General features: G+C 54.3%; 2 protein-coding genes and 2 non-coding genes across 4 annotated transcripts; 2 read left to right on the top strand and 2 right to left on the bottom strand.

Moving 5' to 3' along the window:
* The first annotated feature begins 4,334 nt into the window (after positions 1 to 4,334).
* Positions 4,335 to 43,784, top strand: IGDCC3 (immunoglobulin superfamily DCC subclass member 3). The gene is made up of 14 exons (XM_056127952.1): positions 4,335 to 4,511; positions 7,052 to 7,357; positions 36,946 to 37,090; positions 37,551 to 37,681; positions 37,928 to 38,065; positions 38,826 to 38,984; positions 39,772 to 39,937; positions 40,192 to 40,439; positions 40,595 to 40,759; positions 41,126 to 41,317; positions 41,483 to 41,587; positions 42,494 to 42,632; positions 42,723 to 42,915; positions 43,349 to 43,784. Exons 1-14 carry the CDS (start codon positions 4,424 to 4,426, stop codon positions 43,475 to 43,477), a joined length of 2,304 nt encoding a protein of 767 aa, XP_055983927.1. The 5' UTR covers positions 4,335 to 4,423; the 3' UTR covers positions 43,478 to 43,784.
* Positions 43,785 to 49,299: 5,515 nt separating this feature from the next.
* LOC130036221 (U5 spliceosomal RNA) lies at positions 49,300 to 49,415 on the bottom strand. The gene has a single exon (XR_008794274.1). It is a non-coding gene; the product is annotated as a U5 spliceosomal RNA (small nuclear RNA).
* Positions 49,416 to 54,668: 5,253 nt separating this feature from the next.
* On the bottom strand, positions 54,669 to 54,784 carry LOC130036220 (U5 spliceosomal RNA). The gene has a single exon (XR_008794273.1). It is a non-coding gene; the product is annotated as a U5 spliceosomal RNA (small nuclear RNA).
* A 2,196-nt stretch (positions 54,785 to 56,980) lies between these two features.
* On the top strand, positions 56,981 to 77,632 carry PARP16 (poly(ADP-ribose) polymerase family member 16). Its single transcript, XM_056127374.1, has 6 exons — positions 56,981 to 57,594; positions 68,144 to 68,281; positions 69,926 to 70,132; positions 72,879 to 73,050; positions 74,751 to 74,892; positions 76,513 to 77,632. Exons 1-6 carry the CDS (start codon positions 57,421 to 57,423, stop codon positions 76,646 to 76,648), a joined length of 969 nt encoding a protein of 322 aa, XP_055983349.1. The 5' UTR covers positions 56,981 to 57,420; the 3' UTR covers positions 76,649 to 77,632.
* Positions 77,633 to 105,940: the final 28,308 nt, after the last annotated feature.

The raw sequence follows: 105,940 nt of genomic DNA, 5'->3' as shown, positions 1-105,940 counted from the left end.
ACCTTGAGGGTTAACTCTGGCTTTCTGGGCCAAATTAGAAACAACCAGTTTAGTCTATCTTTCACTTTATTATTATTATTATATATTTTTTAATGGTGAATGTCTCTCCGAGTTGCTGCTTCCTCGGGCCCTTTCTGCATCTGCGTTTATTACACCCGCGTGTCACTCACAGTTGACACTGGCACTCTGGCTCCGACTCCTCCCCTCCCCCTTCCCCGCAGCCTGTGATAGCACTAAAGATTATTAATGTGGGTTTTGTATCTCGTTAAGAACAGAATTGTCACTGGCGCTGTTTCTGCCATGTTCAGCGTGCCGGTGTATAGGTTTCCGCGTCGCTCTGAAGGTCAAAAGCCTCATTTTATTTTGCTGGTTTGATTTTCTTTTTTTTTTTTTTCTAAAGCAGAGAGAAAAACCTGTCCTGAATCAAATGGCTATTTTAACAGGAGGCGCTTAGCATTACGCCACGTAGTCATTTTTCATGTTCTTGTTTAACAGGCACTGAGGTTCTGGTTTAAATTAAATAGCTGCAAATGAGACAATTTATAACCCATTAGGTTGGGTGGAAAATTGTTTCTCAAAAGCAAATAAGTAATAAATCTGGTATCTGCCTATAACTCACAGTTGATAAGAAAGTGGCCATTACTTACTAGCACTATATATGATTTGGGCTTCAGGTAATTTGGGAAGTGTTAGATTTGTGTCTCTGTAGCAGTATTTTTTATTAGAAAAGAGTCTATTGGACTTTTACAGTGTCTTAATCCATTGTCACCTACCATTGATGCCTTACGTTTTGGGGTCTTTTAAACTGCCCTTTTCTTGATGCATGGCAAATGTATCTGGTAATCTGTTCATTTATTTGTATTTAGTTGATGCCATATTATTTAATTCCTTTCCTGGTGCTTGTTCTCCTTACAGATATGCTTTTCTTTAGTGTTAAGCCAAGGCATTGTTCATGTATCTGTCCCTATAATGAAATAATAAACCGTTTTCCAAAAACTGTGAAATTCTCTTTGGGATCCAATGTCTGGAATTTCCTGAGTTTTCCTGCCCTAGAAACTGTTTCCTACCTGGATGGAACAATGTTGCATTTTGAGGGGAGAAGTTGGTAGTTGTGGGAAGGACATAAACCATCTTGCTCAGGTAACTAGAGGAAAATACATTTTGGAAAGATTCATTCTTTGATTGCTCTCTTTTTGCAGGTGGGGGCGTTCACCCAGTGGTACTCAGGGCTTACTCCTGGAATTGCTTCTGGTGGGACTTGGGGGCCATATGAGGTGCTAGGGATTGAACGAGGTCGGCTGCTGTGTCCTAGCTGCTGTGCCAACCCTTGGCCCCTGATTGTACTCTATAGGCTCTCTTTTCCTTTTGGAGGGGTTAAATTTGGGGGGAAAGTTAATTAAAGGGGAGTTATACCCAGTGATGCTCAGGGGTTACTCCTGGCATTGCACTGAGGAATTAGTACTGGGGTTGCTTAGGGGACCATATGGAATGATAGAGATAGAATCTGGGTCGATTGCATGCAAGGCAAGTCTTGCCTTACCTGCTGTACTATGTCTCCAGCCCTCTTTTTTGTCCATTTTCTCTTTTTTTGGGGGGGGGGCACGCCAGCTATGCTCAGATTTTACTCCTGGCTCTGCTCAGAGGTCACTCCTTGGTGTGCTTGGGGGAATACATATGTGGTGTCATATGTGGTATCAAACCCAGGTCAGCCTGCAAGCATGGCAGCTCCTCCTTGCACTATCACTCTGGCCCCTGGGGGATCTCTTCTCACTCTTGAGTGCTATTTTGAACTTTCACGGGTGCAAGCAGGTAGTGAATGAATGACTCCAGAGATTTGGGCCCAATTTTGTGTGTGTGTGTGTGTGTGTGTGTTTGTGTGTTCCAAGAATTGAACTCAGGGCTTCACACATGCAAAATAGGTATTTTGACACATCCCTGCTAGTCTCCTTCCTCCATTCTTCTAGTTCTGCTCTTAACTGTACACTCCCACACAGAGCTCTATGCCTGCAAGCTCAGAGACCTGCGGTGGACATTCACCCTGTGTCCCTAAGGTGACACACCACTCCAGGATCACACCCATCTCAGGAACGGGGCTGGATTTGGGCAGTGCCTGGAACATCTGTTTCTATCGGAGGCTGCCGGGCCTATGACCAGCCCCCAAGGGGTCTTCAGGGTGAGAGCAGAGAGTTAATTGACAGATCATACAGAGAGATTCTGCACATTTTGCACACAGCAGAACAGACATTATTTGCATATCACTCTCAAACCAAGCTTTGTGATAAAAAAGAATTAAACACTTGTCAAAATGAATTTTAAAATGACAGCCGCTTAGAACACTGATTTGACCTCTCCGGAATCCAGGACAAGCCTAGAAGCCTGTGTTGAGTATTCAAAACCTGCAGAAGGAAATTCCAGGACTTTTACACCCAGGGATGCCTCCCTGCAATTAAGTCAGTGTTTGGCTTGGGCTGCTGGGCATCCCTGGTTCTGCATTTCTCTGGCACTTGGCTCTGCCTTAGGACCTGTCTCTTGGACTCACCTAGTTGCTGCTACAGAACAGGGAATCCTGGGAATCCAGGGAATCCCAGAGCCCGGGTCAGTGAACTCAGCTCTGATTTCTTCTGGAGGCCTGTGCTGCTTTCTCCCACCAACACCAACATTAGTTTGTTTTGTTTGGGTTTGGGGATTTTGATCACAGCCGGCGGGCGCAGCTCAGTGTTCAGGAATCACTCCTGGCCGGGCTCAGGAGACCAACCAGATGGGGTGCTAGGAATTAATCCAGGTCCAGCTGTGTGTAAGCAAGACCTTTACCTGACCACGTGCAAGGCAAATGCCCCGCCCACCGTACTATGGCTCTGGCCCTCTAGTTGTCTATGTTGTAGCACTCTTGCTTCCAAGATTTCAGAATTGGCACCAAGTATGGTCCATTCTGGAATGTTCTTACCTGGATGTTTTCTTCCCACGTCTCAAGTGTTCTCTGATGTGAATCATTAAGTCTTCTTTACTACATAGAAATGCAAATGTAACCCCAAGGCTTGGGGCTGGAGCGTTTGCCTTACAAGCAGCCAACATGGCCCAGTTCGATGCCAAGCCCCTCTCGGAGAGCCCAGCAAGCTACAGAGAGTATCCTGCCCACAAGGCAGAGCCTGGCAAGCTACCCTTGACGTATTCGATATGCCAAACACAGTAACAATAAGTCTCATGATGAAGACGTTACTGGGCCCACTCGAGCAAATCGATGAACCCCAAGCCTTACTTGGGGCCATGTCTGGTGCTGGGGATTGAGCCTTGGGTTGTTGGCCACGTGGAAAGCAAGCGCTAGGCCCCCAGGATTTTAACTTCCAGGGGCTGGAGCAATAGCACAGCGGATCGGTGTTTGCCTTGCATGCAGCCCACCTAGGTTGGATTCCCAGCATCCCATATGGTCCCCCGAGCACCGCCAGGAGTAATTCCTGAGTGCATGAACCAGGAGTAACTCCTGTGTATGGCAGGGTGTGACCCAAAAAGCAAAAAAAAAAAAAAAAAAAAAATTTTAACTTCCAATGTGCTTTTCCAGTTTCCTGGTGGTCTCTGAGGACCACGTCGTGTGAGTGTCCACTGTGAGTCGAAGAGAGAGGATTCTTTTCTCTCTTTCACTTGTGTACCTGGCCAGGCAAGAACTGGGGTGGAACCTGGGATACTCAGGGGCGTTCGTTGTGCTGTTGGGCGTCTGGAGAAACCTACTGCCTCAGCCACGTCTCCGGGTCCGCCAGGGCGGTTGGCTGGAGAAACTTCTTGCGGCCGAGCGTCCCATCCTCAGGGTGGAAGGAGCGCGGGGAAATCCACGCCAGACCGAATCTCCCGCAACTTCGTGCCATTTTTTTCTTTTTTTTAGGGAAAGATCCCGAATTGGTCCTCGGACCCGGTGGTGGGGCGCGCGCAGCGGCCGGAGCTGGTGGATGCCTCTCCGGCATCGCACCCCAACCGCGTGCCGCGCCGCTCTCCCCGCGAGTCCCGGCCCCGGCGGCGGCGAGGGGGACCCGTCGGGGCGCGGCCCGGGACGGCGCGGGCCGCTCGGGCGCAGTTCAAAGCGCAGGGGGGGCGCGTCCGCCGCGCAGCCGGGAATGTCCGGCCGCTCAAAGCGCTCGCCGGCTCTTTTGTTCCCCAGACCCGGCCTCCGGGGAGCGGGGCGGGGGAGGGGAGCGGCGGCGGGGAGCGCGGGGGGCGGCGGGCGGGGCGGGGCGCGCGGGTGCGGGGCGCGCGCCCTGGGCGAGGCTGACACATCGCCGCGGCGGGTGCAAGATGGCGCAAGCGGGCATGTGGCCCCGGCCCCCGGCCGCCCGGGCTCGGCCCCGGCCCGAGCCCCGGCCCCGGCCCCGGCCCCGGCGCCGGCCCCGCGGGACGCTGTGAGCGCCGGAGCCGCGGAGCCGCGCCCGAGAGCCCCATGGCTGCGCCGCGCGCCGCAGCCCCGCGCCCACCCGCGCTCCTGCTGCCGCTGCTGCTGCTGCCGCTGCTGCCCGCGCCCGGCCGGGGTGAGCCGAGCCCCCGGGGGTCCCGGGGCGCGGACCCGCGGGCGCGTGGGGCGGGGCGGGACGCGGCGCGCGGACCCGAGCGGGGCGCCGGGGACTGGTTCGCGGAGGGGCCGAGCGGGGACGGGCGGAGCCCCGAGTTGGGCACCGAGACGCGGGATGCTGAGGATCGCGCGCCCCGGGGACGGGACGCGGAGTTTCGGCGGAGGCGCGCGCGGCTGGGAGTCGGGGCGAAGGGGACACTGGGTTCAAGACCCCAGCGGGGTGAGGGGCGCGGAGCCCGCTGTGGCACCGGGTAGCGCCGGGCGGGCGGGCGGCCGAGGGGGCCCCTGCGCCCCCGCTGAGCTGGAAGGAGGCGGCCGATCGCGGAGGGACTGGGGCGAGTGCGCGGGATGGGAAGACGGAGGAGGACTCCCTGAAGAGGGGGAGGGGAAGACTGGGCGCTGGAGGAGGACTTGGGATTTGGAGGGGGAGGAGCAGCACCCCTTCGGCGCAGACGGAGCCCCCGCGGAGGAGGGCAGGGAAGCGCCCAGAAAGCAGCTCCCAGTGTGGTGCCCGCGTCCCCGCCCTTACCCCACACCCTGAACTCATATGCTAGCAGAGCCCAAGCGATCTGTGGCTGCCGCTGGGTCCCTCAGCGCCTGTGGGGAGTGTCACGGGACAGGGGTGCCGATGTGATCCTCGCAGACCTCGCCCCTATCTCTGGGCTGTGGAGGCAGCTCCACCGTGGCATAACAGAAACTTTGTTCTTGCAGTTGTTCTCTCGGATTCAGTGGGGGCAGGGGGCGTGGATATGCAGAACTTGGATGGGTGAAGAATTTTGGGGGGTGCAGAGATTTTGGGGGGCTTTGGGAGCTTTGGTCCGCCAGCCAGTGGCCTAAAACATGACACCCCTCCTCCAGGTGGGAAAATGCCCCCTTCTGCTCCTTTTTCCACCCTACCCCAAGGGCCGCTGTCTTCCTGCCAATGCAAGACTTTATATCTGCCCTTGCAGCCCCTGTGGTACTTTCCTGGGTTTTTGTTTCTTTTGGGGCCACACCTGGCTGTGCTCAGGGATCACTCCCGATGAGGCTCAGGAGACCATATGGGGTGCTCAGGAGACCAAGGGATCGAACCCCTACCGGCAAGTGTGCAAAGCGAGCACCCCACCTCTCACGTTGTAACTGACCTGGTATGTTGCTCATTGGAAACGTTGGTAACTGGCCTGGGACTGGAGAGTGGTGCCACCTGCCAGGCTTCTCCCCACTGCCCCCACCCCCTCGTCCCCTTCTTTTCTTTCACCTCCTCCTCTGCCACCTGATTTCTGCCGGAGCCCAGGATCAATGTTCTGGAACCTCTGCTCAAGTTTGGGAAATGAACTAACGCTTGCTCGTCTGTGTCCCTGTGACAAAAGCAAGCTGAACAAACCCAGGGCTCTGGGGGCAGGGGTGAGCTCATCCCTACCCCCCAGTCCCACACCCCACACTACGCTGGCCTTGGAATACTTTGAAAGAAGCAACAATATTTTACTATTGCTGACAATTTTGGGTTTTTTGTTATTATTATTTGGTTCGGGGGGCCACACTGGCAGCTCTTTGGAATCACCCCTGGTGGACTCTGGGACCATAGGAGTGCCAGGGATTGAACCTGGGTCAGCTGTGTACAAGGCAAATGCTTTAGCCTTGGTGCCATCTCTCTGGCCCTCCAGCACTTCACTTCCATAGAGTCCTGGAGTCCGTTCTTGAGATCACCCATTCCCCCTCGACACGAGCTGTGTTGTTCCAGACTTAAACAGATAATGGAGGGGCTGGAGCAATAGCACAGTGGGTAGGGCGTTTGCCTTTCACGCGGCCGACCCGGGTTCGATTCCCGGCATCTCATATGGTTTCCTGAGCACCGCCAGGGTTAATTCCTGAGTGCAGAGCCAGGAGTAACCCCAGTGCATTGTCAGGTGAGACCCAAAAAGGGGAAAAAAAAAACAGATAATGGATGGGAAGTCAAATCCAACACTTGACCTAAAGTCCCCACAGTCCATCAGCGGGACTCCAATGCTTGTCCAGAGGGATGACCACAGTGCCCTTAGCTGTGCTGAGATCAGGTTGCTTTCGGTCCCCAATCCATTAAGCGCAGGGACTTCCCTGGGTGTCTGTCTCCTCATCTGTCAACTGGCCTCTCTAGAGAGTGTCTCCCCACATGTGCTCCTGGCACCTCGTAATGAATGTGTGGACCCCCAACATTCCTGCTCACATTACAGAACAGTGGGATTGGGGTACTCAGACTCAGGGATCCTGGATGCCCCGTGTGTGGCATTCTTCTGCCTGCACCTTCTTCTCGTTCCTTTGTTCATTTTGTTTTTAGAGTCACACCTGGTCACGATGCTCAGCGCTTACTCCTGATTCACCACCACTCAGGAATCACTCCTGGCGGTGCTCAGGAAACCATATGGGATGCCAAGGATCAGACCCGGGTCATATGCATGCAAGGTGAACGCCCTCCCTTGCTGGACTATCCCTCAGCCCCGACCCCAACCTCTCTGTTTGCTTTTCTCTCCCCGCCCCATGCAGCTATTGGCCGCTCTCTGGAACTGGCGTTTGCTCTGGAGCCACGCGACGATGTCGCCATCCCCGGGCAGCCTGTCCTGCTGGACTGTGTGGTGGAAGGCAGCCCTCCTGTTCGGGTCAGCTGGAGGAAGAACGGGGTGGAGCTTCCCGAGAGCACCCGTGCCTGGGTGATGGCCAACGGCTCCCTGATGATCCCTCACTTCCGGCTGGATGGGAGAGGCAGCGTTTCCGATGAGGGGGACTATGAGTGTGTGGCTCAGAACCGCTTCGGGCTGGTGGTCAGCCGGAAAGCTCGCATCCAGGCTGCCAGTAAGTGGACACCTTTATATTTCTCCCAGACCAGGGCCCATGGCCAGCCCAGGCATGCCCTGTCTCATACCAAGTCCTAATTTCTTGGTGTAGGATAGTTGCTTGTTTTTTTTTTTGTTTGTTTTTTGGGTTTTTTTTTTTTTTGGCTTTTTGGGTCATACCTGGCAATGCACAGGGGTTACTCCTGGCTCTGCACTCAGGAATCACTCCTGGCGGTGCTCTGGGGGACCATATGGGTTGCTGGTAATCGAACCCGGGTCGGCCGCATGCAAGGCAGACGCCTTAACAGCTCTGCTATTGCTCCAGCCCCGGTGTATAATAGTTGAATGGTGGTCAGGGGTGGTGGGAAAATTATATCATAGACTGAATTGAATGATGCGAATGTGGTTTGGCGAATCTCTTGGGCGGGGGGAGCAGGAGCGAGTGAGTGAACTTGCTCTAGTTCCTGGGTCAGTGCCTTGGTTCCTGCACTCGCTGACTTCCAGTCCAGTGAGTCTGTTCTTGTGCTTAAATAAATTATTGTCATAGTTTGTGGGTGATTTAAGAGCATTTTGAAGGGTAGTTTGGGCTCCGTGAGATTTTTCAGATCATACAGGGTGTAAGGCCTTGTAGCAGATGACCCCAGTTTAATCCCCAGAAGTGCTTAAAGTCACCTGAGCACCACCAGGAATGACCCTGAGCACAGAACCAGAAGTAGCCCCTGAGTACTGCTGGATTGTGGCCCAAAGCCCAAGCTGCCCCGCCCCCAAATCACATTATACCTGTAATTAAGTCCTGAAGCTTGCCAACAATTTGCTTTACAAAATATATAATTAGTTCAGGGACATCACAGTGATTAGGGTACCCCTGCTCACCTCCATGCTAATATGATTTATTTATATTTTGGTTTGGGGACCACACCCAGCAGTGTTCAGGGCTGAGCTCTGGCTCTGCATTGAGGGATCACCCTCCTTGCAGGCTCTGGGGACCACATGGGGTGCTGATTGATTGCATGTAAGACACGTGCCCTACCCTCTATCTCTCCAGACAGCCAAGTAATATATATCTAGATATGACAAGTTGCTGGGGTTGGGGTGGTGGTATTTGAGGGTCACTGCTCTGATTGGGCAAAGATTGTGGCGAATGGATCATGTTCTCTGTCTCTTCTCTTTATGTTTGTGGGGAAGGGGTACCCCTTAAAAATCTTCCTCTGGCTCTTGTTGGCCATCCATCGCTCTAGCTCACTCTTCTAAGCCTTGCTGTGTGACAGACACGCTTGCCTCATGCTTTGCTTGCATATGTATCTATTTTTTCTTCTTTGGGTCATACTCGGTAATGTTCAGGAGTTACTCCTGGCTCTGCACTCAGGAATTACTCCTAGGGTGCTCAGGGGACCATATGGGATGCCAGGGATTTGAACCCAGGTCGGCCACGTGCAAGGCAAACGCCCTCCCCGCTGTGCTATTGCTCTGGCCCCCAGCCTGGATGATTTTATTTACTCATCACAGCCCCACAGAGAGGCATTCATCCTCCCCTTTTGCAGAGGAGGAAATAGACGGAGGGGTCCGGAGGGGTCCGCAGTTACGTTCTGAGAAGCAGAGGAACAAGAAGGGCCCTTTGAGTAGCACGCTGCGCTCCGCCACACCGCTGGCCACTGCAGCCCACCGATGTTGCCTGCCGCCCCTTCCTGATCGCTCCCTGCCTCCTCCTCCCCTCCCCCCTCCTCTGCTCACTGACAAGTTTCTTCCTGGAGCCCAGGGCTTGTGCGCAGTTGCTCTGAAGGGCTGGTGAGTGATGAATTGCATCAGGACACCCTCTCCATGACTTGAAGTCGCCCCTTTGTTCCCGGGCAGGCTGGCCCAGACCCCCAGATGGAGCACTCTGGGAGGCAGCCCTGCACCCTGAGACCCCTTCTGCCCCAGCGGGCAGGCGCTCCGGGGCGGAGTGGGGGAGCCTTAGCAGATGGCTGGGTGTGAGGCCGAGAAGCGTGGACGGAGGCTGGGAGCGCAAGGAAGCCTGGCTGGTGTGCGAAACTCGAAACAGGGAGGCTTCCTGGAGTGGCCTCCCCCTCCCCTCTAGCCAGCATGCTTGCTGATGCCTCCCGTGTCTTCAGCTCGGGACCCCTGGAGGGCTGAGTCTGCACCGGGAAAGCTGAGAGAGGCGCCTGGTTCCCAAAAAAAGCTCCTAACAGTCTCAGAACTGAGAGTCTGGGTGGGAAGGGATGGAAGTGAGATCAGCTGGGCTCATCGTCTTGGGGCCCGGGGAGGTTTGGGGGGATCTGAAGGGGTCTGATATGGCCCCTCTCCCCTCAGGACTGGAACCCTCTGCTCTTCACAGACAGATGTCCCTAGACACCTCCAGAGCTGATTAACGGGGCCCGGGTGCTTCTAACAACTCCCTGTGCTGAGCCCTAGCTGCAGGCACTGCAGATGTTGTGTGATGTGGAAGGAGGGTGCCCTGCTCGAGAAGGCGTGATGAGCCCTCCGGAGGAGCCCACTTCTGCCTGGTCCACAGGGGTGTGAGGAGGGGCCTCCAGGCACTCCCCAGAGACATACAGCCCACCCTTGGGGGCCCCAGCTCCTGGCCAGCGGCAATGGCTGGGATGCTCCAGCCCTGACCCAGTGTCCCCACCCAGGGCCCTCTGAGTGAGGCAGGCTGGCAGGGGTGGGGCTTTGGGAAGTGCCAGCAGTTCCATTCACAGGGAAAGGTGTTTTTTTTTGGTTTCTGTCTTGGGGCAACACCTGGCAGTGCTCAGGGATCATTCCTGGTAGGCTCAGGGTACCATTTGGGGAGCCAGGGAATCAAACCCAGGTTGACCTGAGTACCAGACAAATGCCCTACCCACTGTACTATCTCTCCATCTCCAAGATGTTTTCTTTTTCTTTTTCTTTTAAATTTCTAGTTTTTTATTTTGTCATATATAACTATCAAATATGTAGGATATGGAAGTAGTAGAAATTTTTCTTAATTTTTTTTCTTTTTTGGGTCACACCTGGTGATGCACAGGGATTACTCCTGGCTCATGCACTCAGGAATTACTGCTGGCGGTGCTTGGGGGACCATATGGGATGCTGGGAATCAAACCCGGGTTGGGTGCATGCAAGGCAAACCATATTCGCTGTGCTATCACTCCAGCCCCTCCAAGATGTTTTCTGACCACGCCAGCTCAGGGCTGACTCCTGGCTCTACACTCAGTCCTGGTGGGGCCGGGGGTCGAACCTGGGTCAGCTGCCTGCAAGGCCAGAGCCTCGACCCCTGTGCTAACTCCGGCCCACACCTGGCCTGTGTGGGAACAGATGTGTTCACTTATACCTTTAGGGGGCCTGTGTGCATGAGTGACCCAAAGAGGGATCTGCTAGCTCCAGGAGAGGGGAGATTGGGGTGCAGGTGCCCCGAGTCCCTGCCCCAGACACAGAGTGGGGTGCTGTATGACCCAGGGCCGGCCTTCTCAAATTTACTGTTTCTGTGAGCCAACTGGGGACATGGATGAAATTCAGATCTCAGGAGCAAGAGAGACAGTACAGGTGTTGACTTGGTGCTCTGAGCCTACCAGGAGTGCTGCCTGAGCACTGTCACCATCTGCACCCTGCTTTCTTCACTAAAGACTATCTGGGTGGACTGAGGAATCCTGGTGGCTGACCCTTCCCTAACCAACCCCCTCCCAGAGCCCCCAGCCAGAGTTCCTTTGTCTTTCCTGCTCTACTCTACAATTTTTTTTTTTTTGCTTTTTGGGTCACACCTGGCGATGCACAGGAGTTACTCCTGGCTCTGTGCTCAGGGGACCATATGGGATGCTGGGAATCGAACCTGAGTCGGCCGCGTGCAAGGCAAACGCCCTACCCGCTGTGCTATCTCTCCAGCCCCTATTCTTTTTTTTTTTTAATTATTTTTTTTTTCTTTTGCTATGAGCGGCAATGCTCAGGGGCTACTCCTGGCTCTGTGCTCAGGAATTGCTCCTAACAATGCTTGGGAGACCATGTGGGATGCTGGTCCACTGTGTGCAGAGCAAACCCCCTTCCTGCTGAACTACAGCTCAGGCCCCCCGTTCCGCTATTCTGAAGCGGCCTCTTCCCTCTGTCCCGTTGCTCCAGCTGCCTTCTCCAGAGCAGTTCTCACCGTGCCTGGGGTGCAGGTGGCCTTCTGGTTGCCACTCTCTGGCTCCTGGTTCACTGTAACTGAACTGATAGCCCAGTTCCGAGCAGACCCTGGGCAGTGGGTAGACGGGGGGAACGGCCCCCACTTGGGGCAGGAGCGTGGGAGGGCTGTGGCAGGGGTGGGGGTTCCCTCAGGAGGAACAGACTCATCCCTGCCAGATGGGGGATGAATCAGGGATGAAGTTGCCGGGACCCCCGTCCGCCTTGCCTGGGCTTATCGCCTGGCTGGAGGAGGCCCCTGTGCCCCCCACCCCACCCCTGCAAGCCTTGAGTGTGGAAGGCAGAGGCTGCAGTTCCCACACCTTGGCTCGGGGCTGCAGGCGGCAGCTGGCCCCTCGAACACAATGCGCGATCCTCTGTGTCCCTGGTCCCAGCATTGTCCATGGCCGGGCGCCGTGGCTGGGAATGTGCGCCGTGAATAGGAGAGGCATTTGCAGCCTGCAAATGAAACAGGCCTGGGCCCGCCCCCCTGTCCCGAACCACCCCCACAGAGAAAGGACTTTTTCACTCCTGGCCTTCTTGGATTGCCTTTCCCTGTCCGCTCCATCGTCCCTGTGTGCCTGTGTGTGTGTGTGTGTGTGTGTGTGTGTGTGTGTGTGTGTGTGTGTGTGAGAGAGAGAGAGAGAGAGAGAGAGAGAGAGAGAGAGAGTTTTCAGAGTAGTTATGAGGTCTGTTCTGTCAATAAAAGCAGCCAGGACAAGAGCACACCCAGGACAGAAAACCAAACAGTTTGCTGCTGTCTTTGTTTAACTGGACCGAGTGATTCCAAAAATGTCTGCCTGTGTAACTAACCTGTCACCCTGAGACTGGCCCGAGCCTCGTTGCAGCAAGGAAGACCAGTGTGTGTGTGTGTGTGTGTGTGTGTGTGTGTGTGTGTGTATGTGTGCTTTTGTGTGCATGTGTGTGAGTGTGTGTGCGTGTGCATGTGTGTGCACGTCACCTGTGGGGACCTGAGCCCCTGCGGTGTACCTAAGAAGGTCTCTGTGCTGAGGCCAGGGAGAGACTCAATGGCGGAGCCTGTGTTCTGCACGCTGGAGCCCAGGATCCATTCTGGCACTGCATGGCCCCCAGCACCACCAGGAGTGGCCTGAACCAGGAATAGCTTCCAGAGGGCCCGGGCTGAGAGGTAGAGTGGGAAGCCAGAGGTGGATCATTTTTTAGATGCTGCAAAAAGCTGATTCTTAGCAGACAGCTAAAGTGAGAGGTGAGCCCCGCAGGAGGTCGTTGGTTCAGGGAGGGGCTGGCCTGACAGGCTGCACACAAAGCCGCTGGAGTCTTTGGGTTTTTTTGCTTTTTTTTTTTTTTTTTTTTGCTTTTTGGGTCACACCTGGTGATGCACAGGGTTTACTCCTGGCTCTGCACTCAGGAATTATTCCTGGCAGTGCCTGGGGACCATATGGGATGCTGGGAATCGAACCTGGCAAATACCCTACCTGCTGTGCTATTGCTCCAGCCCTCAAAGCCTCTGGAGTCTTAACTACCTCCCTCCTGTCCTTCCCTTTTTCTGATCGCTCCTGGCAGTGGCAGTGTGGTGCTGGGATCTGGGAGGGTCAGCTTCCTGCCAGCAAGCACCTTAACCACTCCACTCTCAACTCCGTCACTGTAGTTCTCTTCCTGCTCACCCCCAGAGGACTCCAATGTCCTTCTGAGCTGATTTCTTCTGTCCCCATCTTCACTCATCCTCTTTGGAGAAATGCCAACCCTTTGCACTGTCCTCAAAGAGAAGGGCAGGGCAGGAGAGGGAGAGCACTCGGGACTGAGGAGGGCATGCGCATGGCCGATACTAGGATCCAGAAAAGGCTGGAAGGGTCCAGCGGGAGAGTGTCGAGCCTGACCTCAGTCACTGTGCTGCAGGGAGCTGGCGGGGACATTGGCCTAACCCTGGCCGGCCAGAGTTGAACCCTGGCTTAGAAGGCTTTCTCCCGCCATCTCCACCCACCCTGCTCCATCCCTTCTCTGTATTGGGATCTCCATGTACCTTGCCTCTGACACTCCCTGACCCTCCTTGCCTTCCCATGAGGCTGTACTTGGTCTCTGTTTTTCTTTTTTGTCTTTTTTTTCTTCTTTTTTAGTCATTCCTGGCGATGCACATGGGCTACTCATGGTTCTATACTCAGGAATCACTTCTGGCAGTGCTCAGGGGACCATATGGGATGCTGGGAATTGAACCTGGGTCGGCCACGTGAAAAGCAAATGCCCTACCCACTGTACTATTGCTCCAGCTCTGATCTCTGTTTTTCTGAGCCTCAGTTTCTCTAGCCCTGTCCTACCTCCCCAGGTTGTCCTTTATCTCTCTTTTTGTTTGTTTTGGGACCACACCTGGCAGTGCTCCAAGGAACACATGGGGTGCCAGAGATCGAAGCCAGTTTGCTGTGTGCAAGGCAAACACCTTCCCTGCTGAACTGTGTCTCTCTGGTCCCTCCTTTATCACTTTACCATTTTGTCTTCCCACTGCCTCTCTCCGGCTGTGGCCACCCCGTTGTCCACTGTGGCTGCCATACTGTCCTCTGTTTGGAGTCCTCTCTTTCAGAAGCAAAAGGAATTCTGTGGCCAGAGGAGAGAGCTGGTCAGAGGAGAGGCTGAGAGCGGGGTTTCACAGAAACCCCAGCGGGCAGCGGAATGAGCATGCGCGCCTCCATGGGCCGGTCTCCAAGCAGGACACTGACCAGGGTGGGCTGAGCACAGGACAGCCATGAGCGCTCTCTGGAATGCCGGTGTTGGGTTGCAGCGCAGATGAGAGCCGTGATAATGGGCAGGAACTGGACTTTCTGGTCTGGCTGCTGCCCCCAAGGAATGTGAGAGGGGATCCAGCGAAAAGCTGGGGAGGGGCAAGTGGAGAGCAGACCCCCTCCCTGGAAAGGAGCAGGGGTGAGAGACCTTAGTTCTAGCTGAGTCTGTGAGCTGTGGGCCACTTTAAAAGAACCTGAATGGGGCTGGAGCGATAGCACAGTGGGTAGAGTGTTTGCCTTGAATGCGGCCAACCTGGGTTCGATTCCCAGCATCCCATATGGTCCCTTGAGCACCTCCAGGAGTAATTCTTGAATGCAGAGCCAGTAGTAACCACTGTGCATGACCAGGTGTGACCCATAAAGAAAGAAAGAAAAAAAAAAGAACCTGAAAAATTCTTGGTGCATTTGGGGTTAAGGTGGGGACGAGGCTTCTTAGCTGCTGTCAAGGTCCCAGCATTCTCCAGAGCTCCATGTCTGGTCACCCAATCTCCTGTTACAGACTGGAAACCTGAGTCCTAGGAGCAATCTGCCCAACTGTGTGTCTGCAGGTTCTCGGGAAATTCACCTTCCCGATCCTTCCTGCTCTCTGCCTGGGGAAGGGGCATCATTCTGCATTCCCCAGGGCAGACACACGGATTTCTGCTTCCCCTGTGCCCTGCCACAGGCCTGGTGTGTGGCTGCAGCTCTGGGTGGGTGTGGGTAGCTCATGGGCTCCTGGCAAGGTGTTGTCCCCAGTGCCTTTGTGCTTCCCTCACCGGACACAGCCTTAGATGGTTTGAGGGGTACCTTGGTGCTGACACTCAGGGTGAACTAACTAGTAGTAATAGACATAGCACTGTAGCACTGTCCTCCCGTTGTTCATCGATTTGCTTGAGCGGGTACCAGTAATGTCTTCATTGTGAGACTTGTTACTGTTTTTGGCATACCAAATTGCCATAGGGAGCTTGCAGGCTCTGCCGTGCAGGCGGGATACTTTTGGTACCTTGCTGGGCTATCCAAGAGGGACAGAGGAATTGAATCTGGGTCGGCCACGTGCAAGGCAAACACTCACACGCTGTGCTATCGATCCAGCACAGTAATAGACATATTCCTACTCACACACCTTTCACGTGTATTATGTGAATGAACCCTTTACATGTTCGTTGGCTTCATTTCCAGAATTTCGCTCTAGGTATTGTCCATGCTTTTTTGTTTTATTTTATTTTTTTTTAAATTCAATCACATCCCATTACAAAGCTTTTCATGATTGGGTGTCAGTTCCAGTGTTCCAATATTTAATGTTCCAATACCCATACCTCCACCGGTATATATTTCCCACCATCAGTGTCCCCAGTTTCCCTCTCACCACCCCAACCCCCAGGTGGCAGGCACTTTTTGTGTTTTTTGGGGTCACCCCCGGCAATGCTCAGAGGTTACTCCTAGCTGTGCACTCAGGAATCAATCCTGGCGGTGTTTGGGGGACCATATGGGATGCTGGGAATCGAACCCGGGTCGACCGCGTGCAAAGCAAACACCCTACCCACTGTTCTATCGTTCTGGCCCGAGGCAGGCACTTTTTGATAGAGTTGGGAACCCTGCCTAGCGCAAACAGAGGGACCAAGATGAATAAAGTGAAGGAAGTAGGAGAAATTTATTGGGGTGCACTCCCTGGTGGACTCTACGAACCTCAGGTGAGTCTGGGGTAGAGCTATGCCCTGGGAGAGACTAAGTGGGATTTTTAAGTTGTCTTGGGCAGGAAAAGGGAACCAAGGCTAGTGGAACCGGTGTGCTTGATCTGGCTCCTGTTATCGGTAGGAGGGTCGATGGTGAGGAAGCATGGGATGCAGCCTGGTGGCCTCCTGGCATCAGGTGGGCCATAAGTCCCTATCTTCTGTGCTGGAGGGCACGGTGATCTCTGGTTCCAGAAATATTGCTGTCTTATCAGCCAGTCATCATTTTGTCCTCGTCGCCATTTTGTCCGAGCAAACCTCACACTTTCTTCTTTCTCTCTCTCTCTTTCCTTCTGAGCATTATGGTTTGCAATACAGGTCATCGTCATGAGAGGTCATTGTGTTTGTTCCTTTACTTACTTTTAGCATGCAGATCATATCCAGAGTGATCATTTCTAACTGTCATTGTCCTGGTGGTCAATTTTCTATTGCAACTGCCTTCTCCCCCAGAACTTGAGGCAGATTTCCAACCATGGACCGATATTGTTGTATCTCATCCTAAAGACATTAAGACCTTGTATGAGAGCTTGCTAAGATGATGTTGCAGGTTAAGTCTTCTGTGTTTATGCTTGTTACTGCAGGTTGGTTGCCTTTTCCAATTCAGTGTGCACTACTGATTTATCAGTGTTGTAGCGTTCGAGATGGCAGGAAGTCGAGTACTTTTATTGGGATGGTACAGCTGGAGTAGATTTTTTTTCCATTTTGGATCACACTCGGCAGTGCTTTGGGGTTACTCCTGCCTCTACACTCAGGAATTATTCCTGGCAGTGCTCAGGGGACCATATGGGATGCCAAGGACTAAACTAGGTCGGCTGCGTCCAAGGCAAACGCCCTACCAACTGTATCATCACTCTAGCCCTTGGAGCAGATTTTTGGGGAGCTTTGGGGTGTGGAGGCGACTGCTGGGACTTCTGGAAGTACAGTGAGATGTAGGGAGGTAGCTGATCCTGACCCGGAGAAAGCCTGGAGATTTCAGTCACAAAACCTGCTGCTTTGTTTTGGGGACACACCAGGTTACCCCTGGCTCTATACTCAGGGGCTTTAGGGGACCATATGGGATGTAGGGGTTCGAACCCAGGTTGGCCACCTGCAAAGCAAAGGTCCTACCTGCTGTACTCTGACTCCAGCCTCTGTCCAGACCTGTTTTACAGGTGACTAGACAAAAACCAAGAATGGCTCATGAGCTTGGCCCGAGCTACTAGTACCTGGCAAAGCTGGGCTCTGTCTGCCTGCCTCTGCCTCTTGCAGTGGCCTGAATGGCTGTTCTTAGGGTGGGCCAGAGTACCCTGAGAACGTAACTACTGTTGATACCAGGACCCCCAGCCCTGAGGGTGCCCCCAGCCGAGAACCCTAGTCAGACTGGCCACAGTGGAGCAGCAGCCAGAGGACCTGGAGCCAGTGCGGTTGGGTGAGGTGGGGGGCACATTGTGTGGACAGGGCTTGGGGCAGCCAAAGGTGCAGTTCCTTGTTGAAAAAGAACTTGGGGGATGGAGGCTGGAGCAACCTCTTCCCAGGGAGGCTGAAAGACAAGTTCCCCTCCCCCCTTCCTTTCCTGGTCTTGTTTCCTGCATAATGACGCTGATTGCTCCACATCTGTCATAATTACTCTTTGTTTGAAAATTCAAAACAAATCACAGGAGAGGAACTGGTGTGGCTGGAGAAGGAGCCTTATCCCCAGGGGTCCTGGGGAAGGGGTTGGGGGCAGGGAGCCATAATCAGCACAGGAGCCAGGCTGCCGCGTGTTCTTGTGCTGTCCCCTTGCCTTGTCCCCACCCACCAGAATCCCAGAGGGCTCAGGACCTCAAGGAATGACATGATCCGATTTCTGGCCCCAGTTCCTGCCTGCTAAGGTGGCGGCTGGGTCTGCCCTTCCCCAACCTGAGAGAGGTCTGTTCGCTCCTGATCCTTAGACTGCAGGAAAGAGTGGGTGGCAGGGAAGCAGTCGGTTTGGGATTGGAGGAGCCTTTTAGGGCGGGGCAGTAGGCTGCTTGGGATTGGAGGAGCCTTTTAGGGTGGAGCAGTAGGCTGCTTGGGATTGGAGGAGACTTTTAGGGTGGGGCAGTAGGCTGCTCGGGATTGGAGGAGACTTTTAGGGCGGGGCAATAGGCTGTTTGGGATTGGAGGAGACTTTTAGGGCGGGGCAGACAGGCTACTTGGAGCAGCCCATTGGCGGGGCAGGGTGGCCTGCTGAAGGGGCTCCTGGACCCTCGGCAAACAAGTGAGGCAAACAAGTGACTGGCTCGGGAAGGGGGCAGTTGTGGCAGGGGGCCCCTAGAACAGTCTCCTGGGTGAGATAGAGGATCTGGGACTGTTAACATCAGGGAGTAGTCCGTTCAATCCTCATTGCGCTCCAAAATCCTTATAGTTCCTCATCCTCCCCCACATTGGTTCCTGTCCTCTCTCTGACCTGAAGATTTTTTGGGGGGAGGGGGGTTTAGTCATTCCCGGTATTTGTGCCTGGGTCTATGTCCCTGACAACTATGGGCAGACCCTATGTCTACCTCCTGATTTTGACTCTTCCCACCTGGGATTGTGTGGAGAAATCCATCCCCAAGCCCCACTGTTGCTAAAAGATAGATGCCCTTGCTGTGGAACTGTCCTGGGAAGAGGTCTGCAGAGCTGCAGCCTACTCAGAGGCAGGTGGGGGTCGGGGATTGACCACGGCTGTGCTCAGGGGTCACTCCTGATGATGCTCAGGGGACCAAATGCAGGTTGCACATGGGTTGGCCAAGTGCAAGGCAAGCCACTGTACTGGCCAGGCATCGACTTGCAGGCAATCTGGTCTGCGTTCCCACCCCCGCCTCCTTTGACACTGTGCTCTGAGGGGGTGGTGGCCCAGTGGGGAATGGGATGGAGCACCCGCCTGTCTTGCTGGGAGAAGATAAATGGAGGACAGGTATTTGTGGAGCAGGGTCCTGACCCCCATCCACCCTTGCAGGCACCTTTGTTCAGGCTGCACTCACTGGTCACTGTCACGGGCAGGACAGCCCTGGAGGACAGAGCTCTGGAGGCAGGATCCCATGAGAGGGGCCTGGCCTGGACTGGTTTGGAGGTGACACTGCTGTCCCACTGCTGTAGGTTGAGGGTTCCTGGGGAGGAACTTGTACTTGACTTGGACACCAAACGTAAGGTTCACTCTGGCTTTATCTACCTGGCTCCACTTTCCCAACTGATAGCAGGTAGGGTGTTTGGTTAGCTTTTTCTTCGCCTCCCCCTCCACACACACCTTTTTGTTTGTTTGTTTTGTTTTGCCTCTTATTAAATCTTAGGTCACTTTCTCCTATAATGATTCCCTAATTTTTTAGGTTCTTTTTAATTTTGACTTTTATTTATTTTCTTTGGCAGTTATACCTGGAGGTACTCAGGGCTTACTCCTGGCTGTGCATTCAGGGATCTCTTCCAGTGGGGCTTGGGGGTTCATATGTGGTGCTGGGGATTGATAGATCAGCCACGTGCAAGGCAGATGCCCTACCCTCTGTACTATCTCTCTAACACTATTTTTTTAGTTTTTTAAAATTGTATTCCAGGAGCTGGAGCAATAGCACAGCGGGTAGGGTGTTTGCCTTGCACACGGCTGGCCCGGGTTCGATTCCCAGCATCCCATATGGTCCCCCCGAGCACCACCTGGAGTAATTCATGGAGTAACCCCTGAGCATCGCCGGGTGTGACCCAAGAAGAAAAAAAAATTGTGTTCCAAATCTCTAGCACTTTTGAGAAGCCCTGTCTAATTTAATTCCACTGGCAGACTAGATTAGCATATTCTTGATTTCATTAAGTCAGATCACCAATAATGATATTACATAGAATTAGTCTTGGGATTGAACCTATTTGACATTCCTCTTCTATGTTTGATTTTGCTTCTCCAATCAGTCACTTTCCCATTAAACTGTGACAAAATCCAGATCATGACAAGTATGGTCTGGTGTGATGTTGACAGAATCAAGCCTCTTCATAAAGTGATACAATTTTGATTACTTCAATTCAAGAATGACCCATTGACATGTATATGCCCTGCTTTGCTCTTTTAGGGGGTGGGGGGTTCAGAAGGCCTCATCCTTCTGAGACAGCATAATTGTGTGCCTCCTAACACGTGTCAGTCAATGAACTATAATGCGTAGCACATACACAGCTGTGGACCCTACAGACTAGAGTGTATCCAGTAGACTGTCATTGAGGGCCAGGGATGTTGTTCAGTGATAGAACACAAGCCTTGCATGCATGAAATCCCAAAAAATGGGGCCAGAGAGATAGCGCTGCAGATAAGGTACTTGTGTCACTCGTAGCTAACCCCAGTTCAGTCCTTGGAATCCCCAAGAACTTTCAGGGGTGACCCCTGAGCAGAGCCTGAGCCAGGAATAGCTCCTGACTTCCACCAGGGGTAGCCCACCCCCTCCTCCCTTCTCCAAATGGTAAAAATACTGACTTTCTAATTTGTAGGTTTCTTGTGCTATCTGTGGGGTTATGTTCCAAAGTATAATTAACCTGGACCTTAAACATTTGGTATGCTGACTGTAGGGGCCATGGAGATAGTTCAAAAGGCTGAAGCACATGCTCCAGACCCACAAGATTTTGTGCCACATGGCCCCCCAAACTGCCTAGAGCTTTGGGACCCTCAGGGTGAGCAATTCCAGGAACAACTGCTTTTTTCTTTCCTCTTTTCTTTTCTTCCTTTTTTTCTTTCCCTTTCTTCTTTCCTTCCTTTTTTTCTTCTTTTTGGTTTTGGGACTACACCTAGCTATACTTAGGGATTACTCCTGACTCTGCATTCAGTAATCACTCCTGGCTCAAGGGTCCTTATAGGATACCTGGGATCAGAGTTGGGTCAGCCGTGTGCAAAGCAAGCGCCTTGCCTGTTCCAGCCCTCAAGAACAACTTCTGACTACGAGCAGTGAATTGCCCCTAGCACCTCCAGGTGGGACCCCCAAACTAACAAACTTGTTAATTTGCTATAAACACACATGCATTTAGTTACAATAATGTTTGTAATTTCTACTTGATTTATCATTTTATTTTATTTGGGTGCTCCGCCTGGCAGTGCTCAGGGCTTACTCCTGACTCTGCACTCAGGGATTACTCCTGGCAGGCTTTGGGGACCATATGGGATGCTGGGGATTGAATCTGGGTCAGCTACATGTAAGGCAATCGCTATATCTGCTGTACTATTGTTCCAGCCCTGGGTAAATTCTTTATTCCTCAGGGGACTTAAAGTCCTTGGTTCTGTCTTTTTTTTTTTTTTCCTTTTTGGGTCACATTCAGCATTGCACAGGGATTACGCCTGGCTCGTGCACTCAGGAATTACCCCTGGCGGTGCTCGGGGGACCATATGAGATGCTGGAAATCGAACCCGAGTTGGCCGCGTGCAAGGCAAACGCCCTTCCTGCTGTGCTATTGCTCCAGCCCCATCCTTGGTTCTCTTGAGGGGGTGAGAAGCTGGAGAAGAGGGAAAGAGGGAGCTAGGTCAATAGGATCCAGGCCTCCCACATGAGCCCACCCACACAGCAGTGCCCTTTATCCTTTTTCATTTGAAGTTCTCTCACCCAACCAGGCACAGTTGCTTGGGGGGACTGGGAAGGCACTAGTGGTAGTGGGGTTGGGGGTTTAGGGGCTTGGGGAGGCTGCAGCAGTAGATGTAGGGGCAGTGATGCTAATGCAAAGTCACAGAGCCCTAGGCAGGAGAAATATGATCCCAAGATAAAGATTTAGGAGAGGCATAAAGAAAAATGTGGGTTTCAGAGAGATAGTACAGTGGACGGGGAACTTGCCTTGCACTTAGACGACCAGGGTTTATCCTGGCACCACGTATGGTCCCCCGAGTCCCACCAGGATTGCTCTCTAAAGCACAGAGCCAGGAGTGAGCCCTGAACTGCACCAGGTGTGACCCATGCCCCCACCCCCACCCCCCAGGGACAAAAAAAGGAAAGAAAGCATTATGACCACATCTGTGGTTATGACCAGGATTAGATTAAACCTTGAGTCAGAATTGAGTAGAAAAATGGTGAGCTCTATTTACGTTTTCCCTCTGCCCGTTAAAAGCATGTGGAGGTCACAAGTGGAGTGCATGCCTATGTGTGCATGTTCCATCCCTCACTCCCCATGACCCCCTGAGCACTGCTTGGTGAACCATGTGAGTGGGAAGCATTGCCCAAGGTCCCAAGGACCACTGTAAGCCCTTGTTGAACATCACAAAACAGGGCCGGAGCAGGGCTGGAGTACAGCAGGTAGGTGCTTGCCTTGCTCGCAGGTTTGATCCCTGGCATCCCATATGGTCCCCTGAGCCGTGCCCAGAGTGATCCCTGAGTGCAGAGCCAGGAGTAAGCCTTGAGCACTGCCGGGTGTGGCACAGAAACAGAACAAAAAAGAAATCCAAGGTGTCAGCACCCTGTGGAGCACCTGTGGGGTGAGGGGGGAAGGGCGGGAGGACACTCCCCAGCCCGGCTGGCCCCACAGTCCCACTGCGTGATGAGGACAAACCCTGGAGTCCTCGGGGCATCCATCTGCACTGGCCCTTCCTCCCTGCTTCTGAGCTGAGCAGAGCCGCCTCTGCTGCAAGGGCGGGCGGAGTGACTGGGACCGGGCTAGACCAGTCTCTGGAGAATGCGTGTGTGGGAGCTGTCGCTGGACCCTCTGGTATCAGAACAGAAACTTCGGGGGCTCTTGGCAGGGCCTGACTTTGCAGACCCTGCAGAGCTTGGGTCCCCCACCCCCACCCCTCAGCTGCTTTCCTCTTCTTCCCTTCATCATCTCAGGCTGCTCCTTTTACCTTCTCTCTTTCCAAGCCCTCCCTGGCTCCTCCATCCCCCTTCTTGCATCCCTCTCCTGCGCAGCGTCCCCTGCGTTTCCCTCCCCCACACACACCCCTGGCAAATCTGACGGGGCCTGTGCGTGCAGGACCACCGGTGGTCAGCGTCTGCGTCTAGGGCAGAACCAGGGCCCGACCCAATGCCCAGCTCGAGCAAAATCCCAGAAGGAACGCGGCGGGGCTCGCGGGGGGGGGGTGCCCCCTGATTCGGCCAGTGGAGAAGACTCGGAGAAAGGGGTGCAAGGAGCCGTGGGCAGTTGTCTGTCCCCGAACGCCGGGTTCCCCCTGCCCCCCAACAGGAGTCGGTGCTGCTTCCTCAGTTTCCCCGGCCGCAGCTGGGGAATTCGCGCCGTGGGGGCGGGGTGGCGGGAAATGGTGCCTCCTCGGGCCCGCGACATCAAACCCTCGTTTGGCGTGGAGGACAATGGGCGTCTTATTTTCTCCATTCGCCGCGCACAATGCCGGCTGCTCGCATTCACCCGCGGCGCGGCGAGCGAGGTAATTAGCGCGCGCCTTTCAGCGTGGCCACTGCAGCTATGCGGGGGGCGCGGGCGCCGCGTCGGGGGATTAGCCGCGGGCCGGGGTGCAGCTGCGGCCACTTCAAAGGGCCGGGCGGGCCCGGGCTGTGGGAACCGCGCGCCGCCCCCGGAGCCGCCCGCGCCCCCCACCCTGCGCGCCCCGAGCCCCCCGCCACCACCCCCACCCTGCGCGCCCCCGGACCCCCGCTGTCATCCACCCCCACCCTGCGCGCCCCGAGCCCCCCGCCACTCACCCCCACCCTGCGCACCCCCGGACACTCCCCGCCACTCACCCCCACCCTGCGCACCCCCAGACACCCTCCGTCACCCACCCCCTCCATGCGCGCCCCGAGCCCCCACCCTGTGCGCCCCAAACCCCCCGCTACTCACTCCCACCCTGCGCACCCCCGGACTGCTACCTACCGTCACCCACCCCCTTAATGCGCGCCCCGAGCCCCCCCGTCACCCACCCCCACCCTACCCGCCCCGAACCCCCCCGCCACTCACTCCCACCCTGCGCACCCCCGGACACCCTCCGTCACCCACCCCCTTCATGCGCGCCCCGGGCCCCCCGTCACCCACCCCCACCCTGCGCGCCCCGAACCCCCCGCCACTCAGTCCCACCCTGCGCGCCCCGAGCCCCCCGCCACTCACCCCCACCCTGCGCGCCCCCGGACACCCCCGTCACCCACACCCACCCTGCGCTCTCTGAGCCCCGCCGCTCACCCCCATCCTACGCTCCCTCGGACAACCCCCTCCGGCGCCACCCACCCCCACCCTGCGCGCCCCTGGACACCCCCTCCGTTCCCCACCCCCACCCTGCGCGCCCTCGGAGTGCTTTTTTTCTCTTTGAGATCCCGGAGTCAAAGGGCAAAAAGGAGGAGGAGGAGGGGCGGGCGCGAGGGGGGTGGGAGCCGGCACAAAGCCGTGACCCCAGGAGCCCAGCAGATGGTCCCACTTACTCCCGCCGCCCCGCCAGCGGCTCTCAGGCCCGCCCCGGCCCGTCCCCGCCCAGTGCCTCGATTGGGGCCCCGCGGGGGGCTGCTCTCTCGCAGGCCCCTGCGCCACCCCCACCCCCTGTGGCTCGCTCAAATGGGCCCCCGCGATGGCTAAGGCTGGGGGCTGGGGCAGAGGCTGCCGGGGTGGAAATGCAGAGCCCTGGGCAGCCCCCCGCGGGGCACAGAGCTCCCGAGGTGGGGGAGGGGTGCCTGCGCTGCCTCTCCCGGGTTCGGGTTCAGGGTAGTGAGTGAGCCCCACTGAAGAGGCTGATGGGGTGAGGGTGGAGGAACGGACAGCGGGTGGTGACCGAGTGATGAACGCAGAGGGGGGCTGGGGACTGCTACATACTGGGTCCCCTGCGCCTGCTGACCCGGTGGTTGTCAGGGTGCAGGACGTGGAGAGGCGCCCACAGCCACTGGGGGGGGAGAGGGAGTGTGTGAACTAATACGGAGAGTGCACGCAACTCTCTGCTTTGGGGTGCTAGGACGGCAAGGTCGGGAGGGACAGAAGAAGTGAAGGGACAGACATGCCACTGTCTGACCACCCAGGGACTGGTCCCACAGGATGGAAAGCAGCTGAGGAGCATCCCCAGGGATTCAAGACAGGAGAAACCCAAAGGTGCCCCAGGAATTGGAGTATTTGGGAAGCTGCTTCTGGAGGGCGCTCACACTTGGTGCCCAGGGCTGGTGAACGGGGAGAGGGAGCAATATGGAAGCCTGGAGCCTCAGTTCAGCCGTTAGCTCTGTGGGCACTTGGGCAGATGACGGGGCTGTTAATAAGTGACAGGGGAAGAGGCTCGGAGGGGGCGTGGCGATTCCTTTGAGTTTATGGGAGAGCATTTTTTTGGACGAGGGTGAACACACATCTCAGTGTTCAAGGCTCACTAATGGCTAGCTAGGCCGGCCGGCCCCAGATCAAACCAGAATTTGCAAGGTGAGCACCTAATTAGCCCCTGCTGCCTCCCGGCCCTGCAAAGCTCCTGAGACCCTCTACAGAAGATGGTTCCACTTTAGGGAACCTCTGCCTCTCGGATACCGCTGTGCAGCCCCACAATGAAGTGTTCCACGAGTCTTGTCAATCAAACTGTGTCGGAGGCTGGATCTATAGGACAGCCGGGAGTGCTTCTGCTTTGCCTGTGACTGACCCGGGGTTGATGCCTGCCGTTCCATATGGTCCCCTGAACCCTGCTAGGAGCGATCCCTGAACACAACCTGGTGTGGCCCCAAAACAGAAAAACTCCAAAATCATCTGCTCATGCCCTGGGCTTTGTACTGGTGGCCTCACCCTGCAGACCTGGGGCCTCTTCCAGTTTGATTCCTGGGGGATCCCCAGGCAGCCCCCAGAGCTGTCTCCCCAGCATGGAATCTCCACCGTGTCTTCTCCAGGAGCACAGTGTTGGGGAGTTGGTGGGTTTGGGGCACTGGCAGGCCTATATTACTGTGTCAATTACACCCCACAAGCCCTGAGATGTAAACGTAGTGTTGATCTGAGCATGGGCCCCCACTTAGCCTCAAAGACTGGAGCGTTTAGTTTTTGGTTTATTTATTTTTGGCTTTTTGGGCCATACCCAGTAATGCTCAGGGGTTACTCCTGGTTCTCCACTCAGAAATCACTCCTGGCAATGCTGGGGGACCATATGGGATGCCGGGCATCGAACCCGGGTCGGCCGCATGCAAGGCAAACGCCTTATCCGCTATACCTTCGCTCCAGCCCCCAAAGACTGTTACATGCATTTGTTTTGCATGTAGGAGCCCCCCATCCAAACCCCACTACTGCAGGACTCTGAGCACTGTGGAGGAGCGACCCAACACCCCCCAAGAAAGGCAAACCTAAGCTCATGAGCGAATCCCACGGCCACCATGTGTGACACACATGACATGGGACCCCAGTGAGAGGGGAACAAAAGCACAGGAGAGGGTCGTTGGACAGGTGGGGGCCTTTTGCAAGTGTGGGCTCCGTACCCTGTCAGATTGCATGCTTCCTGCCCCACTCTTGTTTTGCAGTGAGAAAACCAAGGCTGGAATTGGAAGGTCACCCCAAGGGCTGTCAGTTGCCCTTTTTTAGCGAGTGCCCACAAGGAGGCCTGCCCACAGCCCTCATGGCTCGGGGATGTCCAAGCTGGGCCATTCCTGTGCTCACGTGAAAGCAATTTACTTAATAGCTCCAGCCTGGGCCCGGCAGCAGCGCCTTCCGGGCAGTGAGGGGGATCCGGTGTCCTGACAAAGACGGAAGCGAGGCCTGTGGTGGGCCCCGCAGATTTACATAAGGGAGCCCGTGTCCCGGTGCAGCAGAGACGGGCAGTCTGGCAGGCAGGCAGGCAGGCAGGGCCTGCACAGTTTCAAGTCTGAGGCGGGGAGCAGTTCCCAGGGGCACCCTCACCCTCAGCTGGTGCTTAGAAGCAGATGTGCCTGAAAGGCTGCAGCGACAACTGTTCCCCCAACCCCCAACTCGCCCATCATCCTCCAGAGCAGGAAACAGGCCCAGAGTGGGGCTTTGGTTTTGCCATCCCACGATCACAGGGTCACTCACACGTGATCACGGTCACAGGTGATCTCATGTGAGTGGGTCTTCCCTTCGGCGTCCTCCTTGCTCTGCATGCCACAGAAGCCACAAGCATTCCCTAATGCTTTGCTCCCCTGCACACTGCCCTACTCCCCCTGTTACCCCCCCCCCCAAAAAAAAAAGGGGATGAAAGACAGTACAGCAGGTAACACATTTATTTGCCTTGCCCATGGCCTCCCTGAGTGCTTACTCCTTGGAGCAAGCCCTGAGCACCACCAAGTGTGATGCAATAATAAAAAAAATGGCAAACACCTTGGAACTGGGGTTGCCTTGTTTTGTTTTGTTTTGTTTTGTTTTGTTTTTTTTTTTGCTTTTTGGGTCACACCTGGTGATGCACAGGGGTTACTTGTGGCTCTGCACTCAGGAATTACAACTGGCGGTGCTCAGGTAACCGTATGGGATACTGGGAATCGAACCTGGGTTGGCCGAGTGCAAGGCAAACGCCTTACCTGCTGTGCTGTCGCTCCAGCCCCGGGATTGCTTTTTTTTGTTGCTGTTGTGGGGTCACACTCCACAGTGTTCAGGGATCACTTCTGGTAGGGCTCGGGAACCGTATGTGGTGCTGGGGAGGCACCCCGGGCTTGGCCATGTGCTGGGCAAACACCTTCACCCCTGCACTATCTCCCTGACCCCCAGCATTGCTTTCGAAAACCTAGTGGTGGAGGCAGGGGTGCACCCGGAGGGGAGGTGCTCCCAGCCCTTCTTCCCTGCCCCGGAGTGGCACGGGCAAGGCCCTGTGGAGCCCCAGGTGCCTTCATACCTGCTCCCCCAGCCCCCAGACTGCAGAGAACCTGTTAGGGTGGAGGAGTGCCTGGCTTGATTTGGAGGAAGAGCCAGAGCCTCAAGTAGGCTTTATCTATTTGTTTTGTTTTGGGTTTTGGCCCACACCCAGTGATACTCAGGGAGGTATCCCTGCTCTGCGTTCAAGGATCACTTCTCGTGATGCCCAGGGACCGTATGGGATGCCGGGGATCAAACCCGATGTGGCCATGTGCAAGGCAGGCGGCCCTACCTGCTGTACTATCGCTCCAGCCCGGCAATTCTACGTAGACTTTGACAGTGAGCTAAGACAGTGGGGAAGGCGTTTGCCTTCCATCCTGCCTGCCCGGGTTCCATCCTTGGTGCTGCATATGCTCCCCTGAGCTCTCTGCCTAAGGTGATCTCCGAGCACAGAGCCTAGAGTAAGTCTTGAGCACTGTGGAGTGTGGCCCCTGAACAATGAACAAAAAGACTGATGCGTGTTGCTCTCCTTGGGTCGTGAGATCCAGATTGTTTCCTTCAGCAGACCTGCCTGGGCTGAGTATCCGTTGAATCAGAAAACGGATCCTGGGGCAAGAGCAGTAGGATGGTGGGGAGGGTACTTGCCTTGCACCTGGCCCCTGGCCCGCCCGGCTTCAGTTCCTGACATCCCTTATGACCACAGAGCCAGAAGTGATCCCTGAGCATTGCCGGGTGTGGCCCCCCCAACAAACAAACAAATAAACAAGAAGCAGATTCTAAAAGGTTCAGCATTCCCTGCGCCAACAATAGGATGCAGGAATTTTCCCAAGCTTTATCCGCGGTCCCCTGCCGCCCACCCCCACCTTTCCCCCCATCCCGGGCCCCCATTTGTCAGAAGTGGCCATGGGGAGGGAGTGGTGGGACATGGATTTATGACTGCTGACTTGAAAAGACAAAGTTCGCTTTTGTGTGAGAATCGGGGACCGCGGGAGTGGTGAGCTGGTGGTGGAGCGGGAGGGGGGAGAAGGAGGGGCCGGGGTTCAAGGGCCCAGCGCAGAGCGTGAGGGGCTGGAGGAGCCTGAGGCGGCAGACAAAGGGGTCCCCAGGCTTTTGGGAGCAGGGTCATTGCTCACTCAGATCAATCACATCAGACCAGCGGTTGCTGTGCCCTGAGCTGGCGACCCACCCACACCCTGACACCCACACCCCACTTCCCATCATACCCGGTGAGAGCTGGATTTGTTTTATTTATTGTTTGGGGTGTTGGGTCACACCTGGAGGTGCTCAGGGCTTACTCCTAGCTCTATGTTCGGGGAGATGGTGCTCAGGGGACCTTATGGGGTGCCGGGATCCACCCTGGGTTGGCTGCGTGCAAGACAGGAGCCCTACAGCTGCACTCTCCAGCCCACCGCCAAATTTAGATTCTGAGCCCCCCAAAAGTAAGTTTGGGGCCACAATAGAGACTGCATGGGATGCATCCTCCTGGGCCAGGAGCCTCAAGGACCTGGCGTGAGTGTGGTCAGCTGTGTGGTCAGCTTGGGTCCCTGCCATCACCCCACCCTTCCTGCATACATTTAGAGAGAGGTCGCTTACAGGTGCTTTGGGGAGTCTAAAGAGCGAGGTGGAGGGCTTAACCAGCTGTACCCAGTGGTGCCGCCGCCTGGGGGGTCTGCCAGGGGTTCGGAGTTCAGCAGGTGCTTTAACTGCACCCCCGAGAGCCACAACCATCCCCCGGAATGTGCCTGGACAATAAAGGCATGGGTTTATGGGCTTCATAAACATTTTACTAGAGAAATCAAGGCCTCAATTACTCAGCACCTCTTTCCACTGACAGCCTGCCCAGAGAGGCCTTGCGCGGCCCCCAGCCCCGCCCCTCAAACACGCAGGCCTTGCGGGTCCTTCTCTAGCTTGCCCCGAGGGCCCCAGATCTAACTCAGGGAATATGGTCCCCTCCCCCAACCCCACCACGCTCTTCTAGAACTGCTTTTTTTGTTTGTTTGGGGGCCACATCCAGCCATGCTTAGGACTTTTTTCTGGCTCTGCACTCAGGCATTACTCCTGGCATGGCTCAAGGGACCATATGGGATGCTGGGGATCGAACCGGGATTGGCTACTTGCAAGGCCGTTGCCCTCCCCGCTGTACTACTGCTCAGACCTTCTTCCATAATCTTTTTTTTTTTTTTTGGAAATTTTTTCATTTCATTTTCATCATCCTGTTATTCGTCGATTGCCTCGAGCAGGCCCCAGTAACGTCTCTTTCATCCTAACCCTGAGACTATATTCAAGGCTCTTTAGGAGAATGAGACCCATCATTGTTACTGGTATTTGGCATATTTGGTACGCCACGGGGAGTTTGCCAGACTCTGCCCTGTGGGCAGGCTACATTCGATAGCCTGTAATTTTGGAAATTACACAGTTTTTATTTGGAGGTTTTGAAGGGAAGGAGGGAGAGAAAGAGGGAGAGAGTGGAGAGTAACTTGCTCAAGAGAGAGCCCGGTTTCTTTGAGGGTGGAGAGAGCCCCTACACACATCCCAGCATTAGACATGAAAACATGAAAGTACACATCCCCAGAGTGGAGATGCGGGCGACACATGTGCTCGGCCACATTGTCGCAAGCAGCACATGGGCTCGGGCAGCATATATGCCCCTCTTCCATAATCTCTTGACATGCTTCAGATTCAATATTCTGTTGCTTTCTGCAAACCACATGCAAGGATTGTTTGCCAAGCACTGTGCTAAGAAGCACTTTACAGAGGACAGCCCCTTATCTTTCCTGTACATCTCATTCGCCTCTGTGAGCTACTGTGACCTCTGCTGCCTTTGGGCCAACTGCCCTGGGGATGCTCAGGCATCACTCCTGTCTGGGCTTGGGGGACCAAACCCGGGCGTCCTGCACACAGAGCTGTGTTTCCATTCTGTTGAGTGATCTGTAGCCCCTTTTGGAGGTTGGGTTCACACCTGGCTGTGCTATTCCTGGTGGTGCTCAGGGAACCATATACAGTGCTAGGGATCAAAGCTGCAGAACAGGGCCTGGCGTAGATGTGCAGTGGGGAGGGCACTGGCCTTGCATGTGGCCGGCCTAGGTTTGATTCCTGGCACCCCATAAGGTGCCCTGAGCACCACCAGGTGTGAGTAACCCCTGAAAGGCATTGCCCCCCCCAAAAAAAAAGCAAATAAATAAGATTGAGGCCTTGGGGCCAGAGAAATAGTATAGGGGTAAAGGTGCTTGCCTTGCATGCAGCCAATTTGGGTTCGATCCTCAGCATCCATATCATCCCCTGACAACAGCCAGGAATGATCCTTGAGCGCAGAACCAGGACATGGAATTGCAGTGTTTGTCTGGGTTTGTCGTTCAATAGGTCCAGAGTGATAGTACACAGCAGGTCGGGAGCTTGCCTTGCACATGGCCAACCTGGGTTTGATCCCTGGCCTCCCAAATGGCCCTCCAGCTGTGCCAGGAGTTCAGGGTCATAAGTAACCTCTGATCCACCACTGTGTGTGTGGGCAAAACAACCACAAACCCACCCAAACCCAAAACACTGTCATTCCAGTCCAGCCATGTTGCATCAAGCTTTAGAATGTCCTTCTTTGGGGGCTGGAGTGATAGCACAGTGGGTAGGGCATTTGCCTTGCAAGCAACCAATACAGGTTCGATTCCCAGCATCCCATATGGTCCCCTGAGCACTGCCAGGAGTAATCCCTGTGCATTGCCAGGTGTGACCAAAAAATAAATAAATAAAGAATGTCCTTCTTTGAATGAATGGTTATTCCTGAATGTTTATTCCTTCTTCGATAAACATTCTGGGTTGTTTCGTTTTCACCTCTGGCTCTCCTGGGCTCTACCCTGGTGGGTGCAGATCTTGTTGGGACCCGCTTTCTTCTCTCTGGGGCATATGCTCAGGAGCACGAGTGCCTCCTTTGATTCTCGAAGTGTGAGGGACTGCTATAATGTCTCCCATCGTGGTGACCTCGTTTGTGCAGGAAGGTTCCAGTTTCCACCCTGTTTGCCCACGCAGGATCCTTTGTTATTTGGGGATTGGGCAAGGTATACAGTTTTCATTTGCGTTTCCTTAACGTTCACCTCTGTCTTTGTTATTTTGTTGGGCCACACTCACCAGGAGTGCTCAGGGCTGACTCCTGGCTCTGCACTCAGAAATTACTCCTAGGGGATCAAACCTGGGTCAATCGCGTGTAAGGCAAGTGTTCTCCCCGCTGTGCAATTGCTCCAGCCCCTTCAGTGCATATTTCGCAGTGGGACTCACAGTTCATTTCTCTCTGTCCGGGCCCTGTTGTTTTTATGCTGGGGAATGGTATTCACCTGAGGCTGGGGGTGGACGTTGGGGCTGTGGGGTGAAGAGGACCCAGGAGTCCAGGCATCTCTGGTCCTGCTGGAATGACTCATGACCTTCTCCATCCCAGCGTGGTAGAGGTTGTTTCTCAGGAGCCGCTGTGTCTGTGTTGAGTGTGCATCTGTGTGTCAGTGTCTGTGTGTCTTGTGTTTGTGTGTCTATGTGTGAGTATGTATTTGTGTGTGTATGTCTGTGTATTTGTATGTGTGTATGTATGCGTGTGTTTGTGTGTATCTATGTGTGTGTGTATGTGTGTGTTTATGTATGTCTGTGTGTCTGTATATGTGTGTATGTATTTGTGTGTTTATGTGTGAGTGTATATGTGTGTGTGTCTCTGTATATATGTGTGAGCATGTATGTGTGTTTGTGTGTGTGTATTTGTGTATGTCAGTGTGTCCATATGTGTGTGTCTGTATATGTGTGAGTGCATATGTGTATGTTTGTGCATGCCTGTGTGTGTGTCTGGGGGGCGTTTGTGTCATAACCCCGTGCCACTGGCCATGCCTGAACCCCCCTCCTCTCTCCTAACTGGAGAGCTTCAGGCCGACTTGGGGGTCGTGACTCTCCTTCCAGCTCTGTGCCGCTGCCCTGAGCCCCCCAGAGCCATCTAATCAGTCCCAGGCCTTCCCTCCCAGCCGCCCTGACCCCGACCCCGGAGGGGCATGTCCCGCCTCTGGATGTGCTCTCGGGCCCCAGCCAGTGATTCATGAGGGTCGGTGCCGTTTCCTGTTTCTGTTCCCTCAGTCCTGGCGGATGGGGGGTGGGGGGAGAGGGGATTGGCTCTTCCCACCCCTCCTGCCTGGTGTTGACCTGGAGGGGTGGGACCCTGGACACTACTTCCTGGATTGCTTGGGGACACAGGAGCTTCCGTCCCCCCCATGAGCCCCGTCCTCACTCCCTCCTGCTCTATGGTCCTCATTCTTAGAAGGGTCCCAACCCCAGCATTACCCTCCCCAGCCCAAACTGTCCCTCCTGGGCCAAGAGATGTGGGCAGGAGCCTGGCACCCACACATCCCAGCCCCTCCTTCCTGCCCCCAGCACAGACCCGCATGTGTCCCCTCTGTCGCCGGGCGCCTGCCCTGAGCTCAGCCCTCGGCCCCAGCCTGGGCCCAGACCCCTTGTCCTTAAAGCAGTCGCAGCAGAGCCAGCCTCTCCCCACACCATAAGCCTTGGCAAAAAGCAGCCTCAGAAGCCCTATCCCAAGAGAGGCAGGCCTATGGGACCCCGAGGAACTCCTCCCGTGGGCCAGGGGCATGGCTTAACACTGGAGCAAAAAAAAAAAAAAAAAACAACAACCCTTTATCCTCCAACTTAAAAAAGGGGGAGATGCTTTTCCTTAGATCGGGATGGCAGAGCCCACGGGGCACCCCCGGAACCCCATTACTCCCAGTATGAGGAGCAGGCTGCATTCTTTTTTTTTTTTTTTTTTTTTGCTTTTTTGGGTCACACCTGGCGATGCTCAGGGATTACTTCTGGCTCTGCACTCAGGAATTACTCCTGGCGGTGCACAGGGGACCATATGAGATGCTGGGTTTCAAAGCTGGGTCGGCCGCGTGCAAGGCAAACGCCCTACCTGCTGTGCTATCGCTCTAGCCCTGGCAGGCTACATTCTGACTGCGTGGCTTGGCCTTGGCCGGGGCTTGGGGAGAGAGTGGAAGTGAGCAGAGTCAGGAACACTCTTGTCCCCTGTCCCCTGGACGGCGGGCCATGGGACTGAGACCCATCTGGAGGACGACTCCATCTTCCCCCAGAGCCCCCACCCCAAGGAGCCTGAGGACATCCAAGGAGTGGTCAGTTAGGAACCAGCTGTGGAGCTTCTGACTATTTCCCCCTTGGGAGATGAAGTGTTGGCTCTCAGCGGTCACTTTCAAGCACTTTGTTTTTTTGGTTTTGTTTCTGGCCCACGCTGGGTGGTGCTCAGGGCTGACCCCTGGCTCTGTGCTCAGGGATCACTTCTGACAGGACTCGGGGGACCATACGTGATGCTGGGGACTGAATACAGGTCAGGCACTTTTAGGACAAAGCTTCCACTCCAATGAAATATTGGACAGAGGCCAGAGAGATAGGACCGGGAGTACGCAGCCAGCCCCAGTTTGATCCCTGGCACTGCCTGTGATCCCTCAAGCCCTGCCGGGAGTGCTCCCTGAGCACAGAGCCAGGAGTAAGCTCTGAACATCGCCGGGTGTGGCCCGAGAGGGCCCCCCCGCCACACTGCCAACATATTGGGCAGAGCTGCAGGCTGAATCCCGGGATCGGGGGAGCTGCCCAGTAGACAGGCACTGGGGAACTGTGGGGGGGGAGGGTGCAGCTGCGTCCTTATACCCCAGGGATTACGAGCGAGCGCCTGTGCAGTGAGCCGCGCCACGCCAACCCTCACGCCACCAATGCTTCCTTCCTAGCCAGCATCTTTTGGGGGCTCCGTGGCGGGGCTGTGGGGAGAACGAGGTGGTGGCGAGCCCACCTTCTCCATCCCCGGCAGCTTCCTCCCTAGTGGTGCCTGGCAGGACAGGAAGCGAGTATTTCTCTGGGCAGCTCCTCTGGGGAACTGGAACCCGGGCTGCGAACACAAAAGGATTCAGGGATTGGGCTCTTTAACGAGGCAGCATCTGTACTCAGCGCAGCCATTAGTTCCCCCCAGTCCCTGGGGGCTGCCAGCGCCTCTCCAGCTGGAATCGGGAGCTCCAGGGCCATAGCCAGCTGCACCCCCACCGCCAGCCTCCGCCCCTCTCCCCCAGGACTGACCACGATCCCTTGGCCAAACATAGCCTTTGGCCTGGCCCAGGCCCCCTGACCCTGGGACTCCCCAGAGTGCAGTGAGGGGGAACCATTCACCAAGCCTGAAGCATCCCACCTGCCTCCCACCCCGGAGTACCCACTGTCAGGTCTGTACCTCCGTGGGAACATACGGCTGATGACTAGAGTCCCCCACATCTGGCCGTGGCAGGCACGAAGACCCCAGAGAGTTGGGCAGCCTGGGGGCACACCTGCCACAGCCTTAGCGGGAGCCGGAGTGGAGCCGGGAAAGGCCTGGGCGCTTCTGTGCATGTTGATATTTAATGAGCCACATGCAAATGAGGAGGAGAAGGCACCACAAAAGCGTCAGGCCCGGAGGCTCTGGGAAGACGGGCACAAAGACTCAGCCTCGGGCGTCTGCAGTCCAGGACAGGCTTCGTGTGCGCGCACACACACAGGGTCGGGGTCGGGAGGGCTGTGCCACCCGCCCCAGGGAGCCCAGAGCTGGCGCCAGTGTCCCGGGCCCCTCCTGGGAGGGGACAACTGTCCCGGTTGATGGAGTGCTGTGGGAGGGCTGGCTGTCAGGACAGATGGTGCGCCTTCTTCCCGCACTTGAAGCAAAGTGGGTTTTAATGAAATCTGCGCTTGGCGCTGCAGGCAGGGGGGGCGCCAGCCATCGGGGCTCAGGCATGGTGAGAATCAGGGGGACCAGCCGGCTGCACGGGCCCGAGAGCTCATTGGTCGCTCTGCAGAGATCTTTTTTTTTTTAACCTTTTTTGGGTCACACCGGCAATGCACAGGGGTTACTCCTGACTCTGCACTCAGGAATTACTTCTGGCAGTGCTCGGGGGACCATATGGGATGCTGGGAATCAAACCCGGGTCAACCGCGTGCAAGGCAGACGCCCGACCCGCTGTGCTATTGCTCCAGACCTTCTGCAGAGATCTCTGTGGAGGTCCAGGGTTGGTGCTGATGGCCAGGGAGGCTGACTGCACCACACGGACGCAGGGGCCAGCAGGTCTGACCACTCCCGAGAGGCTGGTCATCTTCTCAGGTACAGAAGGAGCTGCAGGCAGACGAGGCGGGGGAAACCCAGGAGGCAGGGGGGATTTTCAAAGTCTGGGGCACAGGTGCAGGCCTGGCACACTGGAACCTCGGATTCCACCCCAGCACCCCCAAGAGTAGCCTCCAGGGAACAAATGAATCCAGGAGGTAAGGGGCTTATCTTGTGTGTGAATGCTTCAACCACAACCCTCGTTCAATCCCTGGCACACCATATGTTCCCCTAGCATTGCCAGAGGTCACTCTGAGCTCACAGCCAGGGGTGATGCCCCCACTCCCCGCCAAGTGCCAGTGAGTATCATTGGTAACCATGAAAGCTACGAAGCACCTGGAATCAGGCCTGAACGGCCAATCCTCATACTGGACGGGTCCGGGCTAGTCCTTCCTTTTCTGGGCCCTGGTCTGTGACACCCGCTGTATGCGTGAGCCTCACACACCTGCAGAGACTTTATTCAAATAAGTTCAGGGGCCCTGCAGCTGACCCAGGTTCAATCCCTGGCACCCCGTATGATCCCCCGAGTGCTGCCAGGAGTCATTCCTGAGTACAAAACCAGGAGTGACCCCCTGAGCATCCCAGGGGGTGACCCAAAATAAAAAAAAAATCAAAACTAGGGACTGGAGTGATAGCACAGCGAGTAGAGTGTTTGTTTGCCTTGCACGCGGCCAACCAGAGTTCAATTCCCAGCATCCCATATGGTCCCCTGAGCACTGCCAGGATTCATTCCTGAGTACAAAACCAGGAGTGACCCCCTGAGCTTCCCGGGGATGACCCAAAACAAAAAAAACAAAACTAAGGTCAGAGGCAGACACATGTGGGAACAGGTCTTTTTGGGACTGGCCTTTGTGGGCTACCTTTAGGGGTGCCCGAGCGGCTCTGGATTTCCTTGTTAGGAGTCAGGCAGCCAAGAGTTCTGTGGAGCTTATTTGGAGGGACTCAGTTTCTTTGCAGGCCCACCCATCTGGGGAGATGTTCCCTGCAAGTTCTGAGACCCCCGTCCCTGTGGTCTTGTATTTTGTGTTTTATTTTGCTTGGGGGCCACACCTGGTGATGCTCCGGAGTTACTCCTGACCCTGCCCTCTGGAGTGACTCCTGGCAGTGCTCAGGGGACCATATGGGATGCCAGGGATTGAACCCAGGTCAGCCATATCCAAGGCAAATGCCCTCCCACTGTACTATTGCTCCGGCCCTGTCCCTGAGCCACAGCCACTAGGCTGGCCCCTGCCTGCTGTGCCTGGCCGGTGCCCTGCCCTTACATCTTCCTTCCCTCCTCCAGGCATGTCCGACTTCCATGTGCACCCTCAGGCCGTCAAGGGTGAGGAGGGTGGTGTGGCCCGATTCCAGTGCCAAATCCACGGGCTTCCCAAACCCCGGATCACATGGGAGAAGAACCGAGTCCCCATCAACACAGACAATGAGAGGTGAGCCCACGGGGTGAGGGGGCAGCTGTTGAGAGTGGGTGTTCACGGGGCCTGCTGGGCCTGAGACCGGGTGTCCACGGCCTGCTGGGCCTGAGACCGGGTGTCCACGAGGTCTGCTGGGCCTGAGAGCGGGTGTCCACGGGGCCTGCTGGGCCTGAGAGCAGGTGTCCACGGGGCCTGCTGGGCCTGAGAGCGGGTGTCCACGGGGCCTGCTGTGTCTAGAACGGGCATCAGAGGGGGGCTGGGGAGGGCGCTGGCTCTGCAGACAGCCGAGCTTGGCCCAATCCCTGAGTGAGCCCTGAGTGCAGAGGCCTGAGCCCTGAGCCTTTCTGGGTGTGGCCCCCAGACAGAACAAAGGAACAAGTGTGTTTCCAGCGGCAGTTCCAGGTGTTATCTACCTGTGGGGGCTCCGGTGTGTCTCAGGGACGGTGGTGTCACGTGGGAACCTCTCGCTCTGCAGGTACACTCTGCTGCCCCGGGGGGTTCTGCAGATCACGGGCCTGCGGGCCGAAGACAGTGGCGTCTTTCACTGCGTGGCCTCCAACATCGCCAGTGTCCGTGTCAGCCACGGAGCCCGGCTGACGGTGTCCGGTGAGGGGCCTGGCCCGCCGCCATCCCCAACCCTGCAGAGGAGTCCGAGCCGGCCCCCCCCAGTTCCCTGGGAGTGGGGGCAGGGCCCATCCTGGGGGGCTGTGAGCAAGGCCTTCTCCCCACCTCTCTACCCCTGGACCTGCGTGCTGGGCTGGTGTTTATGGGGGGGGGGGCTGGGGCTGTGCTGGGTGGGGACAGGACCAGGGACTTGGCTCAAGTGTGGAGCTGTGACCTGTGTCCCCCCAGGCTCTGGCTCGGGGGCCTACAAGGAGCCAACGATCCTCGTGGGGCCTGAGAATCTCACCCTGACGGTACACCAGACTGCGGTGCTGGAGTGCGTCGCCACGGGCAACCCCCGGCCCATTGTGTCCTGGAGCCGCCTGGGTGAGCCCCCTGACCCCTGCCGGGCCCTCCCACCTCCCTGGACAGGGGTGTCACCCAGCTGGGAGATGGAGTCCTGTTTGCTCTCCACGGGGTGGGGGGCTTTTTTCCTGGTCTTTTTCAGGACGGAGAGGCCTGCGTCCAACCCCCTCCGTGCCTGCGCTCAGCTCATTAACTGGCTTAGTTTACGCCCCCCCCCGCCCCCGTTTTCCTGTCTAGCCTTGGCACCCCACCTCTCTTCACACCCCCAGGCCACGGCACCCCTGAACCTCTCTGCAACCCTCAGCACCGTAGTCTCCTTCCCCTGAATGGGGGCCTCAGGCCCGCTCTGGGCCCCCCCACCCCAAGTCTCGAACCTGACCCCTCAAATCCCCAGACCGAATCCCTAGGCAGCAGAAGGTGACAGGGTAATACAGATGGGGACAGTGAGCAGAACGGTCAGGGCCGCTGCAAGGGCGGAGGGCAAAAGGGTCCATTCATCCGCGCCCTCCACTCGGTGCCCTGCGGATAATGGAGTAGATTTCAGCACTTGAGGGGCTGAATGGGGAGCTGTCTCCCGCCTTCTCGGCGCGCTAATCTGATGGGCTGGGCGGGCGGGGGCGGGGGGCGGGGTGGGGAGAGGCTGGAGGCACCCGCGCGGCCCCACCATCTGGCCAAGCGAGCGTCGTCGTAGCCCAGAGCCCAGCCGGGAAGGGGCTGAAACCCATTAGGGACATAGCAGGACTGCCGGCCGACCCTCCCTCCTCCTCCTCCTCCTCCGCAGACGGCCGCCCCATCGGGGTGGAGGGCATCCAGGTGCTGGGCACCGGCAACCTCATCATCTCCGACGTGACCGTGCAGCACTCGGGCGTGTACGTGTGTGCTGCCAACCGGCCGGGCACGCGCGTGCGCAGGACCGCGCAGGGGCGCCTGGTGGTGCAAGGTAGGGCCCGCCCCCCGCGCCCCGCGGCCCCGCGCCCCTCCTACTCTCTGTTCTCAAAAGCCAGTCCACCCTCACACCCCTCCTGCCTCCTCTGCGCCATCCCACACCTCCTCCCCTCTCCTTCCCAGGAGCGCCTCTGCCCCCCACCCCCAAATCATCTGCACTTTAAAAGCCCGGGAGGTCTCTCTGGCCGGTGAGGGCACACGTGCTCCCCCCCACACACACACACACACGTGCTGTTTTCATTCACACGTGTGGCACTTCCACACTCTCACTTGCCTATGCCTTGGGGGGGGGCGAGTGTCATTTTCACACTGTCATACGCGTGCGCGCCCACGGGGGCTTTGCACCAGCCGCTCCCTGGAACCCTCGGGTGGGCGCTTAGTGTGGTGGTGGTGGGGGGGGAGTGTTAATGGAGCCCCGAGTCCCGGATTGGAGGAGCGTGGAACTGAACGGAAGGGCGAGAGGCGTCTGTTGGGGTGGGGGGCGCTCATCCATCTCCCGTTCACTGCTTCCTTGGAGGTGCAGCCAAACCTATTAGCACATTTATTTATTTAACAATTTCCTGAGCACGGAGCCCAGGCTGATTGCTTTCGGATACAAATGTCAGTCTTTTAAAACAGCCCTGAAAATGGGCCTCTCTCCTGCTTCCGGGGCCAGGGCTGGGGGGGCCCATCTGCAGGGGGCTCTGTGGGGAGGGGTCATGTGGGTGTCCGCAGCCCCCACCCCGCTGCTGCCTCCTTCCTCGCCGGGCTCAGGACGCCCCTGTCGCTCTGTGTGCCCCCAGCCCCGGCAGAGTTCGTCCAGCACCCCCAGTCCATCTCCAGGCCGGCGGGGACCACTGCTATGTTCACCTGCCAGGCCCAGGGGGAGCCGCCCCCCCACGTCACCTGGCTGAAGAATGGACAAGTGCTGGGGCCCGGAGGCCATGTCAGGCTCAAGAATAACAACAGGCACGTTGGCATCCGTGTGTACTGTGTGTCTGTATTGTGTGTGCGTGCATGCATGTGTGTGTGTATCTGTGCATTGTATGTGTGCAAGCACGCATTGTGTATGCATGCGTGTAGTTGTGCGCATGAATATGTGTGCGGGGCGGAGGCGCTGCCGTGGGAATGGGGGGGGGTCTGGGTGTGGGTCACGGGGCCGCCCCCAGGTTCCGTGTCTGCAGCTGAGACTTCCCGCGCCCCCTTTCCTCCCCTCCCCTCAGCACCCTCACCATTTCCGGGATCGGCCCAGAGGACGAGGCCATCTACCAGTGCGTGGCCGAGAACAGCGCAGGCTCCTCCCAGGCCAGTGCCCGGCTGACTGTGCTGTGGGCCGAGGGGCTGCCCGGGCCCCCCCTCAACGTGCAGGCCGTGTCGGTGTCGTCCACCGAGGTGCGCGTGTCCTGGACCGAGCCCCTGGTCCACACCAAGGAGATCATCGGCTACGTCCTGCACATCCGCAGGGCTGCCGGTAGGTGGCGCCCGTGCGCGCGCGGCTCTCACCCCAGCCCCGCCCTGCCGGGCCTTCGCGACCCCCGGGGGCCCTGCCCACCGGTGCAGAGAGGACCCCTCGGACCCTTCACAGTCCCCCCCTTCCCCGCTCCGCCTGACCCTTTGCCCCCCCAGACCCACCGGAGCTGGAGTACCAGGAAGCAGTGAGCAAGAGCACTTTCCAGCACCTGGTGAGCGACCTGGAGCCGTCCACCGCCTACAGTTTCTACATCAAGGCCTACACGCCCAGGGGGGCCAGCTCGGCCTCCCCGCCCACGCTGGCCAGCACCCTGGGGGAAGGTGAGGCTGGCTGGGCCACTGTGTGCAGGGCGTGCAAGTGCAAGGTGCTGGTGGGCAGTGCTGGCAAGGGGTGGATTCTGCATCAGTGTGGAGCTGTTTGCTGCTTGAACAAGAGACCCCCCCCACCCCACCCGCGCAGAGAGGAGGGAGGGAGAGAGAGAGAGGACAGAGAGGAGAGAACGGAGAGAAAGTGAGAGAGGAAGGAGGGGGAGAGAGAGGAGAGAGAGAGGAGAAAGGAGGGAGGAGGGGGAGAGAGAGCTGAGCTAAGCTGCCCATCCCTGCCCGCCCGTTGCCTGGGGAGAAGATACCTCCCCCCCTCGCGGACTTTGGGTCCAGCGCCGCCTCCCCTCTGCCCTCTGCCCGCAGCGCCGGCCCCGCCCCCGCTGTCCGTGCGGGTGCTGGGCCCCGACTCCCTGCAGCTGCTGTGGGAGGCCTGGCCCCGGCTGGCACAGCTCCAGGGAGGCTTCAAGCTGTTCTACAGGCCGGCCAGCAAGGCGGCCTTCAGCGGCCCCGTCCTGCTGCCCGGGACCGCGTCCTCCTACAACCTGACCCGGCTCGGTGAGGACTGGGCGAGGGGGAGGAGTTCGGGGAGGGGGGCTGGGCGGGGAGTGTGGCAATGCGTGGGGGAGGGCCGGGGAGGGAGGGGTGTAAGAGTGAGAAGGTGCGAAGGCTGAAAGCGGTGCAGGCCGCCCCTCCAGCCCTCTCCCCCCACCCCACCCCCAGATCCCAGCACGGTGTACGAGGTGAAGCTGCTCGCCTATAACCAGCACGGGGACGGCAATGCCACCGTCCACTTTGTGTCTCTCAGGGGAGCCTCTGAGAGGACAGGTAAGGCTTGGGTGAGCTAGAGGCCAGCCCAGCAGGAGGTCTCAGGAATAGGCGGCCGAGGGGAGCAGGAAGGGGGGGGCAGCTGAGAATACAGGCCTGGGTCCCAGTTTATGTGCTAGTGGTGTGCCCTTGGGCAGGTTTCTTTCTCCTCTCTGTCTGTCTGTCTGTCTGTCTCTCTCTCACTCTCTCATATTTGCAGGAGTTCAAAATGATATTCATAGCATCTTCCAAAATTTCGCTGACAAATGCATTTAGTCGCCGGAGCAATAGTACAGTGGGTAGAGAGTTTTCCGTATACTCATCTGACCTGGGTTTAATCCATGGGTTCGGTCCCCGGCACCCCATATGGCCCTCTGAGCCTGCCAGCGGTAATCCCTGAGTGCAGAGCCGGGAAGAGGCCCTTAGCATTCCTGGGTGTGGTCCAAGAATAAACAAAAACAAAATGTTCTGAGTAAAAAAGTGTTATTTCCTTCTGGCGCAAAGTTATGGGTAAAAGAACCAAAAGGGGGGCTGGAGCGATAGCACAGTGGGTAGGGCGTTTGCCTTCCACGTGGCCGACCCGGGTTCGATTCCCAGCATCCCATATGGTCCCCTGAGCACCGCCCGGGGTAATTCCTGAGTGCAGAGCCAGGAGTAACCCCTGTGCATCACCGGGTGTGACACGAAAAAGTTAAAAAAAAAAAAAGAACCAAAAGGTTGGGCCAGAGAAGGGCTTAGGGGTGGGATGCCGCGCTGTGAGGGTCTGCGAGGATGGCGGGAGGCGGGGAAGGAAACCCCAAGAGGTGTCATGGGCAAAAACACAGCACCTGTGGGTGTGTGGGCCTGGACCGGAGCTGGTGACAGAGAGGCTCTCTGGGCGCTGGTGTGGAGGGTTCACATCAGCACCCCCTGCACCCACCCTCACAGCCCTGAGCCCGCCCTGTGACTGCCGGAAGGAGGAGGTGGGAACCCCGACCTCCACCACCAGCATCGTGATTGGCATCCACATTGGGGTCACCTGCATCGTTCTCTGTGTCCTCTTCCTTCTGTTCGGCCAGAGGGGCAGGTGGGTCCTGGCTGGGCCCTGGGAGTGGAGGAGCCCAGGAGAAGGAGGGGAGGGTGCTCACTGTCTCTGGGCTGTCTTCCTGCCCCCCAGGGTCCTCCTGTGCAAGGACGTGGAGAACCAGCTGTCCCCGCCGCAGCCCCGGAACCAGAGGGAGCCTGGTCTCCTGGCGCTGGACGCAGGGGGCCGTGGCGAGAAGCCTATGCACACCAAGGAGCTGGGCCAGCCGCCCCCACCCGTGGGGACCCTGGGGGGACCCCCAGAGCCCAGCCCCAGCGCCGCCACGGTGAGCGAGCCTCCCTCCCCCACCTTGACCCCTTCTTCCGCCTCCCTTTTTCCCCATCCTTCCTCCTCCCTCCCTCTTTTCCCCCCCTCCTCCCTTCCCTCCTTCCCTTCTTCCTCCGCCCTCTTTTTTTTTTTTATTTTTTGGGTCGCACCCAGCGATGCTCAGGGGTTACTGTCCTGGCTCATGCACTCAGAAATTGCTCCTGGCAGTGCTCAGGGGACCATATGGGATGCTGGGAATCGAACCTGGGTCGGTCATGTTGGCTGCGTGCAAGGCAAACGCCCTACCCGCTGTGCTATCGCTCCAGCCCCTTCCTCTTTTCCTCCACCTCTATCCCCCCTACTTCCTCCCCTACCCTCTCCTCCCTTCCTCTGGGCCGGGGCTGGTTCTGGGGTCTCTGTCCCTGTCCCATGCCTGTACCTCCTTCCTGCAGGCCCCGTGTGAGGAGACGCCCCTGTCCAGGCCGCTGCCGCAGGGCTTCCCCGAGGAGGGGGCCACCGCCACCCCCTGCACAGGCCCGGTGGGTGCCCCTGCTGCCCCCTCAGCGCCCTCTGGACAGTAGCGTGTGGCCGCGTCGTGGGGACGCCCCATTCTCAGGTTAAGGGCGACACCTGTCCATCTCATGGGTCCCCATGGGGCTTCCAACGCCTCTGCCCTGACTGGCCTCAGGTGGTTGGGATAAGTGAAGTCGCCATGTGGGGACCCCCCTGGACTTGAGGGGACCCCCCCCGGACCGCTGCCTGTCCTGCAAACCCCAACCCCCATCCCGGGCCAACGCCCCGTACTGATACCTGGTGCCATGTGACTTGGAACTGAAGTAACATTTTTCTTTTGCAAAAAAAAACCCCAGAGACTTAAAGAGCCCAAGCGAAGCCGTCAAGGCCCAGGTCTCGGGGTCCCAGCCAGGGTCCCACCTCCTGACCCACCTCGGCCCTCAGGCCTGCCACCTGGCCGGCCAGGCCAGCACCTACCTCAGCCGGAATGAATGTCCCCCACAGCCCCAGCGTTCCTACCTCAAGGCCCTCAGGGGTCCCTCCGCCCCCCTCCCTTCCCCCACACGTCTGGTGTAAAAAAGAAAAAAAAGGAAAAAGAGAAACCAGCGCCCCAATTCCAGGGGTGAAGAAACCTCCTCTACCTCAGGGCCCCCCACTGCGGCCTGTGCCAACCCCTCCTCCCCGTCCACGGGGTGCCGGGTCCTTGTCCATGGAACTGAAGACAGAATCCGTCAAAGAAGACGAGAAAAAAAGCCAAAAACAGAGAGCACGCTTCGCTTATCCTTCCGATCCAGCCGGCTGTGGGCTGTGAGCGTCCAGCCGCCTCCCTCTGTCCAGCCGCCCCCACTCTGACCGCCTCAGCCCCTTCGTCCTGGCTGGAGCGCCCCAAGCTGCTCTCTCCTGCTCCCCCAGACTTGGCCCCTGAGGTCACCGACCCCCAGAATGTCCTGCGTGTGCCAGCCCGTGCGTGGTGGGGGCCCCCCCACCCTGCAGTGTCCTCCAGCCTGGCTCGCCCCCCCGCCCCCTCGGGCTGACCTCGGCAGGCAGAGCCGAAGCTATTTTTATATATGAGGTGTTGCAAAGGCCTTCTTTCCTCATGCTTGCTTCTCTTTTCTGTTATGTTGTTCTTTGAAATACTTAAAAAAGAAAGAAAAAAAATAAGGAAACAAATACCTATTTTTACTTACACTCAGAAACTCTTTTTTAATAGTAGAGGGAAAAAAATTTTTTTTAAGTAAAGAGATAAATGTATGTTCCTTAAGTCAAGACAGACGCTAAAGCAACCCCCAAACTCCTCAGATTCCCCCGCACCTGGAGCATTAGCCGCTTTGCTTATTGGATTTGTTATTTTCTAGAAGATCCGTGTGGATTCAGAGGTTTGTGCCTGGGGCTCCCCAAGATCCCAGGCAGCACCCCCTGCTAGCGGTGGCTTGTCTGTACCCCTCACCCTAGAACCGGTCCCTTAGCAAGAAGGCTAGAAGTCCTGTCACCTGGCCTGTCACTGCTCATTTTGACTGAATAAGAGTCCTGTTGCCGGGGCTGGAGCAATAGCACAGCGGGTAGGGCGCTTTGCCTTGCATGTGGCCGACCCGGGTTCGATTTCCAGCATCCCATATGGTCCTCAGAGCTCTGCAAGCACTGCCAGGGGCAACTCCTGAGTGCAGAGCCAGGAGTAACCCCCTGTGCATCTCTGGGTGTGACCCTTGATCACTTGATACCCCATTATTCATCGATTTACTCGAGCGGATGCCAGTAATGTCTCCATTCATCCCTGTTGTGTGCTAGCGTAGACCAATGGCATCTGCTCATTCTAGGAACATGCAGAGCCTCAAACCGATTATTCAGGGTCTTGACGAAGAAGTCTGACCATCTTGTAGGTGGGCGTCCATGCGATCTTTTGACGTCCCGTGGAATCCAGTCAGTAATGGCTCTAGTCCAGCGGTCATCTCTAAACCTCATTACGTCTCCAGCCCATCTGATTTCTTTTTGGGTGTGACCCAAAAAGCAAAAAAAAAAAAAAAGTCCTGTTGCCAAAGTAACGCTGAGTTTTAGGTGCCTCTGCTGCTCCCTGGGCAGCATGGGGGGCGATGCTATGTTGCCAGGTCCCCCAGTGGCCAGCATCCCACCCCCTCACTCCCCACCCTTTCTGAAGCCGAGAAAGGACATAGAGGAAGGAACAGCCGGGATCTCACGCTGGCTGTGGCAGGGTTGGAGTTGACACCTAGTCCAGGCTGTCCCGCATGCCCTGGTCTGGGGTCTGAAACCACCCACTCAGTTCCATGGTTGCTCTGTGACCGTGCTGAGCCCGGCACTGCCTGCAGGAATGTCCCTCCCCTTGCTAAGGAGCCTGCTGTAACCTGACTGAACTCCCTTTCTTGCCCCTCTCCCCTATGCCAGCCCCCTGTGGCCAGTCTAGCAGTGAGAGATCAGGGGAAACTTGAAAGATCACAACACTGGCAAAGATCTGGGCGTCTGGTGTGGGGGGATGTGCTTCACGCTCAGGAAGAGGTGGTCATGATTGCAGCTGTCTGGACCATCCTTGTCCTTTGTGATCAGTGCCCCTGAGGGCCAGGGGCTCTCTCAGAAGCACAACGGGTTCCCTGGGAATCTCTCCTGCCCTGAGCAGGGTCCCAGAGCTGTGGCACTTCCGTCTCTCTCGTGACAGACTCTTTGTGGAGTTTTCCTTTGCATGCATACTTCTCAAAGATCAGTCAAAAAATGGGGAAACGGAGAAGTACAAGGTGGTACCTGACCAAGCCTCCTGTACCCATTGACTTGCCTGATTTTCCCAAAAGCAAAAACTCAACCCTTTCTCTCCTTTTGTCTGAATCAGTCTTAGCGGTGCTTGAGGGACTATATGGGTTGCCAGAGATCGAACCCAGGTCTGCCGCATGCAAGGCAGATGCCCTACCCGCTGTATTATCGCTCTGGCCTCTTTCTCTTCCCTCCCTCCCTCCCTCCCTCCCTGCCTTCCCACCTTCCCACCTTCCTGCCTTCCTCCTTCCCAGCAAAGGATGGCAAGACTCTAAAATGGGAACCAAAGCAGTAGCCAGAGCAATGCCACAGGGACCAAGGCACTTGCCCAGCATGCTGTTGATCCCAGTTCAGCCCACAGCACCCCAGAAGGTCTTCTGAACCCCACAGGAGTGATCCCTGAGCCAGGATTAAGATCTGAGGACTGCTGGGTGTGTCTGATTCCCAATAAATAAAAGTAAATAAAACATTTAAACAATCCCACTGTTCCAGGCAGAGAAACTGGGAATGAAATGACAAAGTGACCCCAAGTGGTGGTGGTGGTGGTGGGGGGGGTGATGAAGCTGCAGCTGTCTTGGTCCCAGCCTGGAAGGCCCTGGAGCCTGAGAAGGCTGTGGCGAGGTGGGTTTTGCTGCCATCCAGCGGACTCAGGGGGAACGACAACTTCAGGATGAAGGTCAGTCCTGCCCTACAGAATTAACTCCTCAGTTGAAAGCAGTCCCCAGCCCTCCGGTGGGAGCACATCCTTTGGTGCTTGGGTGTGGTGTCACCTCACCCCCCCCTCCCCACCCCATGTAGTCCTGGAGAAGCCACTGGGGCTGAGGAATGAACTCAGACTCCCTTTTTGCCAAGAATGGGCTCGACCAGTTGCTGTCTCCAGCCCCAGTGGTACTGGTTTGGGGCAAAAATAATTTGCAGGGCAGGAATGGGAGACAAGCACTGAGCCACGGCCTCGTGTTACGAGGCCTCGTCCCTAGCGCCGCAAAAGAAAGGACATATGGGGGCCCGAGAGATAAGACCGCAGGGAGGGCTTTAGCCTTGTACACAGCTGGCCCAGGTTCGATCCCCAGAACCTTATATGGTCCCCCAAACCCCACTAGATTACCTCTGCTGAGGCTCAGGAGACCCTGTCCAGTGCTGGAGATTCAAACCGGGGCTGACCACATTCCCTATACTGTCTCTGCTGCCCAGATCTTATTTTCACTCTGAGCCACAGCAGTAAAAATGACTTGAGAAGCTTTGGAGTGACTCCAGACTTGGTATTCAGCCTCCCTGAAGCTCTGTTTCTGGGTATTGCCTGAAGGTCCTCATCTCAGGCAGCTGTGGGCAGAAAATGAATCCCTGAAGCCTTGGCACCCTTGCGAGGACCTGGCAAAGGCTCTGTGTTATGGGGTGATGCAGGGACAACCAAGGGATTCCAGGCCTGTCGAGAAGAAGCACCACACTTGGGGAAGGGAGGGGATCCCCAAGCTTGGGGAAGAAGCCCATTGTCCCAGCTCCAGGGTGACAGGTAACAGCTGGTGTCTCCTGCCCCCTGCTCCAGCTCCCCTCCCCCCAGTCACAAGTAAAGACTCCAGATTGCTTGATTAAATGAAGCAGATACACAATTAATTTCCATTTCAGATCTCACTGCCTGCCACAATCTTCCAATTCACACACGGGCCAACGCTGGATTTTCCAGGGCTTGCTGTAGCCTTTGAAGTGACCAGACCAGACTATTGATTTATTTCCAACTAACCTCTCTCTTTGAACCCAGAGAGGTCAAGGTTAATTATATAATAAAACACACTGTGCCCAGCTGCCCCTCTCGGGTGCGGGAGCCCCGACCTTTCTGAGGTGGAGTGAGTAGGGCTCGGATTTCTGATCTCTTGCTGCTGCATTCATTTCCTTCATCAGGGCCCATTAAGAGAAGAAAAAGCCCAGCCCCCTCATTTCCTTCCGAGAGATAAATTTTAATTTGCTGGAAACCAACAAAGGGGCCCTCAGTTGTGTCCAGGCTGCACCCTGGGTTTGAAAATTCCTCCACCTCTTTCAAAGCTGGCTGAGAGCTTGGGAATGCAGGGGAGGAATTAACCGGGGCTGGGGAGTTGGGGGTGTGTGAAAGCCCAGGGAAGAGGACACAGAGGGTTGACTGCAGAAAGCCTTGGGGCCACTAGGCACAGAAGGGGTTCGGGTTCTGCAGGCTGAGAGCACTGCTTGGGGTGAGCCCCAGCACAGCCAGCAGTAGCTCCAGACTGGTGTAGCCCCCAAGACCAGGAAAAGGGACCAAGTCTGCTTGCCTTGCTTTTGACTGACCCCAGTTTGATCTCTATGGTCCCCTGAACCCACCAGGAGTGATCCCTGGGCACAGAGCCAGGAAGCCCTAAGCACAGCTGAGTGTTGCCCCAAAACCAAAAAAAAAAAAAAAAAAAAAAAAAAACAGGAAGAAAGGAAAGAAGGGGTGGGGTGAGATGGGAAGAACTGGAGAGGAGGAAAAAACAAAAGTAGCCCTAGTTATGGGAAGTAGCTAGTGTTCTTTTGTGAAATAATCATCTCTTCCTACAAACTTCTACCCCTGGGAAAGAGCTTTACAAATGCCAAATGCTTTTTGTTGTTGTTGGGTAGAGGGCACACCCAGCAGTGCTCAGAGCTTATTCCTGGCAGGGCTCAGGGGACCATATGAGGTGCCAGGGATCGAACCTGGGTGGGTTGTGTGCAAGGCAAGAGCCCTACTCCCTGTACTATTTTTCCCACTCCCAACCTATGCTTTAAAAACATAAAAATAAAAAGGAAAGCAAAGCGTTTTTTGGTTCTTGCAGGCTGCTCCCTCTAATTGTGTGGACTGGAAATTGTACAGGAGTCAGGGCAGTCACAGGATTAGTGCCTGGGAATGCACGGGAGCCCACCCTATGTAGAATTCTTCCCAATTCCATCACTTAAAGAAAAAAGGTGGAGCGACCATTGAGATAACACAGTGGTTTAAAGGCTTACTTTGATCCCTGACCACAGTACGACAAATAAGTCCTGAGCCTGTGCAGAGAGTGGCCCTGAACCAAAAAACGTTGAAGACTGGGTAAAGACTTCCAGCCAAGTTAAAGTGTACAACACTGACAGTTGCCACCTACTACAATAAGTTCTTATTTTAACCAACCATATTAGCCTTACCGAAGCAAGGCCTCAAAAAATTGGGTTAAGACTCAGAATTGTTCCTCTCCACGGAAATCTTTAGTAAAAGGCGAAAGATTTATACGATCTGAAGAGAAACCAGAGCATACAACATAACCTTGTAACTCCGACCTCGAGTCAGGGGCATACCTAATACACTGATGGTGGCAGATCAACTCCGAGTTCGCGTGTGATTACGAGTTTTTAGACTGACTGATAAAAGTTGAGGAAATCTCAGAAAACCGAGATGGAAAAGAACTTTTCCAGTTCGCCGTTTCAAATTGGAGCAGGGTGAGGTGCATTGTGGGTATGCAAATAACCGAGTCGTATGCAAATAACCGGGACGCCTGCTCGGGCTCGGGAACCGCGGGGACCAGCGCGGCACCGGCGCGTTGGCTCGGCATGGCCTGCAGGGGGCGCAGCGGCCGCCGGAGCTGAGCGCTGTGCGGACCATGCTGAGCGCCTTAATGTACTGCTGGCCTGGATTTATTTTCTTTCCTTTTCCTTTTCCTTTTATTGTTTTGTCCGTCAGGTCACACCTGGAGGTGTTCAGGGACCCGAACCGGGCTCGGCCGCGTGCCAGGCAAGCACCTGAACCCATAGTGACCCTCCGGAGCCTGAGTTGGATTTTCCTTCTGTCTGAAATATTTTTAATTCTTGTAAATGAAGACTTTGCTATTAAATTGAAAGGGAAATCAGTCAGCACAAAATTCATAATAGTTTCCCTTCGGAGCTGAATAGGATAGGTGAGTAGGGAAAAAAAGCGTGATTTTTCTGCCCGGTGAAAACAGGGCTGCTTCTCCTTTTCTTTTTTTTTTTTGGGAACCGCAGCCTGTTCAGGTGGACTTCCCTGTTGTTTTTTTATTATTATTATTTTTCTTTTTGGACCACACCCATGATGCTCACGAGTTATTCCTGGCGGTGCTGGGGGGACCAATATGGGATGCTGGGAATCGAACCCGAGTCGGCTGTGTGCAAGGCAAACTGCCCTCTCCGCTGTACTATCGTTCTGGCCCCTTGTTTTTTGTTTCTATGTATTTTTTTTTTGTTTCTGTTTTGTTTTGGGGTCACATCCAGCAGCACACAGGGGACCGAGGATCAAATTTGGGAAGGCCTACTGCAAGGCAAGTGCCCTACCCATTGTATTATCCCTCAGGGCCAGGTTATTGGAACTTTTTTGTTTAAATGGATTCACTCCTGTCGCTTTCCTGACTCTGAAGGGAAAGTTTGCAAGATAGCAGGTCACAAGTTGGTGTTTGCTTTATGTTTTTATAGGTTTTCATCATTAGATTGATTTCTATTTTTTAAATTTAAGATTACTGCTATTCAGCGGTCGATTAAGCTGATTGAAGTAGGCATGAACTCTGCATTACTTTTATTTTTATTTTAAAATTTTAATTTTTCATAAACTTGTTCACAGTAATTGTTTACATTCAATATTTCGACACCAATCCCACTACCATTGCACCTTCTCATCATAACTGCTTTGAATCTTCCCACCAGCACCCAGCCTGCCTGTTAAGCAGATGCAAAATAAATTTATTTTGTATTGCCTGCCATGAATAGTATGAGGTGTCACGTGGTCACGAAAGTGGCTGCGCGCTCCTGGAATTCTAAAATTTTTATATATTTGGGGTCTGGAGTCGTCTCCGCAGCGTGCTGCTCTCTTTTGAGATTCATTTCTGAATCTCTGAATCATAGCCGTTAATGTGCTTAGTGGCGCCCAGAGGCAGTTCTTGAGCGTATCTGCCAGGGAACTGGAAGGCAGGGAGATGGGGGAAGTCACCCATCCCTGACTCTTTTATTCATTGGTCCTGCATACCTGGGTTTTTTCCACGCGTGGGGGACCTGGGACCAGCCTGTGAAGGTTAGCTGTTAAGTGTGGTGGCGATTGGGTTCTGGAGGTTTGCGGCTGCTGGGGACCATTTGGGACGGGGAGAGACACGCCTGCCCTCCTCCAAGGTACCCTGGTAAAACCAGCCTGGTGCGGGGTGGAGAGACATCTCTGTTCATGCTGCTCTTCTCCGAGATTCATTTGTGAGTCTCTGAATCCCGGCCATTAATGCACTTAAATGGCCTGCTTTTGATCTCTTTTGAGACTTATGGGTCTCTGAAGCAAGACCAATAAATGAGCTTGTATAGCTGAGCTGGAGGTGGTTTGTAGACAGGATTCCCATACACCTAACTTTTGGCTGTTGAATTTCTTGGGGAAACTTGGTCCCAAGCTGTTGGGATCTGGCCAGAGACACAGCGGCAATTTGGGGGGATCAGGAATCCTAGAGGCATGTGCAAGGCAAGTGCCTTACCCACTGTACTCTCTGTCTCTGGTCTCCCAAATTTTTTTGGGGGGGCGTCATAAGTCTTTTTTCTTAGACTTGTTTTTCTTATACTTGTTTTATACGTTGTTAAGCCTCACAATGGAGATGTTACTGGTGCTCGCTTGAGCAAATTGATGAACAATGGGAGGATAGTACTACAGTAAAAGGTAAAGGTAAAGGCCCTCCCGTTGATCGTCGATTTGCTCCAGCGGGCCCAGTAACGTCTCCATTGGAGACTTTGTTGTTACTGTGTCTGGCATATCGAATACTCTCGGTTTTCCACTTCCATTTGTATAAGAACTAATACATTTTCAGGCCAGAAAAGTTTATTGATGATAGAATATTTTTCTATGATAAATACCTTTATTGAATTAAAATAATATCCTCACAATTCAGTGAAAACTTTGCGAGTTATCAAGGGGAGAAGGGTGGTAGGATGGGAAGACTGGGCAGAGGGCCTTCTGGGGGGTGTGGATAGAAGGCACTGAAACTTTGGTGCGGGGCTGGAGAGATAGTAGAGCGGGTAGGGTGTTTGCCTTGCACGTGGCCGACCGGGGTTCGATTCCCAGCATTCCTTATGGTCCCCTGAGCACTGCCAGGAGTAACTCCTGAGTGCAGAGCCAGAGCCAGGAGTAACCCCTGTGCATCGCTGGTGTGACCCAAAAAGCAAAAAAAAAAAAAAAAAAAAAAAAATTCCTCACTTTTTAAAAAAATACATATTTATTTATTTTGTTTTGGGGTCACACTCAGTGGAGCTAGCTCAGGGGTTATTCCTGGCTCTGTGCTCAGGGATTACTTCTGGTGGGCCCAGGGAACTGTACGGGAAACCAGTGATGAAATCCAGTTCAGTCACATGCAAGGCAAATACCTTACCTGCTGTTATGGCTCCAGCTCCTACATTTTTAAACTTAAAGGCATATGTATTATTTTTCTTCTGGACTGACTTATCAGTACAGTGATTAGTAGTACAGTCTTGATCAATTTAACAATTATACAATTTGGGGCCAGAGAGATAGTACAATGAATAGGGTGCTTGCCTTTTAAACAGTCGACCTGGGTTCCATCCCTAGAACGCCATATGGTTCCCCAGGCACTGCTAGGAGTGATCCTTGAGCAGAGTCAGGAGTAAGCTAGCTCTGCTGGGCGTGACCCAAAAACAAGAAGAAAAAAGAACAATATATTATACAATTTAATCATTATTAAACAGAAAATTGTCAATTTTTGTTGATTTTGTTTGCTTGCTTTGGGGCTATACTCGGCAATGCTCAGAGGTTAGTCCTGCCTCTGTGCTCAGTAATTACTCCTGGCAATGCTCAGGGGTTATATGGGATGCTGGAAATCGAACACATGCAAGGCAAGTGCCCTACCCACTGTACTATGGATCCAGCCCCCACTGTATTCTGTACTGCCCAAAAGGCAGCCACTACTAACGTGTGGCTCCAAAGTCCCCCAGGTCACTGCGTTGCAGGGCCTGAGCAGCGCTGCACCCTTGACCCTGGCATTGAACTGCTAGGTGTTAGCTGAGAATGGTAGGGTTATCCCAAGCTGGTATATCCATCAGCTCCTATTTTAGTGCTCATACCTACATCACTGGCTTCCCTCATTACTAGGGGCTCAGTCTCTAGTATGTATGGCTTTAGTACCCTATTGGCTGTTTCTCTGGAAAACCCTAATACAGCAGCCCTCCTGTTAAATAATCTGAGACTATGTGTCGCAGCACAGTTCTGTCACTGTCACTGTCCTCCCATTGTTCATCGATTTGCTCGAGCGGGCCCAGTAACATCTCCATTGTGACAATTGTTACTGTGTTTTGGTACATCAAATACATCACGGGTAGCTTGCCAGGCTTTGCCGTGCACAGCACAGTTCTAGAGTTCTTATTGGAAAAGGGAGACATAGGAGGAACAGACAAGATTATAAATTTTGTTCTTTTTTTAAAAATTTTATTAGTGAAACACCATGAAGGATTATAAATTTCAGGAAGATACTACAGCAGGGAGGGCACTTGCCTTGCTGACCCAAGTTCGATCACTGGTAACAGCCTGTATGCGTCCCCTGAAAATGAAAGGAACCTTGTTTTTCTTTTAAGTATCTTTTACGCTTTTCTATTTCCTAGTTAGCTTTTAGTGTGTTAAATTCTCCATGAATCAATCTATCCACCCACCTCATTGCGGGCAAGATGAATTGATGAATGTTTAACAAACCAAGGACAACATTTTTCTGCCACTTCTGCACATTCACTTTGTGTAAGAGAAAGGTTAAGAATAAAGGTTTGTACCACAAGTTCTGAGTAATATTTGGTATATAATGAATGCTGAATTCAGGCTCAGGGATTCTCAAGTCACCTGGGCTTGGGAGTCCTCAGCACTGAGCTTTAATAAAATCTCTGGTCTATCTCTATCCAACTGAGTCTGGAGTGTGTGTGTTGAGTGACACAGCCTAACACCCTGCGTCCCACCAGGTATGATAATCCCTGAACACATAGCTAGGAATAAACCTTGAGCACGGCTAGATTTGATCCCCAAAATTCCTAACCTGAGCCAAACATAACTTTTTTTAAAAAGACCCCTATGATATTTTTATATCCATCTATTGGGTAAAAGAATGATGGGTGTGAGATATAGTATAACAGGTAAAGAGTTGGCCTTGCACCTGGCCAGTCCCTGGCTGGATTCAGGTACTTTATCTGGTCCCTGGAGTACCACCAAGAATGACCGCTAAGAGCAGAGCAAGGTGTAAATCCTGGTACAACCCAGTGTAGCCCAAAAACCAAACGCTTCTAAAAAAACGAATTAAGTGTGCAATAAAATTTAATAGCAATGACCTCTTAAAAGCACCTGTACTGCAAACCATAAAGTGAAAAATAAAAAGAAGAGAGAAAGAAGTAAAGTGCCTCCCATAAAAGGAGTCTCAGGTTAGGAGATGAACAAAACACTTATTTTTGCCAAGACCCACAAGAAGTTTTGTCACCAGCAGATAACTTAAGGCAAACAACCCCCACCCACATAACGTTAGGTTTTCTAATTTTGTACCAGCATAATACAGCCTTGTAGAAACAAGGCCTCAAAAAATTGAGTTAAGACTCAGAATTGTTTCTCTCCACGGAAATCTTTAGTAAAAGGCGAAAGATTTATACGATCTGAAGAGAAACCAGAGTATGCTGGCAGGTCGGCCTAGTTTATTTTTCAGGAGACAGCTACTCCTAGTTCACAGATGGTGACTATTTATTCTCGGCTATAATGCTTACAGAAATTTATCCAAGAAACTCAAACAATAATATTCGCATATTCATAAAAATTTATAAGAGAGAAAATAGTTTCTCAAATTTGGAAACAACGATAGTATTAGTAGTGTATGATGGGTATGCAAATGACCCGGAGGGGCTTTTAGGACTCCGGAAACAGCCGAAGCCGAAGGTGCCTTCGGGCTCTCAGGGAGGCTGCGCTCGGTCCCGGTTCCGTCGGCTCGATTAGAGAACTCAGGGCTGTCTGTTCGGTTTCTTTAAACAAAGGGATTTTCTCGTCGTCGTGGGCAGAGGGGTGCGGGACATGAAGACAGCGAAGTTCAGGATCGTGGTCATTTGTGTGGGGGAGGGTCCACAGCGGGTATCAGAGGTGTTGCCATTTCCCCTTTCTCGATTTTTTTGTTTGAGTTTGGGGGCCATACCCAGCAGTGCTGGGGGCTGTCCCTCAGGCATGAGCCCTTCCGCCCCCACTCCCTCCCGGCGGCGCTGCGGATTCGAACCCGGGTCTGCGGGGAGTGCAAGGCGAGAACCTTAAGCCCTGCACTTTCTCTCCCTTCCCCTTGTGGCTTTTCTTAGACTGTGATTGATGGAGGCACCAGAATTTCATTTGAATACGTTACAAATGATACTTATCACATATACTATTATTATTATTATTATTTGGGGGGATGTCACATCCGGCAGTGTTCAGGAACTACGCCCCTTGTTTTGTTTTTGGGTCACACCCAGCGATGCTCAGGGGTTACTCCTGGTTCTGCGCACAGGAACCACTTCTGGCAGTGCTCAGGGGGCCACATGGGATGCCAGGATCGAACCCAGGTTGCAAGGAAAACAATCCTTCCCCCTGTACTATCAGGTGGTCTATTTTTAATCTCTGGTATCTCATGGTCCCCTATGTCCCGAGGACCTCTGGGTATGACCCCCAAACCAACCAAATAACATCAAAACAAAACCACCCAAACACACAACTTGAAATTACAAGATAGGGCTTGGGGAGGGAGTGCGGTGGGTAGGGCACTTGCCTTGCACATAGCCTACCAGGGGTCGATTCCCGGCACCACACACGGGTTTCCCAGCGCTGCCCAGAGTGATCCCCGCCCGAGCACAGCGCCAGGAGCCCGTCCTATGACACCCGGGTGTGAGCTTGGGATCCACCCGGTCGGGTCCCGGCGGTGTCAGAGCCGCACACTGAGCCCAGCGTTCCGGGGATAAACGCTCCTGCCCGCAGGAAAGGCAGCAGAGACGCGCAAGCCCAGCCCGCGGCGCGGGGACAAAGGCGACTTCAAGGTCGCAAGCTAGGCTCAGCTCCCGCTCGCCCGTCCCGCAGACCCAAGGTGCGCGGTGACGCGGCCACTCCGGCCCGACTGCACCTCCTGGAACCCGGCGCGGAGGGCGGGGCGCGGGGCGGAGAGGGGCGCGGGGCGGGCGGGGCGGGCGGGGCGTGGGGCGGGGCGCGGGGCGGGGCGGGGAGCGGGGCTCGGGGAGGGGGCACCGGGAGGACCCGGGGCGGAGCGGGGCGGAGCGGGGCGGGGCGTGTGGGGGAGGAGCGGGTCGCGGGGCGGGGGTGGGCAGGGGAGCGGGGTGCGGGGAGGGGGGCGCCGGGAGGACCCGGGGCGGAGCGGGGCTGGGCGGGGGGGAGGAGCAAGGCGCGGGGCGGGGAGTGGGGCGCGGGGCGGGGCGGGGAGAGAGGCGCGGGGCGGGGCACGGGGCAGGGCGCCGGGAGCACCCGGGGCGGAGCGGGGCGGGGGGCGAGGTGCGGGGCGGGGCCCGTGGCGAGGAGGGGCGCAGGGCGGGCGGGACGCGGTGCGTGGGGCGGGGCGCTAGGCGGATGCGGCAAAGCTGGGAGCCGGGAGGACCCGGGGCGGAGCGGGGGCACGGGGCGGGACCCGGGGGCGGAGCGAGGGGCGGAGCGAGGGGCGGAGCGGGGCGGAGCGGGGCGGAGCGGGGCTCCGGGAGGACCCGGGGCGGAGCGGGGCGCGGGGCGGGTGCTGGGCGGAGCCGAACGGAGCTCCGGCTGCGCGGGGAGCGGGGTGCGCGCGCGGCCGGAGGACCCCCGCAGCAAGGCGCGGCGTGCGGCGTGCGGCTGCGGGGCTGGGGCACGCGGGGCTGGCGGCGGGCGCGCGGGGCTCCGGGACAGCCGGTCGAGCCCTGGGGCTTCGGCCGCGACACCTGGAGGCGGAACAGGAAGACGCGGGCAGCGCCGCGACCTCGCCGGGCGCGGGGCGGGGGCTGTGTCCGCGCACCCCCGGGGGAGCCTCGGCCGCGGCCCCTGCCTGGGACACCCCGTTGTCCTCTCATCCCATGTCATAGCCCCTCCCCTAGGCCTGGGCACCCCTGACCCCATTATCCCCCCAGCCCCACTCGGGCGCTGACCCGCGTCCCCGCCGGTCCCTCTCCTCGGCGGGTCCCCGGAGCCCCCGCAGGAACCGCCCGTCAGCGCCTCTGCTGGCCCCCCGACCCGCGTTCTAGTCCCGCCGCCGAGCTCCAGCCCCGGCCCGGAACCCGGCCCAGCCCCGCGCTTCCGCCGGGCCACGCGCCGGCACCAGCTGGGATGCAGCCCGCAGGCCTGGAGGCCGTCCGGGAGGCGGCGGGCCGCGACGTGCTGGCCGCGGACCTTCTGTGCAGCCTCTTCGCTTCGGCGCTGCAGAGCTACAAGCGCGACTCGGTTCTGCGGCCCTTCCCCGCGTCCTATGCCCGCCACGACAGCAAAGACTTCGAGGCCCTGGTGAGTGCGCGTCCGGGCGCTGCCCACCCCACGTGTCGACACGCCGGCCCCAGGCTTTGGCGTTCCCCGCCGGGCGTGGGGAAGGGTCCGGCGGGCGGTGGGGGGAGTGGGCGCCACGCCCGCCCGGCCGCGCTCCCGGGCCTTTGGGGGCGTCTTCCCCGTGCTAATGACCAGTGGCTCCGGGGTGAAGCAGGAGTTCGGGGAGCAGCGGCGGAAGGTGAGGACTTGAGCCAGCTGGTTCTGCGGACTAGGATGATTTTGGCTGACGAAAGATTGGCACTGAGTCGCCCAAACCACCCAGACCCCCATCTCTAGGGGAGGCGATGCACGGATGTGTAGCAGCCCAGTACTTAGAGTACACTGGTCATTTCTTTTTCCTTTTCTTTTTTGGTTTTGAACCACACCCGGCAGACCTTAGGGCTTGCTCCTGACTCTGTGCTCAGGGACCACTCCTTGCAGGGCTTGGGAGACCATCTGGGGTGCCAGGGATTGAGCCGGAGTCAGTTGCGGGCAAGACAAGTGCCCTGTCCTCTGTACGGTCTCTCCAGCCCTTTACACCGATCATTTCTGAGGTTCACAAGGCACAATTAACTAATTTTTCGGTTTTTGGGTCACATCCAGCAGTGCTTAGTGTTATTCCTGACTCTGTGCTCAGGAATGGCCCCTAGTGGTGCTCGGGGAGTGGTTGTGTGAGATGCTGGGGATTGAAGCCACCTCAGGTGCGTGCAAGGCAGATGCCTTTCCCTCTGTCCTCTCTCGCCAGTCCCTGCACTGGATATTCCTGATATTCACAAGGCAGTTAATTAATTGAATTTTTAGTTTTTGGATCACACCCAGCGATGCTCAGGGGTTACCCCTGGCCCTGCACTCCTGGTGGTGCTTGGGGAAATATATGGGATGCCTGAGTCAGGTGCATGCAAGTCAAGTGCCCTACCTGCTGTACTATTTCTCCAGATCCAAGTTGCTTAATTTAGCGATTTAGTGTCCACTCCCTAGCATTCCACATACCAGTTATCTTAGGTGGTTTTTTTTTTTCTTCCTTTTTTTTTTCCCCAGGGGGAGTGTATTACGGGATGGTGCTTAGGGTTCATTCTTGGCTCTCGTGCTTGGGGAACCCTATGAGATGCCAAAGTTTGAACCATGGTGTCTGCCTCATGCAAGGCAAGCATCTTGCCACCTGTACAGACATGTCTGTCCCGCCCACCTTTGTAATCCAAATTTTGGGACTACTTAGGGAAAAAAAATCTTAACCAGAATTGATTCTATAAGAAGGAAAAAATCAAAACAGCCTAATAATTTTTGTTTATTTGGTTGGGGGCCGCACCTGGCAATGCTCAGGGCTTCCGCTCGGCGGTGCTTAGGGGACCATATGGGATGCCTGAGATCGAACTCAGGCTGAACATGTGCAAGGCAGCGCCCTACCCACTGTACTATTGTTCTGGCCGTTATGTTTAGATTTATTTTTGTTTTGTTTTGATTTTGGGTCACACCTGGTGCTGCTCAGGTTTTACTCCAGGCTCTGTGCTCAGAGAATGCTCCTGGTGAGATTGGGGGACCATCTGGGGTGTTCCTGGGTTGGCTGCGGGCAAGGCAAATGCCCTACTACTCTGGTGCAGGTGTTTAGAATTCTGACAAGGTGGTCAGTGTTGGGTTTCCTCTTATCACACCCAGGGGCCGAGAGACAAGGTTTGACACTTTGCAATGCAGAAACTTAACGGGGGTGCTGGGATTCAAACCCAAGACCTCACGTATCCGTGCCAAGTGCTCTACCACCGAGCTACATCTCCAGCTGTTGGGATGTCCTGAGGTTCCTCAGGGCTTGGCCTTGCTACACAGGGGTTTCAGTATACAGAGTGGCCAGGGAAAGTGTTGAGTCGACTGACCCACTTTGCTTAGTTCTGCAAATCCACATGCTCAGTTTGGTGACATGGTGAGATCAGAGTGAGGTGAAGCTGCCTTCAGTGTTTTTTTTTTTCTTTTTGGGGTCACACCTGGTGATGCTCAGGGGTTACTCCTGGCTCATGCATTCAGGAATTACTCGATGGTGCTCGGGTATGCTGGGAATTGAACTGGGTCAGCTGCATGCAAGGCAAATGCCCTACCCGCTGTGCTATCGCTCCAGCCCCTTCAGTGTTTTTGGTGTGGTTGTAGGGTTCACTTGCAGGGGTGTTGGGGGTCCAGCCACCAGGACCTCGCTATAGGTGCTAGGGATGGAGCGAAGGCCCTTCCACAATCAAAGCTAGCTCTAACACATAAGGTAAGTCCCCATCTGCCGGTTGCAGACAGACCTGCAGAAGCCCTGTGGGTTATAGAGCCGGGGGAGGTGGAGAGTGTCCAGCAGTGCTGGGGGCAGCTGACATGAATGGGGCAGGCAGCGTGGAGTAGGGTTGGCTGATGCTATACCAAGTCGCTGGGAACTTACCGGAGTTTTCAGGTGTGGAGGGGAGGAGGATCTAGGGGAGTCATAGGATGCACAGAAAACCAGGAGCTTCCTTGGGAGACGAGTCTAGTTTGCTGTGGGAAGCAGAAAACCAGGAGCTCGCCAGAGCCTCCAGACTGGCCCCAGCTTGCAGAAACTTCCATGTCAGTGTTATCCTCACGCTGGGCAGGCTGCGGCTGGAGCCAGGATGCATTTCTGGAAGATCTCCATGGTAGCTTGAGAGGAACCTTGGGTCTCAACATGGCACCCCACCATGCAGTTTATCAGGTTTTATTTTTTTCCTTTTGGGTCACACTCCAGGGGTTACTCCTGGTTCTGCACTCAGGTATCACCCTGGCAGACCACATGGGATGCCGGCAAACACCCTACCCACTGTATTGTCGCTCCGTCCCCAGTTTATTAACCCTTTTCCAGAAACACCAACGAGGGCCGGAGAGATAGTACAGTGGATAGGGCGTTTGCCTTGCACATGGCCAACCCAGGATTCGATCGTTGGCATCCCATATGGTCCCCCAAGCACCGCTAGGAATAATTCCTGGGTGCAGAACCAGGAGTAACCCCTGAGCTTCGCTGGGTGTGGCCCAAAAAACAAGCAAACAAGAACTAGAAACACCAATGAATGGGAGTGGTATGACTTGGTTTGGGTATTTTAAAAAAATTTTGTTGTTGTTGTTGTTGTTGGTTTTTGGACTGCCCCCAGCAATTCTCAGGAGTTGCTCATGGCTGTGCACTCAGGGATCACTCCTGGTGGTGCTCAGGGGCCCCTAGGGTGTCCTGGGTCGGATCAAGCCTGAGTTGGTCATGCTCTCTTATCTCCCGGGCCCCTTGCCCTGTTCCTCCTGCCGTTAAGGTCATCAGGAAAGCAATCTGGTGTGTTTGATGGAGATAGAATGAGAGCAAAGGAAGCTTGGAATTGTTTGAATTTTTCCATGCCTTTTATTATTTACATATTTTAATTACCTGGTTTTTTCATAGGCGCATTCCCCACCATACACCTTAGCAGATCAGGGGGACCCAGATCAGGGCCGCTCCTGGTGCTTCAGTGCCCGTGCTCGGCAGTGCTGGGGTCAGACGTGAGGCCTCACACGTGCCTGAGCGCTCCCCCGCTCAGGGCCTTACATTTTATTTTGATTTTGGGCTACACCTGGTGATGCTTGGGGCTGACTCCTGGCAGGGCAGGGAGAACCATATGGGATGCTGGGAGGATCAGATCCGGGTCAGCCACATGCAAGGCAAACCCCTGCCCAGATATACTGTCACTCCAGACCTTAATTTTTTTTTTTTTTCTGTGACAACTGACTATGCTCAGGACTTACTTCTCCTCTGCGCACAGGGATCACTCCTGGTGGGCTCCCGGGGCCATATGGGAAGCCAGGGATGGAACCCAGGTTGGTTGTGTGCCAGGTTGGTCGGTGCAAATACCCTACCCACTGTACTGCTGATACAGCCCCTTAAATTTTATTTCTAATTATATAAGTACTGTTGGAATATATTCTCATTCTCTCCTCCCCCCTCTCTGTCTGTCTGTCTGTCTGTCTCTCTCGTTTTTGAGTCCTACCCGGCGATGCTCATGGTTTTCTCCTGGCTCTGCACTCAGGGATCACTCCTGGTGGAGCTCAGGGGACCATATAGGATGCTGGAGAATTGAGCCCAAGTCAGCAATTGGGGTCAGGCAAGTGCCTAACCCGTTCTACTATCTCTGTCCTAGTGCTCAGGGATCGCTCCTGGTGAGGCTCAGGCCATTCTTTGTGGTGCTGGGGATTGGAACCTGGTTGGTTGTGAGCAAGACCGTGGCCCTACCCTGCCTGCCTGTCTCTCCCTCAGAAACAGACTCTCACCATCTGTTCTCATACCTGTTCTGTGCTGGGCACTGCCCTGGGAAAGCTCAGCTGGGTCCAGCGTGGCTTGAATGAGTTTCCTGGTCAGGGTGGCACCATCGCTGGGCGCGCACCTGTTCTGAAATAAACGTTCTTGGGCCTCTTGCCAGTGTGAGTGTCCAAGGTTCACTCTTGAATAATGTGATTTTAAATTTGGTTTGTATTTTTGCTTGGGGTGGGGGTTTCTCCAATCTTCTAGGAGGCCACTAGCGCTACACGTGTTGGTGCCTGAGGTGAGCTCTCTTTGCCACTGTGTGTGCCAGGCACGTGCTCCAGCACTTAGAGCTGCCTCAACTCAGAGGCCATCTCTGAAAGAAAAGGGAATTGGGACAGGACTCGGCATCAGTTCTGGTTCCCTGGAGAAGGAAGGGGCGGTGCCAGCAGAGGTTTTCATTTTCTTTTTCTTTTTGGGGGGGATGTGTGGCACATCTGGTTTGTTTAGGGGCTAGCCTGGCTCTGCACTCAGAAATCACTCTTGGTGGGACTCGGGGAACCCATACGGGGTGCTGAGGACTGAATGAACTCCGGTCAGCTGCATGCAAGGCCAGTGTCCTCTCAGCTTTCCTGTCACTCTGGCCCCTGTCATTTTCATTTGTTTAGCAAATGGCACTCAGTAATTTTTTTTTTTCTTTTCACACCCGGCAATGCACAGGGGTTACTCCTGGCTCTGCACTCAGAAATTACTCCTGGCGGTACTCAGGGGACCATATGGGATGCTGGGAATTGAACCTGGGTCGGCCGCGTGCAAGGCAAACGTCCTACCCGCTGTGCTATCGCTCCAGCCCCAGCAAATGGCACTTAGAAGTAGTGGGGGAAAGGCCAGTGACGGGCCAGAGGGTTACGCACAGGGGGTATGGCACGTGTCTGCCTAGGTTTGATCTCCAGCACCCCGTAGCAATGCCAGCATCGATCGATCCTTGAGCACCACCAGATTTGACCCAAAAGCTGAGAGAGAGAGACAGAGAGAGACAGAGAGGGACACAGAGACAGAGAGAGAGAGACAGAGACAGAGAGAGAGAGACAGACGACAGACAGTTTGTTGGAGGCTTGTCTTTTGCCGTTGTGCAGGGAGCATGTGACGCAGGCTTGAGCCCAGCCTAGCTGCCCTGAGCCCGTCTCTGGCTTCCCGAGTCCCAGCATCTTCCGGCCTCCACCCTGCCCTCCTGCGTTCCTCCTCCAGGCTTCCTCCCAACCACTGTTTGCTCTGAGAAATAATGGTTTGATAAACACACCCCTTCGCGTTCATCACTGTTTAAGCCTCTAGTTATTTCCTGGAGACAAATTCCTCACCATGAAACTGCCGGCGCAGAGGCTGACCAGCCTTCCAAAGGAAGATTCTGACTCGTCTTCCCAGATGGGAAAACAGGCTGTTAGCGTTGGCTGGTGGCTTGCAGAGCAGCGGCTGGCTGAGCCCCACACCTCTAGAGAATCTGATGAAATTGGTTTGAAGTGGAGTCTGGGCATTGGGGTGGTTTTGTTTATTTGCAGAGAACATGTGATTAACATTCCCCTCCTGTTTATCGGTTTGCTCAGAAGCAAGTCTGCTGGTCAGTAAACAAGCCCAATTAGGTTACATGTTTGATATCTCAAGGTAAAAATTTTCCGCTTTTATTATCAGACCACTCTTTTATTATTTATTTACTTTGGTAGCACAGCGGGTAGGGCGTTTGCCTTGCACAAGGCCGACCTGGGTTTGATTCCTCCATCCCTCTCAGAGAACCGTGCAAGCTACCGAGAGTATCCGGCCCGCACGGCAAAACCTGGCAAGCTACCTGTGACGTATTAGATATGCCAAAAACCAGTAACAAGTCTCACAATGGAGATGTTACTGGTTCCCGCTCGAGCAAATCGATGAACAGTGGGACAACAGTGCTACAGTGCTTACTTTGGTTTGGAGGCTACACCCATTGGTGCTCAGGGCTTCACTTGGCTCTGTGCTCTGGGATCACCCCTAGCGGGCTTGGGGGACCGTCTGGGGTGCCAGGGATCAAACCCGGATCAGCTGTGAGCAAGGCCAGTGCTTTACCCACTGTACTCACAGACCCTCGTGTTACCTTTTCATCCTCAGTTCCCAAAGATGGAATCCCAGGCGTGTACATGTGCAGTGTGCACTGGGAGAAAGACAGAGAGACTGTGTGATGTGTCCGTCGTAAGGCTGTGACTGAAAGAGATAGCAGCCAATGCACAGTGAGGTGGAGAGCCCCACGGTGGGACCCCACTTCCCGTGCAGCCCCCTCACTTCTCAGCCTTCCTGGGAAGGCGATAGCCTCTTGGTGGAGAGGGTCAGTGAGTATCTCTTTTTTTTTTTTTTTTTTTTTTTGCTTTTTGGGTCACACCCGGCGATGCACAGGGTTTACTCCTGGTTCATACACTCAGGAATTACTCCTAGAGGTGCTCAGGGGACCATATGGGATGCTGGGAATCGAACCTGCGTCGGCTGTGTGCAAGACAAACACCCTATCCACTGTGCTATCACTCCAGCTCCAAGTATCTCACTTGTATCAAGCGGCTCCGTCCCTGCCAGCTTAGCGATGCCCGCTCAGTCCTCCCTGAGCTGGTGAGTTAGGGACCTCGCCTCAAGCAATGAGGCCTGCCTGGCTCTACACTCAGAAATTACTCCTGGCGGTACTCAGGGAACTCACAGTCAGTGGGGCCTGTAAGGGTGCAGAAAGCCGGCGTGCTTGGTGGGGGGCCCCGGTATTTGCCCCAGCTCAGCTGGGTCTCTGAGCACCGCCACGAGAGGCCCCAGTAAGCCAACCTTGGGGACTGGAGAGATAGTACAGTGGGGAGGGAGCTTACCTTGCATGCCGCTGTCCTGAGGTTCAGCTCCCGGCGTCCCACTAGGAGTGATCCCCGAGCACAGAGCCAGGATGAAGCCCCGAGCACCGCTGAGTGTGGCCCAGACTCAAAACTAAACCCCCAACCCCCCAAAATCAAGCAACCCCAAACCCAGCCCCATCATGGCATCTGCACGCAGGCTCTGGGAGACTGTGGCCCCTGGCCTGCCCTCCTCAAGCTAGACAGTCGTGAGGTCTCCTTGTGCCCCCCACCTCTGCCCGCCGCAGCGGGCTCTGTCCCTGGTTCACCTCTCATCACCCGAGCTGCTTCTCTTCCCACAGATGGCCGTTTGCTTGGGGGCTGCTCCTGGGTAGTGCTCAGGCCTGGGCCCCCCGGCCTTTACGGCCTTGTGGCATGAGCCTGGTGGGATGGTGGGGGTGCACCCAGGGCCCAGTGCGTGCTCGGCATGTACTGACTGCAGCCTGCATGTCCAGTTCAGCTCAGTCCTGCCTCTGTCCCCAGGCAGAGGCTGCAGAGTGGCCCATGTCTCGCTCGCTTTCTTGGGGGTGACTTATATGAAGGGGGAGTGAGGGGGCTATTAGTACTGCCGCCTGCTTTGCCCACCGCGGGCCTGGGAGGGTCAGGACTGATTAGGCCAGCTCCCAGTGCCCTTGTGGGTTGAGACCCCACTCGGCCGAGGTTCTTTCGATCTTTGTGGTGTGGGGCTGGTACCCTCCACCCAGTATTTTTTTTTTTTTGAGAAGACACAACCATTGGTGCTCAGATGTTACCCCTGGCTCTGTGCTCAGGAATCACTCCTAGCGGGGCTCAGGGGACCATATGGGGTGCCAGGGATCGAACCCGGGTTGACTGTGTGCAAGGCAAACACCATCCCTGCTGTGATATTGCTCCAGCTCCCGCCATCCGGTTTCTGGGAAGTCGGGCACTTGGGATGGAGCGAGGAATCTGCTCTTTGCGGGAAGTGAAGAGCTAGTCCTGACCCCGTCCGGGTTCCGAGGGCTCAGCAGAGACTGAGGGAAAAGGAGGACTGGGAGGGCTGGGATGGAGAGAGCATCACAGGGATGGGGGGCACAGCTCCAGCTGAGATGCCAGCGAACCCCCAGGATGGAGAATGCTTTGCTGCTTTCTTAAGGCTTTGATAAGGGTCTTCCCAGACTGTGCCCCCTACTTGGAACTGTTCAGGTGCTTGGTCTGGCCTTACTTCTTGGAGGGCCAGAGAGATGCTCTTGGGCCTGGAATTCCTCTCTCAAGAGTCTGACTTGAACAAAAGCGAATGCCCTGCCACAGAGGCAGGGTGGGATGGCGGGGGGGAGCGATGCTGGGACCCGTGGTGGTAGAGGATGGGTGCTGGTGGAGGGATGGGTACTCGATCATTGTATAACTGAAACCCAAGCACAAAAATTTGTAAGTCTACAACTGTACCTCATGGTGTTTCACTAATAAAAATTAAAAAAAAAAAAAAGAGTCTCTGACTTTCTGGGCCGAAGCACAGCAGGTAGAGCATTTTTTGCCTTGCACACAGCCGACCCGGGTTCGATTCCCAGCATCCCATATGGTCCCCCGAGCACCGCCAGGAGTAATTCCTGAGTGCAGAGCCAGGAGTAACCCCTGTGCATCGCCAGGTGTGACCCCAAAAGAAAAAAAAAAGTCTCTGGCTTTCTCACTGGCTTCCTGGCCCAAATGCCTCCATGCCTTCAGGCTGTTTTGAGATGTGGACTTTTGACTTTGCCCACCCACGCTGTCAGGGCGTCACTGCACCCCATGGCTCTCTGTGAGTGGCGCCACCTGGTGCCGCCAGCTGGGGCTAATGGGGTGCTGGGATCACACAGGGCCTCCTCCATGCCTGCCTGTTCTGCCGCCCGTGTTAGCTCTGGCCCCGGTGCTGGGATTTTGTTTCCCCTTTTCCGTTTGTTGTTGGGATGGATATCTCGGGGTCACCTATGACAACGGAGATTACACGGGTTGGTGTGGGGGGGGGTCCAGGGCTTGAACACAGAGCTTCACATTTGCAAGACGGGTGCTATCCCACTTAGCCACACCCAGGGCTTCCAGGTAGGCCCCAAAGTGCCAGTTATCACATGACTTATGGTTAAACTAAAAATGTTGTCAAGGGTCTGGAGAGATAGCACAGCGGGTAGGGCATTTGCCTTGCATGCAGCCAACCGGGGTTCGATTCCCAGCACCCCATATGGTCCCCTGAGCACCGCCAGGAGTAACTCCCTCCTGAGTGCAGAGCCAGGAGCAACCCCTGTGCATCGCCGGGTATGACCCAAAAAGAAAAAAAAATGTTGTCAAGCTAAAGTTCACCATTTTTTGGGTTTTTTTTTTCGGCCATACCCAGTGGTGCTCTGGGCTGACTCCTGGTTGTGTGCTCAGGGATTACTCTTGGGCAGGTTCAGGACCATATGGATGCTGGGGATGGAAACTAGGTTGGCCTTGTGCAAACAAAAACCTGGGTTGGCCTTGTGCAAACAAGCACCCTGCCCCCTGTACTGTTTGAGTCCCGTAAGCCACGTGGCCATTTTGCAGATGCCTTCCTGGCTTTATCTGGCCTCCAGGGAAACAGGTGCTCCAGGAGCTGGACTCCTGGTGGAGTTTTGGGAAAGGGCTTTGTTAACTTTTTTGTTTATTTGTTTTTGGGGTCACACCCGGCGATGTACAGGGGTTACTCCTGACGGTGCTCTGGGGATCATATGGGATGCTGGGAATCGAACCTGGGTTGGCTGCGTGCAAGGCAAACACCCTACCCGCTGTGCTATCTCTCCAGCCCTGCTTTGTTAACTTGTGTTGAAGTGTATGCCAGGTGTTAGCGGCAGCCCCTGCCAGGTGGTACCTGTAATCGGGCAGTAATACTCCCGCAGCAAACACCTCCTGGCGTAGAATGTGGGTTTGGAGTCAAATGAACGATAAAATAATCTTCATAAGATGAAATCATGCAGTTTCGATGAGTGTGTGGATGAGTCTGGAGAGGGATAGACACAACGATCTCTGAGATGGGATATGAAAATGCCGAGTAAGGGGAAAATAACAAATGCCCGAAGGCAGCAGGAACTGAGCTTATAGGAAGCCACCACACGGGCCAGTGGTGGCAGGATGCAGACACTGGTGAAGGTTTTGGTGCTGGAATGTTTCATGAAACTTTACCATAGTGCCTAAAAAAATTTTTTTAAGGCCCTGGAGAAATAGTATAGTGGATAAGTCACTTCCTTGGCATGCAGCCAGCCCAGTTGCCACGTAGGCTTCTGAGCGCTACCAGATGTAGGCCCCCAAAATGAAAGCAAACATAAGTGAACCTGTCAGCTTGAGAGCATTCTTGGTGGTGTTTTGGAAAGGATGCTGGTGAGACTGGGAGGCGCCATTCCCTGCATCACCGCTAGAGGGCGCGGCTCTCTGTGTTATGGATCCAGCTAACAGAGTGTCTTCCTCCCTACAGCTCGCTGATGCTAGCAAGTTACCCAACCTTCGAGAACTTCTCCAGGCCTCGGGCCACAGAGACAGACGGGCCTGGGACCTGGTGGGCTGGATTTTATCTTCAAAGGCCCTGGCGATCCACAGTGCAGGGAAGTCGGAGGTGAGACTTTGCTCTGTAGGATGCAGGGCTGGTGCCCTTCCACCGTGGTGACTGGTTGAAGATGCAGATTCCTCCCCCTTGGTACCCAGAGAAGCTGCTTGTGTGTCGGGAGTGGGGCCCGGGACCTTGTTTGCACATTGCACTGCCATGCTCCTTTCGACTGGCTGCGCGTGACCTTGAGTTGTTTGCAGGGTGTTTTTTTTTTTTTCTATGCACGGGGTTACTCCTGACTTTGCACTCAGGAATTACACCTAGCGGTGCTTGGGAGACCATATGGGATGCTGGGAATCGAACCAGGGTCCACTGTGTGCAAGGCAAACACCCTACCCGCTGTAATATCGCTTCAGTCCTGCAGGGTGCGTTTTAGCAACCCCGTTTCCACAGTCATGAAACAGGGAGAGTAATAGTTGATTTCTTCATGGATGGGCTGTACTGTGGGTTTTCCTACATGGTTCCATGTACAAGGACACACAATCACTAGCCTCCAGTTCTGGTCATGTGGACCCTTGACCACACCTTAGGTGAGATTGTGGTGGGGCTGGAGGGAGCACTTGCCTTGGCATACAGCTGACCCCGGTTTGGTCCCTGGCCCCTCATATGCCCCCTGAGCATTGGTGGGCAAATGTCCCCCTAAATAGAGAAGAATGATTTGCCTCCTTGGATTGTGAGTTATCAGAGCAGAGCCCGAGTCAGCCCTCAGGTGTGCTTGAGTCTGCCTTTGTACATCTGCGGGCTGAGTCACGGTCACCCAGAGGCGTGCTGGGACAGGATAAGAGTCACTCCAACACCAGTTCCAGCATGGCCCAGGCACTCTGTGACCTGGTTTCCCTTGTCTGCAGGCTGCCAGGGTGAGGCTGTTCCCGGCCTGTCTGCCCTTCTTTCCTGTCAGCGGACGGGCGTCTGTGGGGTGTCCTATTTTTTGTTTATTTTTGAGACACACCCGGCTGTGCCCAGGTCTTATTTCTGACTCCGTGCTTAGGGATCATTCCTGGCAGGGCTTGGTCAACTATATGGGATGCCGGGGATCAAACCCGGGTCAGCTGTATGCAAGGCAAACGCCCTTCCGCTGTGCTCCTTGGCTCCAGAGGAAAGGAGGCTTAACCTTTAAGCGTGGATTAATTATAAACCTATGTTTATAAATGGATGGTTTGTTTTGTGTGTTTTTGGCCGTACCTGACAGTGTTCGGGAGCTATTCCTGGCTCTGTGCTCATGGGTCACTCTCAGTGGGGCTCAGGACCAAGTGGTCCCCTGGCTCAAACCCAAGCCTCTTGCGTGTACAGCATGTGGTTATCCTTGAACTATTCCTTTGTCCCCTAAATTAGTGTTCTTCTTTGCTTTTTTTCTTTTTTGGATTTTTGGGTCACACCTGGTGATGCTCAGGGGTTACTCCTGGTTTTGCACTCAGGAATTACCCCTGGCGGTGGTCGGGGGACTATATGGGATGCTGGGAATTGAACCCGGGTTGGTTCAAGGCAAACGCCCTACCCGCTGTGCTATCACTTCAACTCCAGTGTTTTTGTTTTCATAAAACCAGTTGTCTTTCTGAGCCGAGCCTAGGGGCATTAAGACCAAGGTTTTAGGAGGCTATTTTGTGCTCTGAAAGCACCCAGTGTCCCATATAAAACTGCCTTCATGTTTTCAAGTTCGAGAAGATTCGGAAGCTGACCCGTGCCACCCACGTGGCCGTTCCTGCGCCAAACTTCCTGTTTGAAATCGAGTACTTCGACCCAGCGAATGCCAAGTTCTACGAGACCAAAGGCGAGCGAGAGCTCATCTATGCCTTCCACGGCAGCCGCCTGGAGAACTTCCACTCCATCATCCACAACGGCTTGCACTGCCACCTCAACAAGGTGGGTCCGAGGCCGCCGTGGGGTGGCACCACGGCCTGGGGTGTACTGGGGGCATGACAGAAAGACCATGTATGGAATGCCAGCGTCCCTGGAATCCTATGGAAACGTAAGTGCACCTGCTGAACCAGTAGCTGCACTTGACTGTGAGCGTGTGCTCCATAGTACTGCAGAGATAATGCAATAACGTGATTCTCTGAGTCGTAAAAAACTCTTTCATAAAGGTGGTATCCAACCTTGGCTGCACATTTAGAATCATTTGGGGAGCCTAAAAATATCCCAGTGTCTGTCTGAACCCTGGGTAGTTGCATGAGGACCTCTGCAGAAGGTTCCAGTTTGCTGTAGAAGCTCATCAGGGCTCCAGAGAGGTATTAGAGCAGGGAGGCATTTGCCTTGCATGCAGCTGGCCTGAATTTCATCCCCACTATCTCAGCTGGCCCCAAGTCCTGCCAGGAGTAATTCCCCAGTGCACAGCCAGAAGCAAGCCCTGAGCCTCTCTAGTGTGGTCCCCAAACCAAAACTTTAAACAAGTTTATCAGGAGATCCTGGTATGTAGCCAGCCCTCTCCTCAGCATCGTGGATGGCTCTGGTGCTTGGATTGTGGAAGTTCAACCCCCTCACCCCTCCAGATCACCTGATGGAAACCTCCAACTAATGAAACACCCAGAGACTGAGTCGCTCATTGAGACTTGAGAAGCACCCGGCGACACTGCCAGTTGGCCCTTGTTTAAGTTGAGGGTGTACCAAGGGGTGGGGGTGGTGTCCTTGCTCTATCTTTTTAACTTACTGTAACATACCTATCATTAAAAGAAATTTAAAAGAAATTTAAAGGGCGCATATGTTGAGCCCATGTACTGCTTGTGCCCACGTGGGCAAACACATGCGGTACCTGAGCACATGGGTCACCCACATCTCCCCTCTAGAGATGTGTACTTTCACGCTTTCCTGACTAATGCTGGGATGTGTGTAGGGGCTCTCTCCGCCCTTGGAGAAGCCCGGGTTCTCTCCTGAGCTCGTTACTCTCCACTCTCTCCCACTTTCTCTCCCTCCTCCTTCCCTTCAAAACCTCCAAATAAAATCTGTTTTACTTAAAAAAAAAAAATTAAAGCTTTTGATGTGGGCCAGCAGTGCTTGGGGGACCATGCGGTGCCGGAGATCAAGCCTGCGCCCCGCGTGGAGAGCATGCACCCCAGCCCTTTAACGTATCTCCCAGGCCTTTCCCTTTGGGGGCTGTGGGCCACACCAGGCAGTCCCTGAGCGCTACTCTTGGCCCTGTGCTCGGGTGCTCGGGGAACCAGGCAGTGCCAGGGGACTGGCCGCATGTCAGGCAAGTGTCCTGACCTCTGTCCTGTCCCTCTGTCCGCCCCAGCACATTCTTCCCTCATCTTTAAGAGTCCAAACAATTGAGCTCAAGTACTTAGAGCATATGCCTGGCAGTTCCCAGCATCATCCTTCCATCAAAGAGAAAAAGGAATCAGTTATCCCTTTTCTTTCCTTCTCTCTCTCTCTCTCTCTGTCTCTCTCTCTTTCTACTCTCTCTCCTCTTTCCTCTCTACTATCTCCTCTCTCTTCTCTCTCCTCTGTCTTTCTCTCTCTCTCTCTCTGTCTCTCCTCTCTCTCTGTTTCTCTCTCCCTCTCTGTTTTTTATTTTTCTTTTCGGGTCACACCTGGCGATGCTCAGGGGTTACTCCTGGCTTTGCACTCAGGAATTACTCCTGGCGGTGCTCAGGGGACCATAGGGGATGCTGGGAATCAAACCTGGGTCGGCCACGTGCAAGGCAAACGCCCTACCCACTGTGCTATCACTCTAGCCCTCTCTCTCCGTTTTGGGTTACACCCGGCAGGGCTCACTCCTGGCTCCTCATTTAGGGATCACTCCTGGCAGGCTCACAGGGACCCTATGGGATGCCGGGGATTGAACCCACATGGGCTGTGTGCAACGCAAGTGCCCTTCCTGCTGTACTGTCACTCCCGCCCGCACATGACAGCAGGCGTCCATGCTCGTGGGGACCACCAGGGAGCTGCTGCCCTCCAGTGTTTTCTGTCCCTTTACTTTTGGGGCCATAGCTGGTGGTACTTGGGTACGTTCAGGGGTCGCTCTGGGTGCTTTCAGGGGGGATCTTGGGACTCCTGCCTGCCAAGCACGTGCTCCATCCTTCAAGTTCTCTCCCAGTCCGGCCTTCTCCATTGGGGGACGTTTTCTTGGTGGTCAGTACACATAAAGTGGACACTTAGCCTGCCCCGCATATCGGCCTGCCCTACCCACTGCAGTTTCTGGTCTGAGAGATGCTGTTGCAGATACTGACTCAGTTCCTGCCATCAGCCTAACTTAGTCAAGACTCTGTGCCTGTTGGGGCATGCCTGTGTGGGGCCAGAGAGATAGTCCAGTGGGTAGTGCACTTGCCTTGCATGCGGACGAAACAGGTTTGATCCCCGGCGTCTCCTATGGTCCCGAGTCTGCCAGGAGTAACCCCTGAGTATCTACGGGTAGGACCCAGAAGCAAATGGGGTCTATGTGGGCTGCCAAAGCTGCGCTTCTGTCACCCAGCCTGACCTCAGCAACGGCAGGTTTTCCATTCAGCGTTGGTTAAACCATCACAGATGGAGGACCGTCACCCTCTGGATGTGTCACAGTGCCTCCAATGCCATCTGCCGGGGGCAAATGAGCCTCAGTGAGCTCCTGGGCAGAGCCCCGCTGGGCCCCACGCACTCACCACCCGTCTCCTCTCTGTTGGCTCTGCCCTTGCAGACGTCCCTGTTTGGGGAAGGCACCTACCTCACCAGCGACCTGAGCCTGGCCCTCATTTACAGCCCCCACGGCCTCGGGTGGCAGCGGAGCCTTCTGGGCCCTGTCCTCAGCTGCGTGGCCGTGTGCGAGGTCATCGACCACCCGGACGTCAAGTGCCAGATGAAGAGGAAGGGTGAGTGGCCAAGCCCCGGGTCCCGCCACGCTGGGGAAACCGTGTCACTTCTCATCAGGCAGAGGCGAGGGAAGGGCGGGCGGCTTAGAGGGACTGAGCACGCAGCGGCCAAGTGCTTGAGGCAAACTGGACAGCGCAGGCGAGATTCCACAGAGCGGAGACAGGGAGCCAGGAGGTCCGTGATAATCTGGGCCTGTGTGCAGGACTAAAGACACGCGAGGCAGGCTGGCGCCCAGGCCGTCCCTCCAGGCCACTCCGGGGCGTGTCAGCCTGGGGGGGTGGGGCAGCTGAGGCCCCAGGGGGTCCACCCTGGGCTTCCAGAGAGCGGATGACAGGCTGAGATGGCGTCAGGCCCCGGCCCTGCGTGTGCCAGCCTGGGAGGACTTGCCCTCTGGCCCTTGCCACTGGCTCTCAGAGGCAGCAAACCCAGAGTGTCCGTCTGGTGTCCTGAACTGAGCTGAGCCGCGAGCCCTGGTCTCTAATGTGAAACAACTGAGGCCAAAGGCAGCTCCAGCCTCCCACGCCGACAGCCAGAGCCTGGCTGCCCCAGTCAAGCTGCTTTGGTCTTTATTTACTTGGTGGGGGGGGTTTGATTTTTTTGTCACTAAAGGAAACATTTCAGGGTTTTGTCACTGTGTTGTTTTTTAATTTTTGTTGTAGTTTTGGGGCCACACCCAGCAGTGCTCTGTAGTGCTCAGGGCTTACCCCTGGTTCTGTCCTCAGGAATCTCTCCTGAGGGGCTCAGGGCACTGCCCCTCGGGCCAGGGATTGAACCCAGGTTTGGCCCTGTGCAAGGTGAGAACTCCATCCACTGTACTATCTCTCTAGCCCTAAAGTGCTGCTAGATTTTTGGTTTAGCTTTGTTTTTGGATCATACCTGGCAGTGCTCGTGGGTTACTCCCAGCTTTGTGCTTGGAAATTACTCCTGGCAGTGCTTGGGGGACTGTATGTGGTGCTAGGGATTTAACCCAGATTGATCTTGTGCAAGGCAAAAGCCGCTCCTGTTGTATTCTCGCTCCAGCCCCTAAAGTGCTCCTTTTTTTTCTTCTTCTTCTTTTCGGGTCACACCCAGCAACGCTCAGAGGTTACTCCTGGCTCTGCACTCAGGAATCACTCCTGGCGGTGTTCGGGGGGGACCATATGGGATGCCAGGGATCGAACCTGGGTCCGCTGCATGCTGGGCAAACACCCTACCCACTGTACTATCACTCCAGCCCTAAAGTGCTGCTTTTAATTTATTTATTTAGTTATTTATTTTTTGCTTTTTGGGTCACACCTGGCGATGCACAGGGGTTACTCCTCACTCTGCACTCAGGAATTATCCCGGGCGGTGCTCAGGGGACCATATGGGATGCTGGGAATCGAACCCAGGTTGGCCGCGTGCAAGGCAAACACCCTTACCCGCTGTGTTAATTGCTCCGGCCCCCAAGTGCTGCTTTTCAAAGAAAAATTGCAGGCCACATTTCATGGTGCTCAGGGATTATCCTAACTCTCCACTTTCGCTCCTGGTGGGGCTTGGGGGATGCTCGGGATTACGAGCCGGCTGCATGCAGGGCGAGCACCCACCCCTCCAGCCCTTTCTCCTATCTGCCCGTCGGAGTCATCGAATTCTAATGTTTTAGGACGGGGAGTGCTGACCTGTGTCTCACGATCTCTGGGTCCCCCCACGCAGTCACCGGTGCCTTTCTCTGCTTCTCCAGATTCCCAGGAGATAGACCGCAGGCGAGCAAGAATCAAGAACAGCGAGGGGGGCGACGTCCCTCCCAAGTACTTTGTGGTCACCAATAACCAGCTCCTGCGGGTGAAGTACCTGCTGGTCTACTCACAGAAGCAGCCCAAGGGGTAAGGACAGGCCCGGGAGGTCCCAGGTGTTGGGGGCCGCTGAACGGCGCTGACAGCGGCAGGCCTGGCCTGGAGTGAGAACACAGCAGGGAGGGCGCTGGCCTTGCACGCAGCTGATCTGGGTTCTACCCCTGGGTTCATCCCACAGGGTCCCTGAGCACCGCCAGGAGTGATCCCTGAGAGCAGAACCGGAGTAAGCCCTGAGCACAGCCGGGTGTGGCCCCAAGATCCAAAAGAATTAAAAGCCGTGGACAGTGTCCCAGCTATCAGCCCAAGTGCCCCCCCCTCCCCAAAAGCCTCAGCCCCCAATTTGTGTCGGTTTCTGTGAAGCTCTGCCGGGTAGTTCTCAGGAAAGAGTTGTAGATACAAAACCTGAGGCCGGGGTGAAGCCGGGGACTCGCGCCTGCAAACTTGAGTTGGTCAGCTGAGGGCGGCACGTCCCCTGGCGCTGTCGGGAATGGCAGATGACTGTGCCTCTCTGGACCTGGGGTGCTGTTTCTTCCTCTCCACGATGGAGAGGTGTCGATCCCTGCGGCAGATGCGTTCCACGGCCCGTCATGGGGGACGTGCTGGGCTCGCGGGGGGCCAGGGCTCACCTTCAGATGTTGGTGGGGTCCTGGGGGTGAGTAGCAGGTGAGGCCACTCCCTTTCCACATGTCCCACTGTTTCAACAAGTTTCCGGGCTTTAGAGTTTCGTCAGTGAGGTTGGTCCCCTCCCCTTGTCTCGGACACGGGGCGGGCGTCACCCCACTCTCGCTGCTCGGAAATTCTATCCCTGACCCCTTCTCTCTGCCGGGGCTGTCCCGTGCACACTGCGAGGGTTTAGGTCATCTCCCCGCGGGCCAGAAAGGGTTTCCCAAGCTGGGCTCGCAGTCAGCACATGTCTCAAGTGAAGAGACTTTTGCTAAGTCACCTACCACCTGTTGCTGTCGGGGCAGACACCCTGCGTGCTGTCACCCTGTGCGGAGGCCTGGCTTGGTCTGGCCAGTGAGACGGGTGAGCACTTGTTAGAGCAGACGGCCTGGAGATGAGCTCACCGCACAGCTGTCTCTGGACATGCAGGGAATGTTCTGGCACGAGGCATGGTGGCCGCAACCCCCGCCTTCTTGCTTTTCGAGGGCACGCATAGAGCTTCAGTTCCTGGCTTGCCATCATCTTATCTTCCTTTAGCCACAGGTCGTATGTTAGCGGAAAGAGCTGTTTGTCCTGACAACGTGGCTCTTTTTTTTCGCTTTTTGGGCCACACCCGGTGATGCACAGGGGTTACTCCTGGCTCTGCACTCAGGAATTACTCCTGGCGGTGCTTGGGGGACCATATGGGATGCTGGAAATCGAACCCGGGTTGGCTGAGTGCAAGGTAAATACCCTACCTGCTGTGATATTGCTCCAGCCCCGAGAAATACTATTTTTTTTTTTTGCTTTTTGGGTCACACCTGGCAATGCTCAGGTGTTACTGCTGGCTCATGCACTGAGGAATTACTCCTGGCAGTGCTCGGGGGACCCTATGGGATGCTGGGATTCGAACCCGGGTCGGCCGCGTGCAAGGCACACGCCCTACCTGCTGTGCTATCACTCCGGCCCCCTGACAGCGTGGCTCTTTCCCCCCCTCCCCTCCGGCAGGGCGTGCCGTCAGCTCTCCTGGGTGTCCAGCCACTGGTTCGCCGTCATGATCTCCCTGTACCTGCTGCTGCTGCTTGCCGTGAGTGTCATCAACTCCTCAGCCTTCCAGCACTTCTGGAGATGCGTCAAGAGATAATCTCCCCGGCCCCCTGGTATGGGGTCTGTCTTAGCCACGTGCCTTACGGTCAGCTTGTCCTGTGCCTCTCGCCACGAGGGGCGTGGGCGCCCGGGGAGCCCAGGAACGATGTTCCTCCGCCATAAACGTATCCGCTGCCTTTGATGATCTCACCGGAAACCTCGGGGCCCTCGTGCTTGGCTTCCAGGGGAACCCTCCTGTCTGCTCTTTCCTAAACAGTCCCCGGGAGTTGGCTTCTCAGCTGGGGCCAGAGGAAAAAAGTCTTGCTGTATTTAAAAACAAAGTGTCCGAGCTGTCAGGGGCCTGTTTACAATTGCTCCTGGCAGCCGTGGGCCGTCTCTGCTGCCTTCTGGAAGACAGAAAACGTGGATTGGGGACCATAAATCACGAGGCACTCGCCTTGTTTTGACTCCAGACAGCCAAGAGGAACAGTCATGCTTCTCATAAAAACCAGGGGGATCTTTTTTTTTGGAGTCCCTGCAGCCTTTGAGTGTGAGTGCAAAACATTTCCACACTTTCTTCAGATCTACACTCGGGCCTGTCCTGTCGCAGAGGAAGGCATTGGGGCTGGGGGCACTTGGGGAGTGAGCTGCTCACGTCGGTTCTCCTGCATGCTGCCAACCGGCTCTGCTTCCTGCCGAAAGGGAGTCAGGTGTGCAAGTTCTGATTTTTTTTTTCCCCCCTAAATCGCCCTGACACATGGTCTCTGTGAACTGAGGGAAGGGGAAGTTTCGGAAACACGAGCACCTCTCGCCTGTGTCCACAGCCTCTCTCCTGTTGGGGTGCAGAGACTGGGTGCTGTGGCGGGTCCGCCCTTCTTCTCACGAAGCGGCCTTGATGGTGTCCAGGGCCTTCTGTGGGCCCCTTAACCTATGGGCCACTCATCCCCACTCAGCTTGGGCTTGCCACGGAAGAAACTAGCTGCCCAGGGAGCTGCCAATCATTGTCCCTGTCCTCCTTCCTGTGGGGCGTGGCCATTCCCGGCCTTGTCTGATTATGTGGGGCCTGGGGGGGTTTCTGTCTGGAGGGGGTTACGTCATTTCTCCCTGATCGTTGAAGGTGTGAGAAAGCCCCTGTCAGGATTTTACATTGAATATTTGAACATTTCCAAAACAATAAAAGGTATTTTCCTAAACACCAACTCGCTTTTGTAACTGTCTTCAGCTCTGTTTTCCGTGGCTTTTTTTTTTTTTTTAAGATTTTTGGGGCTGGAGCGGGTAGGGCGTTTGCCTTGCAAACCTGGGGACGACCCAGGTTCTATTCCCAGCATCCCATAGGGTCCCCTGAGCACTGCCAGGAGTAATTCCTGAGTGCATGAGCCAGGAGTAACCCCTGTGCATCGCCGGGTATGATCCAAAAAGTAAAAAAAAAAATTTTTTTTTTAGTTTTAGGTCTGAACCAATAGCATAGCAGGTAGGGCGTTTGCCTTGCACACGGCTGAGCCAAGTTTGATCCCTAGCACCATGTATGGTCCCCTGCACACTACCAGGAGTGGCTCCTGAGCTCAGAGCCAGGAGTAAGCACTGAGTGCAGATGGGTATGCCCCCCCACCCCAACACACACAAAAGAATAATTAAAAAATTGTAGTTACTGAGATTTACAAAACGGTTCATGGCTGGGTTTATGCATCCAATGTTCCAACCCCACACCCTCCACCAGTGCATCTCTTCCTCCACCAGGGTCTCACGGGCCCCCTCCCGACCCGTTCTCTGGATGTGATTTGCAAGCAGGAGGCCCAGGCTCAACCCTCAGCTTGGTCCCTTGTGCACCAGCAGCAGCAATCCCCAGCCAGCACAGAGCTGTAGCCCAGCACAAGCACCCCCAGCCCCTCCCTGCCCCCACCCCCCAGCCAATATCTTACTTTCCAGGGAGAGAGCTCAATGACTAAGCACATGCTTTGCATGCAAGGTGCCTGGGTTTATTCCCAGCACCACATGGTCCCTAGAGCACTGCGGGTATGGCCCCCAAACAAAACAGTCCCTTCTTCGAGGTGGCCACTCACCGGATTACTGAAGGTGCTGAGTTTCTGGTCATTGTTTGTTCACACCAAGCCTCTGTGTATACTAGACACCAGCTTCAGCCTGATCCAGGCCACGGAGCCCCTCAGCCCTAGGAGTGGACAGTTTGCCCAAGGGGGCGGATGGACATATTTCGGGGTCAGTGGCTTTATGTGATGTCATAAAAGAGCTTTGTAAGATGTTCAGCAAAGGTTACTGTGGTTCTGAGCCAGGGCCCCTTGCACTAATCTCTAACCCAAACAGCAGACAATTGAGGGCCAGGGATGTGGCTCAGACTCAGTGGTTGAGCGTGTTCCTCGTACCCGAGTTCAACCCCAGGCACTGTGAAACAAAATGAAAGCTGAAGTTGGAGCTCATCAATCTGCCCAAGGCCAGAGAGCTCGGAAGTGGCAGAATCCTGGTATCTGTGTCAGCATCAGTCCTGCCTTCCCTGGCTCCCCTAGGTGGGGATACTCAGTGCTCCCCTGAACCCTTGGAACAGCCACAGGGGTGTGGCCCCAACAGGGAGGAACAGCCTTCCAGGCCGCAGGGCCAGCAGTGCGGAGACCAAGGTTCTCGCTGAAGGAGCTTAAAACCCAGAGGGTTCTTGAGGAAGAGACCGGGAGAGAAATGGAGGAAGGGGCAGGCCCATGGAACTTCAGGGCTATGGAGAGAGAACAGTGGGCAGGGGCACTGCCCAGCACTGCCCACCCCTCCCCACCCCCCAAAAAAAATCTGCACAGGGCACAGTCATCAGAAGGTACTAAGCTGGATGGGGGTGGTGAAAAACTTGGTTTTCAGGAAAATTACTCTGCTGGCTGTGGAGATAACTCAGGGCTGGATCACATGCTTTGCATGTGGGAGGCCTGGATTCCACTCTGCATGGTTTCCTGAGCACCTCTCCCCCACTCCCAAAATCACTCTGGGCACTGGAGTCCTAGCAGAGTGCTTGCCTTGCACGTGGCTGATCTGGGTTTGATCTGGTACTCCGTGTGGTCCCCTAAGCCCCAACACTATCCCTGAGCACAGCCAGGTGTGGACCAAAAACTGAATTAAGAAAAAAACAAGGAGCTGGAGAGATAGCACAGTGGGTAGGGCGTTTGCTTTGCAAAAGTAGGGTGGCCGGCCCAGGTTTGATTCCCAGCATCCCATATGGTTCCCTGAGCACTGCCAGGAGTAATACCTGAGTGCATGAGCCAGGAGTAACCCCTGAGCATTGCTGGCTGTGAACCAAAAAGCACAAAAAAAAAACACACAAAAACCAAAAGCCAAAACAACAGCAATAAGAAAACAACAACAAAAACCAACCCATATACACATTCGGGCTAGTGGTTGGAGACTGAGTTAAAGATGATTTTGAGGATTGAAATAAGTGGCTTTTAGAGTAACCTCTGGCACAGAACAAATGCCAGTGTGTTTCAGCTATTACTGTATCCTTGCTGGTTTGATGGCCTGGCAGGCGTGACAAGCATGTGGAGAGCTGTCCCCAGGGAGTGGGAGCAAGGCCCAGAGCAGAGTCCTGGTGTTAGAGGGACTATGGGGCAGTGCGGGAGCTGCATAGTGACCATGGTCAGAGTGAGAAGTGTCCATTGGATTTATTGACTCCCTGGGGATCATCACTGGCCTGGGGTAGTGTTGGTGGCAGACTTGTGTAGGAGACGTGGACATAACCTGTCTTATGAATTGAGCTGGTCATTGAGTTCTTAGCTTAAGAACTTCTGCTGTAGGGGCTGGAGTGATAGCACAGCGGGAAGGGCGTTTGCCTTGCACACAGCAGACCTGGGTTCTATTCCTAGCATCCCATATGGTCCCCCGAGCACCGCCAGGAGTAATTCTGAGTGCAGAGCCAGGAGTAACCCCTGTGCATTGCCGGGTGTGACCCAAAAAGCAAAAACAAAACAAAATAAAAACTGCTGTGCTATTGACCCAGGTTCGGTCTTCAGCATCCTACAGAGCCCTCTGAGCACTGCCAGGAGCAATTCCTGAGCACAGAGCCAGGAATTAGCTCTGAGCACTCTGGTCACATCAGCTTGGCACTGGAGAGTGAGGTGAGGCGAGCCATCCGGGCCAGCCCCAGGGGTTTGTGCCCCTCCATCCCTGACAGCACAGTGGGCAGGCCCTGGGCCTAGGATGAACAGAGAGACAATGAAGAACCATCCTGTTTTTAAGAGCTCCCAGGCTGAGGTGGGGGCCATAGAATTGCTTTTCACCAGAGAGAGTGGGAATGGGCAGGTGGGAAGATGAAGCCACACTTGAACTTTCATGCTTGCCAGGCATGTGTCTGTGGCAAATAGGACAGAACAGTTACGTGGCTGACCCAGATTCTGTCTCTAGCACCCTGAGCACTGCTGGTTATGGCAACCCCCCAAGTTTTTATACCAGCATTAATACAAACATGCAACATTTTTTCCAATGAAAGCTTGTTTTCCCCTATTTTCTTTAATTTATATATTATCATATACCCGTGATGTATTCGATATGCCAAACACAGTAACAAGTGTCACAATGGAGACGTTACTGGGCCCGCTCGAGCAAATTGATGAACAACGGGAGGACAGTGACAGCGATTATTATTACTTGTTTTTGGGCCACACCTGGTGATGCACAGGGCTTACTCCTGACTTTGCACTCAGGAATTACTCCTGGCGGTGCTCAGACCATATGGGATGCTGGGGATCGAACCTGGGTCTGCTGCATGCAAGGCAAACGCCCTCCCCGCTGTACTATTTTTGCTCTGGCCCCTATTTTATTTAAATTTCATGTTTTAATTGGGGGGGGGGTGTGGGCCACACCCTGGGGCTACTCCTGACTCTGCATGCAGGGATCACCCCTTGTAGGCTCAGGGGACCGTATGTGGTGCTGGGTTATTGATTCCAGGCCAACCAAGTGCAAGGCAAATGCCCTACCCACTGTACTACCTCTCTGGCCCAACTGTTGGTTCTGATTATTTCATGAAATTCCGATAACTGATTACATCAGGTGTGGGTGGGGCGTTTGTGGTTTGAAGAGCTCGCTTCAGATGTTTTCCTTTAGAACCTGCCCCTTCAGTCTGATCCTGTTCCCTCTGCAAAGTCCAGAGGCTCTTGTTGGCTTCGAATCAATGGCACGTATTGTCCTGTTGCCATGGTGACTGGTTCCTCACCCAAACCCAGCCTATGCCATTGCCTCTCCTCTCCCCTGCCTGACTTTCTTCACAGTCATCCCTCTCCCCTCAACCCCATCTCGGGAGTTTTCCATCTCTCTGCTTTGTTTGTTTTTTGTCAGTCTTCCTGCTCTGGATGGGTTTGTTTGTTTCCAGACTGTCTGGGGTGTGCACCATGGAGACAGTATCCTGTACTGCTTCTCACCCTGATCTAGTTAGAATAAGCCCCTCTCCCTTGCATGCATCACCGGTCTGACATTTGGAACATCCTAAACAAATCATGCAGAGGGAAGAGAAACTACCCTCCCCACCCACTCCTGCTGGTACATTTGTCCATCTAGAAAGGGTTCTTAGAAAATTGCCAGTGTCCACTGCGCTGGCCGTCTATTAATAGCATTTATTGAGCACCAACTGTATACTCGCTGCCAGTGTGTTAGAAATCTGATGATGGAGATGATGTTTTCTGCACTAAAATTCAACTGTGGGGAGGATGGGGAAGAGGGGTATACTGGAGAGATTGGTGATGGGGAATGTGTACTGGTGGAGGATGGGTGTTTGATCATTGTGTGATTGTAACCCAGACATGAAAGCTTGTAACTTTCTCACGGTTATTCAATAAAATAAAATAATTAAAAGAAAAAATTCCACTGCATGGGCAAGAGCGATAGTACAGTGGGTGGGGCCCTTGCCTTGCATGCAGCCGATGGGTTCAGTTCCCCAGCATTATATATGGTTCCCTGAGCACCACCAGGAATTAATTCCTGAGTACTATTGGGTGTGGTCCCAAATGCAACCAATTCACTGCCACTGTCCTCCTGTTGTTCATTGATTTGCTCGAACGGGCCCAGTAACATTGTGAGACTTGTTACTGTTTGACATATCGAATACGTTATGGGTAGCTTGCCAGGCTTTGCTGTCGGGTGAGATATTTTCAGTAGCTTGCCGGGCTCTCCGGGAGGAGCAGAGAGATCGAACTCCAGCAGGCCATGTCGACCATGTCGATTGTGTCCAAGGCAAACGCCCTACCCGCTGTGCTATCGCTCTAACCCAACTGCAAGTCATTTGAAGGCAGGACCTGGGTCATCTTGGTGATGTTTAAGTTTGTAAGAAGGAAAGCATGTGTGGTAAATAATGAGTGGAAGCATTAGTGCAAAAGTGGATTTTTTTTCTTTTGGGTCACACCTGATAGTGCTCAGGGATCACTTCTGGTGGAATCAGGGGATCACATAGGGTGTTGGGGATTGAATCTGGGGCAGCTGTGTGCAAAGCAAGTGCCTTTTCTGCTATACTATCTCTCCGACCCCAAAGAGGAATTTTTTATATGCTCATGAGACTTGTCTGAAAGATTCACATACAAAACACAGATGCTTTAGAACTTAAAGTTTATTACACAGCTCAAATGGAGACTCCAGGTTCCTGTGTATGATGTCACTCCTCTTGTCTCTCTCTGTGATCTGGATTACCTCATCCTGGTCTTCTGTGTACAATGATCTGGTCTTGCCCTGTGCCATTAATGATTTAATTTATTTTTTGGCTTTTGGGGCAAACACCCTACCCTCTGTACTATCGCTCTGGCCCCCTTGTGCCTTTCTTGCCGTGAGCATTCCCGATCTGGAAGCTGCCTAACTGGCTCTTCTTGCTGGGGCTTGCTGCTCCACATGTAACCTGTCCAGGACTGTGCCCCAGACTTGCCATCATCCCGGCTTTCCTTAGTCTCGGGCATGGCCATTGCACAGGGTGAGAGTCCTGTGTTCTGTTCCTTGTTACCATCTAGGCAAATGAGTTCTGCCCGTCCTACTGTCTGTCTGGGCATAGTGAGTGGGTGAAGAGAGAGAGCTTTCTTTCTTTTTCTTTTTTTCTTTTTGGGTCACATCCAGCGATGCTCAGGGGTTACTCCTGGCTCATGCACTCAGGAATCACTCCTGGCATGTGCTCAGGGGACCATATGGGATGCTGGGAATCGAACCGGTTGGCTGCATGCAAGGCAAATGCCCTACCTGTTGTGCTATTGCTCCAGCCCCATCTTTTCTTTTCTTTTTGGGCCACTCCTGCAGTGCTGTTTACTCCTGGCTCTGCACTCAGAGATCACTCCTGTGATGCTCAGGATACCCTATAGGGTGCCAGGGATGGAACCCAGGTTGGCCGCAGGTTAAATGCTCCCCCTGCTGTGCTATTGCTGCAGCCCCTCCTTCTGTCTGTGTGTCCCTCTTTCCTGGTTGCGGCTTCCTTTGCTGTTTTTTTTTTCTTTTTGGGTCACACCTGGCGATGCTCAGGAATCACTCCTGGCGGTCTCAGGGAACCACATGGGATGCCCAGAATTGAACCTGGGTCGGCCGCGTGCAAGGCAAACGCCCTACCCGCTATGCTATCACTCTAGCCCTGCTTTGCTGTGTTTTTGCCCACCCTAGTCACCCCATCAAATTCTTCACTGGATGCCTTTTGTGGGTGAGATTAAATGATGGGATTATATTAGTTTCAAACTTAACTCGTTCATCCGTGCTCCTCCTCCCCCTCGCACGGCCTCAGAGGATGCAGGGAGTGTACTGTCGGGGAGAGGTCAGCAGAGATGGCTGGCCAGATGGGAGGGGAATGTGCTGGGCAGGCGGTGAGGAGGAGGGAGGGCTCCAGGAAAGGCGGCAGGCACTTGTTGCCTGATTTCAGGGAGAACCATTTTCTCTGTCAGCAGGATTTATCTGTGGGGACTCCCAGTGGGCAGGAGAGAGCCTCTGTTTCCCGGCAAAGGCAGAGCCGTCCATGCAAATGCCTGAAGATGAGGACGAGGCCTTTCTAAGAGAAGGTTTTAGTGACGAGTCAGGAAAAGAGGTGAAAGAAGCTGCTGGAAGGGCTGGAGCGATAGCACAGTGGGTAGGGCATTTGCCTTGCACATGGCCAACCCAGGTTGATTCCCAGCATCCCATATGGTCCCCTGAGTTACCGCCAGGGGTAATTCCTGAGTGCAGAGCCAGGAGTGACCCCTGTGCATCGCCGGATATGATCCAAAATACAGATGAGGAGAAGTGGGGAGAGGAGACGGAAGGATGGGGGTCACTTGTTTTTTGGTTTTTTTGGGGGGGCACACCCAGAGATACTCGGGGGCTAAACCAGGTTCTGCACTTAGGAATCACTCCTGGCAGTATTTGGGGGACCATATGGGATGCTGGGGATAGAACCTGGGTTGGCTGCATGCCAGGCAGGTTCCTTCCCGCATTGTACTATCACTCCGATCCCCAGGACAGGGCCACTTGGAAGCAAAGTTTGCTTTGTACTCATTTGCTTTGTACTGTACTGACTGTACTTTGTTCCTGTACTGATTCTCTCTCTCTCTCTCTCTCTTTTTTTTTTTTTTTTTTTTGCTTTTTGGGTCATACCCAGTGTTACTCCTGGCTCTGCACTCAGCAATCACCCCTGTCGGTGCTCAGGGGACCATATGGGATGCTGGGAATCGAACCTGAGTTGGTACAAGGCAAACGCCCTACCCTGTGCGAGGGGGAGGAGAAGCACAGATGAACAAGTTAAGTTTGAAACAAATATAATCCCATCATTTTAATCTCACCCACCTGTTGCTCCAGCCCCTGTATTGATTCTCTTAAGGGTTCTTTCAACTTGCAGCATGTGTCCCTCTAGAATGTCGACCACTGCGGCAGGATGGGGACAGGCTAGTGCAGTTTCCTGGGGGGTTTGGGCTGTGATCAGGGAGGAAGGAGGAGTTCCATGTTGAACTATGGGGTTGGTTCACCCGAGTGTGTGTGTATGGGCCTCAGACAACCTGAGTATTGCTGGGGTGGCTAAGAAGAAAGTGGCTTGACCGTTCCCAGCAAGCATAGTCCATCCCCAATGGGCCCACAGCACATGGCCTCTCAGAGGCCTATCAGGGTTTAAAATAAATGCATCAGTTGTTTTTCGGGCACTTGAAGGGACTTGAAAAGCATTTTTCCACTTAGCTGTCCTCAGTCTCAGGGTCATCTTGGGATCTTGGAGACTTTTCTAGAAAGTCTCCCAGACACCGTGGCCCACGTTGGGGTGAGGTTGGCTCTGCGGCCACAGGAATTAGGGGGAGGCACTGCCACTTACCAGGTGCCGGCCAGCCAGACGGGCCTGTTGGAAGCATCCTCTAGAGCGTGGTCACTGGGAGGCAGATGCTATTACCTTATTGGGCAGGAGAAGAAACAAGATTTGGAGAAGTGACTTCCCAGAGGAAAAGGTGTGAAACGAGGCTGACTCCAAGCCACCCCGAGAGCTGGGATAGGAAAGGCAAGTGCTAGGCCAAAGCTGGAGGCCTGCCCATGGTCCTGAGGTGCCAGCAACCTGCCGTGGTTGGTGCTGGGTGTGACCCGCCCTTCCCACATCCATCTTCATCCAGCAGGAAAGGTTTGGTCTGTTGGTGCTGGGGGGGTGGGAATTGCATCTCATGCCACGAGTCTTCTGTGTCTCACAGTTAGCGGGGACGTGTGGCTTCCCTGCCACCAGCACAGCTCAACACTGTACCCCGCCCGGGGGCTGCAGGCACCCAGAAACATGCAACCCCTTCCCCTTCCCTGCCTCTCGCGAGACCTGGCTGGCCACCGGGCTGACTTCTTCGAGACCTTGTGGTGAGCAGCCAGATCCCCCCCGTTGCCCGAGACGTTCCCGACATGAGAGAATAAACAGTCTGCCCCCGTGCAGCAGCTGTTCCGAGCCGCATTCCTGTCTCCCAGCCCGTCTGGCTGGGAGAGGCCACAGCCTGCTGTCCACCTCCAACAGAGGCCTGGGGGACCTGGCGAGTGGGCGGAAGGGCCAGGCGGCCGGCAGGCTCCAGACCACATGGGACGTTCCTTGCCCGATTCCTGTTTGCCTCAGCCTCCCCAGCTCTCTGCGTGTGCCCGGCCTCTGCAGGCCCGGCTAGAGCCTCACCATCCGAGTTAGCTGGGCCGCCTTCACACCCAGCCGTGTCCTTTGACGGCTGGGGGACAGTGAGCGAGCGCAAAGCAGTGCCTCTGGATGAGCTGGTGGCCGGGCGTGTTTTGGAGAGGAGCAGAGGTGTTTTCCTCTCCGCCTGTTTTGCACATCAGGCTAACGGCCGAGCCATTTCCTGAGGAAGCAAGACCTCTGGGAAGCCCAGCCGCCTGCCCCTCCTACTCCATGGTGTTTAGGGAGGGCGCGGAACAGGGGGCAGCGGGGCCTGGAGGGGGCCCCTGTCGCCTTCCTGCATCCAGTGTCCCACCTCGGCCAGCAGCTGGGCACAGAGGAAAGACTGTCCCCCTTCCCCTTCCTGGCCTCCCGCAGGCGCCATCTGCTTCTCCGCCTTCAGCCTCTGGTCTGGGACTGCGGGGGAGGTCTGCAGCGCCTTCCCCAGACAGTCTGCAGAAGGAGTTCCTCTAGAAGCCCCTCTGGCCGCAGACGGGAGGCTGGGGGGTGGGGGCGAGGCCGGGGAGGCAGACAGTATGGGAGTCCAGGCGCCTCGAGGGCCAGGTTTCTCCCTCCCAGGCTGTCTTTTTTTTGGGGGGGGTCACACCTGGCGATGCTCAGGGATTACTCCTGGCTTTGCACTCAGGAATCACTCCTAGCGATGCTTGGGCGACCATATGGAATGCTGGGAATCGAACCCAGGTTGGCTGCGTGCAAGGCAAATGCCCTACCCGCTGTGCTATTGCTCCAGCCCCCTCCCAGGCTGTCTTGTGTCCATCTGCGGCTCTGTCCTAGTCCCGTGTGTGTGTCAGTGTGACTGGCTGTGATCACTGCCACTGCAGCAGGGGGTGGCCACATTTCTAGCTGGTGCAAATGGTGTGTCCGTAAACATTTGCCTGTGTTGCCTGTGTGTGTGTGTGTGTGTGTGTGTGTGTGTGTGTGTGTGTGTGTGTGTGACTCCACACGAGTGTCTGCAGGGCACGAGATAAAGCCAAACCTGCACCCCACAGGCTGTGACCCCTTGGCCATCCTTTGGGCCTAAGGGTACCCTCACCTTTGGCCAAATCTACCCAAATGCCTCCAGGTGGGAACTACGGGGCCTGCTGCCCTGGTTTGTAGTCCAGGAAGGAGGGCCGGCTGTCATGTGACCTATTCTGTTCTCTGATGTATCACCCGGTGGCCTTCAGGGCTGAGCCAAGGTGAGGTTCTTCTCAGGTATTTCCTCAGGAATCTGGGAACGACCCTGGTAAGCAGAGAGATGAGGACGATAGGATGCATTGGGATAAGCACCTCTGTGATTTGTCTTCTTTCTTCTCTCTCTTTTTCTTTTGGCTCTTGGGCCACACCCAGCAGGGCTCAGGGCTCCCTATATGGTCGCTGGGGATCTGAAAGTGTTGGTTGTGTGCTAGACTCAACCTCTTCGCTATAGTGTCTCTCCCGCCCTCTGTGTGCATTTTTGTTCCTGTGTCTGTGTCTCATCTGCGTCAATCTGGGCCTCTGAGACAGGTGGGGGTGTGGGGGGTGGGGGTTACTGGTTCTGAGTCTGGGGCCACTGTCCTATAGTCAGTCAGACTGTGACTTGGCCCGTTTCTTCACCTGTCAAATGGAGAGGGGCCTGGATGACCGTTCCACAGAACTGGCTTACAGATTTGGGGGACAGCCACTGTAGGCGCTGGTTTGAGGCAGGGCTGGGCGCCGTCCTGGGCAGCCCGAGGCAGACTGTCTGCTGGACAGTTCCTCATCTCTCACAGGCTGGTGGGGAGCGAAGGAGAGAGCGTGCGTGAAGGACTGGTTCCCCCAGCTGGGCTCAATCTCCATATCCACCAAGTACCACAGCGTCCTTCTTGACAGCTTCTGGGTTCAGTGGACGCGTTGACTGATAGGAAATAATCAGAAGCACATGTGTAGGCCGCACTGACACAGGGGCGGGAACGGTTGGGTGAGGAAACGAAGCCTTCCCCCCACCCCCCACCCCATTCGCGTGACTTCTAAGAATCTGCCAGTTCTCCGGCCTGTGCTCTGAGGCGTTTTCTCAGCACAGGTAAAGCTCCATGAAACATGTTCAGTCGCATCTCTTCATCTCTTCCTGCCCCAGCTGGGCCCTGGTGCTCCGGGGCGCTGAACTGGATCAGGCCCAGTCAGGCGGGTGGGGCCGGGGGGCTCAGCTCCATGCTTGTCTGGGCTCCTCTGAGCAGGCCAGCCAGGCCGTGGACCCTGGCGCCCATGACTGATGCTAGTGAGAGGGGCTCCTCTGACTCGGAGGACCTAGGGACCCTGGTTGGTGACCCCTTATGGCCTCTACAAGGGCTGAGTTCCAAAAGGCACAGTGTGGGGAGTCCTGGGCAGGGGCAGCCTCTCAGCTGCTGGGGGACCATCTTGGGAATCCTCTGGGGCCTGTGAGAACTGGCAGCTCCCTGTCCTGCTGAGGAGGGTCCAGGGCCTGGCCAGGACTGCAGGGTTGGGAAATGCTCCGCGTCAGCGCTCAGGGTGGCCCCGTTCTGAGGGAGGCCTGTGAGGCCATTGGGTTCATAAGCCATTCCTCTGCTGTTCCCTCCAACACACCACACACACACACACACACACACACACACACACACACATACACACGGCGATCCGAGAAGAGACAACCCCTTCACCTGAGAAAGGCTGCTCTGTTTGGGGCCAGAACTGGAAATTTTCCTCTTCAAAAAAAAAAAATTTAATTAATTAATTAAAAAGGGAAACATAAGAGAGTAAGTGGTGGGTTGAAGCCAAAATAATTGTGCTGAAGGGAATTTCTGCTTCATGCTGGCTCGGCTGGGGTGTCTGGTTAAAGCTATTGATGGCCAGGGTCTCTGTAAGTCAACAGACCACCCTGATGCTGCCCTGAGCTCATTTCCCTTCACGGTGTGATGGGAGATGTCACAGGGCCTCCCCTTAGAGATGGCTGCCGGCAGCCTGGTCACCCAGATGCTGTAAACCCCAGCGTCTCTGACAACTCCTCAACATTCTCGTCTTTGATGGACTCCAGACACTTCTGTGACCCCATAGCCAGGGCTGATCTGTGGTGGGGACTTGGGGTTCACTGAGCAGCTCCCAGTGCTGAGGCAAGGCCTCTCCCTCAGCCGAGCTGGGCTTCCTCTGGTCCAAGGACGGGGTCACAGAGGAAGGGCTCAGTGGAAAGGAGTGGCCTCTAGAGAGACAGGCCCTTGTCCTGCCCCCCATGGCAAGAGGCAGTGACAACGTGCAGCAGTACGCGTCTCTTAGGCCGGGCAGCCAAGGGCTGTGGCATTTTCATGAGCAGAGGGCCCAGGTCAGGGGAGACTGGTGGGGAGGGGAGGGAAGAAGCCACAAAGGTCTCTCTGTGTCTCCTGCACAAACTTCCTGAGGACAGTTGCCAGGGCAGGGCCCGCTGCAGAGTTTCTGAGGAGTGGCCAGGCTCTGTCATTTCCCCACTTCACCTCTAGTACTATGCCCCGTTGACAGCGGGCCAAAGGTTCTTGGGGGTGGGCATCATCCTCAGCCTTTCCCTTCTTTGTATCCCCAAAGAACCAAGGCTTAGCTTGGTCTAGCCACAAGGCCACATCAGGCAATGATGTGCTTGACACCAGCCTGCCTGACTCCAGGCTGACGGTTCTGTCTGCCTGCTGGCCAACTGGGCTGACCCACTCATTTAGTCTGTTCGACAGTGACAGTGGAGCAAGTGGTGTCTGCATGTTGCTTTCACTGAAGCACAGGATGCAACAATGAGCAAGGCAGATATGCCTTAGAGAGCCAACAACAAACAAAACAGAGGCGCAGAAAGCACAGAGGATAAGGCACTTGCCTTGCACATGCTTGACCCCGATTCGATCCCCAGCACCCCACATGGTCCCCTGAGCTCTGCCAGGAGTCATCCCTGATTATGGAGCCAGGAGTAAGCCCTAAGCACCACTCAATGTGGCCCTAAAACCAAACCAAAAACACAAGTAAGCCACAACAGGAGACTGGAGTGAGAGTACGGCAGGTTAGGCACTTGCCTGGCAACCTGTGAAACCTGGGTTTAATCCCTGGGTATTCCATATGGTCCCCCAAGCCCTCCAGGAGTGACTTCTGAGCATAGAGCCAGGAGTAAGTTATAAACATCTCTGGGTATGGCCCCCAAACCAGGGAAAAAACAAACAAAAGTAAAACAAGGAAACAAAGGTGACGTGAGATACCCACATCTGTATCCACTCTTATCTTTATCTAGTTATATAGACATAGTATGAAGTAGGTAGGATTCAGTGGTGGAAAAAAAAGACTCCCAAAACCTCAGCCTGGAAATGCACAAAGGACATGGAGAACTTCCCGGGCTAGGGAAAAGCCAGGCCCGGTTTGGAGAAGGACTTGGCATAGTGTTGGGATGGTCAGAAGAACAAGGTGAACAGAACACCAGGCATGAGGGGAAGGTGGTTGGTAGATGCATTTGGAAAGGGGGCAGGAAATGACCAGATGAATCTTTGTCATCCACTGTACAGACAAGTGTAAGGCAGGCTCTCAGGGGCTGTAAGCAAAAGTTTGCTACATTCCAGAAGAAATAGATCACCTGAATAGCTCCTTTTTCATGAAAGAAATTCAAGTTAAAGTAAAAAAATCTTCCATGAAGCAAACTTCAGGATTGGATGCCTTCTTTTGTGGATTCCACCAAATGTGTAAGGAAGAAATACTACTATTATAAAAAGACTTTGAGAAATTGGAAAGGAATACTTCCCATCTCATTCTGTGATGCCAAAATTAGTGATAGAAAAACCAGGCAAAGATTTTACAGAAAACTGCACACACATGTAAACAATTTAATAGGCATTCTAGCAAAAATAAGTGTAGCAGCGCCTACGAGGGTAATTAATTGTGCCCAAGTGTGGTTTATCCAGAAACTTAGATTGGAAAATTGTCCAAAATTCAATGTCATTCACAATATTAACAAAACTGAAGAAGAGCAGTAAATCTGATTATCTGAATCGAGTCTAGTAAAGGCCAAGATCCAACGCTACATTTGTTCTGATGAAAGCCCTCCGCTTAGTAGGAAAGAATGTTCCTTGCTCGTAAGTTCCTCCGTCTGGCTTTGCTATGAAACCAGTGCTAACATTGTTATTGTGGGAGAGTAAAACTTTCCAAGATTGGGAATGAGGCAAGAATGTTCTTACCACTTTTCTCCAGCATCGTACTGGGGGTTCTAGCCAGTACAATACAGCACGAAAAAGAAATTAAAGATCGCAAAGAAAAAAGTTTACTTCCTGGCAAATGACCTGATCCCTGTACACAGTAATCTATAAGAAAAGTTACTGAAATGAGTAAGTTTATCAAAGTTACAGAATACCAATTGTGTATGAGTAATGCGTGTTTGGAAATTGTCAGTATAAAGGTTATGCTGTTTGGATTCGAGAGATGGTACAGCAGGTAGGACTCTTGTCTTTCATGTGGCTGACCTGGGTTTGATCCCTGACATCCAATCGGCTCCCCTGAGCCTGCCAGGAGTGATTCCAGAGGGCAGAGCCAGGAGTAACCCCTGAGCATTGCTAGGTGTGGTCCCAGGACAAAACAAAACAAAAAACTATGCCATTTATATTACCATCAAAACATTAAAGTATTGAGGGTGATAGCTGACAGAAGCTGCAAGCTTTGTACGCTGAAAACTATGGAACATTCCTGAGAGAAACCAAGTCTCAGGAGGGGGAAGTACAGCAGACAGGAGTCTCCCAGCAATCTCCGGCCAGGTGCTGACTCAGCTCCTGGCCAGCGCCTTTCACGCTTTAGCCAAAGTGATCTTTAGAATGTTGATGTGTTCCTGACCCTCTCCAGAGAGTCACTCTTCCCAGCTTCCCCAGCTTTCGGGCCCAGACAAACCTCCTCACCTGGTCTACAGTCTTTAGGCCTGGCCCCAGCTCCATCTGCCGACTTTCTCGAACTTTCTTCCCCCATTCCCCTTCCGGCCTTTCGGACCCATCCCTGACTCTTCCTCCACCTTCCCTCCAGTCATTTGGCTATGCCAATTTCAGATTGTTAGTGGTCCACAGAACTGGCATGCACGGCTGCTTGCTTCTTCTGAATTGGTAGGAAGCATTTTCAGCTCTTGGGTAAAGACACTCAGGGCGTCTCTGCGGCGGGGAGTCTAACAAAAGATTCCTGAGGAAGAGTGGGGTGTCACTCTTTTTTTAAACTAACTCTTTTATTTATTTATTTATTTATTGGGTCACACCGGCGATGCTCAGGGGTTACTCCTGGCTCTGCACTCAGGAATCACCCCTGGCGGTGCTCAGGGTACCATATGGGATGCTGGGAGTTGAACCCGGGTCGGCCGCGTGCAAGGCAGATGCCCTACCCGCTGTGCTATCACTCCAGCCCCTGGGGTGTCAATGATATCAATGAACTGACATCTCCCAACACACTGGAAAGAAAAATACTTATCTTAATTTCCATCATCTCAGGAGAAAAACCACCCCCTTCCCACTCCTGAAATTCCTAACCATGTACTCTGCCTATATGAATCTGATGTCCCAATTTACAATACTGGGCCACAGTGATTCGACAGCTTGCCCTGCACTTGGCCAACCTGGGTTCAATCCTTGTCACCATTTATGGTCCCCTGAGTCCCTCCAGGAGTGATACCTGATCACCGAGCCAGGAGTACGCCCTGAGCACTGACCAGGTGTGACCTCCCCCTGGAAAAAATCTTTTTTATACCACTTAGGTCATCTTATGTTAAGTCAAGCATGTGATTTCAAGGGGGTTGATCCAGTGAGGTAGTGCCATAGCCTCTGGCAAACCAAGGCAAATCATTCTGGAAAAACCCACCTTGATTCCAAGCCTCAAGAATGGTCACCGATCTAGTGCCAAAGAAATACGTAGCTCCTAATTGAAAATTCACCAAACATTCAGGGCAGCAGCGGACAATGGAAACAAATCTGCATAGATTTCAGACACTAAAATGATTAGAGAAATAATATAAAATAACTGTATTTGAAATACTGAAGCTTAGCTGTGCAGGGAACTGAAAGAAACTGAAAGAAGGATCAAATATATTTGACAAGAAAAGAGATAGAATATTGGGGCTGGAGTGATAGCACAGTGGGTAGGGCGTTTGCCTTGGATGCGGCTGACCCAGCTTCGATTCCCAGCATCCCACATAGTTCCCCAAGCATCACCAGGAGTAATTCCTAAGTGCATGAGCCAGGAGTAAGCCCTGTGCATTGCCGGGTGTGATCCCCCAAAAAAGAATATTTCCTGGAAAAATATTTGGGGGTCTCCCAACTGGTGCTTATGCGGGGGGCACACTGGCTTGCTGTGTGGGCCTGATGGTTCAGTACTCAGCTCTGTGAATGCAGTGCTCCCTGTAGGTCACAGGGTTACATCCTGAGGGGCTCAGGGGTCAAACTCAGGGCCTCACACATTCTACACACGGTGGCTCAGCCTTTTGAAGTATCTCTCCTGCTCCACTCCTTGAAGTTTTTGTTTTATTGCTATTTTGTTTTGTCTTGATTTGGGACCATACCCTATGGTACTCAGAACTTATCCCTGGCTCTGTGCTCAGGAGTCACTTTTGGCAGAGCTAGGGGACTATATGCGATTCCAGGAATCAAACCCAGGTCAGCTGCTTGTAAAGTAAGTGCCCTACCTGCTGTACTATTTCTTCGGTATTCAGTATTATGAGTAGGTCTGTAAGTTCAAAACTGTGTTCAATAAAGTATCAGATAAGTACAATGAGACCTAGAAGATGAACCTGAAGAAATTGCCAAGAATGTAGCACAGAGAAATAGAAAGGAGAAAAGCATGAAAGAAGAGTTAAAAGACAAAGAAGCTATAGTAAGGTCAAAGATGTGTTAATTTACAGAGAGAAAAGGAGAGAGATTATGAGACAGAAGTCACATCTGAAAAGTTGGTGACGGAATTTTCCAGTAATTGGCCATACATTCAGAAATCTCAATAAGGACTGATCCTGAAGGATCAGATCCCTCCATGGTATTCACTGCATGTGTGGGATCCTGAGTTGATTCCCCAGCACTGCATGTCCCTAGAGCGCGTCTGGGAGTGGCCCCCACAGCAGAAGAAACAATAACAACAAAAAAAAAACCTCAATAAATCTAAAAAACAGGTTAGAAACAAGTCCAAAATTACAAACTATTACAGTTGAAATTTAGAATGCTGAAGACATCAAGTATTTTTTTTCGACATCAAGTATTAAGGACAGACTTTTCAAAGTAGTGACAATTAGACTAGAACTGCTGATTTCTTAATAGTTGGAAGACAGTGGAATGATGTCTTCAGTGTGTTGAGTGAAAATGTCAACCAAGAATGTAAAATCCAGTAAAGAGATATTTTAGGAATAAAAAAATAATAATAAGATTGTGTGATGAACAAAAACTGTATTTTCCACCAGCAGCAACGAGAAAGTGATTCCAGATGGAAGGAATGAAAGACAAGAAGGAATGTAGAGCAAGGCAAGTAGTACACAGTATGAGAAATTTGACAACTGTTTTCTAAACAGTAGGGACAATGGCTTCGAGCCAAAGGCAAGATGAAACGAAAATAGGATAATATCTAAACGAGGAGGTGAGGATTGGAATTAGTTCCAATGGCGTGTTGCTCAGGAGTGGTTCCTGGTGATGCTCAGGGGATCATAAGACTGTTGAACCCAGGATTCCCACACGCAAAGCATGTGTGTCCTCAGCCATCTCTGCTGCCCAGTCCTTGTTTATTTAAGAGCAAATTAAAGACAGATGGGAATATAGGTCAGTGGAAGAGCACATGTCTCCTATATAGGAGGGAGCAAAAAAGGTTAGATCCTGGCTGCTCACTATCTCTCCCCTCAAAAGAAAAAAAAAATCAAAAATTAGGGCTGGAGAGAGCATGAGGACTTAATGCGTTTTCCTTGCCTGCCACTGACCTTGGTCCCAAAACCTGTCACTGTCCTGTCACTGTCCTCCCATTGTTCATCGATTTGCTCGAGCGGGCCCAGTAACGTCTCCATTGGAGACTTTGTTGTTACTGTGTTTGGCATATCGAATACATCACAGGTAGCTTGCCAGGCTCTGCCATGTGGGCTTCAGCCCTTTCATCTACTCTTCTCTTTTATACTCTCGGTAGCTTGCCAGTCTCTCCGAGAGGGGCGGAGGAATCGAACTCGGGTCAGCCATGTGAGCTGTGTGCAAGGCAAATGCCCTACCGCTGTGCTATCGCTCCAGCCCATCCCAAAACCTAGCACCCACTATAAGGATCCCTGAGCGCCACCAGGGGTCTCTCCTGAGCACAAAGCCAGGAATAGGCCCTGAACATCACCAGATTTGGCCCACCCCAGCCCCTCCCCACAAAATACTGATTATTTAATTTAATTTTTTTGTTTGTTTGTAGGCCATGTCTGGCAGTGCTCATAGCATACTCCAGGCTCTGCTCTTAGGGATCACTCCTGGTGAACTTGGGACCATATGGGGTGCCAGGGATCTAATTCGGGTCAGCCATGTGCAAGGCAAGTACCCTATCTGCTATACTATCACTCTAGTTCCGATAGTGATTAACTTTAGACTTGAGAAACAAACAAACAAACAAAAAAAAACGCATGTCAGAATACCTACTGGAATCACTAAATACAGAAAAAGGTACAATTTTCTCATTATAGAGAGAAGAAAACTAAGAAAAAATAACAAGAGATAAAGAGGGCCAGGGAGACAGCTCAAAACCAGTACAAACCTGGTCCCTGGAATTGCAGGCACTGCTGGGCTTGATGATCTGTGAGCCACAATGAAATATTGGTCCCAGTACTACACCAGCAGGCCCACACTGTGGACGTGGTCCCTATTGAAAAAGTGACAACCAAAGACATAGTACAAAGATTAAGGTGCTTACTTTACACATGGTGGACCCAGGTTTGATCCCTGACACCACATATGACCCCTAAAGCACCTTCAGGGGTGAACTCTGAGCACAGAGCCAGCAGTAAACCTTGAGCATCCTTGGGTATGCCCAACCACCCCTCCCAAAAGAAACAAATTAATTGAATATGTAAACAAAAACCATGTCAATTCAGGGGAAATGGGCTTTAAGAAAAGAAAATAAAAGATAAGGTAGGGCCAGAGAGATAGAACAGTGGATAAGATGCTTGCTTGCACATGGTTGATCCAGGTTCAATCCCCAGCACCCTATGTGGTCCTCTGAGCACTGCCAGGAGTGAGTCCTGAGCAGAGAGACAGGAGTTAGCCCCAAGCGCATCTGGGTGTAGCCTAAACCATTTTCCCCCTTCCCTGACCAAAAGGGGAAAAATGAAAAACACTTGGACGCTGGGATAGTGAGTACTTTGCAGGCATGAGGTTCAATCCCACATGCTTAGCAGCACAGGAAAGGGTGGTGACCCCTGGTCATTACTGCAATAATGAAGGAGCAGGGCTGTTGGAAAATAGAAAACTAAATGCATTTGAAAAGAGAGAAATTGCAAGTGTCAAATTCGGTTCCCTAACACAGCCTCTACCTTCCTCCCTGTGGCCAGTCTCCATCTTTGGCTCCTCCTCCAAGACTTGAACTTCCTAAAGACTCCAGGACCCAGTCTCTTGGTTTGTTTTTTTGGCTCTGTCCTCAGGGACCATTCCTGGCAGGGCTTGGGGAATGGCATGCAGTGTCAGAGATGAAACCAGGTCAAGCTGTATTCAAGGCAAGGGCCTTCCGTACTGTCCCATTTCTGGGCCAGGACTCAATCTTTTGCCCCTTCTGATCATTCATCCTTCCAAAAACCAGTCATTACCAGTCATTATTCTTTCTTTGGCTTTTTGGGTCACACCTGGCGATGCTCAGGGATTACTCCTAGCTCTGCACTCAGGAATTACTCCTGGCAGTGCTTGGGGGAAGCATATGGGGTGCTGGGAATCTAACCCAGGTTCGCCACATGCAAGGCTAACAAACGTCCTACCCACTGTGCTATCGGTCCAGCCCCCAGTCATTATTCTTTAGGCCTACTAGCTATACATAGCTATACGTAGAGTTGGATGAAGAAGCAAAAACCACGAAGCATCCAAATTTCACCTGTTCGCTGCAGCCACCTGCTGAGCTGAATGAGGAGCCCCTGCAAAGCCCACAAGGTGTTTCTGAAGTTCTTAGGTCTTTGCTTCTAGGATTTCACAAACAGTTGGATCCAAAGGATATCCCTTATGTTCTCCTGCCTCAGTCGAGGCAGAGAGCCCTGGAGAGGCATAACTTTGAAGAGTGCCCTGGGGTGAGGGTAAATTCTTCTCTCTCCCTTGAAACATCCAAGGGCACAATTGTTGGCTTCCAAAAAGCCTCCATTTTTAGCATCATTCTCTCTCCCTCTGGGGCTCACAGGAATGCAGGGGCCAGATTAGGAGGAGAAGTTGCAGGTAGACTGGAAGTGACATCAGCTTCCTTGTCCTCCCATGGGCCTGGGCCAGTGTGTTTTTCCTCTGGGTCTCTGGCACCCAAGTCCTTCCCTCTGAACTGGATTAGTGATTCCTGACTTTTCGGGAATGTGAGTCTTACTAGACTTTTAAGTGTCCTGGATTTCCTCAAATTCCTTTTTAGTAGAACTTCACTGAGGATTGTCCTTGAGAAGTGGGGCTTCTTGTCCCCCAGAAAAGAGGATGGTGTCTGGAGGCTGATGACCCCCACACAAACACACATTTACCACTACATGGTACAACAAATATCTTTACTGTGTTAGAGGCAAACACAGAGGACTCATTCATTCATGTTCTTTGTTTGTTTTTGGGTCACACCCAGCAATGCTCAGGGGTTACTCCTGGCTCAGGGGTTATTCCTGAGGGGTGCTCAGGAATCACTCCTGGTGGTGCTTGGGGGAACATCTGGGATGCTGAGGATCAAACCCAGGGCGACTGTGTGCAAGGCAAATGTCCTACCGGCTGTCCTATCAGTCCACCCTGCTATAACTGTGCTTTTGTCTATTTCTCACACTGAACTCATGGTCTGCTCCATAGTGAAAGCGAAAACAGATGGGGGATGGGAAGTAACAGGAGCGAGGGGCAAGGGCCTCTGGTACATGGGTCTAGGAGAGGTGAGATATCTCTATATATAGAATGACAGAGTCAATAACACTGAAAGCATGAGACCCAAACCACAGCAACTGCACTGTTAAATGTGCCTGTTGGAGCCAGAGAGATGGACAGTGGGGAAGGTGCTGACCTTACACGCAGCTGACCTGGGCTTGATCCTTGGGACTTCGTATGGTTCCCTTGAGCACCTTCAGGTGTGGAAAAAAAGTACAAAAATGGTGCCTGTCAAGGAGACAGGCTGGAGGGTGGGAGGAATCCTGGGGATCCTGGTGGACACTGGTGGTGCTGGACACTGGTGGTATGCCCTTTGGGGGCCAGAGCGACAGTGCAGCAGGTAGAGCATCTGCCTTGCACGTGGCCGGGATGCATCTGCGTCAGATCCCTGGCACCCCGCATGGTCCCATCGAGCATGGCCAGGGTGATTCTTGAGTGCAGAGGCAGGAGTAACCTCTGAGCATCACCGGGTGTGACCCAACAACCCCTCCCCCAAAAAAGTATGTATGATTTTGTAAATCATGGTGCCTTACAAAAAGATTGTAAATATGTATGTGTGTTTGTGTTTGTGTATGTATGCATGTGTGTGTGTATATATATATATATATATATATATATATATATATCACTGTCACTGTCACTGTCCTCCTGTTGTTCATCGATTTACCCCAGTAACATTGTGAGACTTGTTGTTACGGTGTTTGGCATATCGAATATGTCACGGGGAGCTTTCCAGGCTTTGCTGTGTGGGCGAGATACTTTCGGTAGCTTGCTGGGCTCTCCAAGAGGGGAGGAGGAATTGAACTGGGGATGGCCGAGTCAGCCGCGTGCAAGGCAGATGCCCTACCTGTTTTGCTATTGCTCCAGCCTATATATATATATATATATATATATATATATATATATATATGTATATATATATATATATACACATATATATATATTTGGTAAATGTGTCAACCCAGTCAACCCAGCTAATTTGAGCTGGAGGTAGAGTTGAATCCCAGTTTTTCTGGTTTCAAAGCTTATGCACTTTCAGCCCCAGTAGCAGCCAGTGTGGGCGGGGGAGAATGTGACTGACATTCCCTCAGGTTTGTCTGAGGTCACAAGGGTCTGGTTCCCTGTGTCCACTCTGAATGCTCCCCCTGCTCCCACTTTGCCTCCCTTGCTGAGCCTGGGCCCTGTCCCTCCTCGAGGCCCCACTTCCTTTCCTATCTTGTCGTCTCTTGTGAGTCCGTGTCCACTCTCCACTCACCTGAAAGCCAGCTGCTCCCACAGCTCAGGGTCCTGCGGGGTCCAGCTCCAGGTTTGTTCACTCTCTGCAGGGGCTGAACTGGCCCCCAGTACCCAGGAGGGAGCTGTTCTCCCTGGCCAGGCTGTACTCATTCTGGACCCTCGTGGGGGACACTCTCGTCCCTGCTCTCGCCATTTCCTTCAGCTGCTTTCCTCTGGGCTCTGGAACCTTCTGCAGACCCACTGTCCTCCAGGTGTTGCTGGTCTACCAGCCGCCTAGGATGCCTTCTTACACAGGCTACTGAGTCCCCAGTGTAGTGAGGGGTGGCAGGAGTGGGGACCCAGAGTCCTGCCAGTCTCAGGCTCAGAGCGGCAATAGATAGGAGGGGAACGCTGTCACTTACCACCCCCGTCCTATGGCAGGTTCCCCGAGTCCTGGCCCAAGGGGTGGCATTGCACTGTCTGCAGGGGGCTGGGGTCCAGCATGGAAGAGACTGAAGTTCTCACTCTCCGCGCGGATTCAGCCCTGTCCTGGGGAGACGGCACAGCCCTGGGAGTCCCTATAGGAGCATCTCCTCTGGTCATATGGGTCAGGCAGCGTGGGCATCTCAGGGTGTGTGTGTGTGTGTGTGTGTGTGTGTGCTGGCTCATCAGAATGGTAGGTGCCCCCTTACCAGCAGCAAGGACTACTGCAGAGCCTGGACACACAGCCTCTCACTCCCAAGAAATCAGCCTACTGAGGGGTGCAGCCCGGCTCAGGAATTACAGTGAATCCCCTCCACCCCCAGCTTCCCCCAGCCAATATGCAGAATTAACAAGAACCCCAAGAGACAAGCACTGCACCCCCAGCAGGCATGAGGGTGTGGAGGAAGAACCGCACAGCCAAGGTCAGACCAGCCTCATGAGTCCAGACCAGGAGTCAGGGAGGTAGCCGCGGCTGGGACTCCAGGAGGGACCCAGACCTCAGACCCCCCGTCCCCTGTCAGGGAGGCATGCTGGCGCCCGTGATTCCAAAGCACAGGCTGAGGCTCCTCTATGCCCGGGCAGACGAGGTGACCCACCTCCCCCACCTGTCCCATTTCCTCTCACTGGCAGGGCGTGCCTTCTGAGCGGGAAGGATGCATTTTTGAGGTGAAATGTTGTATAATAGGCAGAAGCGGAAAATATTAAAACCCCATGGGCGCCAGCAAGGTTCAAACCAGGGCCAGAAAGTCCAGAAAAACGGAGGGAGTCTCCCCATAACAGGCCGGGCTGGCAGGGTCAGTGGCCGCCCACACCCCAGGGATGGCGCCCCCATCTTCAGGGTGAGAGCTAGCCAGCGGACGGTCCTGGGGTGGTGACCCCAAGGGGGAAGCCCTGTGGGTGAGTTGAGTTTTTGGTTCACTCTGTACCCAGAGGGGGTGGTGGACACAGGGAGAAGGGGTGCCTGAGGGTGGAAAACTTACTGAGAGCTTAGGAGGCCAGGACACCCAGTGCCACACGGCTTCTGGAGTGCCAGGTACAAGGACACAGGGTCTCTTTCTCTTTACCTATGGGACAGGCAAGATGACGACAGACACTTTCTGGAGAATATGAAAAATGCCCAACACACAGCTGTGGAAAGCTGGAAAGGGGTGGGTAACTCAGCCCAGGGCTCTGACAGGGCTCTTGGAAGAGGTGGGACCCACCTGAATCTTGTTCCAAAGAGTTTGTAAGAATGGACACAAGGGGCTGGAGCAATAGTACAGCAGGTAGGGCGTTTGCCTTGCATGCAGCCGACCTGGGTTCAATTCCCAGCATCTCATATTGTCCCCTGAGCACTGCCAGGAGTGATTCCTGAGTGCAGAGCCAGGAGTAACCCCTGAGCATCGCCGGGTGTGACCCTCCCTAAAAAAAAGAATGGACACAAAGTTGGTATGTGTACAAAGCCCATCTCAATGGACTTGGAAAAGAGACCCAAGTAACTGGTTGCATCCTACCCAGAGACCCTGGCTGCTCCCCCGTATCTCTGCCCATCATACACACCAAGGCAAGGACATACCTGCAGTCACAATGGAGCAGAGAATGTCCCAGCACGCTTCTTTGTGAGAGCACTGTCCCCTGTCCCTCACCCTATTCCCTTTTCCTCCCCTCCCCTCTCCTCTTCTTTCCTTTCTCCATATTGGTGATGCTCTGGGGTTATCCCTGACTTTGTGCTCAGGAGCGACCCCTGGTGGTTCTCAGGGCATCACTTACAATTTCTGAGATTTGAACCCCAGATGGTGGGATGCAAGACAAATGCCTTAACCCCTGTCTTCTCTCTCCAGCTCCATAACTCATTCATATTTATGAGGAGTTAAGTGAGATCTGGGAGGCAAAGAGAAATACCCAGGGTCACAGAGCACTGGAAGTCAGATCTGAGTGTGAGCACAGGCCTCCAGACCCACCACACCAGTTGTTATGGACACAACTTGCTTTGCTATCTTGGACACCCAGAGCCCTCATTCAGCTGCAGCAACTGTGTCTGGCCAACCCGCATCCCCCATTCCGGCCTTCATGAAATCCTGGTTCACTACCACCACTGACTCAGTCCTGGCGGCCTGAGTCCTCCAGGGAGGATAGTTCAGTGTCTCTAAGTCCTCTAGGGAGGGTATTTCATTGTCTGACTCAGGGCTGAGCCAGGCCTGTCCAGACCTGTAGGTGGGACTTCATTCCTCTCGCTTCACGTCTTAGGAGAAAACAGGGCTCTTCTGGGAGTGGTGAGAGGAGCCCCATACGCCCTAGGAGACCTGCACTCCAGCCCTGGCCCTGTGCCTTGCAAGGCCCTTCCCCTGTCATGGGACATGTGAAGCAACATGTGAGATACAGGGTTAAGTATAACTATGGTGGTGTTTGCGAGGGCAGCAAAGAGTCTTTTAATTTCGAGTGAAGCCAAACGGGAATCGGGGACAGACACCAAGCAACCAGAAAGAGAAGAGAGTACTACGTGCGTCCACATTCTAGGTACAAGCAGAACCATCACGCGGGGCGGTGGCAACACTCAAAGTGCCACCGCTCACCTTGGCTTAGCAGGACCGCCCTAGAGGCATGAACTGATTGGCTCGGGCCGAGCAGCCCAGCCCTGCTATAGGCTGGCTGGTGAAGGGCTTATGGAAAGGCTCCGCCCTAAAAGGGAGGGGCTAGAACTAGCTGAGCCAATCAGCATGGTTTCCACTAGGATTCGAAGAAGAACCTGCAGGTGCTGGATCAGCCTGGAGCAAGAGGCACTTGGAGTTGCAACCGAGAGAGAATCAGACCAACATGAGGGAAATATCATTATCCTGGGAGAGAGGGACTTGCCCAACCCTCAGTTCTGCTACAAGTTTCTTAGAATGACCCGAATGAGATATCCTTCAGTAGGGCTGGAGGGGGTAGGCACACCTAGGGGTGCTCCGAGCTTACTTCTGGTTCTGTGCTCACAGATCACCCCTGGCAGGCTCAAGAGACCATAAGGGATGCCAGAGATTGATTCCGGGTTGGCCATGTGCAAGGCACAGTTTCTTACCTGCTGTACTGTCATCTTTCCAGCCTGAGACCCCGTTCTTGTTTTCCTGAAGTCAATTAACAAGCCTCCCCATTTCTGTGGCATCCCACAACGCATTCCATTCTCTGGGCCACGGAGAAAATGGAAAGACGAGACGTCCCCTGGATCCTGAGCTTTCCTAGAAGCCAATGTCCTCTCTGGATGTTCCTCCCTCTGTGGCATGAGCCCATGCATTGCGTTGAGGGGACTCAACACATCCCAAGCAGTGAGAGTAGTTGGAAATTCAGGGCAGCTCTGCACCAAGCAATGTGGTTGACAGGAAAGCAGTGCTCAGCTCTCATGTATGAGTCCTGGGTAAAGCAGAGGGAATGTGAATAAAAGCTAAAAGAGCTCCTCAGAAGACCCTGGGTCTGACTTGGGCTTTAGCAATCCTTTGGGTAAGGCAAAGAGATATTTTTCCTGGTTCATCACTGACCTTTGTGCATCAAGAAAGCTCTAGGGTGCTGCTGTCAACGCCTTGAAGAATCAAGTTTTGTTGTTGTTGTTTTTAAGTGATGACCTAAGGTGTCTTCCACAGAGGCAGGGGGAGGGAAGGGATGGGGGTGCCAGAAGGGACACTGGGAACATTGGTGGTGGAGAATGGGCGCTGGTGGAAGGATGGGTACTTGAACATTGTTTGATTGAAACCTAATCACGAAAGCTTAGAAATCTGTAACTATCTCATGGTGATTCATTAAAATTAAAATAGCTTATTAGTCTGTAACTGTATCTCATGGTGATTCATTAAAATAAAAATAAAAGTAGTGACCTGAGAGAACTTTAAGAGGTTGATGGGACTGGAGTGATAATACAGTGCCTTGCACACCATTGATCCAGGTTCGATCCCTGGCATCCCTTATGGTCCCCCAAACACTTCCAGGAGTAATTCCTAAGAGCAGAGCCAGGAGTAACCTCTGAGCATTGTCAGTATGATGCCCTGAAACAAAATAGAAAAAGAGGCTGAGACTAGGCTTTGTGTGAAGGAGTCCCAGGTTCCAGCCTGTGGTAACTGTCAGGAATGATCCTGAGCACCATCAGAAATGATCTCTGACCACTGTCAGAACTGACTCCTGAGCCTAAAGCTGGGAGTAGCCCCGAGCACAGCCTCCATGCCAGCACCAGGCCTCTGATGGCTGCCTTATCCCACACAGGACTTGGTGACAACACTGAGAGCAGGCCACGGTCTGCTCCCTGTCCCTGTGGGGTGCCGATCTTATGGCCATACATAGTGTCTCTGGGGTTCATCAGAGCATTCCCAGAATCTCCAGAGTTTTCCCCACTAACAATGGGATTCACACTATATCACCACTATGTTCCCTGAGCCTCCTCGGGCCCTGGGTTGTTGGGTGGGGAGGACCATCCCCATCACATGCCAATGTGGGCCTGGGCACTTCCTGTGCCCTCATGCCACCTCTGGGTCTCCTCAGTCATTCTTGGGTCATTCTTGGGTCCTGCCCAGTGACTCTAAGAACCAGAAGGCTGTAAATGCTGATGTCCCTGGGTGCCCTATATTTCCGAGAAACATCCGCACTCATGATATTTTTTAGGATTTGGGGGGCACACTCAGGGGTGTGATCTCCTGGGTTGACCCCCTGAACCCTCACAACTGCTTCACCTCGCTGGATATTCATCAAGCCCTCCCCCGGCATCCGCCAGGCTCAGCGGCTCTCTTTCCTGGGCTGAGGCCTCTCCTCAGGGCTCCCCCAAGAGACCCCTGCAGCTTCTGGGTGTGGTTTGACTTCAGTTCTGGCAGTGTCGGGACAGTCCTACCGAGGGATGAGGTGGATCAGATGCGGGTCTGTGTCTTCTCTGGCTGATGTTCCCGAGACACACAGCTGTTGGAGTTGGGGGAGAGCTGTGGAAAGTTGAATGTGAAGAGCCTCGACTCTTCCAAGCCAAATCTGCCACCCACACAAGGTCTGAGCTGGAAGGTCCTTTCCCCAGGTCCCCACCAGGACTCCAGATGGCCAGGGAGAGTGTGCAGGGAACAGGGAAGGAGATTAGGCAGAGACAGGTGGCAGGTTTGGCCAGACTTGGCCTGACGAAACCTCAGGCCTCCTTGTTTCCAGGAGCAAAGCTGTGTCTGCACAGTCGCTAAGCCAGGGTGTTCCCCTGACAGGAGAGGTCAGGGAAGGCTAAGAAATGGATGAAGGAGCTGGAGCAATAGTACAGTGGGAAGGGTGTTTGCCTTGCATGCTGCCAACCCAGGTTCAATCCCCAGCATCCCATATGGCCCCCAAACACTGCCAAGAGTAACTCCTGAGTGCAAAGCCAGGAGTAAACCCTGAGCATCACTGGGTGTGACCTCCCCACCCCCCCGCCAAAAAAAGAAAATGGATGAAGAAATTTGAATCCCACTTACCATTGAAATTTTATTTACTTTTTTTTTAAATAACCTCTACGATATGCTAAATATATGCTAGATCTTGTTAGAAGTTAGAAGGGGAAGGGACTGGAGAGGTAGTACGGGGGCACTTGCCTTGCACACAGCTCACCCTGGTTTGATTTCTGACACCC

Source organism: Sorex fumeus, unplaced genomic scaffold (assembly GCF_029834395.1).
Source record: "Sorex fumeus unplaced genomic scaffold, SorFum_2.1 ptg000063l, whole genome shotgun sequence".
In the NCBI taxonomy this organism is placed as follows: domain Eukaryota; kingdom Metazoa; phylum Chordata; class Mammalia; order Eulipotyphla; family Soricidae; genus Sorex; species Sorex fumeus.
The sequence above is the reverse complement of the archived record's forward strand: the minus strand, read 5'-3'. Positions and strand labels throughout refer to the sequence as shown.

Coding starts and splice junctions, on each gene's coding strand:
- IGDCC3 (XM_056127952.1), top strand. CDS start 4,424: ATGGCTGCGCCGCGCGCCGCAGCCCCGCGCCCACCCGCGCTCCTGCTG. Junction 40,440..40,594: donor GCACATCCGCAGGGCTGCCG/GTAGGTGGCGCC, acceptor TTGCCCCCCCAG/ACCCACCGGAGCTGGAGTAC. Junction 42,633..42,722: donor CTGTTCGGCCAGAGGGGCAG/GTGGGTCCTGGC, acceptor CCTGCCCCCCAG/GGTCCTCCTGTGCAAGGACG.
- PARP16 (XM_056127374.1), top strand. CDS start 57,421: ATGCAGCCCGCAGGCCTGGAGGCCGTCCGGGAGGCGGCGGGCCGCGAC. Junction 57,595..68,143: donor GCAAAGACTTCGAGGCCCTG/GTGAGTGCGCGT, acceptor TCCTCCCTACAG/CTCGCTGATGCTAGCAAGTT. Junction 68,282..69,925: donor ACAGTGCAGGGAAGTCGGAG/GTGAGACTTTGC, acceptor CATGTTTTCAAG/TTCGAGAAGATTCGGAAGCT.